The sequence below is a fragment of the Lynx canadensis genome, chromosome B3, assembly GCF_007474595.2.
Source record: "Lynx canadensis isolate LIC74 chromosome B3, mLynCan4.pri.v2, whole genome shotgun sequence".
NCBI classification, from domain to species: domain Eukaryota; kingdom Metazoa; phylum Chordata; class Mammalia; order Carnivora; family Felidae; genus Lynx; species Lynx canadensis.
The window spans coordinates 58,345,430-58,453,761 of record NC_044308.2 but is presented as its reverse complement, the minus strand read 5'-3'; the positions used below and the strand labels follow the sequence as shown (position 1 = coordinate 58,453,761).

At 50.7% G+C, this 108,332-nt stretch overlaps 5 protein-coding genes and 4 non-coding genes across 11 annotated transcripts; 4 read left to right on the top strand and 5 right to left on the bottom strand.

Moving 5' to 3' along the window:
- Window positions 1-2,598: 2,598 nt before the first annotated feature.
- Window positions 2,599-22,471, bottom strand: DUOX2 (dual oxidase 2). Its single transcript, XM_030318267.1, has 34 exons — window positions 22,420-22,471; window positions 21,737-21,820; window positions 21,393-21,482; window positions 20,970-21,134; window positions 20,226-20,413; window positions 19,844-20,045; window positions 19,547-19,713; window positions 19,093-19,153; window positions 18,846-18,942; window positions 18,328-18,418; window positions 17,675-17,777; window positions 16,961-17,124; window positions 16,188-16,363; window positions 15,852-15,970; window positions 15,373-15,510; window positions 15,041-15,154; window positions 14,646-14,848; window positions 14,151-14,336; window positions 12,996-13,221; window positions 12,823-12,916; window positions 10,992-11,179; window positions 10,166-10,235; window positions 9,665-9,748; window positions 8,938-9,116; window positions 8,566-8,796; window positions 8,288-8,387; window positions 7,546-7,595; window positions 7,152-7,279; window positions 6,766-6,919; window positions 5,128-5,360; window positions 4,746-4,904; window positions 4,243-4,398; window positions 4,006-4,134; window positions 2,599-3,691 (listed from the first exon to the last, which is right to left on the bottom strand). The coding sequence occupies exons 2-34, from the start codon at window positions 21,804-21,806 to the stop codon at window positions 3,569-3,571; spliced, it is 4,638 nt and encodes a 1,545-aa protein (XP_030174127.1). The 5' UTR covers window positions 21,807-21,820; window positions 22,420-22,471; the 3' UTR covers window positions 2,599-3,568.
- A 135-nt stretch (window positions 22,472-22,606) lies between these two features.
- DUOXA2 (dual oxidase maturation factor 2) lies at window positions 22,607-26,531 on the top strand. Its single transcript, XM_030318290.2, has 6 exons — window positions 22,607-23,103; window positions 24,239-24,296; window positions 24,577-24,711; window positions 24,961-25,174; window positions 25,481-25,695; window positions 26,054-26,531. The coding sequence occupies exons 1-6, from the start codon at window positions 22,957-22,959 to the stop codon at window positions 26,245-26,247; spliced, it is 963 nt and encodes a 320-aa protein (XP_030174150.1). The 5' UTR covers window positions 22,607-22,956; the 3' UTR covers window positions 26,248-26,531.
- Window positions 26,532-27,249: 718 nt separating this feature from the next.
- Window positions 27,250-35,954, bottom strand: DUOXA1 (dual oxidase maturation factor 1). The gene is made up of 8 exons (XM_030318292.2): window positions 35,758-35,954; window positions 35,351-35,429; window positions 30,176-30,352; window positions 29,790-29,847; window positions 29,315-29,449; window positions 28,895-29,108; window positions 28,434-28,651; window positions 27,250-27,737 (listed from the first exon to the last, which is right to left on the bottom strand). Exons 3-8 carry the CDS (start codon window positions 30,320-30,322, stop codon window positions 27,481-27,483), a joined length of 1,029 nt encoding a protein of 342 aa, XP_030174152.1. The 5' UTR covers window positions 30,323-30,352; window positions 35,351-35,429; window positions 35,758-35,954; the 3' UTR covers window positions 27,250-27,480.
- A 347-nt stretch (window positions 35,955-36,301) lies between these two features.
- DUOX1 (dual oxidase 1) lies at window positions 36,302-70,656 on the top strand. Its single transcript, XM_032593644.1, has 35 exons — window positions 36,302-36,363; window positions 37,803-37,959; window positions 38,225-38,333; window positions 40,175-40,258; window positions 40,436-40,600; window positions 41,889-42,076; window positions 42,254-42,455; window positions 42,586-42,752; window positions 43,145-43,205; window positions 43,325-43,421; window positions 44,282-44,372; window positions 45,339-45,441; window positions 45,695-45,867; window positions 48,807-48,982; window positions 49,173-49,291; window positions 49,893-50,030; window positions 50,680-50,793; window positions 51,522-51,721; window positions 52,351-52,536; window positions 54,619-54,844; window positions 55,106-55,199; window positions 55,486-55,661; window positions 57,871-57,940; window positions 58,353-58,478; window positions 59,067-59,245; window positions 59,391-59,621; window positions 60,175-60,274; window positions 60,566-60,615; window positions 62,009-62,136; window positions 66,243-66,396; window positions 66,832-67,064; window positions 67,292-67,450; window positions 68,689-68,844; window positions 69,088-69,216; window positions 69,871-70,656. Exons 3-35 carry the CDS (start codon window positions 38,276-38,278, stop codon window positions 69,991-69,993), a joined length of 4,656 nt encoding a protein of 1,551 aa, XP_032449535.1. The 5' UTR covers window positions 36,302-36,363; window positions 37,803-37,959; window positions 38,225-38,275; the 3' UTR covers window positions 69,994-70,656.
- Window positions 70,657-72,196: 1,540 nt separating this feature from the next.
- Window positions 72,197-92,609, bottom strand: SHF (Src homology 2 domain containing F). 3 transcript variants are annotated; one of them, XM_030318274.1, is made up of 7 exons: window positions 92,100-92,609; window positions 82,612-82,753; window positions 80,178-80,384; window positions 78,196-78,336; window positions 76,769-76,940; window positions 76,504-76,623; window positions 72,197-72,999 (listed from the first exon to the last, which is right to left on the bottom strand). In XM_030318274.1, exons 1-7 carry the CDS (start codon window positions 92,598-92,600, stop codon window positions 72,813-72,815), a joined length of 1,470 nt encoding a protein of 489 aa, XP_030174134.1. In that variant the 5' UTR covers window positions 92,601-92,609; the 3' UTR covers window positions 72,197-72,812. The 3 variants fall into 3 exon arrangements, with proteins under 3 accessions (XP_030174134.1, XP_030174135.1, XP_030174136.1); XM_030318275.1 differs by lacking the exon at window positions 78,196-78,336; XM_030318276.1 differs by lacking the exons at window positions 76,769-76,940; window positions 78,196-78,336 and having other exon boundaries at window positions 72,887-72,999.
- Window positions 92,610-98,796: 6,187 nt separating this feature from the next.
- Window positions 98,797-98,868, bottom strand: TRNAH-GUG. The gene has a single exon. It is a non-coding gene; the product is annotated as a tRNA-His (tRNA).
- Window positions 98,869-100,328: 1,460 nt separating this feature from the next.
- Window positions 100,329-100,400, bottom strand: TRNAH-GUG. The gene has a single exon. It is a non-coding gene; the product is annotated as a tRNA-His (tRNA).
- A 645-nt stretch (window positions 100,401-101,045) lies between these two features.
- On the top strand, window positions 101,046-101,117 carry TRNAH-GUG. The gene has a single exon. It is a non-coding gene; the product is annotated as a tRNA-His (tRNA).
- Window positions 101,118-106,284: 5,167 nt separating this feature from the next.
- Window positions 106,285-106,388, top strand: LOC115517351. The gene has a single exon (XR_003969814.1). It is a non-coding gene; the product is annotated as a U6 spliceosomal RNA (small nuclear RNA).
- The last annotated feature ends 1,944 nt before the right edge of the window (window positions 106,389-108,332 follow it).

Below are 108,332 nucleotides of genomic sequence, written 5' to 3'. Positions count from 1 at the left end.
ACTAACATGAAAAGGTATCTGTTGGGTGCCTGGGTGGCTCAGTGGGTTAAGCATCCGACTTCGGCTCAGGTCATGATCTCACAGTTTGTGGGTTCGAGCCCCATGTTAGACTCTGTGCTGGCAGCTCCAAGCCTGGAGCCTGCTTGGGATTCTGTGTCTCTCTCTGCCCCTCCCTGGCTTGTGCTCTATCTCAAAAAAAAAAAATGTTAAAAAAAATTAAATATATATATATATAGCATCTGCACTTTCATGTTCATAGAAGCATTATTTACATTAGCCAAGACATAAAAACAACACAAGTGTCTATCAATGGATAAGTGCATAAAGAAGTTGTGCTATGTGTGTATATATATATATAATGTATGTATATATATAATATTATGCAGTCATAAAAAATGAGGAAATCCTACCATTTGTGATAATAACATGAATGGATCTTGAAGGCATTATGCCAAGTGAAATAAGTCGCACAGAGAAAGAAAAGTACTGTATGATTTCACCTACATATGGAATACCAAAAAAAGCAAACTCATAGAAAAAGAGATCAGACATGTGATTAAAAGAGGTGGGGGTGGGGAGGGAGAATTGGAGGAAGGTGGTCAAAAGGTACAAACTTCCAGTTATAAGATGAGTCAGTACTAGGGATATAAGGTACAACATGACTGTAGCTAACACTGATGAATGATCTATAGGAAAGATGTGAAGAGAGTAAATCCTAAGAGTTCGCATCACCAGGAGAAAAAAAAATTATTTTTTCTTTTCTTCTTTTCTTTTTATCATAGTTATACGAGGTGCTGAATGTTAGGCTGAAGCTATTGTGGTAATTGCTTCACAATATATGTAAATCAAACCATTATGCTATACTCCTTAAACTTATACAGTAATATGTGCTAATTATTTCTCAATAAATAAGGGGGAAAAAAGAGGCACTTACTTAAAAATGGCTATCTGGAATAAACACATTGCCAGCCACATGACTAGATAAAGAGCCAGGCTGCACTGCACCCCATCCCCTCACCACTCTAGGCTCCATGGTTTTAGAAATCTTGGTTGATTTTGTTTGGTAACTAACCATTTGAGCTGCTTGTTTCCTGTCTTCCTGCATTCTCAATTCCCACTCTTATGTTTTTTTTAAATATTTTATTTGTAAGTAATCTCTATACCTAACATGGGTCTCAAACTCACAACCCTGAGATCAAGGGTCACATGCTCCACCCACCAACCCAGCCAGGCAGGCACCCTCTCCACTCTTATATTTTAAACTCACCAATAAAGAGTGAGCCTGCAAAACCCTAAGCACCCATCCTCTACCTCAATAGAAGCAGAAACCTAAGCCTGAGCCATGACCTCATTGTGTGGCCCCAGGTACACCATATAATTTCCACCACTTATAAGTAATAAACCTCATATCTTTCAAAGTCTCCTGATGGATTGCTGAGGGTGTCTTACAATCATAAGAAAAACCCACAAGGGCTGGTCCAGCTACAGCACTGATTATCAGTAGGCTGAGACTGGCACACAACACATACATTTTCTCATCTGTATCACTTTCTGGGCTATTATTGCTATCTGACTTCCTAATACCCATATAGAGGTATACATGAGGAAGTAGGCTCAGAGAAGTTAAGGGATTTTCCTCTGTAACTACTTAGGAGTATAGTTGGGACCAGAATCTGGGTCTCTGATCCAGCATTCTTCCAGTTCTGTCAGAGATTCCTTCAATATAGAGGGTTGGGAGCCAAAGGCATTTGGCTTGTCAGAAGAGGTTGGGTAGGACCAATGAGAAGATGAGCCTGGGGTAGGGTTGTGGAGATGGGCAGAAACTCTCCCTGCCACAGGTCTTATTGGCTAGAGAACTCTGTGATTCAGCAATTCCACCCTAAGTATATACCCAAGAGGAATGAGTACATTATGTCCAGATATATACCCAAAAGGAATGAGGGCATTACAAAGTGCATGAACAAAGACAAGTGCAAGAATGGTCATTGAAGATTTATTCAGAATTATCAAAAACTAGAAACAACCCAATGTGCATCAATAGGAGAATGGATAAACATTTGGGACATCTCTACAGTGAAATACAACTCAGTAATAAAAATGAATAAACTACTGATACATACAACAACATGGATGAATCACAATGACATTGTGCTGAAAGAAGCCAGTTTCCAAAGGGTACCTTCAGTATGACCAAAACTAATCTGGAGTAACAGAAATCACACCAGTGATTGCTTCTACTGGTTGGGGGAGACTGACTGGAAGGGGTACAAAGGAAGTTTCTAAGGTGGTTGAAATGTTCTCTATCTTGACTTGGTTAGTGTTAACACATGTACATATAACTTGAAGATTTATACACCTTGCCATATGAAAATTATACTTAAATTTTATTTTATTTTAAGTTTTTAAAATGTTTTTATTTATTTTTGAGACAGAGAGAGACAGAGCATGAGCAGGGGAGGGGCAGGGAGAGAGGGAGACACAGAATCCAAAACAGGCTCCAGGCTCTGAGCTGTCAGCACAGAGCCCCATGCAGGGCTCGAACTCACGGACTGTGAGATCATAACCTGAGCTGAAGTCAGATGCTTAACCGACTGAGCCACCCAGGCACCCCTGAAAATTATACTTAAATTTAAAAAAATAATTAAAGCTCAGCTTTTTAGGAAACAGTTGCAGAAGGAAAAGGAAGTGTCTTATAGAGCCTAGTATGGAGGTGACATCCCAGGTTGCCTCCTATGTAAGGTGACCAGCTTTGTCTGATTTACCTGGGATTGAGGGCTTTCCTGTGACAAGAGGCTATCACTGGAAAAACTGGGAGAGTCCTGGGCAAACCATGACGGCTGGTCACCCCACTCTTGTGGAAGTGGGGAACTGGGTGGGAGCTTTGGATGTCTGGCAGACAGGTTGGATTCCCTTGGTCTCAGAGCCCAGGTGCTGCTCCACAGGCTCAGAGAAGGGCCATGGAAAAGTCATAGCAGCAGGCATTGCTGGTTGACAGCAGGAACATCAGGACTAGGGAGGCATCTTTGTTCCCTGGTTATTATTCAGTGTTCCTGACCCTTTAGGAGCAAGAAGGGGTCGGGGGTGGAACTGGAGGAGCAAGACCCCAGAGACTGAATAGAGACAGTTCGATCATCCAGATTCTAAGCATCATGGCTTCTATGAACTGAGCTCTGAGGAGATTTTCACTTAGCCCTCTCTTCACCTTAGTTATCCCCACTCCATCATCCCTCAAATGCCTAAGCCAAGAAAATACCAAAACAGTACATTGATTTTGTGCAAGGAAAATAGGGACATGGGACCTATCAGAGGCAAATGCTATTGTATCTCTTCACCTCTACAGATGTCACAGGGCAGAGGCTGTCCCTACTCTCCTTTGTGTGCCATAACCTGCTGTTGCTTGAGCTTGAGGGGTCTTCTCTACCTTGTCAGAGAATAGGACAGATGGGGATATGGGGGAGGAACTCTTCCAGCTTTCTAGCTGAGGCCCGAAGTGGATTCTAACAGAGAAACTGCTGGCAGGGCTGGTCCACAGAGGGGGAAACAGGAACCAGGAAGTTCTAAGAGGTTCTCAGAAGTTCTCATAGTGATGCATGAAGTGGGCCTGGTCCTGCCTGTTGATGAGCTGACAGGCCTTCTCTACATTCTTGGTCATTCCTGGAGGGCCACAGCTGAACACTCCAATCTTCCGTACCTGTCAAGTGTGTTGCAGGGAGTGATTGCATAGAGGAGAGGCCTGCAGGCTTAAGATTATCACCCCTTGGGAGGAAGCTGCTTCTCAAGCCTGCTGGAACGACTAAAGCATTGACCTCTGGCTCTGAGGAGGAGGCTTGAGCTAGGGACAGTCGGGGGTAGGGAGGGTTTGAGGCCTTCCTCCAACACCTGACCCCATCCTGGAGCTAGCATGGGATGGTTCTCCACTCAGATTATAGCTGTCGGGTGCTTAAAGTCCAGGATATCCTGGCAGGGGAAGGCCAGGGTTTCAGGACAGGTGGGGGTGGGGCTGACCTGTGGGTGGACCTCCTGCAGGGATTTGAAGAAGAGCTCGAAGGGGGGGCGGCCAAAGTGCGTGATGGAACGCAGGCCTGTGAACAGACTCCGGTTCAGCACCTTCTGGAAGTGTCGCTCACAGATGTACTGGGAGAGGGAGTAGAGGAGGAATGTCACAGTCAGACAGAGCCAGGGTCAGCTCTTAGTCTAGATGGTGGCCCACATACCTACCCTGCCTGACCGGCCCTGACATACCAGCATGGTGGTCCTGAGGTCAAACTTCTCAGCCAGCTGGGTGATGTAGATGTGCACGGACACCAGGTCCTGGCAGTCATTCTCTTCCACCTCCCGGATGATGTCAGCCAGCCACTCAAACTGCCGCTGGGTCCGTGTCACCCAGATGAAGTAGATCTGGGGACACATTGCTGGAGCTCAAGACAGCTCAGCTCAAGTTTCATCCACCCCAGATGCCTTCACCTGAGAGGCTGGAAAGCCTCAGACCACCCACAGACTCCAAATCTCTGGCAGCCCCACAAGCCTGATCTAAGTCTTTTAACCAGCAGACCCCAGCAGAGGTCCTTCTGTCTATACGTCCTACCCTCCTTCAAATGTTGGGCATGTGGGCATGTGTATGAATAGCTCCTGCAGACTCAGTGCCTAGGGGCCAGGGGCTTTTACTCATATTACTCTGCTGTGATGTGGGGACACAATCAGGCAGTCTGTCCCATTCCTTCTAAGAATGGGAGAGAGACACTCACCTTTTTACAGAGCATTTGGCTGCCCAACGATGACTTGAAGACCAGGTCTTTGAGGATTGAGGCAAAGGGGGTGACCCCAATGCCCCCTCCCACCAGCACGGACACCTCAAATTTATGCCACTCCTGGTGGCCCTCTCCAAATGGCCCATCGAGGTACAGCTGCCAACCAAAGAGGGAGAAGAGATGAGCTTGGTCTGGCCCCAGATCTGAGGTTAGAAATGGGTATAGGACAGGGAGAAGAGAGCTACAGGAACCACAGAGCCTCTTCTCAGGCACCCCAGCCTGGCCTTGTGCTGGCTGGAGCTTCTAGTCTCAGGGTAGGGGAGAGTGGGGACCCTTTGCCAATGCTGGAGACCAAAAAGTGGTTCCTGGTGGCAGGCACCTTTGGGTATCTGGAACAGCCGTCGCCCATTGGAGGTGAGTAGATCTCCCTGAGGCGAGTGGTCCAGGGCCCTGCTGCCCGGATGTGAAGGCTGAGCGTGTCCTCATGGGGCGCAGAAGTCAGTGTAAATGGGTGGTACTCGTTGGTCCCCAGAGTCAGACAGGCAATCCGCACCCACTGTCCTGACTTGTACTCAAAGCCTTGGGGCCGTTGGAATTGCAGGTGAGTCACTCCTGGGAGTCATGGGCAGGCAAGGGCAGGGATCAGAAGGCTTGCTTCCAGTACCCGAGGACTGGCAGATACCCCAGATACCTTGTCTACTCTACACCTATGGTCTGAACAAGTGGAGCTCCTGGAGGTAGGAGTCAGAGGGTCCCCTTCTCTCTTTCCTGGGTAACCCAAGAATTAGATTTCTCTGCTCCTTGTTCCAGCTACTCTCCTCTCCACTCCTTATTCCTGTGAAACATCCAGGCCCCTATGCTACTATCCTGAATATCAGCCTACAGGTCAGAGGACCTATTTCCCCAGGGACCATCTCACAGTTTACCAAACCTCCACCATATGAGAATTACCTTTGGATAGGCCATTTCTGTGCATCTCTGCACTACTGTTTATCTAATGTTTTTCTTCATATTGACTTAATTTTTCAATATGATTTACCTTGACAAACTTCAGATCACTCAGACAGGTGGAAAACCAGTATCATGTATTGTAAATAGAAGGCACCGTATTTTATCAAATTTTAGCTGGATACTGTGTGGTGTGCCAGACCACAGCTGAGCCTCAGGCCTGTTCTTTCTTCATTTAAAAAAAAAAAAAAGTTGATTTGCAAATACTGGGAAGTGCAAAAAGCATACTAATAACATGCTGAGGTTTTTGTCCTTAAGTAATCTCAATGGACATAAAGTTGAAATGAGATTAATTTTCTTACTATGTTAATCCTGAAGATTAGATGTTCCCACAACACCTAAAACCATGTCCTGCCAGCCTCTACAGTGGTGTGAATCCTCACTTTAGCCAACATAAACTCTCAAAAATTGACTCTCAGGGGCAACTGGATAGCTCAGTTGGTTAGGTGTCTGACTCTTGGTTTCAGTTTATGTCATGATCTCGTGGTTCGTGGGTTCAAGCCCTGCACGGTCAGTGAGGAGCCTGCTTGGGATTCTCTCTCTCTCCCTTTCTCTCTGCCCCTCCCCTGCTCATGCTTTCTCTCTCTCTAAATAAATAAACTCTAAAAAGAAACCACAAAAGACAAAAAAACAAAAAACAACTAAAAAATAATAGACTCTTGAAATCTGGGCCAATTGTCCATCTCTGAAGGGGGGTTATTCTAGGAGGAGGGGGTGGGAGGGGTATAGATAGTTCCCTGGGGAGCACCCAGACCACACACAAGGGGGTCTGTGTTGTCCTTAAATGCCTTTCAGCTGCCTCTTCTCATGGTCACTTCTCATTGTTTGCAAGTCCTCCTGGGGGCAACACAGCCCTTTCTGGGCTCCATTTGTATCAGGAAAGCTGCAGGGGTCCCCGACAGATTATTAAAAGGCCTGATGGGGGTCTGGAGGCCTGTGGAGCTATCTCCACATGTCCCATGAGTCGACTTCCAATGCCCCCCACCTGGGGTCATGTTGGGCCTGGTACCTGAAGGCAGCAGCTCCGCCTTCACCACGCTGATCTCCACCTTCTTCCGGCTCAGGCTCACCAGCTTGTCCCCCGCATAGATTAGTGCTGGGACCAGGAAGTAGATGTGGAAACGGGGCAGCTGGATCAGGCCGAAGCTGCCGTGGATGATGAGCTGGAGACGTGGCCAGTTAGTACAGCTCAGGCCCAGCCGGGCCCCTCCCTGCACCCTCCCTTGCCCAGACACTTCTTGCCCGGACCCTGGGCCTGGGCTGGGTGGATAAAGCCACCATAGACTTCAGAGGCTGGGGTCTCTGCTCTCAGGTCCAATTAAGCCTGCTCCCTACCCCCATTATGAGTGCTCATCCCTGCCCCCGTGGACTGGCCCTGCCCAGAGAATCCCTTACCAACACATAGAGCAGGATGTAGAGGTGGTGGGTCAGCCAGAAGCCCCGGAAGCTACGGCGCCGGAAGTGGTGGGAGGCGAACACATACATGATGGCCAGGACCACGAGCAGGAGCACTCCTGTCATGCCTGGGGGCAGCGGGGACAGGGTCAGAGAATACTTTTGGGACCTCAGCATGGGCTGAGAATATGACAGCGATCCCCCAGTCTACCCTCCTTCTCTGATCTCCCTGGCCCACAGAACAGCTTGTCTGCTGGGGCTGCAGCTGAGGCTTGTCCTGGAGACTAGAAAGGGAACCACGACTACTAGACAAGTATGTATTCATGGGAAGATGAAGACAAACAGAGGTCCTCAGATAGAACCCCCAGGCCCCACATACACCCCTACTCCCTACCTGGGACTGTCTCGAAGAACCACCAGTAGAACTTTTGGGGAAGCTGGGACCTGTAGGGCAAAGGTATATGAGCTTCTAGCTGGGGCAGGATTGGCTTCCCCACTGTCACAATGTGATTCTGCTTCTGCTGGCCCTGACTGCTGAGGTTACTGGGCCTCCACTCAGATGGCCAGGGATCCATCCAAGGAACATGGCACCCAGCCACCCACAGTTCCACCCTCTGCTTTCTTGGCAATTCTTCCTTCTGCATTATCTTGAACTCTCTTACTGCTATTTGCTTCCTTGGGTGCTCGGTTCACATTCTGTAAGCTCCATGAGGGCAAGGGTGTGGTTCTGCTCATTGTTCTAATCCCTATGCTCAAACAATGCTAGGCTTGTAGTAAATACTCAACAAGTATTTGCTGAATGACTGCATGAATCTAGCATGTCTATTCTCTGGCACCTGGATGGTCATGTATGATATACTCCATGAATGTTTGCCCAGTGAATGAATGGTAGGCTAAGATTCCAAGTTCTGTGTTAGGTACATGTGGGAAACAGTCTCTAATTCATCTCCCAAACATCTTGCCTGGCTAATCATGGCCACTTCCTTCCAGGGCAAGGAGGTCACCTCTCAGCATCCCCAGCAGGCTCTTCACTCTCATTCAGTGAGAGTAGAGTATTGAGGGCCATCTATATCTTTTCTATTATACCCTTTGGCCTGCCCCAAATGTCCCATGGGGGAACCCTCCCCAGAACTGACCCATCATTCACAAAGACGTTGGGAAAGACACAGGCCAGCAGGCTGAGGGGGCTGACTGAGAAGATGAAGACATTGACTGCATGGCCAGCACTGTGCAAAACTGAAAGAGACTCTGTTAGAGATGCCACCCAGGGCCGACTCTACCTCCCACCCTGAGGAACAGAGGAGGCACAGGGAGGAGAGATGGGAGTCTATGTAGCTCCAATCTCCTCACTCTTCCCCCCACAGCTAGACCCAGGGGAATGCAACAATGGGGAGGATTCCCAGGAGCCACTGACTGGCCAGGACAACGGCAGCCATGGCGATCCAGCGATGGAAGTCCACGGCGGCGTCGAAGGGTATGTAGCGGTTGAGGAAGGTCTCGCGCAGGAAGGTGATGAGGTTGCGGCACATGGTGAGCAGGATGTAGGAGAACATGAAGGAGATGCTGGCGGCCGTGCCCCGGGACAGGATGATGCCCACAAAGGTGGTCTGTGCGATGCCCGAGGGTGGTGAGGCAAAGGCATAATCTGGAGAGGGGGTGTGGGTGGATCAGCATGGCACAGAGGCTGGGGTCCCTGGCCTGGGTCAGAACGCCTGGGCTCCAGTGGGAAGAGCAGCCAGAAGGCTCTACATGCCCCTTCCCACCGCCCACAAGCTGAAACTCTTACAGTAGGCACGCTCTGCAAACAGGCCAGCACAGATGGCAGAGAAGACCGCCACGCACATGATGTGCCGCAGGTAGTTCTCCACAAAGCGCTTGTACTGTCGCAGCTTCTGGGCCAGGGGGCCCCGCTGCATCTTCTCCTTCAGTGCCTCCGTGTACAGCCGGGGAGGGGGCACCACTGTCCTGCAGCAACGGGAGGCAGCTGGCCGTGAGACCAGGGCACCCTGACCTCCCCTAAATGCCACCCCATGAAGGAGACTTGATAACCTGGCAGGGGTCAGGATGGGCCAGAACAGATGAAGGAAACAGCATTTGGGGAGTAGACTCCTACCCTCCCCCAACTTTCAGCGCTCATCTTTATTTGCTCCATCCACCCGCTCTTCTGTCTTCCCCCTACTCCACCTCATCTTCCTCCTGTGTGTTCTGTCCTTCCCTCTTGGTGCTCCCTGAACGGGCCTCACTGATGTGCCCAAAGCAGGCAGGAGCCAGGAGAGCCCTTACTGCCATCTTGGTATTGCATCTGAGTGCCAGGGCCCTTTCCTGAAGGTTAGGGTGCAGAGGTTGGAAGATGTTGAAAAATTATTTGACTCTATGGCTCACCAATCAGTCAGAGACACATAGAACGAGACACAGGATGGTCCCTTGTGTGTCCAGGAAGGGTGGGCAGGGCCCAGAGACTCTGAGACTTCTCCCCATGTTTCCTTGGGCCTGGGGGTCTAGAAAATACTTACTTTTTGCCAAACCTCTTCTTCAGCACTGGACCTCCCAGCTCTGGGGCTTCTGAGGCAGGGAGCCCTAGTTCCTGAGAGCAGGATCTGAGAAAGGAAAAATGGGCTCATTCTCCCCTTGTCTTTGCAGCCAGGAGAAGAATCACCAGGTCAGAACTTCAGAGGATGGGGATGAATCCTGGAACCCACCCCTGCCCACAGAACCTGCCCATAAAACTGGTCAGAGAGAAGCCAGGTAGGAGAGGCAAGGCAGAATGAATATGATGCGGTCATCTGTCTTACAGAAGGATTCTGTCTTGAAGTGTCAGGGAGACAGCTAGGATCCTGAGCCACATGGCATGAGGGAAGCAGCTGGAATTTGGGCCAGGATCAATTATGTACTAAGAGCTACTTTCAGAGGAAAAATATCTGGTCCCAGGAACTGATTCAAACAGCCCTACTTCCTTCATTTCTCTTCAGGGGACCTGGACAAGGGGACCTGCCAATGCCCCCATTCCTGCTCACCGTTCCCCAGGAGTCCGAGTGATGAATGAGACTCGACAGCTGATGTTTGGTTTAAAGATGTCTCCAACACCTGGAGGGAAGAACAAGAGTCTGGACAGGCTTCCCCACAAGGGTAGAAGAATGGTAGACTGCCCCCCTCTCTTCTCCGGGAAGGCTGCCACAGCAGTTGCCAGTGACTTTGCCATGTTCTCATCTCTTGTTCCAGCCTTGTTCCCCTCACTGCCCACAATGGGCACCCATTGCAAACAAGGGGGTAACTTGGTATAATTAGAAAACTGCAGGCAGATGCAATCCTGCATCCTTTGTATAAAGAAAATAACACCTCTTCTTCTGACTAGCTACACCCCAGACCAATGTGCATGAGCTTAGTAAGTGGCATGTAGGCTGGATTTCAGACCACCCTTGACCTCTCAGTAGGCATGTTTGTGCAGTGCACATGTATGTGATACCCTTGACTACACGTGCCTGGCTCTATAGTAGGCACAAAAGACTTGAAGAGAAATAAAACCTGACTCCTATCCACCAGTAGCTCTCATTTTGAAGACACATCCCTCCCTGACTCCTACCATTTCTTTTTTTTTTTAATTTTTTAATGTTTATTTATTTTGAGAGAGAGAGAGAGAGAAAGAGAGAGAGAGAGAGAATGAATGGGGAGGAGTAGAGAGAGAGGGAGACGCAGAATCCAAAGCAGGCTCCAGGCTCTGAGCTGTCAGCACAAAGCCAGACGTGGGGCTTGAACTCACGAACTGTGAGATCATAACCTGAGTGAAAGTCAACTGACTGAGCCACCCAGGTGCCCCCTACCATTTCTTACATACTCACGTACTTCCACCTCCACCTCTGACGCAGAGCTGAGTGCGTTGGAGCTCGCTGTCATGGTCCCGCAGCATGAAGTGGAAATCCTCCCACGTCAGCTCCTCCTTATCCTGGAAGCCCGACTCCCGGTACATGGACTCCACCACCTCAGTCAGCTGGGCCTTGGACAGGCAGTTGTTGGAGATCTCGATGAAGGACCTGGGGGAGGAGGAGAGATACACCAGTCTGTCATCTGGCAAGGTCAGGTTCAGGCAGGTGCACGGTGGGGCGGGCCCCAGATTATCTAATGTGGTTACCAGTGACCCGGGAAATGGCATTGAGAAGGTGTTCATCCAGCCTGTAGTTGACGTTAAGCTGGGTGGGGTGGCCACAGGTTTGAAATTGAAAGTGACCTTGACCAATTAGAGAAAGCAGCCCTCAAACAAGGGGGCGTTGAAAGGTGGGATCAATGTCCATTTAGTGTAGGGACATGTCCAGATGACCATGGGCTTCTTGTGTGGCAGGGTCTCTGCCCACTCTCTTGTGTTAATGCATCCCACACTGCTACTGGCCTCCCCCTTTCACAGTCCAGTGGGGGCACAGAAGCCTGGATGCTGGGGGAGGAGATGTAGCTACAATGGCTGCTGCTTCCTTGTGCCAACACCCCAGGGCACAGGCAGGATTGTCTCCACACCCGATCTCATAGCACCCAGAGTGGCCATACTCTTCTTGGGTTGTCCTTTGGGACAAAAACAAGCCAACCATGCATGTTTGTGTGAATCCAACAGAAAAAAAGACCTGTGTGTGCCTGGCACAGCAAGCCCATTAAAAAACACATCATCCAAGTGAGACTGGGCAAGATCTACAACTGAACATAGGAAGAGAAAGTGGATGCTTGGCCCTGGTGGACAGGGACCCTCTCCGAGATCCCTAGAGCCTCACCCAGGTCTGGGCCTGCAATAGCACACCCAGTGAGGGATGGACTGCAATCAGCTTCACCACAGCCTTTTAGAAGCCTATGTCCAGTTGTGGTGTCTGGGATGGAAGAGGGATGTGGAAGTTAGAGGGAATGCAGAAAGAAATGGAAAGGCTTAAGGTAGAAAAGGTAAAAGACTCTGTACTCTTTTATGCATTTGGTTTATTCATTTGCTCATTTATTCCATCTGATTCATTAAGTATGTATTGAATACCTGCTATGTGCCAATCACAGTGCAGAAGAGGTGGATTCAGTGAGCAACAAAAGAGAAGTAAGAACCCTGTCCTTATGGAGCTGAAGGGGACTTTCACTGTTACCAGAACAGTGTCTTTAGGAATAAGAAGTCTATGCACTCAAAGCTGGTCTTTGTCAGCACACCACAACCAAAAATAACTTAAGAAGCAAGAAGAAAGAAGGGTTGGAATACAGAGGAACTTTCCATGTTTCTTCTCCTGCATTTCCTAGTGATTAATACAGGAAAAGTGACCAAGGTCATTAATCTTCCATCCATTAATTCACGGCGCAAAGCACCAGTGTTAGGTATGGTGTAGAAGAGTTTACAAAGATCCAAAGGCATCCAAAAGGGATACTAGACTTTTGCTATTGGTCATACTGGCTTGGTGGTTGTTTGTTTGTTTGTTTGTTTGTTTGTTTTTAACTAGAGAGGGAGAATTTTCTAGCTCGTGTAGACAGTGCAGATAATAGACCCTCCTGGAGGCAGGGGCCTGGCCAGATAAACTTATGAAGCTGGATGCTCTGAGAATCTAGAATGCAGTATCCAGGCTTTCAAAATAGATGGCCACATAACCTCCTCACCTACCCTCCTCTGATTTGACTTTGTTTCAAATATCAGGGAGTCTCAGAACTGGAAGGGCCCACTCCATACCGCATCATGGTGAAGAATTCATCCTTGGAGAGGAAGCCATTTGCATCAAGGTCATACATGGTGAACATCAGGTGGGACTTGTCCTCTGGGGAGCCTGAGAAGAAAAAGAGGGATTCAGGTCACCTCTGTGCTGAAAGACTGCTGGTTCCTGAAGTGGTCCACTCTCCCCCTACCTTTCATGAAGACCACCAGGATGTCCAGAAACTCCCGGAAGGACAGGTAGCCATTGCCATCTTTGTCAGCAAGAGAGAACATGGACTCTACAAACATGTCCTGGGGCTTGAGGCCCAGGGACTCGGCAAACTCAGCTCTGCTCAGCTCACAAGTCAGGGCCTCCCGCACCTTCTGTGATGAGTCCAGAGGCAGGGTGCCTGCATCCGCCTGGTCGATGTCCAGCACCTGCACTCAGGCAGTAGCAGAGGGAAGGAGAGAAGAAGGTGAGGCCTGGGCTGAATGCAGTCCAGTGACCCTTCACATCTCCCAAAAGTCCAATTCAGAAATAGTGAGCCCTTGTAGCTCTCCTGATCCTTAGATATACTTCTGACCTGGGCCTCTGAGGCAGTGACTCAGATCTCTAGCAGCCAGCCCATTTTTTCCCTGGACTCAAGATCCAGGAGCTTTATATGTTAGGAATGGTGCTAGGTCTATAGGTGGGGGGTGGAAATGGGAGGGAACAAAGTTTGGGATTCAAAATGCGAAATGAGAGGCCCTATACTGGGGACAGAAATGAAGTAGACAGTGGTGGACAGGCAGGAAAAGGCTAGGGATATATTTATTCTCTTGTCAATTTAGACAGGGCTACCATGTGCCTGATTTGGTCTCCTGGAGGCAGGGGCCTGGCCAGATAAACAATCTTCTGATTAGCTGGATTTGGTGGAGACTGCTGGGGATTTATATTTTTAACAAATTCCCAGGTTAGGTGGCGGCTGCTGGTCCAGAGGCCACACTTTGAGAACCACTGATGTAGACTATCTCACTGAATCCTCACAACAACCCAAGGTGATGGATCCTATTACTTTTATTTTATTTTATTTTATTTTATTTTATTTTATTTTATTTATTCTATATTCCATATGGGGGATACCTGGGAATGCCAGTGGATCCTATTTTAATCACTGTTTTATAGATGAGGAAGTGGAGATACAGAGCAGAGATGATGTGACTGGCCTAAAGTCACACAGCTAGTGAGTGGCAATGCTAGGATTCAATCAACGCTGTCTCCAGCACACAGACCAGAAACTTAGTTTACCCCATTCAGGATCCTGTCCAGCCCAGCTTCCCTCCAACCCTGGGCCAGGTCCTGTCTCCAAAAGACACACTCATGGCACCTGGGCAAAGAGGTTCCTGAAGAAGATCTCCAGGATACGGGCCCTCTGCTGCTTGGTCACAGCCCTCCTGAACAGCTCATTCTCTTCCAACTCAGTCACGTCAAGGCCCAGAGTCCACTGCACACAGAAGCCCTGCAGATGCTGAACAAAGGTGCCCCGGTCCTCCTCAGAGTTAAACAGCAGCACCTGGGTGGGAGGAAGCCCATGTCAGTGCTTGGAGCTCCAGGTCTGGTTCAGCCCCCACTCAGAGGACCTTGAGTTGAGGGAAGATGAGAAAAACTGCCTCCCAATGCATCCAGGCTGGAACCAGGTGAATGGCTCGAGCAGGTCAAAGGGAGGGTCACATGGAGTGTGGAGACAGCTGAAAGGAGAGCCTCTCCCCAGCATCATCTTCACAGGGGAGCTCTGTAGCTGAGGAGAGTGTGAACTAACAGGCCTCGCTCTGAGAGGGGAGATATAGGAGCATTCCAGGTAGGGGAGGCAGGCTGGCCATACCAGATCATACTCCTTGGGGATCTTGAGCAGAAGGGTGTGGCGCCCGCGGTTGCTGGACAGAATGAGGTTGACCTTCTGTGTGGGCTGCAGCTGGACGGTGCGGAGCACAGACAGCCGCCTGTCTAGGACCTGTAGACGTCGGTCTGGGAGCAGCTTGATGGTGATGGGATAGCTCTTCTCCCTGGGGCCTGGCCACTCCATTGCTGGGGAAGGGACAATTGGGCAGAGACGTTCAGCAGAGGTACCCAGGCCCCTGACCTCAAACCAATTCCACTCTACCAGTCTGAGCAGACACCCCCAAAGCCTGGCTTCCTCCCCACATCTGCAACCTGCTTTTTCTCTCAGGGGCCCCTATCTGGGCCCCATTTCCCTCTCTCCCTTCAGCCCCATCTCACCTGACACCCCATCTTTGGCTGCTTCTCTCTTCACACTCTCTTTGCCTTTCTTCTGTAGTCTCTTGCGCTCTCGGCCCCGGAAATGGGCCACGACCCCAGAGATAAGCAGACTCACTGAAAAGGATCAGAAAGAGCCAGTGGGGAGGGGAGCTTCTTGCCTGCAGCTTCACTGAGGGTCCTGTTGCTCCTCCCTTCACAAGGTCCCCTGAGCCTGGCTTTGACTGTAGCAAAGAGCTAGTCCCACAGACCAGCAGGTCATGAGGGGCAAGGACATTCTGTGGGCAGGGGTGCAGCCAGGAGGAAAGCAGTGGGTGAGGGTGTGAAGAGTTCACCTAATGGAAGACAGCAGAGAGCCACAATGGTGATGCCAAAACCAGGACCACTGCCCTCGAAGTAGTCAATCACCATCAGGGGCACACAGCGGGGCAAGCCTTCAGTTGTGAGCTGCCGAGGCTGAGGGCAGGGTGCACCTGAGGGAGAGGACACAAAAGACCTTAAAGTCTGAGGATCTCATTAGTTGGCCAGGTACCCTTCCCCTCTCTCCTGTAAAGGACCAGGTACCCTTCTCCTTACTAGGCCCACCTCTCTGGAGTTGGTTCCCCTCAAAAAGTCCCTTTCCATATCCTGTTCTCAGTACCTACACCAGTTTGATCACAGAGTGCAGCCTGCAAACCAGTCCAGTACCTACTGGGGGAGGCAGCCTAAAGCAGGCTTCCCAGCAGCACACAGAAAATGCTGCCTGGCACCTGGTTCCCTGGACAGCACCAAGTGACTCGCCCCATCCTTGGTCCTTTCTCTGATAGCCACTCACCATCATGCCAGATAAAGACATTGGGCTGCAGGGCACTGGGGTCCACATTGGTAACAGCCACTAGGACGTCCCAAAGAGTGGTGTTTCTGATTTCTGCAATTTCCTCTCTGGAGAACAGCCTAAGTTGGAGAAAGCCACGAATGGTTGGGATGAGAAAGGGCTGCCAGCCTCCAGCAGTATTGGGCCCAGAAAGTCAGATGAGGAAAGAGACACAGAGGGGTTAAAGAGGAGGTGAGGCTAGTTGGGAATGCAGGACCCATGGGGCTGCTTACAGGCAGAGGGCCTGAGGCTCCAAGCCAAAGTGGCATCTGAGGCGGAAGTTCATGTAGGCCTTACCCATTCCTGGTATTCTCAAACCAGTAGCGGTCACCATCCCGCAGCCGCACAAACTGGTCGAGGACGATGGCACTGAAGAGGGTCCCTGGGTCCCCGTGGCTCTCCAAGAACCCCCCAGGGAGCAGCTCCAGCAGGGAAAGGTCATGGTTGTACAGGGCAGCTGTGGCCTCCAGCACCTGGGCACCACAGGAGGTGAGGAATATGTGTGTGCACGTGTGTGTGCACATGTGTGTTGGGGAGGGCAGCCACTGTGGCTCCATTCTTAAACACAGGACTCCATCAGCTGCCTGGCTTGCTGCTCAGGCCTGAAGGAGCCTACTTTTCCTAGGCCATCCCCCTCAGGTGGTGGCAAGACAGGTGGGAGGACCCACGTGTCCCTGTCGATGGTGAAACCACTGCTAGGTGCCTTTGGGCCATATCCTGTGACCACCACCACCCAGGCTATCTGGCCCTAATAATTAGCAGTTTCAAGGTCACCCATTTCATAAGGAAGGATCCTGCAGGAATAGGACAATGGCACCCAATACAGAGATCACCCTGAGGCCACCCTGTAGGAATGGTACAATGTAGTGGTGAGAAACATACTCTGGAATCAGATGACTGAGTTTAAATCCCATCTCTATGACTGACTTACCAACCATGTCATTGGTAAAATAAGGACAATGATAGTATCTACCCTATAATATTCTTGATGTAGATTAAATGAGTTACCTGTGCACAGATCTTAAAACAAAAAAGTTTTAGCTGCTATTGCCATCATTACTGTTTCTCACCTGGGGGTCCACATTGGGGTTGATGTCACTCCAGTTCTTTGGGGTTTCCAACCCCAAAGCCTTCAGGGCTTGGGTATAGCTGGGCAACCCCATATCTCGGCCACGTTGGATGCTGCTGGCCACGTAGTCTGTGCGGGAGAACTTGCCAGGGCCAGGCCAATAATCTGAGAAGGAGAGAGAACCAGGCTATAGGCTGAATCCTCCTGACCCTTCTTTGCTCAGCAGTCTTGAATTAGGTTCTTGGCACTACTCACCCCCAGAACTCCCAACATTGTGACCATGTGTCCATATCAACCTTGCTTCCACGTAGGGTCAATGTGACCATGTACGATCAGGGGAAATTTTTCTGGCAAGAATCTTCCCCTGAGACTCAAGACTGTTCTAGTCACCAAATAGTAAAGTCCCTGTCCTTTACCTCCTTGGCCTCAAGACAGGACTGGAGAAAACTTTTGGAAACCTAAGTACCAAGAGATTGTGGTGTCACCTCTCCCCCTACATACTCAGACATAGGTAATTTAGAGTAAATGCAACATTAAACCTAAATGAAGCAAAAAAAAAAAAGTTAAAAGCTTTTTTCTTCTAGTGGCAATTTACAGCATGTGTATCTGTGTTCCTGCATTGTAGGTACCCTAAGGTCTAATTGTTGATTAACCCAGAGGGGTCCCTAGGCTCCCAGGCTTCTGGACCCTTATCCCATCTAGCTCCCAAGCTTACCCCTCAGATCTTCAACCACTATCCTGTCTTCCATCTCTGAAATCTGGGAGGCCATTCCCAGCAGCAGGTGATTCACCGCCTGGGCACTGTTCAGATTGGCGTTCTGGAAATAGACAACAACACATTTAAAGTAGGCTCTTGGGCCTCTCCCCAAAGCCTGGTCCCTGTCACCCTGAACCACTGCAGCACCTCAGGACTAAGAGCCCTTGGCCAGTCCTAGACTCCTGAGCTATTGTCTCCAGATAATTTTCTTAAGTGTTTTTTTCAAAGCTATAAGTATTTTTTTCAAAGTTATTTATTTTGAGAGAGAGAGAGAGAGAGAGAGAGAGAGAGAGAGAGAGAAGGGCAGAGAGAGAAGGAGGGATGGAGGAGAAAGAGAATCCCAAGCAGGCTCCACACTGTCAGCACAGAGCCTAATGCCTCCAACTCACGAATTCCTGAGATCATGAACTGAGCTGAAATCAACAGTAGGACACTTAACCAACTGAGCCCCCCAGGCGCCCCACCAGATAAGTTTCTGATCATTCTCCCCTTCATCTCCTACTACCTGGAGAGGCAACACCTAAAAAAGCAACTGGAACGGTTGCTTTTCCCAGCCTGTGTGTCATGACTGACGCTGACCCACCTTCCCCTGACCCAGACCCCAGGCTGACCTCCCGAATCCAGTAGCTGTTGCAGACTCTGAGAGCTGGGGAGCTGCCAAGACCCTGGTTCAGGACCATCTGGAAATGACAGCTGGCATTTCTGAAATGGGGCATCAAGGATGGGATGAGAGCTCAGGGAAAAGCTGACATGGGGTTGAGTGGGGTGAGGGACTCAGAGGGGTCTGGCCAGGACGGAGCGCTGAACTTCTTTGAACACAGCAGAGATTTGGCAATGTGTGTGGATTGAAGGTATCGGTTGCTCTTTGTCCCCATAGAGTGGTAAGGAAAGGAGTGAAGAGAATAACCCAACTGCTGGACAAGTCCTGCTCTCAGCAGCTAAAGTTCAGCCATTAGGAGGAGTTGTTAAGTTTGAAACTCCTATCCCAGGGTCCTATTTCAGGGTTCCAAACTCTGCTTCTCTTCCCCCATTACTGTGGAGTTGTATAAAAGGCCCAAGCCCCCAAGGCTGTTGATTCTTCATCTCTACCAGTGTGCTATGCCTCCTCCACTGCCAGCCCCTCCCTCACCTCATGTAGACGCCAGGAGGCACCATGGTGGAGAAGAACTGCTCAGAGGCTGCCAGGAACTCTGGGGAGATGCTGGGGTCCAAGAAAGAACGGTACCCTGCCCAACAGGGGTAATAAGAGAAATAGGCTCCTTATCACATCCTTCCATCACATGCATCTACCTGTCTTCTTTCTCCCACGGATCCTGACCCTCCCTTCCCCACCCCCACCCCCGCAGTCCAAGTGTTCCCCCCCCCAACTCCTGTACCTGTATATTCTGGGGGTGTTGTCTGCAGAAAGCTGGGCAGCCACTCATACAGAGCGATGTTCTGAGGGACAAGAGAAGGCAAAAAGGGAGGCAAGCGCTGGAGCAGCCGCCCTGGGAGGGATCCGAGCCCAAGGAAGGCTTCGGTGGGAGATGAGGGTCAGGCAGGGGCAGTCACGAGGGAGGCAACTCAAACAGGACAGGTGCAGAGGCCCGGCCCCCACAAGGAACCTGGGATGGCAGAGGAGGGCGGCTACATAGGAACCACAGCAAAGGCTCGAGGATCACAGCGTTTTGCCTCCTCATCGTCTCCACGTCCACTCCGAGACGAGACGCTAGCCCCAGTTCTGGGGAGCAGCGTCCTCCTGGAAAAGGGCGTTTCCGGGGGCTGCCCGTCGGAGGATGGAGGGCTCTGCGCAGCAGGCAGGGGCGGGGCGGGGAGGGGGTGCGGACTGACCTGGTAGGTGGCGATGACCCTCTTGCGCGCGTGCTGAAACAGCTCCTCGTCCCCCCACCGCGGGTGCTCGCGGGCCAGCCGCTGCGCCCACACGTTGTGGTAGCGGAACCACAGCAGGCCCAGCGCCTGCAGGAAGGGGTCGCGGTTCCCTCGCTCCGCCCCGAAGGCTGCACGCGACGCCGTGGGGCCGCAGGGGAAGAGACGCGCGGCGGTGTGACCACGGGGAGCGCAACCTCGGCGCCCCCCAGCCCGCCCCGCCGCGCGCCCCGGCCGCCGCAGCCCACCCCGCGGCCTCACCATACAGCCCCCGGGGCCCGCGCTGTCCCGTGGCGGGGTCGGGCGGCGTCCACATGAGCAGGGGGCTTTGCGCGTTGCGGGGGAAGGCGGGGTCGGGCCCCGACGCCAGCTGCCCCCCGGAGAAGCTCCGCAGCGCGTCGCTCCAGGAGTGCGAGGAGCCATAGATGGCGCTGCCGTCCAGCCAGCCCGTCACCTCGTTGGTCTGCGGGGGTACCGGGAGGGTGAGCCCAGGGTGAGCCGCGGGTGGAGTAGCTGAGACGGGTAAGGGGGCGCCAGGGCCAGCCCAGCATCGGTGGGGGGGGGAGCGGGGGGACGGAGCCTCTCCCGGCCCGGCCCGGCCCTGCCAGGCCCCGCCCCCGCGACCCCGCCTGCCGCGTCTCACCAGGTCCCGGGGGTTACTGGGGCTCTGTCCGGTCTCGGGGTCCCAGCGGCTCCTCTGGAAGGGTAGGACCACGTCCCCGCTCTGGTCCGGGTCGAACACCGGGTCCCCGGGCGGGATGTGGATGTTGAGGAACTCGGCTGGGCAGCCAGGTGTCTCCACGCTCACGAGGTCGGACAGTACGTGGTAGCCTGTCCACAATGGGGGCCAAACTGTTGAGAATCGCCACTCCCCATGGGCAGGGAGTTTCTCTTGGTTTCTCAAGAGTCAAAAGACATGTTGTAGTTTAAGCTCTGCCACCAGCTCTGGGTCTTTCTTCTAATTTTTTTTTTCTTCTAATTTTCAAGTGGGGACATAATACACTCTCCACGCACCTCATAACATTGGCGTGAGAATCCAAATAATAATTAAGATAAGGGCTTCCCCAAACCAACTCCCATTTCCCACCAGATCCTGCTTTCCCCTTTTCTCTTTCGGAGGAAAGAGGATACAATCATATGAGTAGGAGAGTGGTGGCAGGGGACTCAGCTCCTAAGGGCTTTAATGGAGGTCCAGTGATCCTCCTGGATTTGGAGTAACGGGTAAGAGAATGATGAGGGAAGCAGATATCCCTAAACCGACACTCCCAAAGCCCCCAAGATAAAGAACGCCTGGAAGTGTTGCTTAGTGAGGAGGAGGAGATGGCTGGGAGTTGGGTCAGCCTCCAAGTGACTGGTCAACCCTGGTGTTCGCCCACTTTGCTCTCACCAAAGAAGACCCCCAGCACCGTGCGGTTGCGGCGGGAGGCCTGCCCGGCTGTGCCCCGCATGGCGGCGTCGCTGAGTCGGCGCGGGTTGGGCAGCAGCGGCTCCCCCAGAGCCTGATAAACACCATCCGCGTAATTGGCTGGTACCAGACGCTGCAGTCTGAAGCCTGTGGGAAGCAGGGAGCGGGGCTTTGTCAGGGCACTCCGTCCCCCCAACAAGGACATAAACCTCTCCCTATGCCTACCTCACTGACTAGACCCCTTTCCGCCAGGGTTTCCTGGGCCCAGGAGTGCATAGGAGTTCGCTGGGCAGACAGCCGGGTGGCTGGTGGCGCGCTCTCTCCTCTTGTCCGGGTCTCATCTCCCAGGGCCGGCCCTCCACTAGCCATCCTCCCCCTCATCCCTACCCGGACCACAGGACATACCAGCTGCGCCGAGCTCGTGATGCCTCAGGTTGTTGAACCAGCCGTCATAGCGCTGCACTTCCCAGGACAGTGCAGGTGAGTCCTGGCCGCCTGTGAGGCAGAGTGGTTCCTCAGCGCTAGCCTTCCTGCGACCACTCGAGGACCCAGCGGCCTCTGTCCCTGCTTCTCCCGCTCCCTGAGTGCCCCCAATCCTACCCAAGAGGCGACACTGCACGGCGTTGAAGCTGCGCCAGGAAGTTTGCCATCCTGCTGACCTGCGCTGCGATTTGACCGATCTTGCAGAGGTACTCCACCCACAAGAGGTACTGGGCGACTTCGCTAAGCTAGGGGCACTGGATACTTACCCGCTGGATCCAGGGATGCAGTCAGTAGAGCTCCCAGGAGCACCACCGCCTTTGGCCTTGCGCAGAGCATGCTGACCCTGCTGCCTGGGAAGTGGGAGGTGATATGTGAGGGACAAGGAGTTAGTGTCCCTCATGTCTACAGCCCACACAGGGTGAGGAGGTGCCAGCTGTTTTCACTTCTGGAGCAAAGCTTTAAGGAGCATCACCAAGGACCCACATCCCACCTCGCTCTTGTCAGGACATCTAGTAGGCACTGATGCCAGTCCCCGCTTTCCACCTGGTGGAAGAACTAACCCCAACCAAAGGAACACACCGGGCACTAGTCCTCTGGGGTTTATCAGTCCCAGGCAGAACTTCACCTCCAGCCTTCCAGGGCTCCCCCCCTACTCCCCAGCCCAGTGCCCAGCTTCAAATCCTCATCCCCAACCGCTCAGTAACTGCTGGGAATCCCTGACCTGCAGCCTTTGATACTCTGCAGTGAGTGCCTGTGCAAGGACAGGAGGGATAGGAAGATCATGCCCTAAACCCCGGTCCAACTTCTGGTTTAGGGCCCCCATTTGGGGCAGAAGTCTTTTCCCTTGGAATCTTTGCTTCTCTGCTCTCCTCCCTGTCTCCACCTTCCCAACACAGCACCCCTCCCCTCCCAGCTCTGAAGATCCCAGCCTCCCCGATGGCACTCTCACCCTCTTCTCTGGATCCTCGAAGGCCAGCTGCCCTGGTGTCCACTCAGGTCAGACTAGAGCCAAGAGTGTGCATCTGGGCGGGAGGCTGGCCCTCTTGCTGTGGAGTCAGGGCTCTTCTCATTTGCATAGCAACCTCCGCCCCTTATTTGCAAGTTCTCTTCCCAATCACACCAAGCTGCCAAGCCCTGACATCCGCCCAGCAAGCTGCTCAGGCTGCTATAAAAGGGGTCCAGATCCCACACCACTTCCAAACACAGAGCAAACCCGCAGAGCCTTGAACGTAACTGGTTACAACCAGTGAGAAATAATTCCTCTCTCCCACCTACCCGACCCTGCCCCAGCCAATCCAGAGCACTTGAAGGCAACCGGGCCGGCTGCTGCACTTCCTTAGGGAAAAGTCAGGAGCTCAGGCTTGACCATCTCATTGAGTCCTGTCCAAGAACGCAGGGGACCGGATAAAGATAAGTGGGACCCAGGCTCAGCTGCCAGGTACCTGTTATTCCCACTCCAGCAGACCCAGCTTGGCCGGGTTGCAGCATGACTCTGTGGAATGGTGAGCTGCCTTTCTACCCCCAGCCCCGGCATGCCCCTGGCATCAGCGTCCCACTGCTCATCGTCATTCTGGTGTTCTTGGCCTTGGCTGCCAGCTTCCTGCTCATCTTGCCTGGGATTCGTGGCCACTCGGTAAGGGGGTGCTAGATGCTAGGGCCTGGGGGCCTTGGGCAGCTGGTCTCTGGAAGACCTAGGACAGGTAATGTGGTTCCAAGTGCCTCCATGGATAGTCAGACTGAAACACTGAACCAGAGGAGCATAGGTGGAGCAGACAGAAGTCTGGGGCAGCAGGCATGCCTTTCCAAGAACCGGGGGAGGTTGAGGCCCTGTAGAAAACAACCTGGAAACCGACCCCACTTAGATCATTCAGGAAGCTGATGCAGACAGTGAGTGCCCAGGCCAGTAATCCTGGGGCTGATTCTAGTCTTCACATGCTGCTGGAGTCTCCTTCCCTCAGACTGTGGCTGCACTCCAGTCTCAGCCTTAAGGTGATGACTTAATGACTGGCAGACCAAGAGGACAGAAACCAGCAGCTGAGACTTCTGTGTTTCACTGGTGTGAAAGTCTCAGCAGCTGAGACTGCTGTGTTTCTGCTGCGTAGAGATGCATGTATATGAGTGCTCCCATCCTAAGGGCTCAGACACTCCCACCCAGGATTCGAAGTTATAACAGACTGGGTACTTTTCCTTGGACTCCTCCCCCCTCACTTTTCCTAGAACCTAAGTTGTTTTTCAAGTCTATGGGTTCCTAGCTTCCCTGAGTCTTGATCTGTGTTGGTTTCCTTGGGAAACTGGTGCACCTAGGAATATCTGAGAGGCTGCATTCCCACCTCGTCTACTTGGTGACAGGACCCTGGGACCACCCTCTCCTGGGGTAGATGACCCCTGCCTGCCTACCACTTCTGGACTCACTGAGCCTCACCATAGTAGTGATTCAAGTAGCCAGGAGCCAGATAGCTGGTGGGTGAAGGTGGTGGGCCTGCACCAGACAGAAAGCCGTGTTGCAGGGTGCACTGGGAAATGGGACTGGGGCCTCAGAAGTGCATGGCTAGAAAACTTCAGAAATGGCAATGGCTCAGAGAAACCTGTACAAAAAAACAAGTCTGACTTCAGCTTCAAAGCATCAGGAATGGAACTGGGAAAAGGGTGTGGTGCAAGAGGGGACAGTTTCAGAGGCACTAAACATCTAGGTGGCATGGGGTTAAGGGAGGTCTTGGGGACTCTAGCCGGGCAGTTACCAAGCCTGACCCAGGTACCTATTCCTGCAGCGCTGGTTCTGGCTGGTGAGAGTTCTTCTCAGTCTCTTCATAGGCGCAGAAATTGTGGGTGAGTGTGTGGTGCAGCAGGTGGTGAGAGGACCTGGGGTGAGGATGGAGGTGGGCAGAGGGCACCTGGGAAAATCGAGATTTGGGGTTCGTGTCCTGCTCCCTCTTCCCATTCTTCAGCTTTCTAGTGCCCACTCTTACACCTTTACCATGTATACCACATTGGACCCCTAGACCCCCCATCTCTCTGCACTGCACCCTACCTGCCATCATCACCCTCCCCATGCCATCTCCCCAATTCTCTCTGTACCCCTCCCCACATACTGTGCCTCTCCCCACAGCCGTGCACTTCAGCGCACAGTGGTCAGTGGGTGGGGTGAACACCAACACATCCTACAAGGCCTTCAGCGCAGCACGAGTCAGAGCCCATGTTGGTCTGCACGTCGGCCTGGAGGGAATTAATATTACACTCACAGGTGAGGGGGCTGGGGCAAAGTGAATTCCTGGGTTGTCGGACTCCATGGTTGGGGGAGTGTGGCAGGGACAGCTGGAGGAAATCTCGGACCCCACAGGCTCAAATAGTGTTTATTCCTTTTGGAGCCGTGCTTTCCCCAACCGCTGCCAAACCGCTCTCACACCTCCACTTTCCTATCCGTGTTTGCTTAGTTGCGGGGTCCCCCGCTGCGTGCGGCTCCGTGACTCCACCGCCCGACCGCCCTCTGCAGGGACCCCAGTGCAGCAGCTGAACGAGACCATAGACTACAACGAGCGCTTCAACTGGCGTCTGGGCGAGAACTATGCCGAGGAGTACTCGGAGGCGCTTGAGAAGGGGCTGCCGGATCCAGTTCTCTACTTGGCCGAGAAGTTCACCCCGAGCAGCCCCTGCGGGCTCTACCGCCAGTACCGCCTGGCGGGGCACTATGCCTCGGCCACGCTGTGGTGAGCGCTGGAGGGAAGCACGCGTGACTGAGGGAGGGACTGTCGCGGTGGGGGCGTGTGAGCCAGCCCCACATAGCTGCTGGAGGTGCGAATTTCCACCTCTCGGGTCAGAAAGAAAGTCACGGGGTCCTCCGCACAGACCTGGGAACCCAGAGAGACCAGGCAGAGGCTGCGAGCCGGCCCCTCCCCTGTAAGGCTCCCCTGTGCCTACGCCATCACAGTCCCGGCTTTCCTTCTGGGGTGGGGGACGGAGGGGGAGCGAGGCTAGAGTAACCCCGCTCACAGCGCAGTGGGTCCCCTCCGCAGGGTGGCTTTCTGCTTCTGGCTCCTCTCCAACGGGCTGCTCTCCATGCCGGTTCCGCTCTACGGGGGCCTGGCGCTCCTGACCACCGGTGCCTTCACGCTCTTCTCTATCTTCGCCTTCGCCTCCATCTCCAGCGTGCAGCTCTGCCCGCTCCGTCTCGGCTCCGCCACTCTCACCACTCACTATGGCGCCGCCTTTTGGGTCACTCTGGCCACCGGTGAGGACTGAGGAGGTGGATTCCGGGAGGCTGGGGTGGGGACTGGATTTATACTGCTGTGTACTTTACAGTGGACAAAACGAGTTCACACATATTATCTAATCTCCTCTTAAGAGTTCCTGGAGGCAGGTGTGGTTATGCCCGTTTTGCACATGAGGGGAGAGGGTTCTGAGGGGTTCAGTATCTTGCTCCATTTAGCACATGAAACTGTGTATCGTGTAATCCATATCAGAGGTGTTCCTGCCCTGTGTGTTGGGGGAGGAAATGCAAGAGGTAGCCCCCAGGAGATGGAGGGGGCAGGCCAGACTCTGGCCTGGAGCCCTGACTACCCTGTTTCCTTCCTTCTGCGCTGCCGCAGGCATCCTGTGCCTCCTGCTGGGAGTGGCGGTGGTGAGTCTCCACTACTCTTGGCCCAGCGCGCTTCGCACCTTCTTGGACCGAAGCGGCAAGGACTATGGTAGCCAGGCGAAAGGGAGCTCGCCTCTCATCCTGAACAACCCACTGCATAAGCAGTTTGGAGCCCTGGACTTAACGACCAATACTAACCTCTGAGGGGGACTCAACCTCAGACTGCTACCCCACCTCGGTCCCCTGCAAGCCAGGTAGCAATGCCAGCTGGGGCTGGGCCGGGATAGTCCAAAGAAAGTCACTGCGCGGGAAGGGGTGGGGGTGGGGGGGCCACTGGGGAAAAGCAGGCGGCCTCAGACGGGCTGCAACTCCTGCACCCAGGGAAAAGTCTCCCAGAGTGACCTGTAAATAAATATTTTTCCTTTTTTTTTTTTTTTTTAAATTGTTTCCATTACATTTCATGGCTTTCCCAGACTTAGGGAATATGAGTCCTCAGCAGACTTCCTGGGCTGGAAGCAGCCAAGTCCATTCTCTCTGCCTTGCCACAAGGCTCTGGGAGAGAGGCGCCCTCTAGTGAGCCCAAAGGGGAACTCACCAGAACCAGTATCTTCCTGAACTGCCCCAGGTGGATGGTCGGTAGCAGTGACCAGGCAGGTCACTATCCCATTGGCCCAATGGGTTTCCCCTTCACTGGCCCAGGTGAGTGGACCTGGAGGGAATGGCATTTTTGAGGTAATTTACTAACTCCAGTTTATTCACTAAGAGGTGGTATCTGAGGGCTAACTAAAGTAGATGTCGGCAAGGCATAAAAATAAATCCTGGGATTATTTTTTAGGTCCTTGGCAAGACCTACAATCTTATTTGGCAGATTTGAGAAGTGAAGCTTAAAGATAATGTAGCACATGTGGTTGATATCCTGGGACAAGAAGTTTGGTTTCTTCTCTGGCCCAGGACTTTCATTGTACCAAGAGATCACACAAGTTGGGGAAGTAAAAGAAGAACAAAAGGGACCCAGAAAAAGGGAAACAAGAGGGATAAGAGGGACCATACAGGTATCACACTATAACCTCCCCAACACACACACACACACACACACACACACACACACACACTATGTAGATGAAGCTGAGTTTCAATAAATGGCACCTCAAAGAGGCAAGGCATCAAGGGAAGGCAGGGTTGCTGTGCATAAACAGGCAGCACTTGCTTGGTCTTACCATGGACACAGGGTTTATGGGTGGCTCCAATTTCTGTTTAGCATATTAGGGCTTTTTGTTTTGCTTTTTAAAAGGAAAAGCCTCTTTTTCCTTCTCCACCTATAGATTGGAGCTGGGGGGCTGAAACAACCCAACCTGCAGTCATTTCTGGTGGTTTATGAGGCTCCAATGAGATCTGGAACCAGACTGGAAGTCCGGGTGGCCACCAGGGAGAAGAGCCTTATAGGGTACAGTCAGGCTCTCTGGGATGCTCCTTCTTACAGCATGCCTCAGAGGAAGCCTCTGACAGGGGAATGTCCTGGGCCTCAGGACTCTCGGCTGTGGACCGGTAGCGAGGGCTCAGGAGTCCCCCTTCTTCAGGATTCCATTCCAGTGTAGGATCCTCTCCTGAACTCTGGGTGAAGAAAGCCTTCAGCCTTTGGGGATGCATCCTGTGGGCCACTGCCATGGCCAGGCCCAGCAGCACACAAAGCAGTCCTGGGGATGAGACAATAGGTGTCCTGCCTTGGTGATAGTAATACCCTCCCAAGGAACTCTTGCAAGAGCATCAGAACAACTCTCAGAGAATGCTGGCATCCCTGTTTCAGAGCAACTGGGATTCAGAGAAGTGACTAGCTTAGGGTCATATGGCTGGTGTGGCTCTATTTTTCTGAGCTTTGACTCTAAGTCCAGTGCTCTTTGAATTACATGTCAGAAGAAAGAGAGAGAGAACTCTGAAAATAGAGAACCCTGGGGGAAGGGCAGGGCACAGAGGAGAAGGCATGAGAAGGGGCATGAGAGAACAGGAGAGGAGAAAGACCTGTAAGACAATTTAAAGCCATGTGAAGCAGGAAAGAGAAGGGTTCTAGGAATGGGGGACATAGAGAAGAGTGTTTGGGGGAAGCGGGCATGGACAGAAGATTGGAAGATTTGGGAAAGAGTTGGGTGAAGGGAGAGTTAGGAGATGAGGAACATGACAGAGACAGAAGACACAGGGAGTAGGCACCTATGGGGGTGGGTAGTGGAACTGGGGAGAAAAAGCCCCGATGAGTGATGTAAGAGGGATGGGGTTTTAAAGGGAGGAAAGGCATCTTGGCCCCCAGAGGCAGACCCTCAACCCCCACCAATATTGTGGTCCCTGGCCCTCCCTCCCTGGCCCTAAGCCCTGTGTCTGTCTTCAGGGCTGGACTTCACCTGTGGTCAATGTGATCCAGAAGGCAGGCCCGTGGTGAGTATGCAGCGTAGCAGTGCCCAGGCGCAGGGGACAGGGTGGTGTGAGTGATGTGGCCGTGGAGAAGAAGAGCAGTCCCAACAGCTGGAAGATGCCTGTGGCTAGCAGCATGTGGCCACCGTAGACCAGCACGGGCATGGACAGCATCACATTGGCCAGCAGCCAGCAGAGGAATGCCACCCTGGAGAGCCAAGGACCTAGTGAAGGTTGGCCTAGACACTTCTATTTGGAAGGGCCCACATGGAGGCTCAGGCACCCAAGAATATCCCAGAGATGTGAGACACAGTTTTCTGCCTATAGGTTTCCCAACCAAGCACTGTGGGGCTGGTGCCAGCCTGTCCCACTAGGGATTTCCACATAAGTGGAGGAAAGATGGATAGAAACACCATCCCTGGGTCTAGGCTGGCCTCTATCCCATACTCACCAGAGTGTGGCTGAGGTGTAGTGTCCTGCCAGGCGGTACTGGCCATGCAGTCCACATGGGCTGTTCGGGGTGAACTTCTCAGCCAGGTAGAGCACAGGGTCCGGCAGCCCCTTCTCCAGTGCCTTTGCATATTCCTCAGCATAGTTTTCACCCAGGCGCCATGTGAATTCCTCATTGTAATTGATGGTCTCATTCAACTGCTGCACTGGAATCCCTGGGGGAATGGGGCAGGTGTGCTCAGGAGGAACTCAAGCCTGGGTAGGGGCTCATCACATTGGGCAGGTATACAGAAGCTGCTATTAATCTCTGGAAATTTCCCTTCCTACCATCCCTCCATCCCGTAGAACTTTAGACCACACCAGATTAGATTCCAAAGACACAGCAGAATCTTCTCCCTCACAGGTAAGAACCATCACTTACCTGTAAGTGTAATGTTGACTCCTCCCAGCCCAACCTGCAGCCCAACGTCAGCACTGATCCATTTGGAACTGAAGGCCTTGTATGATGTGTTGGTGCTGACCTGGCCCACGAACCACTCAGAACTGAAATTCACAGCTGGAGTTGGGGAGTTGGACATACAGGAACTCAGGAAAATCTGGGCATTACTGGGATAGAGTCAGAAGGAGAGCTCCAAGGGGTCTAGGTCTCTTTTGCGCATAATTGTATATCTATTAACTAGCTCAGGGTCTAGCTCATGGTTAGATTGTCAATAATATGTTTGCCCAAGATGAATAAAGGGGTCAGAATCCAAGACTTCCTTGATCACACTCTGCTTATGCTCCTCCCACCCCCCACCCCCTGGAATCAGAAGTTGCTGTAAGGAAACCAGGAGAGAGGAGGTTGGCTGTGGGGCAAACTAGATGGCACAGAGGCAGTTGCCCAGAATTATACTCACCTAGGATCACAGCCCCGATGAATAAGCTGGTCACCACCCGCAGCAGCCAGAACACCCTCTGAGTCACAGGGTGGGTGGGTTTAGGAAGGAACACCCTCCTTCCAAATCCACCCTTCCTCTTTCCAGACTTGGGTGTGTGGGGGTGGGGGTTCTAAAACTGAGGTCATTTGGTCAATTGAGATCAGAGTGTCTGCCACGTAATAGGTTCTCAATAAATTATGTGTTGAATCAATGAGTAGGGAGCTCCCTCCTGGGGGGTGGGTGACACTTTTTCAGGACTGGAGTCTCTTTCCTGAGTCTGGTTGTAGTCAGAGAGTCTGGCCCCCTCACCTTGAGGCCAAGGTCTCTCTGGGGCTGGGGTCTCCAGGGCTGGGTTTGTTTCTCACCATCTTGCCCCGAATGCCAGGCAGGATGATGATGAAGGTGACCAGTGCAGTCAGAAAGATGGCAATGATGACGGCCAAGGTGGTGTCCATTGGGAAGATTGGCTTGAGGCCAGTATAGAAGGGGAATGTGTGTCCAAAAGCAGCCATTTTGATGGGGCTGTGACAGGGAGGCTTATGCTGTAGGACAATAGATGTTTATGTCTATGAGCCAGGTACTATTCTTGGTGCTGAAGATACAGCTAAGAATAAACCAGACCAGTTCCCTCATCTCTGGAGCTCACCAGATTCTACTGCTACTGTCTTTCCATTGCTCCTCTGCCATCCATCTCCCTGTGTTTTGGCTGTGAGAGAATGAGGGTCTTGGCAATCCATCTCTGTTGCCCCATGCTCCTTTCCTAACCCGTAGGTCCCCTAAATCAGTGCCACAACCACCCTCGAGGCTTCTCTGCTTCCTCTGGGACTGTCTTAAGAAATATAATTCTCTTTTATCTCTCTCAGGCCTCCAGCCTAATCAGACAGATCACAGGACATAAAAAGAACTATATTTACTACATAGCTATCAAGCGAAGGCATAAGGGTGAAAGTTGGTACAGATTACAAAAAGATTGGCTTTCCTTCTCAGTCTCCAAAGGAACAAAGGCCAGACAGCTTTGCTAAATATATAATCCAACTATATCATCAGAGGGCTAATTCCCGGTCCTGGCACTGCCCACACTGGTCTGTCTAGCTTTCTCAAGCACCCTGACTCCTCCTCTGGAAACTCTAAAATAATTGAAATCAACTTAGCTCACCTTATTTTACAATCAGTGATCCCACCTCTGCTCATTTCCCTGTGTGCGATCTGTACTGGGGCCTTGGTTTTCCCAGGAGGCTCCATTATTTATAGTCTGGCTAGGTAGTGTCTTATTAAGTGATATAGTGAAAGAATAAGTTTGAAGTTCAGCAGCTCTGTGTTTGAATTCTGTATCTTCCTCTTGCAAGTTACTTGACCCCTACAGATACCTGGTTTTATTAAAAGTAAGGATGACAGTGTTTACCTCACAGGGTCATTGAGAGTGTGAGACAAGATTGCATGTGTAAAGTGCTAAGAATAATACCTGAAACAGAGTGACATGAATAGATAGAAGCTACAAGATTGGGAAAGAGAGGACATCTGACTACTCCATTTATCTCCTTATCCAATCCTTGTTGGAGAGAACTCTGGGCTGGAACCAGTTCTTCACTTATTTTAAAACATTAGGCAGGCAAATGACAACCTCGTTGGTCCTTGGTTTCCTCATCTGCAATTAGATATGATGATCTCCATGTCCCCTCTAGTTCTAAATTCTGTGATTCTTCTATAATACCCTGTGGCTCCCAGCCTTTCACTCTCTTTCTAGGCTGGCCACCTCCTATGCTATCTCTGTGGGGGGTAGCATAGTGTCAGGCAAAAAGACAGAGAGACAGTTTTAATCCTGTCTTTTGGACAAGACACATAAGCTCTGAGCCTCGGTTTTCCCATGAAGTTTTGCTTTTTTTTTAACTCTTCAATTCTTCCATTGCAGGGGAATGGGTATCTCCTTTTCTCCTGGGCTCTCACTCCAATCCTTGCCTGCCTTCACAACCACCTTTCCCTAGTCATTCCCCATTCTCTACACAACTTGTCAGCTTCTCTTTCTCTGCTGGCTCCTTCTCTCAAAGATATGCTTAAATTTCTCCCATCTTAAGAACACAAAGAGAAGGGACCCTCTCCCTTGAACTTCTCAGTCCCCTCCAGCTACTGTCTTATCTCACTCTCCCCCTTTCATAGCCAGGCTTTTGGGAAGAATAGTCTATGCTGGTGTCTCCACTGCTTTATTTCCTCAACCCATTGCAATCTGGCTTCTCTCCATTCCCATCTTCTCCATTAGGTTATCACATGCTAAATCCAAAGGGAAGTTTTCACCTCTCATCTTTCTTAACCTCTCTGTGGTATTTGGCATTGTGGACTGTTTCCCCTTTCTTCAAACGTGTCCTCCTTGAATCTCCATGACAGCATGTTCTCCTGGGTCTCCTGCCTTTGGCCATGACTTTTGTGGCTCCTTTGCTAGTCCTTCCTCTCTCGGAAATGTTTCTGCTTCCCAGGATTCTGCCTTGGCTCTTTTCTTCTAGTACTCTTCATGATTCCGTAGGCAAACTCATCTATTCCCATGGCCGATGCTTCTCAAATCTATGTCTCCAGACAGACCTCTTACCTGGGCCAATTGTCCCATTGACATTTTCACTTGGCTTCCCCATGGATGCCTCAGATTTAACAGGTCCCAAACTGAATTCACTGTCTCTGCTCTGCTTTTTATTCTGTTTTCTTTGTCTCTTTGGTGACATCACCACTGTTATCAATAAAATAAGCCGGAAAGATGGACCATCTTATCTCCTAAACATTTCTTGAAACCATCCATGAATTTCCTTCCCTACTGCCCTAGTTCAGTCTCATTCTATCTTGCCTGGTGCCAGAACATTATTTTCTAACAAGGAAATATAAACATTTTATTTCTTTGCTCTAGGTAAAACCTAATCTCACAATCACATACAAAGTCCTTTATGATTGGATCTCATCTACCATTGCACCTCCATCTTTGGCCCAGCCTAACCTCTAGCAATACTGAATTATTGGCCTCTCCCTGAATCTGACATACTCTTTTAACTCTTCATGCCTTTGTATATGCTATTTCCTCTGCCTGGAATGCTCTTACTCCTTAGCAAACTCCTTTTCACCCTTCAAGTCTCAGCTCATGTTACCTTCTCTGTGAAATTTTCTTTGACACCATTGGGCCAGTGTAGATGTTCCTACCTCTAATGTTCTGATTGCATTTTGAATATATCTCCACGATCACAATAATCACATTGGATTGTAATTGTTTGAACATCAGTCTCCCTATTAGCTTCTAATCTCCATCTTTGCATCCCCTGCATGTAGCATATACTAATCAGCTTGTGGGTTGAATGAATGAATATATATGAATGAGTGACTTCCTCTCTGTAGGTGGCATCCTCTATTTCACACACAAGAGGGAGCTATGCTCCCTCTGTGTCCTATAGAGTATTCTATTCTCATTCAATGTTAATTGAGTGTCACCAATATAGGCCTAAGGATTGGGCAGGAAGGGATTTGACCAACCCTGTCAATCTGTAGTGCTTTCACAAAATTTTCAGGAAGCCTCTTCTAGTAGTTGGAGTCCAAAGCATGAATGTTCACGTTTAATTGAATCTGAAACATATGTTTCAACTCTAGCTAAAGCTAAGTAACTATGAATTGTGAATATGTGATAGTGATATTTATTTTACTTATTGGTCTAAGAATTTATTCTTTATGACACCTAGACTAAAGCCATTACAATTGTGATGGAAGGCTTTATGTTTTTAAAGAGGCTGTAAAATGTAGAATATCTTGGTTAGTAAGGTGGGAAGATAAAGCAAGTTTGCTAATACTATGAACACATGTTATATGCTGAAATTTCAAAAACAAATAGCTGCAATATAAGCAAATAATAATAGTGTAATGTACTTTGGTTAGCGTTACATATCAGCATTATTCCTGCATATATTTTAGTGGGAGGTTATAAAATACTTTACAAGAATGGCTCACCTCCATTAATGTGGTGCTTCAAAGAAACACTAAGAAAAGTCTCTCTGTATCTTAAGTACAGAAGGACAATGTTAACTTATTTCCAATTCACCAAAATATTTATTAAAGATGACTAAAGCAAAAAGACAGTGAATAAAATTATTTTTGTTTAATTTAAGGAATTAGGTTTTCCTTAATCTCCATTGCCTAATCTAAAGCTAATTTTGGATGACCCTGATCCCAAATTGGTTTTAATAATTAAGCTAACAAGCCTCCTGCATGAAGTGGTGGGACTAAATGAAAAGTCCCTATACCCAGCAATCCTGCTTTTCCTACAAAGCTTATAATTTTCCTCTGGAACATCTTCCTCCTTGGCAAGCCAAGGAGGGTCTGACAGTAGAATTTCTTCCAATCTGAGAAAAATCTCTTTTCAGTCTTCACTCCCTTTCCCCTAGCTCACCACCGTGACTCGTATATATACACAATGTACCTTAATACAAATAAGTGCAAGATACAGTCAGACATACACCTACAATTTCATGTAAACAGAAATACAGACACAAGAAGAAAGTACTGCTTAGTAACATAGAGAACTAGGTACACAAACCCTCAATCAGAGGCCCCTGTGACAAAGCAGGTGCTTTCTCAATGGGGTGGGCCAATCCCCACACTCTGGGGTCCTCCTTTCTCACCCAGCCTAGAGAAGTAAGGGACACTTTTTCCCCCTTTCTGAACTCCCTTAAATTACTGAAGCATTTCTAATGCTCAGTTGTATTTCAGACGTTACCCAATCTTTACCAATCCCAGGTTGAAGTGGGGTTCCTGTGTGTGTTAAAAGGGATGGATAAGAAACAAAGTTACAAATCTTTAAGAAAATCCAGCCTGATACAGCTGGTCTTCAGCATTCCAAGTTCTTACGTACTTCCTTAGTACTCTGTGGCCTCTCTTACAGTCTCCCTCTCCCCACATCCCACATCTTCTGGAACTCAGAGATACTATAATTCTCCAGGAAGGAATGGGTGACATGGCTGGAGTTGCCAAGAGCGCTGACTGGTGATACACAGCTACTAGAATGTGATTATTTTGTTTCTTTGGTTGGGGTTGATCCCATTAAAGTTGACAGCTCTGGCTGGTGAGAACTGTCAGAAACTCCTGTCCCAGCCTCTTCTCTTCAGGAAGGTGTGTGGGCATGTGTATGTTGTTGCACTAAGGAAAGAATTAAGTGGAGAAACAGAAGATCTGAGAAGTGGGTTGAGGGCTGAAGTAAGTAAGGAGCCCAGGGACGCTGAATCATGCAAATAAACTATCTAGGCTCCAGGCAGGCCGAGATAAGGATTCCATGTCTGTAAACCTTGTGGCATATATGGTCTTCCGAGGTTTTTCTTTTCTCCTCTTAACTTCTTACCAAACTTTCTCTTTGAGTAACTCCCACTTGATCTGAACTTGCGGGGGGAGGGGGGCACTGGAAGTGCGCCCCTAGGGGCCTGGATGGGGGCAGCACTCCAAGGCCCCCTTCAAAACCCATCCCGACCACAGCGACCCCAGCAGCCTCATCATCCCCGCCATTCACACCCGGACCACTGTCTTCCTACCTTCGCCCCTTCCACACAGTGCGTGCGTGGCAGCCCGCGCCGCTCGCTTCCTCCCTGTGGAACCTCACAAGCAGCGCTCCTGGGGGCGGGAACGAGGTCCAGACGTTCTATCACCGAATGTGCTCCCTTTCTCTTGGCGGGGCTCGCTTCCAACCTTCCTCTTCTCCTAATTCACTTAAGGACCAGGCTATGACCGGACAAACCGGGTTTGGGGTGCTTCCCCGCCCGCCACTCCAAGTCGCTCTCAACCTTCTCAGACCGCACCCGAGGATCAGAGGCGCTGCCCCCCGCCCTCGGTCTGGGACAGAGGAGGGACCGTGCACAAGAGCCGTCCCTTGCGCAGCCACCCCTCCGGCCTTCCTCCTCCTGCCCCTTGCCCAGAACTCCCGGGCAGCTCCGGCACAAACCTAGAGATGCAGTCTGGAGACCGGTGGGGCGCGGGCGAGGCTGGAGGGCTTGAGACCCCGAGAGCTCACGAGGAACCCCAGGGGATGGTTGCCACAGACACTCTCAGGGTCTTAGGACGAATGCCTTGCTCGGACGCCTGGCCTGCTCTGCGGGCGTTCACCGATCTTCTTGGTCTTGGAGCCCAGATCCGACGATATGGAGAGTTTCGGGGAGCGCCTTCCCTGCCCCCCCCCCCAAGGTCTTCTCCCCACCCCCCAGCCCCAGCAGACTTGCCCCTTTCTCTGTCCCCGTAGCCTCACTAGCCGAGCCCTCGCCACGGAAGGGACAGCTCCCCCACCTGAGCCCCGCGAGCCCGCGCCGTCTCACCTGGCGCGCTTCGGGCCTCTTGGAGCACCTCTTCGGGTCGCGGGCGCTCCGGCTGGCCTCCCGCCCCACTTCGCCCCGCCCCGCCTTAGAACTGGGCCGCGCCTGCCCCTCTTCACCCCCGGCCCCGCCCGCCCTCCCCGCGCAGAGCTGCGGAGGGAGCCGGCCGGGAGCGGGCGTCGCGGGCCTCGCGGCGAGCCAGGAGCTACCCACTTTGGGGTCGAGGGACGCCGCGGCCACAGGTCAGACCGAGGAGGGTTTCTCAGGCCCGCGGGCCCAGGCGCTCGGGAGGGAGGGAGAGCCACCGGCGTGGCTGCAGCGGAGTGTGCCCCAGCTCCGCTACGCTTTTGGAGGGAAGGGGAATTCTAGCCCTGGCCCCCCTGCGCCTCCGTTATTAGCCTGAGGCTGAAAGGGAACCCGTTCAGGCCTATCCTCACACACACCCCAAGTTTTTGATTCTTAGAGAACCTTGAATGTTGGGTGGCCTAATTTGCTTGGGCCTAGGGGATCTCTCTGGAACTCTCCCCGGCACCAGCACATTACGCCAGGGAGGGAGCTTTGGGCTTTTAGAGTCCAGGCTTCCCCTTCAGCCCTCCCTTGGGACCAGATTGGAATCCCTATGGCCTTGGCTCTTATTTCCCCCACCCCAGGGTCCCCATTCTAGGACTTCAGACTGGAAAAGTAGCCATGTGGGTTAAGAACAGGTAGGCCTGTGTTCTCTCCCTGGTTCTGCCACTGCCTGGGGCTTCACTGCTCTGTCATAAGGGTATGCCTTCCACTCAAGGTTGTTAGGAAGTTACTGAACCAATATTGCTATATAAATCACAGGCTACCCACCCACAAGGAGTGATTGTTAAACATGCCCACATTCCTCTTCAGGTTATCCCCACAGCCTGGCCTGAAAGCTCACTGCATGCTTTTATGGGTTGAGTGGTACATTGGTGTCTGGGGCCCGGATCCTAAACACAAGACAAAGTGGTAGGGGGGAAGGGGCAGGGCATCCTAGATCGGGGAAGGACCACTGTGGCCACTCCAACATCCTTATGGCTTCAACCATTCAGGGCCCTGCTCTTCACAAACTCTCAAAGACCACCATCTGGGCAGTCTCAGATGGAGTGGGTGGAATGCTGAGCTTTTGAGTTATGACAGGGCCTAGGGTTTTTCATTTGTTTCATGGGAGTTGGCAAGTTGGGATGAGATCACCCTCCAGGGCTCCTCCTATTTGACTAGACAACATGTTCAGGAGTCCTGAGAGTTTAGTCTGAGATAAGGCTTTCTCTGAACTCCCACTTTCTTCCATTAGATAGTTCCCCAGCCCCACCCCACCCCCAGTGTCTATATGCTGCCTTAGAAGGTCTTCATTCGCCTTAGGCACTCCCTGTGCCACTCAGGAGTCCCAGTCTGAATCCCCTGCTGCCCCATTTCCCTGTTGTCCCTGGGTGATTGAGTTGTTAGCCTGGAGAGAGGGAGAGAGAGAGGAAAGCTGGCACCAAACACAGGAGCACCTGGTGCTGCATTCTTTGAGTCTGCCTAGAAGAGCCAAGCTCCAGCCCACCCTCTCTCTATATCACATTTACATAACACCTGTCACTTTTCTTGCTTTGAATTCAACCTCAATCTCATGTCTGATTCTGGCAACCATGCTAGGAGGTAGACAGTTCAGGCATGTTTATTCCCATAGCTGGAAGAGGAAATCAAGGTCCAGACCAGAGAAGTGACCTGCCTAAAACCACACTGTAGCAGCAGCTCAGTGTCCTGGCCCTCAAGCCAGGCTCTGTCCAAGGAACACACACACTGGGAAGCTGGGCCAAAACAAGGTTTTCAGTTAATCTTAGAAGGTAAGTCCAAGGAGGCAGAGATTTCTGTCTGCTTTGTTCATCACTTAATTTCCAGTTCCTAGATCTAAACGCCTAAAAAATAGTGGATGCGTGCCAAGTGTTTGTTGAATGAATGAAAGACTCTTGGGGGTGAGTGAGTCTCTTGCTCTTTGTTCCCCACTGTGGTGTTGGCCCAGCTCACACTTAGATTCACAGAGGCCTGCAGAGGCCCTGGCCTGACTCTCCTGAGTTTCTGGGACCCATTCTCCCTGTTCTCTTTTCCTAGGGTCTCCATTTTAGGGTGTCCTAACACCTAAGCGCTATTATCACTTTCATCATGGGCTTCTGCCTGGCTCTGGCATGGACACTCCTGATTGGGTCATGGACATCCATGGGTGAGTATAGATTGGAGGAGAAGTGTAGCTAGGAACAGAGGAACCCTGCTGTGTCAGCATTTCCTATTTCATTCCTTACAGTCTGGAGGCCCTTTCTCTCTCCTCTCTCTTCTCTCTTTCTTCATAAAGTAAGGACCCCTGATCCCAAATGGGAAAAGACTGATTAGGCACATAAGACAATAAAGGATTTTGTGGTCAGATTGGACCCAAAGCTGAAGGAAAGTCACCAGTGTTTTAAAACAATATGAAAACAACAACAAACAACTATTGCCTCTGTATGGTCCATTAGATTTCATCTTGTTACCATCAGTTTGCTAGACTCTGAGGCCATTTTGTGAAGTCTGGGTCTCTGAGAAGGGAAGCGGGCTTAAGGTGCTACAAGTTAAGTTAAAAAGAGCAAGCCCCTTATCAGCCCTATCAGGTGTGGCAGGATAAGAAAAGGGACAAGAAAAGGAAGCACAGAAAATCTGTGGAATGATCTACTCTGACTGGAGGTGGTAGACCCCTGCAGCTTCTCCCATGAAGGAGCTGCCCACATTCCCATTCCTTCCTGGCCTCTCTTTGCCTTGACCTTGGATTTTCCTTTTCTACCCAGCTATTGCCACTTATTCCCGGGAGGCATTCTCCTTTACACCCTTCCCCCAAGACCCTCTTCTTGTTCTGCTACCAGTTCATCTTATTTTAGAGATTATGTGTATGTGGCTCCCCTAGTTCCTGCCCCAAGTCCTGGATCCTTACTTGGATTCTTTGCTCAAACATCAGGGTCTGAGTCATTTTGCCTCTCTGACCTCCTGGTGACTGAGTGTGCATGCGTGGGCATGCACATGCACACAGGAGTGTGAGGCATAGCTCTGAGATATTATCCTTGGTGTGAGTGGAAGGACAGTCAGAGGAATGGGTCCCTTGATGGCTGATGAGGGTCCTTTTCTTCTGTTTCTCTTTCTCTGTTCTGTTCTCTGAAGTGAGCAGAGAGGGAACCTTAGCCCTGTAGCCTCCTAGTTTGGGGAAAGGAATCTGGTTATCTGATCCACTGACCAGAAGGACCTCTAGGTCCACCTGTAATTCTAGACCCTTCCCTCTGTCCCCACTGTTTGAACTCTTCCCTCAACAACTGAGTGCTCCGTCCCAGATTCTAGTTTTTGGAAAGTACAATAGGGTCAATAAGAGGAATTATATGAGGAACATGTTGCCTCAGAAGAGGCAAGGTTATCCCATGACCAGGCAGTTCCTGATCCCACCCCAGAAACTGGGAAAGAGACCAGAGTAGCAACAGGTCCCAGAGCCACAGCCCCAGGGCCCGCACCCTTGCCCTGAGCTCTGCTCAGCAGGAGAGGGCCAAGCCCCTCTCTACATTGCCCCTACCCAGGGCTTGGTCATAGAATGACTTCTCCTTCCCTGGATGGAAGAGTGGTTGGCTTTTAGGGTGTGGCTGGCTCTTGCTCCATATGATATCTTAGGGCTGGGAATGGCTTCTGTCCTGCAGTGTCCCTCTGGGAGCTGAGGTGTGAGAGCAGTAGAAGGCTCCTGCATCCCCTTCCACATTGCCACTGTTCTCCAGCTTCATCTTGCTCTCTGGGGTTGTCAAAACACGCTGCCCCCCACTATACTGCCTTAGGTGCTCCCTGCCATGTTTCCCCCACGGGGCAGCTTAAAGACTGAACTTGAGTTTGGATAGCACTCTGTCCTGGGTTCTTTCCTCTGCACCCTACTTTCTACACTGTGCTGGGGGTCCAACTTCTGCTGCTCCCCTTGCCAGCCTCCCAAGACCCATGTCCTGCATGCCTGCCTGTCCTCCCATGCACAGACTTACCCAGCTGCCCCTTCCCTCTGTTCTCACACAGGAGCACAGAACCCCATTTCCTGGGAGGTACAGCGATTTGATGGGTGGTACAACAACCTCATGGAGCACAGATGGGGCAGCAAAGGTAGGTGAGGGCCAAGTGGAGACAGCCCTACGGTCAGGGTGGTACTAAGGGGCAAGGGATGACAGGTACCAGCAAAGGCTCATGGGTTCCCTGTGGTATGGAGGGAATCCTGGGAGAGAGGAGGTAAGTAAGCCCCACTGAGGATTTACCCTTGTCTCTCTACCTCTCCTACTGCAGGCTCTCGGCTGCAGCGCCTAGTCCCAGCCAGCTATGCAGATGGTGTGTACCAGCCCTTGAGAGAACCCCACCTGCCCAACCCCAGAGACCTTAGCAACACTGCCATGAGGGGCCCTGCAGGGCAGGCCTCCCTGCGAAACCGAACAGTGCTGGGAGTATTCTTTGGTGAGGGCCTCAACCTCTGGGGGAGGGAGGCCAGTAGGGTCAGCTGGACATGTCTATGTCTGAGCGGGGAGTCAGGGAGTGAGAGAGAGAAGTGATGGAGGGTCTCAGAGATGGGGGTGAGAGATGGAGGGGGGAGGTGACGTTATGTGAAACTGAATTCGGCTTTTGGTGGGTTTTGAGCCAAAAGACACAACCAAGCCAAGAATAGGAAAGGGAAGAGTTTTACTTGGAAAAAGTAAAGGAGAACGTAGGGGTTATTTCCCAAAGCAATGTCTTCCCAAACAACAAAACTGGGAAGTTTTAAGCTAAGGGTACATGCAGATTCACAAAGGCACTTGTACAGTGGGGAATTCAGCCTAGAATTTAGGCAAAAGTCATCTCAGGGAGACAGAATTCAGGTCTTAATTGATGAAAAACAAAAGGGCCGCAAAGGTTGACATCACTTCTCTGCCTTTAATTGTTCTGGTATCTGAGTGCTCCAAGGGGTTTAAATCCTGCAAAGATAAGTCAAGAATATGCTTTGGGCAAGTAGTCGTAAATCACAAGATGTCTAGGGCCTAAAATGATTTTTCTTAAGTGGAGAAAGCTATGTCTTGTATTTCTTTTTCTGGGGAAGAAAAACTAGAGGGAGAAAGTCTGGTTGGTGGAGGTATAAATTTGCCCCACGTTGAGCTGTTGTTGGGAGTACAGATGGAGGCAGGAGCACAAAAATAATCTGGTAGGGACTCTTGGTGGGACCCTGTTCTCACTCTTTGCCCCTGTGGCTCCTAGGACAGTGTCAGGGCAGTCTCAGTCTTTTGCCTTTGGCAAAAGGTCTGGGGAGGGGGGGTGGATGTCAAAATGGGGCGCTAGAATGGGTGGTCTGACCCGTGTCTGTGGGTTGTTGGTCCCCAGCAGGAATGCCTGGCTCCTGCTAGCCCTCCAGGGGGTGGGAAGGGGGGGCTACATTTGATTCCCGGTATCTAGCCTCACAGTGAGACTGGCAGGCCCTCTGGGCAGGCTGCTCCCAGCTGCATGTTGCAGCAGGTGTTCCCAGCCCAATTGCCTAGGCACACTCACCGGGCACCTCCCAGTTACCAAGGAGAAGACCAAACTGGCAATGAAAACAGTCTGGACCAAGGTGTAACAAAGGATTGGGAAGGGTGGAGGAGGTCAAGACTTGGACTTGCCCCCAAAATCTAAGGAGTCTTTTGATGCTTCAAGGGGAGTAGGGGAGGGCTGGATACCTGATACAGAAAGGAGAGTGCCAGGCCCTCAGCTGGCCCTAGCACGCCCCCATTGCGGACAGGCTACCACGTGCTGTCCGACCTCGTGAGCGTGGAGACACCTGGCTGCCCAGCCGAGTTCCTCAACATCCACATCCCGCCCGGGGACGCGGTGTTCGACCCGGACCAGCGCGGGGACGTGGTCCTACCCTTCCAGAGGAGCCGCTGGGACCCCGAGACCGGACAGAGCCCCAGTAACCCCCGGGACCTGGTGAGACGCGGCAGGCGGGGTCGCGGGGGCGGGGCCTGGCAGGGCCGGGCCGGGAGAGGCTCCGTCCCCCCGCTCCCCCTCCGCCACCGATTCTGGGCTGGCCCTGGCGCCCCCTTACCCGTCTCAGCTACTCCACCCGCGGCTCACCCTGGGCTCACCCTCCCGGTACCCCCGCAGACCAACGAGGTGACGGGCTGGCTGGACGGCAGCGCCATCTATGGCTCCTCGCACTCCTGGAGCGACGCGCTGCGGAGCTTCTCCGGGGGGCAGCTGGCGTCGGGGCCCGACCCCGCCTTCCCCCGCAACGCGCAAAGCCCCCTGCTCATGTGGACGCCGCCCGACCCCGCCACGGGACAGCGCGGGCCCCGGGGGCTGTATGGTGAGGCCGCGGGGTGGGCTGCGGCGGCCGGGGCGCGCGGCGGGGCGGGCTGGGGGGCGCCGAGGTTGCGCTCCCCGTGGTCACACCGCCGCGCGTCTCTTCCCCTGCGGCCCCACGGCGTCGCGTGCAGCCTTCGGGGCGGAGCGAGGGAACCGCGACCCCTTCCTGCAGGCGCTGGGCCTGCTGTGGTTCCGCTACCACAACGTGTGGGCGCAGCGGCTGGCCCGCGAGCACCCGCGGTGGGGGGACGAGGAGCTGTTTCAGCACGCGCGCAAGAGGGTCATCGCCACCTACCAGGTCAGTCCGCACCCCCTCCCCGCCCCGCCCCTGCCTGCTGCGCAGAGCCCTCCATCCTCCGACGGGCAGCCCCCGGAAACGCCCTTTTCCAGGAGGACGCTGCTCCCCAGAACTGGGGCTAGCGTCTCGTCTCGGAGTGGACGTGGAGACGATGAGGAGGCAAAGCGCTGTGGTCCTCGAGCCTTTGCTGTGGTTCCTATGTAGCCGCCCTCCTCTGCCATCCCAGGTTCCTTGTGGGGGCCGGGCCTCTGCACCTGTCCTGTTTGAGTTGCCTCCCTCGTGACTGCCCCTGCCTGACCCTCATCTCCCACCGAAGCCTTCCTTGGGCTCGGATCCCTCCCAGGGCGGCTGCTCCAGCGCTTGCCTCCCTTTTGCCTTCTCTTGTCCCTCAGAACATCGCTCTGTATGAGTGGCTGCCCAGCTTCCTGCAGAAAACACCCCCGAAGTATGCAGGTGAACGGATGGGGAGGAAGAATGGGAGAGCCGGCAGGAGTTTTTTCGAGGGGGACAGGAGCCATGGGGAGGGAGGCTGGGTGGTTTAAGGGTTAAATTTTAGTATCCTCTTTCCCCAGGATACAGCCCTTTCCTGGACCCCAACATCTCCCCAGAGTTCCTGGCGGCCTCTGAGCAGTTCTTCTCCACCATGGTGCCTCCTGGCGTCTACATGAGGTGAGGGCCCAGCATAAATGTCTGTGTGTTGGAAGGGGTGGTGGTGTCATTTCAGAAAAATCTGCCCTCAGGAGCCCTCAGGACAGGATTATCAGTCTGAAGTGTGCTCATTTCCCCAAGGGAACAGTGAATTTGGAGAGGGAAGATGAACAATCGTTTAAAAACACGTCATTGTGGTTTTTAAGCACTTTATCCGTTTTCCTACAGCTGGTGTGTATATTAACCTCCCCAATTAAACACGGGCTAATTGAGGTTCTGAGGGTGAGTCACAAAGTCTGCTGGTCTAAACCTTAGGTCTGACACCACACTGGGGGCATTTTTAGCTATAAGCACAGGACCTGGGTCTTGCAAGCCTTTTGAGGGAATTATAAAAAAATTTGTGAGAGCTGAAGAAAAACTTTGATTCCAAAATAATAAAAAGGAAACTTTAAACTAAATATATATATATATTTAGTTTAATGTATATGGAACAAAGCATGGCAGTTTATTTTTTACAGTTGAATTATAATTTAAATAATTCATAGGTTACATTTTCCTACTCTGGAACAATTTTTGGACATGTGTGACAATAGCCATGTTTACATATTACATGATAATATGTAAACTCTTTCTTTGGGAATTGGGAGAGAAAGGTACTCTAAATAGAGCCCCATGCTGTTTAGTAATATATATATAGACAGAGAGGGTTGGAGAAAGGAAGAGATGGGGGAAAGGGGAGGCATGAACATGCTTTGGGTACATTTCTGGGGGTTTACAATGACCTGGGCCCCTGGCTGTATATAGCCTTGGAGACCAGAGCTGATGCCTGACTTTAGGACCCCATAGCCTCAGTCATCACTCCCCTGCTCCTTGCATTTCAGAAATGCCAGTTGTCATTTCCAAGAGGTCATCAATAGGAACTCAAGCATCTCCAGAGCTCTCCGGGTCTGCAACAGCTACTGGAGCCGAGAGGTCAGGACTGGGGGCACATATGTGGGTGGGTGTATGTGTGTAGTGTGTATAGTGTGTGTGTGTGGGGGGGGTGTATTTGTGTCTGAGGGTGTGTGGTGAAAGTGGGCAGTAGAGCCACAGCAGTCAGCTGTACATGGTCAAAAGTCAGTCCTCCACCCCCACCTCAGGGCTGTGTGAGGGACAGTGAGGCCTGTGCAGGTGTGGCTCTACATTCATTGCTTCCCCATAGGTTTTTCTTCTGTCTTGACAGCTCTGGGTCCCTTGTAGGCCATGGAGTACCCCAGCCATCCCACCCTCCAAGGAAATGTCCCAATTAGACACATCCAGGGCATGTTGAGAGGGGAGCAAAGAGGAGGAAGGGTTCTGAGAGATATCAGGGATAATCTGTCCATCCAAACCAGGCCTGAGTGGGTGAAGATCATTGATGAATAATTTAAAGCAAAATCTGATATTCTGTGTAGAGTGTTCATAAGAGGAGAAAAGAAGTAAGAGGAAAAGAGAGAAGAGAAAAGCACAGAATTCAGAATCATGGAGCTGAGTTGAAAGAGACCTGTGTCCTCCTAATTGCTTTTATTATACTGTATTGTATTGTATCCCTAATGCTCTTTTTATTAAGGGAAGGACACTGAGTTCAGAGAGGTCCTGTGACTTGCCCACAGCTACTCACTAACAGAGCAAGGACCAAGACGTAGATGTTCTAGTGCCTTTGTCAACCATACTGTCAAGTCTTCTAAAATAGAAGTAAAGTTTTAGATCCTTTGCATTTGTGGAGGCCTGTCTTCCAGCAGCATGAGCTTTGGATGGGGATGTCACTCACCTTGAGTGGGGAATCAACCTATGGAGGGGGAATGGCCTGCTGGTTTTAGAGCAAATGTCAGCACTCGCTGGGCCCAGGACTTGGACTATGGGGTGGAGGGAGCCTTGGTGCTCAACCTTCAGCCCCATATTCTCTCCCCATTCCCAAAGCATCCAAACCTACAAAGAGCTGAAGATGTGGATGCACTGCTGCTGGGCATGGCCTCCCAGATCGCTGAGCAAGAGGACCATGTGGTGGTTGAGGATGTGCTAGGTGAGCCTGAAGCTGTCCCTGAAGGTGGTACACCCCTGGCCCCTGGGTGGGGATTCTGCTGGAGCTCCAGAGCCAGGCTGGGAGGAGTGCCTGGGGCTGGGATCCTGCACTCTTTCACTGCTGAGAGACCTGTTGACCATCATTCCCTCTGTGTGATTCTGGTCCCCTTGGGGCTGGTTGGAGCCTGACTCCTGGGCTAGTGGAGCTGTGGTGGCCCTGAGCTCTCTCAGACTCTCTGGTATTTCATCCCCAGATTTCTGGCCCGGGTCTCTGAAGTTTTCCCGCACAGACTACCTGGCCAGCTGTCTGCAGAGGGGCCGTGATCTGGGCCTGCCCTCTTATACAAAGGCCAGGACAGCACTGGGTCTGCCTCCCATTACCAGATGGCAGGACATCAACCCTGCACTCTCCCAGACCAACCACACTGTAAGGAGGGGTGGGGACCCAGGGGACAGGGTGGGAGGGCCAGGGCACATTGGCCTAAGACACAGAAAGCAGGCAATGAGACACCAACACTAGAGACAAGTCTCTGATGAGAGGGACAGGACTCACTGAGGTGGCTTTTCCCAGTGTCATAACCAGAATAGAGGTTACCAAACCAGCAGGATTTGGCATGCGATTTTGTGACTGTTCAGATCTAGCAAATGATTGTTGAGTATCTACTGCATGCCAGGCACTTAATAGGCATTATCTCATTCACTCTTCCCAACAACCATCTGAGCAGGTGTAGATGGTCCTCAATCCAGGAACAAGCTGTATTTTTATATGCACTGATACTCAAGCTGCCTCGGGGAGTCAATTGTCACACCCTCAGCTATCACCTGGACAAGTGGCATTGCCTGCCAGCCAACAGACCAGTTTGGGTTCCCTTACCATCTTGGCACAGTGATGTTTCCATAATTTCATACTTATTTTATTGTTTTTGTCCTTACTTTTTTACAAGATTGTTGGAAAGTGGACAATTAAAAAGCTGATGAAGAAGCAATATGCACATGGGGCTTGTAGACTTTATAAAATCAATGTAAGGATAGGAATCACCAGGCATACCAAAAGTAACAAACCTTAAACTTTAACAGGGCCTCATTAGAATTAAGCTGATCATGTGTTTATGTGGGGCAAAAAGAATTAAAGGTCAGGTAGAAAATGCTCAAAAAAAGAAAAAAAAAAGGGAAAATGAAAATGCTTCTCAAATAATGTTGAAGTCTGTCTCCAAAAGGCAATATACAGGCAGGAATTTGCTTTTTAAAAACTTTCTTAGCTCTAAACAACAGAAACCTTTTCAAAAACAATTCTACCATTCCAACTTTTGCACTGATTTTGACCCTCAACTTTCATACCTTTTTTTTTTTATATAATTTATTTTTTTAATTTATATCCAAGGTAGCACATGGTGCAACAATGATTTTAGGAGTAGATTCCTTAATGCCCCTTACCCATTTAGCCCATCCCCCCTCCCACAACCCCTCCAGTAACCTTCTGTTTGTTCTCCGTATTTAAAAGTCTCCTATGTTTTGTCCCCCTCCCTGTTTTTGTATTATTTTTGCTTCCCTTCCGTTATGTTCATCTGTTTTGTATCTAAATTCCTCATATGAGTGAAGTCATAGGATAATTTGTCTTTCTCTGACTAATTTTGCTTAGCATAAGATCCTATAGTTTCATCCAAGTAGTTGCAAATGGCAAGATTTCATTCTTTTTGATTGCCAAACAATACTCCACTGTATATATATACCACATTTCCTTTATCCATTCATCCATCGATGGACATTTGGGCTCTTTCCATACTTTGTTGTCAATAGCGCTGCTATAAACATCGGAGGGAGTGTGCCCCTTCAAAACAGCACACCTGTATCCCTTGGATAGGTACCTAGTAGTGCAATTGCTGGGTGGTAGGGTAGTTTATTTTTAATTTTTTGAGGAACCTCCATACTGTTTTCCAGAGTGGCTGCACCAGCTTGCATTCCCATCAGCAGTGCAAAAGAGATCCTCTTTCTCTGCATCCTTACCAACATCTGTTGTTGCCTGAGTTGTTAATGTTAGCCATTCTGACAGGTGTAAGGTGGTATTTCGTTGTGGTTTTGATTTGTATTTCTCTGATGATGAGTGATGTTGAGCATTTTTTCATGTGTCAGTTGGCCATCTGGATGTCTTCTTTGGAAAAGTGTCTATTCGTGTCTTCTGCCCATTTCTTCACTGGATGATTTGTTTTTTTGGGTATTGAGTTTGATAAGATCTTTATAGATTTTGGATACTAACCCTTTATCTGATATGCCATTTGCAAATATCTTCTCCCATTCCATCATTTGCCTTTTAATTTTGCTGATTGTTTCCTTCACTGTGGAGAAAGCTTTTATTTTGATGAGGCCCAAATAGTTCATTTTTGCTTTTGTTTCCCTTCTGGAGACGTGTTGAGTAAATTGCCATGGCCAATGTCAAAGAGGGTTTAGCCTACTTTCTCCTTGAGGATTTTGATGACTTCCTGTCTTACATTTAGGTCTTTCATCCATGTTGAGTTTATTTTTGTGTATGGTGTGAGAAAGTGATCCAGGTCCAGTCTTCTGCATGTTGCTGTCCAGTTTTCCCAACACCATCTGCTGAAGAGACTGTCTTTATTCCATGGGATATTCTTCCTGCTTTGTCAAAGATTAGTTGGCCATATGTTTGTGGGTCCATTTCTGGGTTCTCTATTCTTTTTTTTTCCCCCCTGGGATCTCTATTCTTTTTTAAAAATTTTTAATGTTTTTATTTATTTTTTTAAGATAGAAACAGAGTGCAAGTGGAGGAGGGGCAGAGAGAAAACTGTGACATCATGACCTGAGCTGAGGTCAGACATCTAACCGACTGAACCACCCAGGTGCCCCCTGGGTTCTGTATTCTATTCCACTGATCTGAGTGTTTGTTTTTGTGTCAGTACCATACTGTCTTGATGATTACAGCTTTGTAATACATCTTGAAGCCTGAAATTGTGATGCCTCCAGCTTTGGTTTTCTTTTTCAAGATTGCTTAGGCTATTTGGGGTCTTTTCTGGTTCCATACAAATTTGAGGATTGTTTGTTATAGCTCTGTGAAGAATGCTGGTGTTATTTTGATAGGGATTGCAACTTTTATACCTTTTTAAGAGCAAGCTACATAGGGAACTGGCTGCCTGTTTTATTCCAACTTTATAAAATAGGCAGCTGAATCTGTGAGTTCCCATAAATGAGTTAACTTATGTAAAGCACTCAGAGCAGTGCTTGGGGCATAATAAGTGAGTGAATGTCACTGTCATTTATTATTATCATCCTTGAGGCTGATACCTGGGAACTAGCTCTTTGCCCCAGGGTGGGTGCCAGGTCTTTGCACTCACTCCTGTCCTTTCTTGGCCTCAGGTGCTGGAGGCCACAGCTGCCCTGTATAACCAGGACCTGTCCCGACTGGAGCTGCTCCCTGGGGGGCTTCTGGAGAGCCATGGGGACCCTGGGCCTCTCTTCAGTGCCATCGTCCTCAACCAGTTTGTGCGGTTGCGGGATGGTGACCGCTACTGGTTTGAGAACACTAGGAATGGGTAAGGCCTTTCTGGACCCTTCCTCCAACCCCCCATTGGCCTGGGCCCCAGGCCCTCAGTGTGTAAAGTAAGCAACCCCATGGGCGCTGGATTCTCAACTGACCCCACTGAGTCCTCAGCCCCTCTAGGCCTCTTTCCTCAGGCCTCTCCCTCTACCACTGCAGTAGCTCCTCACCTCTCCCACCCCCAGGCTGTTCTCTGAGGAAGAGATTGCGGAGATCAGAAACACATCCCTGCGGGATGTTCTAGTGGCTGTCACCAACACGAGCCCCAGCGCCCTGCAGCCCAATGTCTTCTTCTGGCATGCAGGTGAGAGACCAGGAGGTGATTGGAGGGATTTGGGGTCTGGTGCCTCATCCCTCCACAGCTGTGGGCCTGGTTCAGATGTGGCTGAGCAGTAGACCCCAAGGAGGCAGTGAGCAATGTTTCTGCCCTTGGGAACTTTGGCTCTAGGCAAAAACATGGCCACATGTGGCTGTGTAGGCACAACCCCTGGAGGTACCCAAGTGAGGGCAAGACTGAGACTCAGAGAGACCTAGAGAGGAGACTTCCATCTGGCTGGGCTGAGCCTGGGGTGGGTGTGACATCAGAAGGGCCCAGTGCCATGAGGATATCCTAATCCCACAGCAGTGACAAGTGAACTCTGTGTGTGTGTGTGTATGTGTGTGTATACATATGTGTACGTGTGAGAGACAGAGGCTGAGGTGCATTTTTGACCCCATTTGTTACCCAAGTAGGCAAACACCACATTCCTGGTATAATGACAGGGGTAAGCAGCTCCCAGCCCTCTGAGACTCAAAAGTCCCCCACCCTACCCTTTCTGTCACCCTAACTCCTCAGTGATTCTGTGCCAGAGCCTCTGGCCCAGCACCAACCCCCCCCAATACTCTAGCTTCCTCTGTCTCCCCAGGAGACCCCTGCCCACAGCCAAGACAGCTCAGCACTGAGGGCCTGCCAGCCTGTGTTCCCTCCATCATGCGGGACTATTTTGAAGGCAGTGGATTTGGCTTTGGTGTCACCATTGGAGCTCTCTGCTGCTTCCCTCTGGGTAAAAGTGATGGGCAGGGTGGGGTTGGGTGAAATTTGTAAGTTGAGAGGTGGGAGTGGGGTGGTTTCATCTACAACAGATCATGCAGAGTACTATTCCTCTGGGCACATGAGGACAACATCACAACAGGAGGGAACATGAGAAGTATCTGACCTACAGATAAGTCAGCTCCAGGGAAAATTGCCTTCCTGTTCTCCTGGGGTCCCTTCAGGGCCCAGATTGATTAGGAGCCACAATTTACAGTTATTTCCAGGAGCTTGGGCCTGGGAAATTGTCAGAGGCAACCCCTGCATGAGAACCAGTTGAGAACTAGCTGGGGCAAAGGCTTGACAGGTAGTCTTTGGCATGTCTGTGTGTAGGTCCACTGGCAGAGTGGCAGAGTGGGTCCAGGTTTTGGCACAAGGACTCTGGACCTAGTCTCTGCCCGGGAAGGGACCTGCGCAGTGGAAGCAGGGGAGGCTGTTCAGGCATCTTAAGTGATACCCAAAGCTCCCTCCCCACCCACCCCCCATCAATTCAATTTGAGACAATTGAATGGGCTGACCTAGGTAGGAGGTGGGGAAAGCAGGGGGTCTTGCCAAGGAAAGGGCAGTTGCTCTCCCCAGACCCCCACCTTCCTTTGAGCGTCCTACTGCTTCTGCCCCCTCAGTGAGTCTGCTCAGTGCCTGGATTGTTGCCCGGCTCCGGAGGAGAAATTTCAAGAGGCTCCAGGGCCAGGACCGCCAGAGCGTCATGTCTGAGAAGCTCGTGGGGGGCATGGAAGGTAGGCCTGGAGCTGGCCAGGGTCGTGGTGGAGAAGATATGATTCAGGGCTACAGTCCCCTCCCCCACCTCAGCAGCCTAAGGAAAGGCCTCCCTTTTCTAGGCCTCTAAGCAAGCCAGGCCAGCTGGGAAGAGCCATGGAGGCGTTAGGTGGACATTGGACCCGGAGTCCTCCACCCTCCATAGATTCTCCTAATGGTCCCAAATAAAGGAGATGTAATAGACTCATGGGAAGAAGTCACATTCATACATTTCATAGGCATACTATGATTCTCTAGAGTCCTGGGGAAGTGATGCTTTGTGGCATCTTACAGTGGAATTTCAGGCAATAGAGAAGTAATTAATGAAGGTCTAGAATCACGTTGAGGATTGGAATCTTGGTCCACAACTTTGAACTTTTGGGTCTTAGGCAGATTTTTTAATGTCTCTAAACTTATTTTTTGTTATGTGTAAAACAGAACCAATAATAGCACTCACCTCACAGATATACGAAGATTAAATTAACTAGTTCACACAAAGCACTTGGTACAGCATTGCACACATAGTAAACACACAGGAAATGGTACTTATTATTCTTTACATATGCTAGAGGTACAAGGGGTTGTTAGGAGGGGCCGACTCTCAGTACCTAAGAAGGAGCAAGGAGCTGTGGAGGCCTGGACCTAACTCCAGCCCTAAGCTGGCCTCCTTCCTCCTGGCCCCAGCTGACCCAGCCCTGTCTCTCCTCAGCTTTGGAATGGCAGGGCCACAAGGAACCCTGCCGGCCTGTGCTGGTGCACCTGCAGCCTGGGCAGATCTGTGTGGTGGACGGCAGGCTCTCTGTGCTCCGCACCATCCAGCTGCGCCCCTCCCAGCAAGTCAACCTCATCGTGTCCAACAACCGAGGATGCCGCACCCTGCTGCTTAAGATCCCCAAGGAATATGACCTGGTATGGCCCAGCTGGTCCCTGGTTCCTTGTCCACATCCAGGGAGGCAGCCAGGGGAGGGGAAGGAGCACAGAATCAGGCTGGGTTTCTAGTCTCTGGCTGTAGTACCTGATAGAGAGATAAACTTGAACACATTCATCCTGCTCTGGGCCTGCTGGGTGACATGATCTCCACAGTCCCTTCTTCTTGCACAGTCTTGCCCCCTCCTTTTCTAAGGGTGCCCCAATAGGTCTTAGTTGGGAGTCCTTAGAAGAAGCCAGGCCCTCTTCCCTGTTGCCTGGTTTTTAGGATCTAGTGACTTGTTAGAAATTTTGGAGGGGAACTCAGTCACAGGCTGATTTTCAGCTCTGACTGTCTGTCCTCTGTCCCCTCCATTATCTGTCCCCCTGCCTTCCCCTCTCTTCAGGGCTGAATAGAGAGGGAAGAGTGGCTTCAGACATGCATCTTTGAATGCTAGTTTTGTGCCTATAAGCAAGCCATGGAGCCCACGGAGCACATGGAGTCTAGGAGATAACAGTATATCTCTTTTCCGAGGGCACTCTTTCCAGTGGCCCCTGACAAAGCTCATGTACAGCTCCTGGCCTCAAGAGGCCCTGACAAATGCTTGCTCTGCCTGTTGCTGCTTCCGTAGGTGCTGCTGTTTAATGTGGAGGAAGAGCGGCAGGTGCTGGTGGAAAACCTTCGGGGGGCCCTGAAGGAGAGTGGGCTGAGGTTCCAGGAGTGGGAACTGCGGGAGCAGGAGCTCATGAGGGCAGCTGTGACACGAGAACAAAGGAGCCACCTACTGGAGACCTTTTTCAGGCACCTTTTCTCCCAGGTGTGTATGTAGGGTCAGATCTCTCCTTGCATGTATGCCTGTAGTTCCCTTACCTGCACAGGCCATGGGGTGATTCCAGGGAAAGTCAGGAGCCCTGACACTAACAATCAGTTCTACTGCGTTTTTGGCCCAATCACCTAGCCTTTCTGTAAGGAGAGGCTCCCGTGTCCACCCGTGCCATTCTAGGGAGGCCATGTCAGGAGCTTTTCTGCATGTGTCACTCAGCTCTCTCCTCAGGGCTGTCCAAGCTTTCTGCCCTTACTTGACTCATCCTGACCAAAAGGCTGCAGAAATCTAGGGCTAGACAGGCAGTGTGGGGACACTGAAAGCCCTTGGTCCCCCCTCTTTGGAAGAGTGCAGCTGCCAGAGGCCACCATAGGGCGCTAGTGCTTCCCTTGCAGACTTCCAAGAATTACTGAGAGGCTGTGGGGAAACAAGTCAGGAAGAGAAACGCAAAGACTTGGCATCCGTATCGGGCACAGAAATAAAGCAGCCTGGGTGGAGAATGGTGGAGAGGGAAGCTTGGTAGAGATAAGATAAATAGAGCTTATAGAGCATGCCCATCCCCCTCCCACTAAAGGAGTTTGTCATCCCTCTGGGAAGATGGGGCATGCCCAGAAAGGAAGGTTAAGTGGTAAAGAATCCTGGATACAAAACTGATCCAGGAGATAAGCAGTCTAGGAGGTCAGAAAAGGTATAAAGTCTTCAGGCCAGTGGAGGGTCATGGTTCAGGTCAAATTTGGTGAGGACTTAAAAAGAGGTGGAAAATTTTGGGCTCAGAGGAAAGGAGCAAGAAGGACTGTGCAGAGGTGCCCAGAAAAATGGCAAAAAAATTAATATTTGAGGAGAAGGAGCAGGGTTGGCTGGCTGGGGAGAGGATTCATGAGGGAAATGAGCATTTAATGGTCGTTTACTATGTGCCAGGCACATGACGTTTGTCATTTACCCCTCAAACTAGTTGAACTTGAGTATGCACTAGAATGGAAGAACCTCCAGGTGGAGTGATACATTGCCAGGGCCCAGGCAGGACCTGGGCACCTCCACTCAGGTCAGGACCCATCAGGGCCACAGGACCTCCTATGTCGGGGGTGACAGAGAGTGCTACTGTGTCCTGGGGGCAGCTGCCACCCCTTTCTACCTGCACAGTGTTCTCAGGTTTCAAAACACTTTCCATACAATGGCTGGTGTTGATTCTCACAATAGCCCTGTGAGATAAGTAGGAAAATGAATGCCAGACAAGTGAAGAGACTTGCCTGAGGTCACACAGTAAGTGGGTGGTAGAGCTGGGACAGGAACCCAGGTCTTTTGTCACCAGCCCCAGGCTCTTTTCACTAAAGCTCGTTGTTTGAAGCAACAAGGTTTGCCTCATGAAACCATAGCCAGGCTTGGGCCAGGGGACCCCAGTTGATGTCAGGAAAAATAGGTGCTGTGGCCCGTGGCCTGCTTACTACCCTCACCGTCTCTTCTGATGCTGGGGCAGCCCCTGGGTGGGCTGCAGGTAGCCCGTGGTGGGAATTCTCCTTTCCCAAGCCCAGCTTTTTCTCAACTTAGCTGAGGCTTTTTCTCAGTGAAAACTCAGTGTAAGCTAGGACTGACAATGGGTCAGTTGACTCTGAGGATATGATGATGTCTCAGGAATTCTAAAGGGAGGACTATGACCTGGCCTGGAAGGGGCTAGGAAAGGGAAAGCTGCCAGCAAACAAGGTCACTCCTCTCTCTTAGCCTGCTCCATTTTCTGTGTGTTTACTTCCCTCTGTCTGTGTCTCTGAGCACTTGGAAGAACAGGGTGGTCTACAACTTGCAAGTTTTCCTGTGCTCAGGTCAAGACAGACCTGAGACATCTCAGTCCCAATCCTAGATTGTCTGCTTGGATCAAGTTGCATCCCTGGTCTAGTCAGCTAACAGAGAGAGTCAGGGTTCCATAGGACAAATGGCCCCAGGAACCACCTGTAGGGCATAGGGTAGTGCTGAGGGGACAGGGTGCTGGGCAGATGCCTGGAAAAGGTGGCTCCTATAAGCCTCAACTACAAATCAAGGAAGTCTTGTCTCCTTCTCTCTCCCTCTGCTACTGCCCGAGTGCAGGTGCTGGACATCGACCAGGCAGATGCAGGGACCCTGCCCCTGGATTCCTCACAGAAGGTACAGGAGGCCCTGACTTGTGAGCTGAGCAGAGCTGAGTTTGCCGAGTCCCTGGGCCTCAAGCCCCAGGACATGTTTGTAGAGTCCATGTTCTCTCTTGCTGACAAAGATGGCAATGGCTACCTGTCCTTCCGGGAGTTTCTGGACATCCTGGTGGTCTTCATGAAAGGTAAAGGAAAAGGGAGTGATTGTCCAGGTAGGAGAAGATGGAAGGGGCTGGAAACTGAGGCTGGAAGGTAGCTTACCTGTTAGAGATGGGGAAGTGCTGGGACCAGGTCTCCAGCCATGGCAGACATCTGGGTAGATGTCAGGAAGCAGAATAACACCTCGTTGTGCCCAGCAGTGGGTCACACTCATGTGAGTCCCCTTCTGGGATGCCTGGGACTTAGGCAGGTAGGTTGGGGCTCTCACAGGGTCCTCCTTCTCCCAGGCTCTCCTGAGGAGAAGTCTCGTCTTATGTTCCGCATGTATGACTTTGATGGGAATGGTCTCATTTCCAAGGACGAGTTCATCAGGATGCTGAGGTTGGTCATGTGGGATAGCCAGAAGAGTGGGCTAGGGCAGGGACTGCTGGGGGGAAAAGCGGGATATAAAGGTGGGAGCCAAAGGGTCAAGAACAGGGGCTTCCTCCCCCTCTTCCTCCTCCTCCGTAGAGCCAAAGACTGTTATAACTAGGAGGGGTCTTGGAACGTGGTCAGTTGGGGCCCTTCCATGTGGGCTCTGAAGGCCTGGTGGGTTGACCATTGGGCCCTCATGTCTAGGCCTTAGGCCTCTTTTCAGGCCCTGATGGCTTCCCTCCCCCAACCCCAGGTCCTTCATCGAGATCTCCAACAACTGCCTGTCCAAGGCCCAGCTGACTGAGGTGGTGGAGTCCATGTTCCGGGAGTCAGGCTTCCAGGATAAGGAGGAGCTGACGTGGGAGGATTTCCACTTCATGCTGCGGGACCATGACAGCGAGCTCCGTTTCACACAGCTCTGTGTCAAAGGTGGGGCGGCCTGGCCTTACGGCTGACCTATCCATTAGACACAGCAGGCACAGTGCCCAGGGCCCACATACTTTTAGGAGCCCACAGAAATGTTTTAATTTCTTTTAAAATCAGAAGAATGAATATAATAATAATAATAAGTATGTGATAATACGTCTAGCCTGGATTATATTCTTCTTTATATCAACATGAATGTAAAAAATGTTTATGTTTTGTAAATATATGTGTATATATATATATATATATATATACACATATATATATATATATACATATATACACATATGTACATATACATATATATATTTTTTTTTCTTTGTTTAATGGAGGAAGGGGCCTAGGAACGCAATAGTGCCTACAGCCCACAAGAGTCATAATGCAGCTTTGCTTCTGGGGTGGGCAGGGTCAGGATGGGGTGAGGGACAGCAGCTAGAATTCTGCTTCTCCCAGCTGTCTGTCAAAGGCCCCTGTTCTTGGTGCCCAGGACAGGGGACTGTAGAATCTCCTTGTAACAGCCCTATCCAGGCCATATTCATCTGAGCTGGGGTATCTGGTGGCAGGGGGGTGCTCTGGTTTTGTTTGCCTTTATATGCCTTGTCTGCGTGCTCAGGAAATGTGTGCTTGAGTGCATGGAGACCCACCTCTGTTGTCCTTTCCCCTACTTCCTGTCCCACCTGTGTCTGACTCAGGTGGGTGGGGGCTACAGCCAGAGAGAGCAAGGGACAGGTAGCAGGACTCTGTGGTCTACTCTGACCTTATGGTACCTTTACAGTTTCTCACTGGGTCATATTGAGACCAAACCCAGTCCCTCCCAGGATTATGAGAACTTGGGGGAGCTGAGCAGCCCAATTCTAGATCCATGTGGGAGGGGGGCGAATTAGGCAGGGCACAGCTGGGACTCTGGTCAAGGCTTCACCTGCCTAAGGTGGGAGGAGAGTTGGTGGAGTGCACACCCAGCTCCCCTGATTCATCAGCTTTTCACCTTTCCCAGGCAGCCAGGGAAGTAGGCATGTAGGCCTGAGGGCAGAGCAGGGGCAGGTGTCTGGAAGTGAGCCCAGGCCAGAGTCCCAGGAACATCCAGCCCCTGGGGTGGAGGAGACGAACTGGCTGGGAGAGTGAGGGTTATGTAGAAGAGTAATGCTGTGTACTGTTTTGTTTTGCTTTTAATTGTTGTTGTGCCTTGTTGTTTCCTTCAAATTTTACTTTGAAACATTTTAAATGTACCTACAGAAAAGGTACAAGAGTAGCACAAGGAGCATCCCTTTACCATTCCCCTAGATTTGCCTTTAGTTATCACTTTGCCACATTTGCCATTTGCTGAAATTTGAGGGATAAACATCTATACTTTGTTTTAAACATTCTGATTACATTAAATTCAGATTAATCACATTTGCCCTCTGGGCTGTAGGACCAGGGTAATCTTCAAGATTGGTTTAGCTCTTAGAAGTGACTTGGATATTCCCAGGATTTGGATTTGCAGCTCACTCCTTCACTGCCCCTCCTGTGCAGCTCAGACAGGAATGCGTGGCTCGTGGGAGAGTGTTTTTCTCCCAACATTTTATTATGAACATTTTTAATATTTATTTATTTATTTTGAGAGAGAGAGAGAATTTGAGGAGGGGACGCACAGAGAGAGGGAGAGAGAGAATCCCAAGCAGGCTCTGTGCTGTCAGTGCACAGTCCGACATGGGGCTCGAACTCATCACCTGTGAGATCATGACCTGAGTCAAAATCAAGAGTTGGATGCTTAACTGACTGAGCCACCCAGGTGCCCCTATGAGCGTTTTTAAACACAGAAAAGTGGAAAGAATTTTATGGTGATCTCCATATGTGCACCACCTAGATCTACACTTAACTCTCAGGAGATTTTAGGCTGGAGGGTTGAGCAGGGTTTTAGTGGCAGAATGGTCTAGCAGGCAAGTTGCATATAGTTCCTGAACTCTACCCCATCAGCCTGATAACAGTCCTAGGAGTGGGGCCAAAGGTGGACACATGTCCAGGGGACACTGCCTGGCCAACTTTGTTTCAGGCCTTCTGTCTGCCCACTCATGGCTGGGTCTAGTTTCCACAGAGAACACAGGCTGAGACTAGGGCACCCAAAGGCAAGGATACTGGCCAGAGGCCCTCTACAGTATGGATGTGGGGTAGCTACCAGGTCTTCCTGGGCTCTGGGCCCTGAGCCGTCCCCTAGTCCATCTTTGTGTTGCAGGGGTAGAGGTGCCTGAGGTCATCAAGGACCTGTGCCGGCGAGCCTCCTACGTCAGCCAGGAAAAGATCTGGTGAGCCCTCATCTGGGAATGTTGGAGGGAGGCTGGGGTTGGGGAGTTGCCTTTTCTCTCCCCAGAATGCCTGGTATCAGGGGCCCCACTAGCCTATGTAGTGTCTTCATGCATATTAGAAAAAAACACTCCTTACTCTAGGCGGACGCAGCCCTGCACCAGGAAGAGCAGAGAGCCTGGTGGATTTCAGCACTCACCTGCTGCCAGGGTCAGATGCCCTTGTATGTGTACCCTTGGCTGGGACCCCCAGGATCTGACTCATTCTCTCTCTAGGTCTCTGTGGGAATCTTGCTGTCCCCTGTCTGACAGTTCTGACCCTTCCCCAACAGAGTTGGTCTGAAGGCAGACAGGGGTAGCAGAGGACCAAGTGGCTCAGGCAGCCAAGGTCCTATCTCTCTCATTTCTGTCCTAGTCCCTCCCCCAGAGTGAGTGCTCGCTGTCCCCACAGCAACGCTGAGGTGGAGTGGACACCACAGAGACTGCAGTGCCCCATGGACACAGACCCTCCCCAGGAGATTCGACGGAGGTTTGGCAAGAAGTACGCCTGCTCCTCCTGTTAATTAAGCCCAGGCAGTTCATCCATCCCTTCAGCATGCATACAGTGATTACTGGGTGCCAGGCATGGTCCTGAGCCCAGGGGTGCTGGCAGGATGAGCAGTCCATGCCCAAGAAGATCCCAGTCTGACAAGATGGTCTGGTACACTGACAGTTACAAGGTCCCACTGAAGAATGTTGTAAGAGTGGTAAGAGCAAGGGGCTTGAGAGCTCAAGGAAGTGCTCACCTCTACCTGGGAAGTCAAGGAAGGCTTCCTGGAGGGTGTGTCTTCTGAGCTTCCAGTAAAAAATGAGAACAGAGCAGGTAAGGGTGAGGAGCTACAGACTGGGAGGGGAGAGGACTGAGTGAGTGGGAACTGGGGTAGAGGGAGTGTATCTCCTGGGGTGAACTGACCAAGTGACCTCTTGCAAGGCTGCCCCTACTCTGACAGTTGGCTTGAAGAGTGTGGTATATAGCCTGTGGGGTCTGAACCCTGCTTGGTTTGAGCAACTCCATGCCCTTTCTCTGCTGGGGAGGCGGGCTGCACTAATGGCAGGTCCACAGCCAGAGCCAAGTCTTCGTGTCTCCCAGGGTAACGTCTTTCCAGCCCCTGCTGTTCACAGAGGCTCATCGGGAGAAGTTTCAGCGCAGCCGTCGCCACCAGACCTTGCAGCAGTTCAAGCGCTTTGTGGAGAACTATCGGCGCCACATCGGCTGTGTGGCCGTGTTCTATGCCATCACCGGGGGCCTTTTCCTGGAGCGGGCCTACTGTGAGTGCGGGCAGCCCCAGGGGTGTGGCTCCTGCCAGTGTGCCCGGCCTGCTTGAAGGAAGGCTGCTGTGGGGGAGGCTCCACCTGCAGGCGGCACTCTTTCCTCTGCACTGCGACCCCCTTATCCACCTGGGCCCCTCCACAGACTACGCCTTCGGGGCTCACCACATGGGCATCACAGACACCACCCGCGTGGGCATCATCCTGTCCCGGGGCACGGCCGCCAGCATCTCCTTCATGTTCTCCTACATCCTGCTCACCATGTGCCGCAACCTCATCACCTTCCTGCGCGAGACCTTCCTCAACCGCTACATACCCTTCGACGCCGCCGTGGACTTCCATCGTCTCATTGCCTCCACTGCCATCGTCCTCACAGGCAGGACCTGGGGGTCCCAGGGATTCTTGTCTCTGTCCTCCCGCCCCCCCTGCTGGCTTCCTCTCCTCTGAGAGCACCTCCTCTCTCTCTGGGCTTGACTTGAGTATAAATCTTGGAAGTCCTCAGAAGGGTGGAGCTGGCCCCACAGTGGTGTGAAATAAGCCCAGGGGCCACTCACTGCCCCTTCCCATGCTTCCAGAGCCACCTCATCAGCCTCCAGCTGACAAGTTACCAACACCCCAGAACAAGTGCACATGTGTGTGATCTCTTCCAGTTTTTATGTTGTAAAACACACTATGAGAGAAACCAAAAGATAGAATTTCTAATGGTATCATTTCAGACTCTTGTGGCTGTGTTCATGGATGGTATATATGGAGCAGGGGTTGGGGGGAGGAACAGGAGGTTGATTAGAGATCAGAGGTACAGATCCCTAGGGTCCTTCTTCAGGCTCCCAATTCTGGGTGGCTGGAGTCCTTCATCTTGGGCTGAATGGGTTGAACACCCCCACCAGGCTGCTCCCAGGCTCACTCCCACCCTTCCTGGTCTTCCTTAGTCTTACACAGTGCGGGCCATGTGGTGAATGTGTACCTGTTCTCCATCAGCCCACTCAGTGTCCTCTCCTGCCTCTTCCCTGGCCTCTTCCATGATGACAGGTGAGTGAGTATGTGCGTGTGTGTGTGTGTGTGTGTGTGTGTGTGTGTGTGTGTGTGTGTGTCTCAAGGTAGGGGTATTCTTTATGGATGGAAAGAAGCAAATTCTCTTGGCTGAGAGGAGAGTGTCACCTTCCAGATTATAGAGACAGACAATGACCAACCTGAGCCTTGGTCCCAAATGGGCAGAAAGGGACACTAGTGGCTGGGTTGGGGTGTTTCCTCTGGAGGATTCTTTCTGGAAGTCCCAGACATCTCCTCTCAGCATCCTTCCTTGCTTTCCGTTCTTGACAGGTCTGAGTTTCCCCAGAAGTATTACTGGTGGTTCTTCCAGACTGTGCCAGGTGAGAGCCCTCCCTGTTCTGAATTTCTGGTCTGGCTCTGAGGTGCGGGCTCTGGGTTCTGTCTGCCATGAGGCAGCCTAGTAGCACTCACTTGGCTCTCACGGTGAGCCAGGCTCTGCCCTCTGGTCCTAAGGACTCTCCTGGGCAGTAGGAGCCTCTGCTATCCAGTCCTTCTCTTGGGAGCTTGGCTGGGCTACTGCCCCACTCTGAAGTTCCTCCCTCTGTAGAATGGGAGTGGACTCCCTCACCTCCCACCTCAGCATACACAACCTACCATGACAGTAGCTTTGAGTGCTGTGCCCAGCTTATGGCAGAGAGACCGGGCTTGTTGTCAAACTAGGCAGAACCCCCCGTCCCTTGTAGTCTTCTTGACAAGGGCTGTTTAGGGGAATATTCCTAACTCTTCATAATCACCCATTTTAGAACTATTATCTGTGAATCTATTCAAAAGCTTCTTGAACCTGTTTATATCTTCAGTCTATTTCCTCTTTGGGGTAACACATTTTCTATATTCACTCCCCTCTGTGAAACACAGCATTTTTTTTTTTTAATCCTAAAACGATCTGCTTTGAACTTCAGAGTGCTTGCTAATTCCTGCACAGTGGGATTTAGTGGATAAGGCTGTGTTTATGCTCTCCTCTCCGTTCAGGTCTTTACAGGCTTTGGTTAGATCTCTTCTTAACCTCTGCTTTTCCATACTGCAGGGCTCTAATCTTCCTAATTTCTACCTCTCTCCTCCTTAATCACTTGAGGGGCCATTCTCTGGCCCCACACTTCCATCCTGAATCTTGTATTGCCCTCTCGTGTACCCCAGGCCTGGGATCCCCTGTAAAGGGGGTGCCTCCCACCAACTCTGGGATGAACCCAGGGGACTCTGGTGGTCACACTTACTCACTAATGGTGCCATTGCTCATGCTGTGTCAGGCAAGTGTGATGCTACAGGGACGTAGGCCAAGCCTTGACTCCACGGGGGCAGGGCCTGCAATGTCCAAAGTCTGACCTAGAGGCCAAAGTAGATGCCCCATGGATTCATTCATTCATTCAGCACACATTTATAAAAGCCCCACAGGGTGCCAAGCCCTACAGTAGGCACTAGGATTCAGTGGTGAACTAGCAGCCTGGTCCCTGTTCTTGTAGGCCTGAAAGTCAGGGAGGTGACAGACATAAATGGCACAGTTACTTGAAAAATAACAGTCGTGACAAGGTCTATGAGGGAAGGGTAGAGTCTGTTGAAATAAAAGGCACCTGTGATCACCAGTGTGGGGAGAGAAGAACAGAGAAGCCTGGGCTTCTGTGCCCTTACCCAGAGCAGTGGAGTGGAAAGGGGACCTGATCCATGGCAGCCTCAGAATGGCCCTGCTCCTCTGCCCTTCACCCCGTGTTCATTTTGCAGGCCTCACGGGGGTCGTGCTGCTCCTGGTCCTGGCCATCATGTACGTCTTTGCCTCCCACCACTTCCGCCGCCACAGCTTCCGGGGCTTCTGGCTGACCCACCACCTCTACATCCTGCTCTATGTGCTGGTGAGGGCTAGCAGGGTTTTGACAGGATGATCCCAGGGAGGCAGTGAGGACCGAGACATCCGTTTTCTATCCCCTTATTTCAAGACTCCTCTTGGCTTCTCACTTCAAAGCTGGAGGTTATAGTATGGGGCTGTCAAGCAGACTGACCCCAATATACAGCACTTGGAAGATGGGTGCCCTGACATGGGTTTTGCAGTAGCAGCCCTACTAGGCTGGTCGACATTTCTTGCAGATGTCATTTCTACCCAGCCACTCATTCCCCAGTTCCAGTGGCTGGTTTGGGCTCCTGGGAGGGCTTCCTACTCTCGAGGGAGCATCACCCTTTTTTTTTTTTTTTTTTCCAACGTTTATTTATTTTTGGGACAGAGAGAGACAGAGCATGAATGGGGGAGGGGCAGAGAGAGAGGGAGACAAAGAATCTGAAACAGGCTCCAGGCTCTGAGCCATCAGCCCAGAGCCTGACGCGGGGCTCGAACCCACGGACCGTGAGATCGTGACCTGGCTGAAGTCGGACGCTTAACCGACTGCGCCACCCAGGCGCCCCCGCATCACCCTTTTTAAGAGAAACTTATCTGAATTTAGTTTTGCCACTTTTGTTCTGATCTTGTTTTCTAGAGTATTAGCACCCCACCCAGCTAAGTGCCACCTGTAAAGTTAATGAGCTTGCTCCAAATGTCTTCACTTGGGCTGTTGATACAATGGGTTTTAAAGAGTCTGTCTGTTCCCTTTCCTTCTCCTTAACCTGGGCTCTTGCCTCCCTTCCTTCACATTCCCTCTCTTCTCTTGTCCTGTTCTCTTTACCTTCCCTGGTTTTGTCATCAGTTGCGTCAGCTGGTTAGTTCCAGAGCTGACTGTGATCTGTGACTGTGTCATAGCTCTGCTTGGCCTGACTTTCTCATGGACACGGGCAGTTCCCTAAAGGGCACCCTGAGGGTCTCTCTGAGAAGCTAAACTAAGGTCCAAGGCCCCAGTGTCCCCACTAATGATAGCTTGGCTGCCAGCATTCAAGAAGCACAGAGCCCACCTGGCTGCCATCTGTCACCTGGCTCAAGGCAGAACTTCACACAGGGGTCTCCCTTGTCCTGAGACACAGGGAGAGTCCATTATTGCCTGAGTCAGGCTGGCGTCTGTGGGCTGCCCTCCCTCCTCCTGTCCTCACTGATTGGAAAGGTCTGTTTCCATGCTGCCTGAGGCTCAACACTTCATGGTTGTGAAGATGACTACCCAGTCTTGGCTTAGGTTGTTTCCTAGAACTGATGATGTTTATTTCCAAAGAAATCTCTGCCCTCTTTGGAAGCTGAGGCTAATTTATCCCTTCTTCCCCACCTTTGCTAGGGTGGAGCCCTAGCATCTGGGGTTATTGTTTCTATGAGGGATGGAGATGATGTTCTTGTTTCTGGTGAAGCAGGAGCTTCTTTGAACTAGATGGGAGACCCAGAGGAGTGGCCAGGCCAGACGGGGCTCCCTGAGACCAAGACCCCTTTCTGATTTACTCCTGGGTTTGGGGGCTCACTGGGGTTTAGAGCCACCCTTCCTGCCAGCAGGGAAGTCAGCAGCTCAGAAACGTGCAGGACCCTCTGCTGGGCAATCCTAGCCCTGGCCTCTAAGGAGAGTCTCACCTGGGGGGATATCTGGGCCAAAACTTCTTCCTTCCCATTTATCCCTTATGTTAGTTACCATTTTGACTTCAGGCAGAAAGAGAAGTCACAAGTAAAGGGCCCCAGTGTGGAGTAGACCCTGCAGAAGGATGCCCAGGCTCCTGCTCCAGGCTAAAGAGGGCACGGCTAGCACAGCAGAAGCTGAGCTGGCGGCAGCTCTCCTGGTTCATCAGCCAACCATGAGTCCGCAGCAGCTTTGTGGTTTAAAAGTAGAGCCAACACCAAATGGGGTGTATAAACAGAGGAGTATGAGGTCACCCTCACATTGTTCTCAGCCTGGCTGGATGCTTAGAAAGCCTTGGGGGTGGGCATGGTCTCCATAATGAAAGAAGAACTCGGGGAAACCAGAGCCAGTTCAGAGAAGAGCCCACAGAGGTTTAAGTTAGTCCTGTGGGAGAAGGCCCAGGAATTCAGGAATGCTGAGCTGGGGAAAGAGAGAGCTGAATGAGGAACTAGAGTTCAGTTTAACAGTTATCTGTCTGTCGGAGGACTAGTATGCGCTAGTTTGGTGCTAGGCCCAGTGGACCCCTTGGGAACTTAGGATTTGCTGCAGAGATAAGTGCCATGCGCTTGAAATGATCAAAATGAGCAGACAATATAGGATTAATTGCTGAGCTGAGTGTTTCAGTGAGTTACAGTAGCTTACTGAAGGGAGTTTCATTTGGACCAAATTGGTTAGTGAAGACTTTGGGGAGAAGATGGGTCTTGGGCCAAGCCTTGAGGAGAGGTAAGCTGAGATTTGACAGGGCAGAGCGGAATCCAAAAAGCATTCCAAGTAGAAGAAAGGGCACAAGCGCTGGTGCAGAGGTGCAAATGATGATGGAATATTCAGGGCATAGAGAGGACAGCCCTGGCTGTGGATGGCCCCAGGGAATTAGGCGGTAGCAGGATATGGTGGACCTGTGCGGGCTGCACTGAACCGCTGAGGGGCTGTGGCTCAGCTGACTGGCCATGCCTCATGGGAGAGCACAGAGGAGAGCAGAGTGAGAAAGCCAGGTTTGGGCAGCATGCAGGATCAGGGGTGGGAGAAGGAACAGAGGGCCGGTGGAGGAGATGGAAAGTGAGTGGCCTGAGAGAGCTAGCACAGCGTTGTTGCAGAAGTGGAACGGAAGGGGTAGTTGCTAGTGCCACAGACTGCCAGTGGTGGGAGCAGATGAAAGGAGACCTTGGGGTCTGGCCATTCATGGGGCCGGTGAGCCCTCAGTGAGCAGGGCCTGAGAAGAGGTGGAGGCAGGAGCCAAACTGACCAGACTTAGGAGCAAGCAGATGGGAAGAATGGGGGCAAGTAGTGTCTGACCTTGTCAGACTAGCTTGTTGGGGAAAGGACCAGAGCTGGACAATACCTGTCAGTTATTTCATGGAAACGGGAGGACTGGTTAGATGTTCTTAGTCTCTAAAGGGAGAGGACAGGGGTGCCTGGGTAGCTCAGTTGGTTAAGCGTCTGACTTCAGCTTAGGTCATGATCTCACAGTTCGTGAGTTCGAGCCCTGTGTCAGGCTCTGTGCTGACAGTGTGAAGCCTGGAGCCTGCTTTGAGTTCTGTGTCTCCCTCTCTTTCTGCCCCTCCCCTGTCATGCTTTCTCTCTCTCTTTCAAAAACAAACATTAAAAAAAAAATATTTTTAAAGGGAGAGGATAATTTAGAGGAACTCCTTTTACTGAATCAGCAGTTATTAAGTGTCTACTGTGTGCCAGAAACTGCCAACAGCTGAGAGTATGATGGGGAAAAAAAAAAAAAAAAAGGACACCTCCTTCCTCTACAGTCCAGGGAGTGAACGGGCAGGAGGTGTGGGGCAAGGGGAAGAAAAGTAGTGTGGATGATGATGAGTGCCCTGAAGGGAGTTGACTGGGAGATAAGATAGAGAGGACTGAGGGAAGGCCCAAGGAGGTAGCATTTCTGCTGAGGCCTGAATGAAATGGAGGCTCCCATGGGAGCCATGGGAGAGGGAACAGCAGGTGCAAAGGTCATGAAGCAAAAAGGATTTGCCATGTTTAAAGAACAGGGAGGAGGAAATGTTGGCAGGCAGAGGCCCAGAGCGTCTCAAGGTTCTGTGGTGTAATGGGAAGTCCACTAAGGCTTTTTAAGCTGGGATGGAATGATAAAATGAACTTTAAAATGTCACACTGGCTGCCTTGAAGGGACTGCGTCATGGTAGGGCACCCTAGTAGAAGACCAGTTAGGAGGCTACTGCAGGAGAGTGGGTGAGAGTCAAAGTTCCAGGAAGGTGCAAGTAGTCTCATTCATCATGGACGCTCTGCAGGATGGGGCTGGGGTTGGGAGTGGTTAGATTTGGGAACCTGAAGGGAGCCTAGTACTTGGAGAGGTGGGGATGGAATGAGCCCTGGGGAGTGTGGGGTGGGTGGAGAATGCAAGGGGCTAAGGGCCAAGCTAGCCAGAGACACTGTTGTGGGTATGGCTTGGTCTGAGCTGTATTCTTCACTCTCTCCAGCTCATCATCCATGGCAGCTTCGGCCTGATCCAGCTGCCCCGTTTCCACATCTTCTTCCTGGTCCCGGCACTAATCTATATGGGGGACAAACTGGTGAGCCTGAGCCGGAAGAAGGTGGAGATCAGCGTGGTGAAGGCAGAGCTGCTGCCTTCAGGTACCAGCCTTTAGGCTGTCAAGGGGCCAGCTGGGTGGTACTGAGGAAGCCAGTGGAGGGTGGGGGTGGGGGTGGCAGAGCCCGGACCTTGCAATCTCCTGACCTGGCCAGTGGAGTTGGCAGGGCCCTTGAGCCAGAAGTGATGAGGGAGCTGGCAAGAGAAGCTCTTTGCCAGAGGACCTGAGCCTCTCTCGCAGCAGAGAGTAGAGGAGCCCAGGCCAGGTGGCTCCTTTCCCTGCTGACCACCAGCACCAGTGCTGCATAGCTCCTCCTCAGGGTGGACGTGGCTCAAGGGGAGTAACGCCTTCCGGTGTGGGGGAGGCCTTCCTTGTCATATTCCAGAAGCAGAGGTAGGGCTTCAGGTGGGGAACTCTCTGGAGGCCACAGTGTTGCTGGGCCCTGGACAGCAGCCTCCTAACCACTTCTTTTCCTCAGGAGTGACCCACCTGCAGTTCCAGCGGCCCCAAGGCTTTGAATACAAGTCAGGACAGTGGGTGCGGATTGCCTGCTTGGCTCTGGGGACCACAGAATACCACCCCTTCACACTGACTTCTGCGCCCCACGAGGACACGCTCAGCCTGCACATCCGGGCAGCAGGGCCCTGGACCACTCGCCTCAGGGAGATCTATTCACCTCCAACGGGAGATGGCTGTGCCAAATACCCGAAGGTGACCAGGCCCAGGCCAGATGTGCTACATGCCCCCACATCCCCTTAGCAGACCGTGGCCCTGCAACCCCAGGCTCCCCACTGTGTTCCTCCCCTCCCCCAATCCAGAGACTGGTTCTTCCAGGTAATGCCACAGTAGCCGCTTTCCCTTCACTCCTGCCTCCCATTTCCAGCTTCAGAGCTATGGTGGTGGTGGAGCTTAACTCAAACCCACTCCTCCTCTTGCAGCTGTACCTCGATGGACCATTTGGAGAGGGCCACCAGGAGTGGCATAAGTTTGAGGTGTCCGTGCTGGTGGGAGGGGGCATTGGGGTCACCCCCTTTGCCTCCATCCTCAAAGACCTTGTCTTCAAGTCATCAGTCAGCTGCCAAGTGTTCTGTAAGAAGGTGAGTGCCCCCTCCTCCTGCCAACCCATGGCCCCTGATCCCAATCACTGGATCCATCTCTGCCTGTCTCTCATGCCTCTGTTTTTGGCCTGATCTGGGCAAGGCCAAGTTGACTTGCTCCACAGGGATCAGAATATCCCCAGACCCTAAAGAACAGAGTTGGAGAGGGGTAAAGAAACCCATTCCCTCTTACAGAGGAAGCCAGCACTTGAAGGAAGCATTGTTGGGTGAGGAGAAGGAAGGGCACACTTAGGGTGGGGCAAAAGTGAAACTGGCTCTGCTTTCAAGAGGAAAAGGAGGGGAGGTGGCAAGGCTGGGCTGATGGGCTGGGTTGGCTCCAGGAACACAGCCCAGGCCCTTAGGCCCCCTCCATACCGGGTCCCTTCACCCCAGCCTGGACCTGGTAGCAGGCTCCTGCTTGTCTCTCTGGGCCTGGCAGGTGAGTCAGGGGCACAGGAACGCAGCGGGCAGGGGCCTAGCCCATATGCTGTCAGCATTTAGAGGGTGATACGTAGCTTCTCTGCTCCTCTATTGTGCCAGCTCTGGCTCTTTTTTTGTTTGTTTGTTTAATGTTTATTCATTTTTGAGAGAGGGGTGGGGGGCGGGCAGGGAGATCCAGACAGCAAAGAGCCCGGTGCAGGGCTTGAACCCACAAACCATGAGATCATGACCCAAGCTGAAGTCAAGACGCTTAACTGACTGAGCCACCCAGGCATCCCTCTGCCTCTGCTTCTTAACCCAACGCAGTCTCACTTCATCCTCTTCAGAAGTTGGAGATGGGTCCCTCCATGACAGCTTGCATCCCCCTAGTCTCTCTTTGAGCCCACTCCTATCTGCTCCAGGCAGCAGCGTCTTCTGTAAGGCTGTTCTGTGACATACCCCTCTGGGCTAGGTTTGGTTGGGAGCCCAGCAGCCTGAAGAGGGCCCATTGGAGGGAGTGGCAGGTCCAGCTCAGTGTGAAAAAGCGGCTTCCCACCCCATTAGACCTTCAGCTCACTTGACAAGTGTCCTTTTCCATCACCCCAGATTATTATTCCCTTCTACCTCTCCATGACCTGGGGTAACTCCATCTCCCACTCCAGAGCCTGATCCTTTGGCCCCACAACACTCCATCTCCCCAGGCTATCTGGGGAAAGGCACAAGCTGACTGAGACCAGAGGATTCTATTGCTATGGGGATCCCGGGAAATAGGGAGCCTGAGATGAGCCAAGTCCTAAGCTCTAGCCATGTATCCCCAGATCTACTTCATCTGGGTGACACGGACCCAGCGGCAGTTTGAGTGGCTGGCTGACATCATCCGGGAGGTGGAGGAGAATGACTGCCAGGATCTGGTGTCCGTGCACATCTACATCACCCAGCTGGCTGAGAAGTTTGACCTCAGGACCACCATGCTGGTATGTCAGGGCCGGCCAGGCAGGGCAGCTAGGTGGGTATGTGGGTTGGCAGGGTGAGGCACATGGCCAAAGCAGGTGGGTGGACAGCTCAGGTTCAGATGGCAGGAAGCACAGAGATGCTGGTCCTGATCCTCAGCCTCCAGATCCCTCCCCACCCCACTCCCTGTCTCCTGGGCTGCAGGCTGACTTGAGCTAGGCAGTGACCCTGATTTTCCTTGGCCTGATCTGCCCCTGTGCCCCCAGTACATCTGTGAGCGGCACTTCCAGAAGGTGCTGAACCGGAGTCTGTTCACGGGCCTGCGCTCCATCACCCACTTTGGCCGCCCCCCCTTCGAGCCCTTCTTCAAGTCCCTGCAGGAGGTCCACCCACAGGTCAGTCCCACCCCATATCAAGGTTCTCCTGGCCTTTATCATCTGAGGTCTGAGCAAACCTTCCAAACCAGCTCCATGAGGGAAGGAATTGACTTCTGGTGAGAACTGATCACCTGGGAGATAAGTGGGGGTAATTGAACAGAAGAAAAGTAGGGGTTACTTGGGGGGCTAAGGGAGGAGGCAGGTGACAGGGACTTACCACTTCTGAAGCCATGATGCCTATCCACAAGGAACAGCTCAGTGACTGAGCTGGTCCTTATCATAAACTCAGAGCTACTCTTACCACTAATACTGAGCCAACCCTCACCCTGGACACTGAGCTAACCTTTACCATGAACATTGGGCTAGCGCTCAGTGAGACACTAAGCTATCCTTTAATTTGAACATTGATTAACCCAGCCCCTTATCTTGCACCTGAAGCTGACAAATGCCTTGGAGGGGGTAGAGGTTGGTCCCACAGGAAGCAAGTCTACCAAAACTGAGCTAGACTTAAAAACACTGAGCCAGCCCTCACCACGCATGGTACAAAGCAAACCTTTATGAGAAACATGGAAGGAGCCATCACCAAGGACTCTTGATGGTCTTCAACATGAACACTGAGCCAGCCCTCCCTCTGGACACTGAGTTAGCCTTCATGTTTTCCTCCCCCAACAGGTCCGGAAGATTGGGGTGTTTAGCTGTGGCCCCCCTGGCATGACCAAGAATGTGGAAAAGGCCTGTCAGCTCATCAACAGGCAGGACCGGACTCATTTCTCCCATCATTATGAGAACTTTTAGGTCTCCTGCCCAGGAGCTCTGCCCACTGCACAGCTGAGCAGAGATTTGGGCCCGCACCTCACTCTATACTTCCTGTTTCTGGCTTGCCCAGCCTTCTCCCCCCATTCCTGCCTCCCACCTCAGTCCAGGTGGTCATGGTCAATCACACCATATGGATTCAGACCATATGAGTCCAGAATGTCTCAGCCTGGAGAAGTAGGAGGCACTGTCTGGGAAACGGAGGTTGGGAGGTAGGAGAGCTATTATTGCTTTGGGGCAAAGTGACCCCTCTTCTTCCAAACTAAGAAAAAACATCAAAAGACTGGAGCTGTCAAGCAGTGTATATGCGTATAAGGGGGCTGTGAGCCTAAGGATGAAGTAAGAGACAGATGCTGGCATCTTGGAACTCCTTCCCCAAAACCTCCTCCTCCTCTGGGGCTTCCCACTGTCATAAGGGCTGGCAAATGCCTTGGAGGGCATAGAGGCTGGAGCTGCAAAGAGAAATTTACAGGAACCCCTTTAGCATCCTAGTCTAACAGCACAATTGAGCTGCTCTCCCCAGTTTTTAAACATGTATCGTAGTCAGAACCCAGTCCACTATCTTTGTAGTGCTTCTCGGTCCTTCTCTCTTCTTCCTACTGAAGTAGTCTCCTTTACAAATAAACCACATTTCTGCCCTCTGGGTTTCAGTATTCTGCTCCAGATTGGGGTAGGCACTGGCAGAAGCAGCTACTCAACCAGCCAGGTAACCTAGGCTGGTGCAGACAGTCCTCTGAATTTGCCAGTATCTGCTGAATAAAGGAACCGGCCCAAGGCCAAGTGCTCTAGCTGGAGATTCCTTTCCCAGCTCAGGGGCACCCTTCCTGACAAAGGGCCTCTCAGGGTGGCTAGTGTGAGATTTCTGAAGCCTGATCAGGAAGGGCAGAGAGAGAAGGGGTAGGAGTTCTGGAGAAGGTGTGTGGGGCACGAAGTAGGGATATGTGTGGCAGGACAGAGCAGGAACCTACAGGGAGCCAGAGTTTGCCTGGCTTGCTCCAGGACCTCTGCTACTCCCAGCCCTTCTCTGAACAACAGGAGTTGAGCACCTGTGCCTACATGGGTCTTCCAGGTAAAGAGATGAAAGCAAGATGGATGCTGAGTACATCACCCGAAGTCTCTGAGCCTGTTTTCTCATCTGCAAAGTGACTGAATACCCTCCAAGTGTAAAGATAGGGCAGCCCTCTATGATGGAATTTCTAAAGCAGTGCCCAACTTCAAGTAAGCCTTTCAATTGTCTCCCCAGAATTCTTAACATTTGTCAGGTCACATACCCTCGATATCGATACAATGGCCATGGGATTAGGGAAGCCGAAATCCCATGACTCTTACTTCATTTGGAAGGTTTAGGTTCTGAAAGGAGAAGCTCTCATAGTGCGCTCCCACAGCAGCGGATGTTTGTTAAGCCCCATAGGGCAGCTTCTGTTCATCTCGACCTTGGAAGCAGGAGGGCGAGCCTGGGGTAGGCTGACCTCAGCTTCGACCCGCGGCCCAGTGGGTATTCTCGGGGGTCTGGGCCCACGGGCCTTGGCCATTCTAGCTGCGGGCAGGGGCTGGGGCGTCGCCAGGGCGTGGGCGGGTGTGGCCTGGCGCCCACGGCACGCGGCACAGCCAGCAGGGGGCGCGCGCGGACGGCCCTGCCGGGTTCCTCCGCGAGCCCGAAACCCCAGTCCGAAGACAGATCCGGGTCCAGGCCTGCAGGCTGCAAGTCTCCCAGGGGCCGGACTTACAGAGAATGGGGGAGGCGCGGCAGGCCCCGCTTCCTCTGGAAAGAAAACGCAGCCGGCCGCGCCAGCTTTCCCGCCTTCGCGGGTGCGCGGCTTCCGCGTGGCAGAGCCGCCCGCTCCGCCCGCTCCCCCCGCCTGGCGCGCTGCCTCTTTGTCTCTCCGCGGCTCCCCTCCTCCCAGACGAATGGCTGTTGGCAGGAAATTGGAAGCGATCTTGGGGAGCCGCGATCGTCGGCGCGGCGGGGAGGGGCGCCGCGCAGCCTGCCGGCTCCGGGTGCCCCCAGCCCGGGCGGGGGATGTTTTGACATCTAGTCAAAGGAAGGAACTTGATGCTTCTAAAGTGCTTTTCACAGCCGGCCTGTGTCTGCTCCGGAGCTGATTTATAAACAGAATTGCGCTCGCTTCGCCTCTTCCCTCCCCCTGCAGTCCGGGGAGCGGCGCTGGAGGCGCGGACGCGGCTGTGCCTGGCAGGACTGGGTTTATTTATTGCATCTGGCCGAGAGCCGGGGCGGCTCGGGGACTGCGCAAGTTCCCTCCATCCCGAGCCCTTCCCCTCGTTTCCCTACCTTCAATGCTATCGCCACCCTAGGGGTCTTCCTTCCCCAAGCCCCTCACCAGACTCTGGACGGAGCCCGCCGGTGGTGTGGGGGTGGAGGCGGAGAGATGGCCAGGGCGCCCCGCAGGACCGCGTCCTGCCCCACCCCGCATTGACCCAGGGGGAAGGAGGTGGTGGGGAAGGGGGGGGGGGGTCTCCATCTGTGCCCTAAGGGCGAAAATGGCGGGGAGCTGCAGATCTTAAACTCCTCAGGACACCAGCGGCTCTGAAGTCCCCTTCCTCCAGGGGCTATCCTTTCTCCCCAGGGATTCCTCTGTCCTCAGCTCCGACAACCTTTTTACTCCAAGGCCCCAGTAGGCCTTCCCCTTTAGAATAAATTAAGGAATCTCCAGCTTCCACTCGATCTCAGGGAGAAGGGAAGAAAGGTTTGACAGAACTTGTCCCTGGGAAGGACCACAGCCCTCAGCCAGGGGATGGGCACAGGGCTGGGTCCAGATTTGTCACAGTGCCCGCCCTCACATCTACAGAGTCCGAATGGCCACAGGGTAGAGCAGGGACATGTGCTCGGCCCCCTTAATGGGCAGCTTGCGGCTGGCGTAGTGGTGCACGATTTCAGGGACGCTGCTGAAGGGCGGGCTGTTCTGGCCCAGCACGTACTTGTGTTCCTTGGTCCGGGACAGCTTCATGTGCATGAAGCCCTGACTGCTCCTGGGAAGAGGAGAGGAGACCCTGGTGAGTAGGGGTCCTCTCCAGTCCCCATCCCCTCTTCTCCCCTCGTCCTGCAGCAAATGTGGCTGTTCCAAACCAGCTGTGTGCGGAGGTGACGAGGGAAGGTGGAGGTCAGTCCAGAAAAACAGGGAGGAGGCAGAGGGGATTTTGTGAGTAGGTAACATGAGGCACTGGCTTTGTGTTGAGAGCATCGGGTGTGCCAAAAATGTGTGTGTAAGTGAGTGTACAGGGCATGTGCAAGTGGAAACTGGAGCGACTGCTCTCCCCACCACAAACCCTGGGACCCAGGCACGGGTGTCCTGCTGCCTGTTTAGCCAGGACTGGTTTACCTTCCCCATCCCTGAGCTGTGGAGGAGGATACCTGTGGGGGGCTCCTAGTGACTCACGTGGAGACACAAACATCCTTGGCAGGACAGCGTGTGGACAGATGTGACAACCAAAAGTGAATCTTGGTTGAGGCTCTCTCTCTCTGTCTCTCTTGCAGAAACCAGGGGATGGCGTGAGCTGCTCTGGAAGTCCCTCCCAAATCCAGGAATGCTCAACTGCCTTGTCCTGGGGATATCCCTTTACCCTCCTGATAACTGGCTTTGAGCCAAGCCCCCAAGCTCCTCTATCCCTTCAGCCTGGGATGACATCATCAGTAAGGCTGCAGCTCCATTCCCTCCCTCAGAGAGGAACCGCTCCACTGCCTCTCTCATCTCCCTGACATAATCCAGGAAATCAACATTAGTGCCTGGCCCTGCCCACAAGACAAGGGCCCTGCCGCTCAGAGCTCTGGCCAGCTCCCAGCGGTCCGGACACACTCAGCCTTAGAGAGAGAGCATGGGGGTGGGGCCCCAGTAAGAACATTTGCCTAAGCCACCACAGGCTTGGTCCACAGGCAAGGGGTAAGCAATGCTTAGGGGAGCCCTGAAGCCTGAATACTTGTCTCTCCTGGCCAGAGCCTACTTGGGGACAAGTACAAGGCTCAGAAGCTAGTATGGGAGGTAGGGTTGGTGGGGCTGGTGAGGGAGGACCCTCATATTGAAGTAAGGCTGGCAAACCTCCTTTCCTTCCCCTGCCTGGGTACAAAGAGGGCTCTGACTGGACCCATTTCACTGGGCCCACAAGTGAATGAGTGGGGGAGAGGAAAGTGGGTGACTGAAGGGAGGAAAGGATGGGAGGGCGGATAAAACAGGCCTTTATCACCCATCCTCCCAATCTACCCCCTCACACCCCAGGATACAGTGCTCTAAAGCCTGCGGGGGGCAGGGCATATATGGGGGCAGGAGCATCCTTCTTCTGTAAGCCTGAGATAGTGACTGAAGCTGACAGTGATCACAAGGGCCCTGTGTAAAGGAGCTAAGGGCCTGAGGAAAACGTACAGCCCCTGGGGGCGGTAGAGAAGGGAGGCAGTGAGTAGTCTTCCCATCTGCCCTATGCATGGCCCAGGCCCAAGGCTGTGGGCAGCAGCTTGGGCCCTGCCTTCCCTCACCCTCTCACAGTTTGAGGCCAGGCCCCTACCCACAGTCCACTTGGGATAATCACCTCTCCCCAAAACTGCATTATATCTTCTCCTTGAGGGACAGATCTGGCCCAAAAGGGCTGCTAAGTGGCAACAAGCATTCATCTGAATAACAGACCTCCTGGGGCAAAGTCCCAAGGGTCTGTTACGACATAGTGGAGCCCTTGCCCAACCCTCTGGAGCCTGGGTGGGACTAGCTGGGCTGCAGGGCCAGGGCTGACATGGCTTTTGGAGGAAGCTGTTTAATTACCAGTGAAAGCCCTTCCATTACAGAGAGTAGAGAAACCATAATTGTATTTCAGAGAAGCCATTTATATGTAAACGAGGCTCTGGCAGCCGGCAGTCGGTGGGGCCAGATCAGCCTGAGCTGAAGTGGCATCCAGGCCTGCCCTCCCCCTTTTGCTCCCCAGGCTGAGGCAGAGCCCAGCTCTGCTCTAGGAGCCAGACCTTTGAGGTCTCTCCCCCAGACCTGGACTATACCACACTGAATGAGGGGGTGGAGCTATGCAATGAAATAGTGTGGTTCTTGTAGCGGACTCAGCTGGGTTCAAATCCTGTTTTTGGCACTTGATTACCTAGCAGCCTTGAGCAAGTCACACGCCTCTTTGTATTTATTTCTGTCTACAAAAAAGAGATTGATCTTGCAGGTTGGTAGTTGGTTTGGAGAGGGTGTATATGCTGCTAGGCACAGAGTAGATGCTCTATGAAACTTAACTATTAAAGCAATACACATTCCTAGTATTATATAAATCAAATTTTTGACAGATGAACATTATCTAAATGCTCCTTTGACTTTATGATAATTTGCAGATTCCCAGAGTATGAGAGCTTCAAGAAACCTAAATCCATCAATGCATTTTGCAAAGAGAGAAACCAAGGCCCAGAGAGGCTCCATGATTTGCCTAGGGTCACATAGCTAGTTTTATTAAGCCCAAGAATAAAATTCAGGTTATTTGACTATATTCTGGCATTTTCCCCATCATCTTTTAGTTGAAGTTGAATAATTATCCTCAAATGTAACTGTGTAGTGGTCCCAAATCTCTGTATATATTTGCTTGAAGAGGGAGTATACATGTACTCTAATGCCCCCAGGAAATGTGGTAGGATGTGGTACAGATGTCCCAGTAGCGATGGCAGGATGTGAATGGACACAGGATTCTGAAAGGCTGCCATGCGGAGTGCAGGCTCTACCAGGCACTACTCCTGGGTGCCAAAGGGAGGACTGGTCGCTCTGCCAGGAAGGCTTGGGAGGCCAATGCTGGCCTGTGTATATCCTCTCCCTAGAAGGAAGGCTGATGGGAGGGGAGGGCCCTGCCTCCTCCTCCTCTTCCAGGATGCTTTAAAACTCAGTTATCAGCCACTGGCACCCAGACCTCCTGCCCACTTCTTCAGAGTGAAAAATAGCTTTGTGTCCACTGCTCTACCCTCCTCCCAGGACCCAGCCTCCACCTCACCCTATAGACTCCCTCGGGCACACTTCCCCTCTCCTTGCTTGTGCTTCAAGAACATCTTGGGCTTCCATTAAAAAAGACGATGGTGATAATTTATTTAGCACTTGGCTCCATGTTAAGTGTCTCCCATATATTATTTCATTTGATCCTTCTCCATAAGGTAGATGTTATTATTTCCCCATTTTATAATTAAGGAAACTGAGGCTGAGAGAGGTTAAGAGGATTCCAGGCTACACGGCTAGTAAGTGGCTGAACCTTTGTGAGCTGGACGCTAGCTTGGCTGTTTCCTCTAATGGACTCTGAGCTACCTGAGATTTGGGGCTGAGCCTCAGACTGCTCCAGATCCCCAGGGCTTGGCCCAGAGTCAGCAAATGTTCATGAGGATGGAATTCTCCCCAGGTTAGTTGGGCATGGGGAAATGTTGGGAGTCTTCTCCTATCCTGCTGGTTGTCTTCCCATGGAGTCCCCTGGTACCATCCTGACAGGCTAAACCTGCCTAAAGCTGCTAGTTGGCCCACCTCTACTCACTTGAGGGACAGGGAGAAATCATTCTTGCTGGTCTCACTGTTGCGCACCAGGTAGCTGGCCTCTTTGCACAGGCGGAGCAGGTTCTCGGCATCTGTTCGACTGATGGCCCCGTGGTACCAGCTGAGGACGAGAGAGAGGAAGGGGGGCATCTCTGCTGGGTCCCTCGCCGTCCAGGCCCACCCATTCTGGGTGTCCCCTGCAGGCAAGCTGGTGGCAGGAGGGGAAGGGAGGGGGAGAGAGTCCCCAGCTGGACACAGACACTCACACCTGGTTTTCCAGAGGCAGTGCTGGGTCTGTCCACTCCCCCAGGGGGCTGCTGGGTTCCACGTTTAGGGGCTTGGCTGACTTGGGGTTCCCTGCAGAGAGTCGGGGAGGTAGCCGCCCCTTCTCCTCCCGGCCGGGTGACAGGCAGCTCTTCTCAGATCCTTCAAATTGGGCTGTGGGGAATATACCAGTCATAGTCTCTGAGAACCCTAGACATAGGGCCTTATAGAGTAACCAGTGCACAACCCCCATTTTCTGCCCAAAGGGGTCAAAGGAATGTTCTGAAAGGGCAAGATCTGCTCCTGGGCCTGACTGGCTCTAGGGATAGAATCCTGGATCCACTCCCCAGTTGGGATGGGGCTCAGCCCTCCTATGCCACATGAGGCCTGCCAGTCCCCATGCTGTGGCAGGAGAGGGGAGAGGAGCAACACGAGAAACCACTTAAACTTCTCCCTCTGGAGCAGCTGCCTGCCTTCCCCTATTCTATTCCCCCTCCAGTGGCTTCAGCGCTGATAATATTGTTTCGTTCTCCTCCTCAGAGTTCATTACCGTTCTCCAAATCACCCTGCCAAGCCATTCTGTAGAAATGACTTATCGATTTGAGAACAATTATCTGATTCCCCTTGGTGCCATCCTGACAGGCTAATCCTGCCCAAAGCCGCCAGCCAGCCCACCCCTCCCCCGCCCTGAAGGCTGCTGCCCACAGGCTCCCTGCCCCCACCCAGAGAAACCCAGCTGAGGCGGCTCTGTCCTCCCAGACCAGGGCAGGCCTGACCACTGAGCCAGCACAAGGGAGGACTGAAGTCAGTGGGCCACAAAAGGCACAGGCACACACGCACAGGCGACAGAGACCCTCCTTCATCCTGTATTTACAAAATACTCCTCACACTCAGGCACAAATACAAACGGGTGCTCACACACACCCTTGGCTGCCCATTCTGTACAAAACTAAACACAGATGAAGTGTTCAGTGCTTCCTTTCTACCTATTTGGGCTTTTTCTCTCCTTGTAGCATTTTTAAGCCCTTACAGTCTGTCACCAGATGCAAGGATCAGACCATTCCCTTACTCTAAGGAGTCAGACACTTCCTGTGCTAGCATCACCCCCACCTCAAGAGTTACTTGCATTGCTCATGGATCAGGGAAGGAGTCAGGCAAAATCCTATACAGAAAAGTGAATTTAAAATGGTGGGTTTTTGTGGCATGGTGAGGAAGATATTTGGAAATATCTCCTTTAGGAGACACCTTCCCCACACCTTTGGGAGGAATGAGGAATGTGTACTTTGTCCCTTCTTTCTTCCTCCAGGACATGGGGGATTCTTCCTGGGTTCTTCAGACCCTGCCCCACTTCAGCTCCTCCAACCCACGCCACAGGGCCTGAAGGGTGAGAGGACATGTCACCCTGGCCAGAAGCCCCCACAGGACCCACCGCTGCCGTCCTCCAGGCTGGGCTCAGGGAGGGGTGAGGCTGGACCGGAGATGTCCCTGTCCCCATCAGGCAGGGAGGGGCTGCTGTCCAGCTGTCCCACCGGTGGAGGCCAAGGTAGGTCTTTGATGACCTTAATGTCAACTGGAGCCAGTAGCAGCAGGGAGAAAAGACACAGACAGGGACAGAGACAGAGAGAGAGACAGAAAGAGGCAGAGGTTGAGACACCAAAACCCAGAGCCAGGACACAGGATAGCCTAGAAAGGAGGAGGGTTGGAGCAGAGGCAGGGGTGCTTCTGAGGGGGGAACAGGACTCTCAGAGGGTTGAGTGGAGCCACAGCACCCACACTAGGCTAGCTTAGTCAAAGGGTGGGAGGCACAGGTAGCAAACAGCAGGAAGCAGAGTCTTGCCCTGCCAGCCGTGTGGGTCCCCTTCATTTGAACTCTCACAGGCCTCCAGGGCCCAAAGGGACCAGGAAAGGAGGAAGAGAGGAACAAGGAGCTGCCCACACCTCCCAGCACCACACCCAGGTTCCCACAGCCTCCTGACACCCTCAGACCTGCGTCCCTTCCTCCTTTTCCCCACAGCCTGGGAACTCATGGGCAGCAGGACCAAGACAGCCCAGCTTCAGGCTGTCAGGAATACTCAGATGTGGGGGCAGATATTTATTGAAAGTTACCCCCCACACCCTCAATCCTGAGCCTTGACAATTAGAAGGGTGATGCCACTGGCGGCTGCAGGACTGCTAACGAGGTTTCCTAATGAGGAGCATAGATTTTCCCATTAAGCAATCCAAACAGTATTGATTCTCCAAGGAGACTTCTGGAGATAAACGGGCCATCCTCAATGGTGCACGCTTTACAGGAAACAAATCAGAAACCTGTGGTTTCCCAGTCTGGCTGCCAGGGTGGGGAGGACCCAGAGGATAGCTGAGTCCAGCTCCAGGACGAGCCCCTTGCCCAAGGAGGGGTAAGGGGGACATGAAAGTGGGAATGAAGTCTCATGGCATTTAAATCCTTTACGTTCTCACTGAATCAAGGATCCAGGGGCTAAAGCTCTCTCCAGGCTCCCCAGGCTGTGGCACCACCCACTCAGACCACCAACACACACACCCCCGTGTTGGACTCCAGGCCTGGGATAGGCACTAGGGTGCTTGGTACAGGAGACACCTAATCTTCATTCAGCAAAGGGGATCTCTCATAGCCTCCCTCACCCTATGGGTTCCTGCTTCTCAGACATCCCCCTGGGGCGTATGCACCCCTGGTCTGGCACAGCTTGCTACTGGCAGCTCTCTAATTCAGGGCTGGTATCTCTAAAGATTACACACACAGCTGTTCTCATTGTCTAGAGTGTTAAATGCCTTCTTTTGTTAAGTGTAAGTATTTAATATATGCCACAAGTTTTATCATTTTGTTTGGAATTTCTTTATTTTAAAACATACCCATGGGGCCCCTGGGTGGCTCTGTTGGTTGAGCGTCCAACTCTTGATTTTGGCTCAGGTCATGATTGCACGGTTTGTGAAATCGAGCCCTGCATTGGGCTCTGTGCTAACAGCGTGGAGCCTGCTTGGTATTCTCTCTCTCTCTCTCTCTCTCTCTCTCTCTCTCTCTCTCTTTCTCTGCACTCCCCTGCTTGTGCATTTTTGTCTCTCAAAATAAATCAACTTAGAAAAATAACAAAAAAATAAATAAAATGTACCCAGTCTCTCAAAAAACAGAAGTGGCCTAAGCCTCTTGGCCTCCAAGAGATGGTGATGTAGGGAGACACCTTCATCTTTCCCCCATGCCCATTCCCTGACCCTGCACACGGTGCTGCAACCACACTGCCCAATTCACCAATCTCTGTGGTGCAGACTCAACTACACTTCCCCTGAGCCTAGCTCCTGGGCCTCCTCCAGCCCCTGGGGTCCACTCCTCCCACTCCCCTGAACCTGGAGAGTTGTTTAGAGGCCCCAGCAGACCCACTCTTTCCACCCAGGGCTTACCTGCAAAGGCTTTGGAAATCCGCTCCTTCTTCCATTCCCAGGGCTGGTCATACTCCTCAGGGGGCCTCTCATCATCCTCTGGCAGACGGGACTCCCGGGGCCAGGGGGTCCCCTCACCCTCTGGGGTGGTCCCCTCCTCCTCTGGCTCATAGGGCGTGTCATACAGAGGCAGGGGCTGAGCTGCTGTCTCCTTGGAGCTCCGGATCTCTGCCAGGGCAAGGCAGGAGGGGAGGTGTGAGAACAGCCCCCACTGCCTGGCTCAGCTCCTCTGGCAGTGCCCCTCAGCATCACACCATGCCTCCCGCAGAGGAGATGCCATTGGCTCTAGGGGCCCAATGGCCGCACATCCAGGGTCCCTTGCCCTCAAAACACCTCTGGGGTTCCAAAAGCATGGGATCCAATGGAGGCAGGGGCAGAGAAGCACCAGTGTGAAGGACAGAAAAAAAAGATCTTTTGATGGCCAGCAAGGGCTTGGGAAATGAGGCTGACACAGTTAGGAAACTGAAGCAGGGTCCTCTCCTAATCCACCTCCTTTTGGCTACCCAGCTCCAATTCTTTCTTTGTGTCCCAAGTACTGTCACTGGACAATCAGAAAATCCTTCTTTGTTGCTCAGACACTGCTGATCACTCCCTCCTTGAAACTGTCTCTTTTGATAAGTCATTTTCATGGTTCTCCTCTCTGATCACCCGTTAGGTCTCTTTCCCTGGACCCTCTCTTGGTCTCTGTTCCCCAGAACCAGGTCTTCATCTCTTCCCGCCCTCACTCCTTGCCCTGTTTCATGGCAACCTACACACTTCCAGTTGCCATCAAGATTTTTCATTTCAGCATTTCAAACTCTCCTCTTTCCCCAGAAGTTCTTCTAGTCTGGTTTGTTCTGTGATTTTCTTTTTGGGATCACTGACCCCAGTGAAAACTGAATAAAAGCCATGGAGTTACTCCCCCAGAAAAATGTGCTCATTTTCACATCCAGTACCAGGGCATTTGTGGGCCTCCTAGGGGTACTCACCTCTCTGACCTAAATAGGGTAGCCACCCTCCCACTCCCACTTTCCTCATTTCTGTCCACTACACTGCTCTCCATGGTCCTGGTCTTCCTTCATCTCTCTAAATCCCATGTGTTCACCACCAGTACCTGATGACTCTCACCCCTGACTAGGGCGAACCTCTACGCTACAGGCTCACGTTTCCATGAGCTCCATGGAATAATACTGCTGACAGCTCCACCCCTCCCCCCTCTCCCAAGGAGGGGAGCAGCTTATCTGATCACCAGTGGATGCTCGCTTTCTTTCTCAGCTCTGCCTTCTGGTTCTTTCTCCTCCTGCCCCCGTGAAGGGGCCTACAGCTGTCCTGCATGGCACAAGCCTGAGCAAGCCCAAGCCCCATTTTAATTCTGTGAGGTATTAAGAAGCTCATTGTGGAGACAGAATTGAGTTGTGTTCTCCAGTCTACTTTATCAGGAATAAAGCTGACATTCTCATCTTCATCTGTTTCCTTAATCTTATTTCTCAATTATTTCCAAGCTCAGGAGAGGAGGAAAGTGGTGTTGTTGGTCCCTTAAAGCCTCAACAATTTCTACAACTACTAACTCATCTTTCTGATGCCCAGTTCTTCTAGTCTGTTCTGTACACCGAAGCCTCAGTAATCCCCTTACACGCCATATTTGTCCTATTTCTTTCTTGCTTAAGAATCCACAGTGGTTCCCCTCCTCTTCTGGAGCAAGTCCAAATGCCTCATTCCAGCCTTTGAAGCCCTTCACTGCCCCTCTTGGCCACTCTCATCTTGGCTCTCTGGTATGCCCAACACTAAAACTATCTGCTCTTGAACAAACCTTCCTTTCATCCTGCCTTGGGACCTTGGCTTGGCCTGACTCACCCCTGTTCTCCTCTCTGATCACCCCCATTCATTTCTTTCCCTGGATCGTCTCCTGACTTCTGCTCTGTTCCCCAGGGCCAGGTCTTATTCATTGCTCCCTGTGCCCATTTCTCGACATGCTTTGCCAGTCTCACGTGCATTGCATTTGCTTCTCTAGCCATGTGTTTCCAACTGCCATAAAGATGTTTCACATCAACATCACATCATCTCAAACTCACTACCTTCCCTAAACCTAATGATTTTCTTTTTGGGTTCCATGACCCCCAGCCCACACCATTATCTTTCCCTTCCTAACTATCCTAGTTCTATCTGTCTGACCTTTGGTGTGTGGCCTTCCCTACCGCTTCATGTATCAGGCATCACAAGTCACTGCTCCTTCTCCAAAGTGACTCTCTTGAAGGCAGTGGCCAAGGACCCAAGGGGGTCCATAGGGGACCCATGGTCCCCAAGGACCCAGTAAAGGGACCATAGGATCGGTCCTTAAACTTGTAGGTCCCAGGGCCTGTTGTACAAATACCCAGGCTTCAGGGAGCAATCCCCCACTCCTGACTCCATCACGCACCAGCCATCATCTTTTGGGCCTCATAGGGCTCCATGTAGCCATCATTTTCAGGGACCTTCTCTGGAGCTCCTGAAGCTCCTGCTGGGCCTTCAGCAGTCTCCTGAACGTCAAATGGGTCCGCATAGTCTTCTAGGATTGCCAACTGTGGGAAGACAGTGAGAAAAGCAGACTTCAGACATCTGAGAGACATCTCTGCTTCTCCCCAGATGCTATGTCCGTGGGAATGACTCCTGGGCAGAATGTCTTAGACATAGAGCCTGAGGCATCCAGGGGAAGGCTCTGAGCTTAGATGGGGACAAGCTTTGGATCTTCCTTTGCAGGGCTCCCCTACTAGGCTGCCAACAGAGTGGGAGATCTTTCTTTTCTGTTAATTTTGTGCTCCTGGGCCATTCCTTAGGTTAAATTGCCAGGATGAATCTCTGGGCCTTAAGGCCTGCCTCAGTCAGGGTCCAGGAAGGGCAACAGAGGTGTTCAACACCAGGTGGTTCAACAGAAGGAGTTAAATCAGAGAGCTGGTTACAAAGGTGGTGGGGGAATTCAAAGAACAAGCAGGGAGCAGCAGGTGACTCAGAGGACCACGGACTCATGGTCCATGCCTAGAAGTTCATTCCCAGATGCTGAACAAAGAAAAATTTGCTGACCATCGAGAAAAGAAAGGCTAAATACTCACTTTATGGCACATATCTGTTGGTTTATCCTCATAACATCCATCACAATGCGATGTGGGTATTATTATCCTCATTTTAAGGAAATGGAGGCTCAGGGCAGGTAGGGAACAACATGCCCAAGACCATTTCTCTTAAGTGGAGGAACCAGGATTGTGCAAAATTATGCTGCAAACCTGCCACCAGTGGGCAAGTTGGCCATCCTGGGAGAGAGGCCACTTTATAGGACAGCCCTGAGGAAAGCCAGGATTTGGGCTTTTCTGAAATCTCCTGGCTCCTGGAGGACAGGAACAGGAAAGGTGTTGCCTTGGCCCACACATCCCACACTGCTCCTGTCTCCCCTACAAGTGGCTCATGACTACCCCTCTGTACCTGCTCCTAGTCAAGGCAGAGTGAACTGTAAGCCACACACCCTTAGTAAGAGCTCAAGGTGCTCAGGGCGGGGTGCAGCTGAGGACAATAGAGCCTTTCTCCAAGCTGGGCACAGGCTTCTGGGAGGGGGGAGGCTGAGGCGGGGACAGAGCCCAGCCCACCCAGGGCTGCCAGCACCTCAGGGGAAGCACTGCACACTGAGTTGACAGGCATTGACAAGAGGTGGCTCTGGGGCCTGCGGCACAAGGAGGGGCCAATCCTGCCTCTCCCCCATTCTCAGTGTAGGCTTTGGGTCTGGGCCAGACCAGGACTCTGGGAGCCAGTTGAGCAGGGACGCTGTGGGGTGACCCCCTGCCCTGGGTCAGTGGATCTAGGATCCTAGCAAGGCAGAGATGGAGAAAGGAAACTGCCTACTACAGAGACCACTCCTGCATGCTTCTTGAGCCCTGTACGAGCCCTGTAGGGGTCTCTGAAGCACATCCCGAACAACTCCTACCATCTCTTCCTTCGGTTCCTCAGCTCCCACCTTGTTCTATCTTGTTCCACCCAAGCCCCCTAGCAACTTCACCTCCCTCAAATCTCTACCTGTGTCTGAGAAGACCACCATCTCAGGTCATCCCATCCCCACCACCATATCATCCACTAGCTTAGAGTTCTTTCCTGTTTCTGTCTCTCCAGCTGTAGCATCTGGCACACAGTAGGTACTAGAAAAATGTTTCTACTAGATCACTGCCTATCTCCCCATGGAGCCCTCTACCCCTAGTCCTCTTTCCTCCGTGAAGTAGAGACAAGAAATCCACTCCCACCCCAAGCTGCTTCCTCCTAGGCCAACTAGCACTCACAGCCCCACCCGCCTGACCAAAGGGGACTCTGGAGTTGGCAGTTGGCATCCAGCCTCATGCTTCTATGTGGCAGCTACTTAGTAACTGAATCAATGAACGTGTTATCCTTAAACCGTGTAATGCCCACAAGAAAAAGCCCAAAGTAGGGGCACCTGGGTGGCTCAGTCAGTTGAGCAGCCATCTTCGGCTCAGGTCATGATCTTGTAGTTTGTGGGTTCAAGCCCTGCATTGGGCTCTGTGCTGACAGCTCAGAGCCTAGAGCCTGCTTTGGATTCTGGGTCTCCCTCTTTCTCTGCCCCTCCCCTGCCCTATGCTCTCTCTTTCTCTCTCTCAAAATTATATAATTATTAAAGAGAAAAAAAAAAGCCCAAAGTTACAGGGATTTAAAGATTCTATTTTCCTCTTACCTTTCTCCCTACCCACCATAGATTACTTTGTTACCTGAAAGCTCTATGCTTTGTTTCTTACTTTCCCTCTGCCTGGATTAGATTATTTTCTTTCTTCAGAAAGCCTTTCCATTCTCCTCGCAGGTATGCTTAGGTGCCTCTGTGCTGGGCTATTATTGTGTCGTAAGCACTTATTTTATCTTCTTCCTACAGACTGTGAGCTTCCTGAGGGTAGGAAACACATTTACTGCTAAATTCCCTGCGCCTGAAAGTATTTAGTAGATACTTGTTAAATTAGTTCTCATAAAACAGGAAGAATGGACAAAGGAACAACTTTTCCTTGTTTATTAGGAAAAGAAAGGAATCACGAATCTGGTTGGGGAGGGGGGCATTGAATCCTGGGAAACTGCTCAGTGAGAAGTACCTGGCCAAGCCCAGCAACCCCAACTTTACAGAGCACCCTAGCCCTTCCCTCCCAAGCCAGTGCCCTTCCCACTGGAATCCTGGCTGGTGCTTGAGCTGTGACCCCTCCCAGCCAGCGTGGGCCTCCCCAGTGCCAGCCCACGGTGCCTGTGGGCACCCAGGTGGCAGCTCTGTAGGCAGCTCAATGGCTCCTCTGTTCCATCCCTGACTCCACACCCTGCTCCAGGAAAACCTAGCCCCCCACCCTGGGCGGGTCACCCAGAGAAGCCACCCACAGGGCTGGGAGTCAGGAGCAGAGGCAGAAACTCCTGCTGGAAAGGTTGGCAAGATGGACACCCATCCTGGGCACAGAGGACCCCTGTCAGAGGCCAGGCCTGCCTTCCCAGTGGCTTCTAGATCATGTGCAGAGGCAAAACTGCTCAGCGGGGAAAAGCTGCCTCTGCGGGCTTCTGACACCTTTGCTCTACCATGATTTATTTTGTTTATAGGACCTTTACCTGACTCTGCTGTACTTACTATTGTATACCACATCCATCACAGGGCCTGGCACACGGTAGGTGCTCAATGCACATTTACTGGATGCTCGAAAGGCCTCCCTCTCCTCAGACTCTATCTTCTGGGGTGACACAGACTCTCAGATCCCCAATTGCCCCAACTCTGACCATTCTGACCAACCAGTAGCAGCTGTAGGAGCAGGCTGTCAGGAGAATCGACATTTGAAAGGGAATCTAAGCCTCTGATTCAAGGGCAGAGGTGAAAGAACTGGCAGGGAAGGTATCTAAAAACAGGGCTAATATTTCGGCAAACACTGTGGTAGACAGAATGCTACTGAAATGCTGAAATACTTCCAAACTAGTAGGCAAGTAGCTGCTGCCCAAAGGGCCCCCTTTGCCTCCTGCTAACCAGATCCCCTCCCTCCTGCCATCCAGCAGGGTGCCTCCAGACCCAGCTCTTGTGCCTGTTCCAATTGGGCAGTGCCCCTCCCACAGCAGCTGTCATGCTTTCACTCTCCTTCCTGCCTAAGCCTCTCCTGAGGTGGCTGTTAGGCCCACCATCTGGCTTGACCTTCCGCTCTGCAGCTGGAGCTGGCTATGAGTTCCTGACCATGTCCATGGAGCTTGTGCGTCCAAGTGGAGCGGGGGGGGGGGGGGCATGTGTCACAGGAGTTGGGCTCTGCAAGGTCCCTAAGGTCTACCACTGCCCCTTTCCTCCATTTCTTGTTGACACTTAATGTCTGGGAACCCCTGGTTTTTTACCTGTAGAATGGGGATGGTATTAGTTCCTATGTCAGAGGATTGGGAAGAGGAAAATGAATATAGAAATCCTTAGTTCAGAAGCTGGAATGGAGTCAGTGTTCAGCAAATGTTAGCCCTGATGATGATCTCTTATATTCAGACACTACAGCCCACAGTTTAGGTGCTTGGTGGGGTGCATGGCCTGCAGCAGTAGAGACACCCAGGTGTCCTGACTCTCAGTACCTTGCTGCAGATTTTCCAGACAATTTAGGAAATGTAGCATCTTCTCTCTGCTGCTTGTAGATTTAAAATACACTTTAGCATGGGAGTGCCTGTGTGGCCCAAGCAGTTAAGCACCAGACTCTTGGTTTTGGCTCAGGTCACGGTCTCACGCTTTTGTGGGTCCAAGCCCCGCATCAGGCTCTGCTCTGGCAGCACAGAACCTGCTTTGGATTCTCTCTCCCTCTCTGTCTACCCTTTCCCCGCTCACTCTGTCTCTCCCAAATAAATAAATAAGACCTTAAAACTCATGACAGCTAATTTTGTTTAATTCAGCATTTCTTCAAAGTATTTAACTGTGAAGTCCTTTTTCCACTGAAAGTCTGTCAGTTTAGGAAAAGGTATACCATTTACCTTTCTCAAGATCAAACTTTTTGCACCCTCTGTTCCCACTTCTTGGAATAGCCTTCCCGGTTTTATCCGCCATGGAAACTCATTCACATGCAATGAATTTGTTATATCATCTTTTTCTAATTACAGAGAAATGCCATGCTTGTAAAACATTCAAATGTCACAGACATACAATCGATGTTGACAACATCTGTGGCCCTGGATTCGGTGGCAAGTGCTGGCCTTCAGCATTCAGGTAATGGCGAACTCAGCACAGAATGCACTCTTCATTCCTTCTCTGAGTCTCCTTCCCCTTGTTCATTAACAAATACTTAGTGAATGCTTCCTGTCTGCAGGGCCCCTCTCAGGTGCAAGGTCCCAGGGCCTGGCATTGGTAGCCAGTCAGTAGTCAGGCTGCCTGGTTGTGAACCTGGGCTCTCCTTACTAGCTGTGAAACCATGCAAGTGTGACTCAACATTGCTGTGCTTCAGTTTCCCTAGATAGAACCTGGGGATAATAACAGAATTTTCTCGTAAGGTCGTTGTAAGAATCAACTGGTCTCAAATGTATCAGCCGCTTCAAAATGGTACCAGGCACAAGGTAAGGACTCAGTAAATATCTGCCATTATATCATTAAAGACGAAAAGACCAAATTTCTGGGTCCTCCAGGAGCTCACGGTGACAGCCACAAAGCAAGCTCCAAAACGAGTGTGGCACCTTGAGGTGCTGTGAAGCCCCACGGCTGGGCATCAGGCAGCGTGCTGGGACTGGGCTCCACCTCTGCTTTCACATAACATCACAGTGGTTCTGTGGGGAGGGCAAATTGGAGAGGGCAGCAGCTACCCCTCCAAGCCCCAGGCCCCAGTCAGCTGCTCCCACCCATGGTCCACAGGGCCCCAGCTGTTCCCAGCTCCCAACAGGTGGAGTGCCATGGCTGACTGAGGTGTCACCGAGTCACTGGCCAAGCCAACAAGCTGCAGGTGTCTTCCCAAAGGAGTGTCACCATGTGAGGAGGCGACACTGGGAAGAGTGGATAGGCCTACCATAAAATCCCAGGGTAGCTACAGGCCTCAGCAAACCAATGGCAGCACAGATGGGCAGCCCAGGCCCCAAAGGGTTAAGAGGTCTAACCAGTCTACAAAGGTCCCTTCACCTGGGCCCTTCTTCTCTCCCTCTGCCTCCATCAGAGGACATTTGCAACATAAGCAGATCAAACTCCAGCCTCTGTGGAACTCATAGAAGGAAAATTAAAGCAAATGAACTCCAAAAAGGCAAGGACCAGGTAGATCTTCTAGGTGGTGAGTCCCTTTCAGCGCCCAGGCCAGTGTCACTTAATGATATACAGGCCCTCAGTGAACACGGGCTAAAGCAGGGTCCTGCAGTAGCAGCCCCACCTGCCTTCCTAACCCCAGGGCAGGGATGTCTTGCTTGACTTCAGACCCCCTGGATGTCTCCTTCCCTTTCCTCATTCTACCTGTCTTTTCACTTGTTTCCAAGTTTGGGCCTGGAGGATCAAAGTCCCTGTGGACACTATGTATAAGGTATACCTATTTTAAAAGTTCTTAATATTTTGGGTCCTAGGAACCTCTATGAGAATCTGGGAGAAAAATGCTCATGCACCCAAATATTTGCCCACAATCTCTGGAAGGTTCATGAACCGCAGAAGCCCCTCCATGAGCTAAGAACAAGAGCCCTAGTTTCAACTCCTACAGGGTGCCTGTCTTATTGTTCACATCATCTCTTTCTCTGTCTCTCTGTCACACACACACACAATCTTGGCAGGATCAAGGCAAAGGACACACTGTGCAGATGGTCACAGGCAGCTCAAAGCTTTCCTATACCCATCCCCCTTTCCTAATTAGACCAGGATTCTCCTGTTGCAGGTCTGAGAAAACGGAACAAAGTAAGGAAGGCCCAGCTCTCTAACCCCTCTAACAGAGCATGGCCTGGAGGCCGGACAGGGCCCAGCACCATGAGGGAGTTCTTCCTATGGCCAGATGGCAAGGCCCTGCCTGCCTGCTTCAGGGTGCGGCTCCTGCTGCTCCCACACCTGCCCTGCCAGGCCTACCCAGATGGCCACCCTTGCCCCCTTGCCAAATGCAGCGGTGGGTCTCAGGGAGAGCCAGTAGCCAGAACCCTGCATGGGGAGACATTACTGGTCCTAAGCCCCCTTGGCCTCTCAGGGTTCTGTCCAAATCCCCATTATTTCCTGCCCCCACAGTCACTTCCCACAGGGCTCATTTCCCCCTCAATCTTCTCATCACAGAAGCATTTCCACCCATTTCATCAAAGCTCACAACCCAGGCCCTCTCAGAGGGTTCTAACCCACCCAGCACCAACCACTGGGCTCCAGGAGGAGGAAAATGGACCAGCCCAAGGCACACCCTGGTCCATAGTCCCCATCTCACCTCAGGAAGGAACCCAAAAGCAACAAGCCAAGAAGACCTGCATGGCTGAGAGGAGAGGAACAGAGAATAGGGCGAAAACAGCCTCACAGAACAGAAATTCCAGCTCGACAGGCAGGCTCACCATTTAGGGACAGCAACTCTGTGTGAGCTCTGCAGGTCTATGTGAACACTTAGGTTTAGGATAAGGAGTTCAGGTACCTAGCCTGGACTCTTCCTAAGGTAAGACTCTAGGATCCCCCAAAGTCTGCTCCTAGATGAGTGGAGCTGCTCTCTGTCAATGGTGGGAAGCTCCAGGTCAAGGCTCACAGAGCAATGTCCCTGCCCCTGAGCCAGCTTGGATGGCACCCTGAATCCCTCTCATCACACCCACTAAAGAAACCACAGATTGTGTGGCTCCTGGGAGATCCTGCTGGATTTCATTCCTGTCCCTGTAGTTGACAAAGGAGTCAGACACTCTTGGCCCCTAAGGTCTGAATAGCCCACAGATCATAGAGCTGACCCAGGTTGAGGCATGGATGCCCTCAGTGAGAGGCTATGGGTCTCCACATTGTTGTGTGGATGCAGCCCCTTCCTTGGGGGGTCTCTGTGGGGGGAATGTACAAAAGGGAGCTATAGTCAAGGGAGTCTCTGACCTTCAGGTCACCCTAGCAATGGACAGTTACTGTTCAATGGACATATTTCATTCACTCTGCCCCCCCCCTTTTTTTTTTTAACATTTATTTACTTTTGAGAGACGGAGAGAGACAGAGTGCGACTCAGGGAGGGGCAGAGAGGGAGACACAGAATCTGAAGCAGTCTCCATGTTCTGAGCTGTCAGAACAGAGCCTGACAAGGGACTCAAACCCACAAACCACGAGATCATGACCTGAGCCGAAGTCGGCTGCTTACCTGACTGAGCCAACCAGGCTCCCCTCATTCACCCTTTTTTATGCCAAGCGTATGTCAGGCACTTGGGAGATATAGATATGAGGAGGACACCATCCTTGTCCTAGAGGAGCCCCTGGCTTGGGACGCAGCCTGTTAGGACATTCCAAGACATTGCAGAGAGGAAGGCCAGGGACAACTAAGGCCCACGTGCCAATGGTCAGGGAGGAAACTAACTGGTCAATAGTAATAACAAGGCCTAATGCTCCCTCTGCCTCACTGCCACCACTACCATCACATCACCCAGTAGAAGGGGACAAGGAAGGAGCGGAGCCAAAGGACATGTGATGAAAGCACTGCCTTTTTCTGCAGGCTAAGGATCCTGGCCCAGGATGGGCAGTCATGCCCCATGGCAGGAACTAGGGGAAAAATAATTCACATTCCTGAGGCTTCTGCTGTGACCCTGACACATCTATCTTATCCAGGGAATCAGGCAGAATGTCGCTCTCTCCACTGAAAGCCTCAACATTGGAGCCAATAGATTGAGACAGCAACTTTGCTCTCCAATCAAATAAAACTGTGTTCTCTGCTAAGGGATTAAATCCTAGAGCTGAGCTCCCATGGATGTGTGAGGAGGGGACAACAAAGCCAGGGCAGCCCAGAGTCACTGTCATGGAATTTAGAGCTACAGAGCCCTGGGGATGGCTTTCAAGCTATCAAGGAGGGATAAGGCCAAAATGGGGTAAGATAGGGGATGGCTTCTCCACCGAGGGCCTCTGACGCAGAGTGGATGTTCTCTAGAACAGTGAATGCCCAGCTCTCCTTTCATCCCATGCCTGCAGGTCCACTAAAGGCTCTAGCCTCCCTCAGAATGGACCTAGGAAAGGGGAGGCCAGGAGGGGAGAAGTGGGATCCGCTGTTCATCCCCTTCTGGGCAACAAGTTCTAAGCACTGATTGCCCCCATACCTGGGGGGACAAGGGAAGGAGTGCAGGAGTGGGCCTGCCTGGCTGGACCTCAGTGGTCAGTATCCTCGGTGAAGAGCTACATACTGCCTGTTCGGCTTCCTGAGAACAACAGTCCACCTGGCTCCAGTACCATTGGGTAAGGCAAAGGCCAGCTCTTGCTCTATCCACAGGGAGAACCCCCAGCCCTCACCTTCCTGGGGCTTTCAGCACCTGCAAGGATGCTTGGGCTCCCCGAGGAGGAGGAATGGAGCTTTGTGTTGCTTCTGCCCTGGGGGGTGGGGGGGAGGGTCAGAGATCAAAGGGCAGGGAGCTGCTGCTCCTGGAGGGCAGAAAGGCCATAAAGTGGTGAAGGGGCTGGGGAGTGGTGTGCGCAGATCCAGTTAGAAAAAACCTAGCTGATTAGGTCCCCGGGCGAGGGGGGTAGGCGGGGGGACTGAGATGAGGAGAGCAGAGCCCGAGATGAAGAGGGTCACTAGTCCTGCGCGGTAACAGGGACAGAAGCAGAGTTTGGGGCGCCCGTCCCAGATTAGTCGGTCGAGAATTTGAACAAAGGTGGGTGAAGGCTCCAAGCCCCCGGGTCAAGGATTCAGATCGTGTCCACCAGGAACTGTGACACTGAGGGGCCCAGCCCCGGCCAGGCCACCTTTGTCCCTCTTGAAAGCCCCAGACCTCCTACCACCTCTCTTCTCGGCCACCCCCGCCCGGCGCAGCACTCACCCTGTCGCTGCTGGCGGGGGGTCCAGAGATCCGCTCCTCGGGAGGGGGCGCTGGGGGGCCAGGGGTCTCAACCCGAATAAGGCGGTGGGGAGGCGAGCCGTGGCGCGGGGGCGGCGTGGGGCCGGGGACGGCGGGGGTGGCTGGGGCAGCAGCGGAGCTGGACGGCCCCCCAGAGTACGGGTCTTCGAAGTCGCGCTCCCTCTGCAGCCGGTAGGCGGCCAGGATGTCCGGGGGTGGCGCAGGGGGCGCGGCCGGGGAGGGTGCGGGGGGACGGTAGTCCGGCTCCGGGGGCGCCGGCTTGCCCCCACCTCCGCCGCCGCCCCCTCCGCGGAAGCCCAGATGCTCCCGGAGCCACTTGGCCACTCCGCCACTGCCGCCCCCTCCTGGGCCGGCTCCCGCTCCCCCGGCGCCTCGGCGCGACCCCCCCGGGCCGCTCCCCGAGCTCCCCTGCGCCCGCTGCCCCGGGCCGGAGCCCGCGGGAGGAGCTCCGCTCAGTAACATGGGGCCAACCAGACTAAGAGAGGGGAGCTTGGTGGCCGGGCGGGGGGCGGGGGCCGGAGCGGGGCGGGGGCGGAGCTCCGCCGGGCGGCGGGAGGGGGCGGGGCTCCTCAGTAACAAGGGAGGGGCGGGGTTCCGTTCGCTCTCGGGGTCGACCCCCCCCCCCCGCCCCTCGCCAGGGAGGAGAAGAGGGGGTGCGGGTTTCCAGCCGGTGTGGACGCACGAGAAGTAAGTGGGCGACCCCAGGGCAGGGGATGCGAATCCTGGACTGAAGGTGAAACCTCCACGTGTCCCCACACGTGCCCCTGTGGGGGCGCACCTGTCTCCATCTGTTCCCCCTCCCCAGCTCCCAGCTCACGAGCGGCGTCTCACACTCCTGGGGTCCTGGCCCTTGGACGCCTCCCGTCCCTCCCCTCCCTTCCCCCAAGGCCTCCTAACTGGAAAATATCCCAGGAGGTAAAGCTAGGGAGGGCGAGAGAAGGGGCTGTTCCATAAGATGTGTCTTTAACAACCGCCTCTCTTCTGTGTACCATGGGAGCCCCACCTACCTCCTCCCATCCGAATGCTCCCACTGCATTGCTTCCCAATCCAGGCAGACACATCTCACATCATAGATAATCAACTCCCTAGTGACACCCACTTCTCCCGTGTCGTTTCCACACACGCCTTCCTCACATGCAAACAGCTCTCACGCAAACGTCTCCCATCCACGGGCGCACCAGCTTGGAGCAGGCCCACTCGGCCCTGACGGCCTCACGCGTACACACGCAGAAATCCCTTCAATCAAATCCCGGGTTTCATTGTCAATCAGATTAGTGACAGAATAGAAACAGACAAGTCAATAAATCAAGTCTAGAAACAGTTCCAATGTTGTCTATCACAAACCCCTTATCCTCTGGAGGCTCGGATGCTCAAGTGATAGGCATTTTTGTCTTAGAAATAAAGCCAGTTTCTGCACAGAAATAATGTAGCCCTGAAGCCAACACCAATATTTGCTTTTGGTTCTGCTGGGAAGGTAGCAGCTTCACCTCATCATCATCCATCCCCCCTGGCACTGCCTCAGTCTCTCTCTCACCCTTGGGCTTACATCTGCCATGTGAGGGAGCAAAGAGCCACATGAGGCCCCAAAGGGAAGGGGGCTCAAAGGTGGGGTAGTAGAAAAGGATGTGATGGCAAACCTGCGAGTCCCCTCGGAATCCAAGGGCCCAGGTCTGGAAATATTTGCTGGCTTTCTGCTTTGTGCATATTCTGGTTGGCATTATAGGACAGTGCTTCTCAAACTTTAATGTGAACGTGAAACACCTAGGGAACTTGATAAACTGCAGTTTCTGATTCTGCAAGTCTAGCTGGGGTGGGGTCCTAGACTGTAGTTTTAACAGGCTCACCGGTTATCCAGATGCTGCTGGTCTCCACACCCCACCCCCAAACATACACACACTTGGCTGTGGGAGACACTGACTAAGGAGTCCAATAGTTGTGGGCTCTAGCCAGATTTCTGGGCAAGATACTCAGTGCAACTGATCCTCATTTTCCTTGTATCTGCAAAGGGCATAATTGTTGTGTGAGGATTGGGGAGATGATGGATAATGAACATGCTCTGAAACCTGTAAAAAAATGCTTACAATGGTAGGTGTCACATGAAGGCCCATATGTTTAAAAAGTATGGAGTTAACCTGCTGACAGCTCAGGGGAATGGAATCAATCAAGTTTACACAGAAGATGCAGCCTTCTTGGGGGAGGTAGACCTGAGCTGGGTAGGATTTGGACAGATGAAGCAAAAGAGTGAAAGGTCACTCTAAGCTACGAGGTCAGCATGAGCTGAGCAAAGGCGATGGAGTAGGAAGCAGCATAAGAGAGAGGATTCATGGTGGTGAAGAACGCGAATAAATGCTAGATGAGGAGGGGAGAGGATATGATAAAGGTAGCCTTTAAATGATAATTTTAAAACTACCTTTTGTGCACCCTGCAGTTCCTGTTGTTTTAATTGATCTGTTAATGCACTTTCTTCCGTCACCAGGGTACGGACTCCTGGAAGCAGGCTGTTGAGCACCTCGTGGAAGCCAAGGAACTTGCTATGAACCAAGGAAATGGAGGTGAGGTCATCACAGCAAGGCTCTCTGAGGCTTGGGTGAGGTTTGCCAGATTCAAAGTCTTGCATTTTAAGCATTACACCATAAAATCAGGAGTCTGTAGGGGAGCAGGGTACTCTCATCATTTAGTGCAGAGCCTGTCATGTGGCAGGAGCTTAACAAATGTTGAAATGAATAAAGATAATTTCTCTTGTTCTTATTTTTATATAGCTATAATTGTGGTATACACAATTTTATGTCCTTATTTTTTTCACTTAACATTGCATAATTTCCCCATTTTTATTATGTAAGCTTTATTTTCTTCCATTTTTAAAAAATAATGTCAAACCTACAGGCAAGTTCAAAGAAAGTACAGTGGAAATCTGTGTGCCCTTTCCCTAGATTCACTACTTTTTATCATTTTGTCATATTTACTCTATCCCTTTCTCTTCTTTCCTTAAATGTTTGATGCAATTTGCAAATATCATGACACTTTCGCTCTAAATAATTCAACACTCATTTCCTAAAAATAAAGAATTCTTCTAGAGTGCCATATGAACACATCCACAACAGTGTTGTCTATTATGCAGTCCATATTAAATTTTTCCCATTTTTCCCTCAAAATGTCTTTTACATATATATTTTTGTCCTGATTCAGGATTTAATCAGGACCCCTCCATTGCATTTGTTTGTTAAGTTTCTTTAATCTTTCGAAATCTTGAACAGGTCCCCATTTTATTGTTGCCACTTTGTTTTTCATGACATTGATCATTATGAAGTGTCAGGGCAGTTGTTACGTAGAATGTCCCACATTCTGGATCTTTCCATAGTTTATTAGATTCAGTCCAGACATTTTGGAAAAGACCACTACATAGAGGATGTTGTGTACTTCCCACTGTGTTACACTGGCAGGCCAGTAATGCACATTTGTCCCTTTATTGGTGAAACTAGGCTAGATCACTTGGTTAACATGGAGTCCATCAGATCTTTCCTTTGCAATTTAAAGTAAGCTGTGGTGTGATAGCCTAAGATCTTTGATTATTTGCTCCCAATAATGTTTTACCTAGCGGTTTTTACTTCCATTGATGATCTCTGCTTGTATTTGTTATTACACTGAGGATTGCAAAAAATGGTGACTCTAACCCTGTCATTTCTTCTGCATTTATTATCTGGCATTCTTTTGTAAAGAAGAGCTGCTGTTGCTCCTATCTCTGTCTCTTTGTCTCTGTTTCTCTCTCTCATCTCCATCATCTCAAAAATTACCTATCTATCTATCTATCTATCTATCTATCTATCATCTATCAAATGTGATATAATCCATTATCAATATTACTGTTATTACTTTTTTTAAACTTTTTAAGCTGTTTTATTTTTTATTTTTTTAAATTTATATCCAAATTAGTTAGCATATAGTGCAACAATGATTTCAGGAGTAGATTCCTTAATGCCTCTTACCTTTTTAGCCCATCCCCCCTCTCACAACCCCTCCAGTAACCCTCAGTTCGTTCTCCATATTTAAGTCTTTTATGTTTTGTCCCTCCCTGTTTTTATATTATTTTTGTTTCCCTTTCCTTATGTTCATGTGTTTTGTCTCTTAAAGTCCTCATATGAGTGAAGTCATATGATTTTTGTCTTTCTCTGACTAATTTCACTTAGCATAATACCCTCCAGTCCCATCCACGTAGTTGCAAATGGCAAGATTTCATTCTTTTTGATTGCCGAGTAATACTCCATTGTGTGTGTGTATATATATATATATATATATATATATATATATATATATCACATCTTCTTATCCATTCATCCATCGATGGACATTTGGGCTGTCTCCATACTTTGGCTATTGTTGATAGTGCTGCTATAAACATGGGGGTGCATGTGTCCCTTCGAAACAGCACACCTGTATCCCTTGGATAAATGCTTAGTAGTGCAATTGCTGGGTGGTAGGGTAGTTCTATTTTTAGTTTTTTGAGGAACCTCCATACTGTTTTCCAGAATGGCTGCACCAGATTGCATTCTCACCGTTATTATTCTTTGATGCTCCAATTGTCTCAAATTTGGCCAACAGAAACTCTTTAAAGAGGCTTCTGTGTCCTTTTGACTTGGTCCCCTCAATATTTAAGCAGTTAACTTGCTTTCTTACAGAAAATATTCTAGACTTACACTTCCCCTTCTGTAGACTTGTAATCAGTCATTTTTTAAAAAGGAACTTCATTCTTTTTGGTTGGAAATGGTATTTAAAAGCTGACTTAATACTTCATATATGTACTTTTGATACTTTAAAAATGACAATTCAATATATCATCAAATGAACATATTTTAGTTTAGTTCAATATTACCTTATTTGTTAAGCAGTCAGGCTATTTACACTCTCTTCCCTTCTAAATAGCCCTGTAATAAACATCTTTATGCACATAACTTTTCCAAGTTTAGGATTATTTCCTTTAGTAAGCTTCCCAGAAATGGAATTATTGGGGCAAAGGTGTACTTTTCTTTTTCTGATTCTTGATAAACATTGCCTAGTTGCTCTCATGGAAGGTTTTTAAAATCAACAATGACTTCTAAGTGTCAAGCCCAAAGATTTTATCTTATTCCTCTTTCTCCTTTGCAGCACCTGAATGTGCCGACCTCCATCCCTGAAACCTTCTCCCAAACTTTCCTTAAATGACACTGTTATCATTCTCCTCCTTTCTTTCAGGCTATACCCTCTTCCTCCTTTAACCTCCTAAATTTGTGCCTGTCTCAAGGCCTGGTCCTTAGCCCTCACTTTTCTTAGTGGGTACTGAGTGGGGGTGTCCTCCCTTCTGTTTGTCTGACCTTGGATGCCCAGTCCTCTTCGGAGCTCTGATCCCTTCTGGGTTTTGTCTTTTAAGACTGGTGCTTGCCTTTTGTCTCCAGCCTTGCCTTAGGCCCATCTCTGTACACAAACTTGAGAGAACAAACATCTTAGTATGCTTAGATATGCACTCTGTTCTTTGAGATTCTAGATGTAGATGGGAGTTTCATTTGGGCCAAGTTTTCTATTTGATATGAAAATAACATGATTTTGTTTTGAAAGAATACAACCTGAGATGCAATGAAGTAAACTGGGCCACTTGCCTCAATTTTGGACTCCATAAGAAACCTCTCTTCAAATATTTATGGAGATGCTGTATGGTTGGAATATACACATAGTAAGATTCAGTTTTACCTTTCATTAACCTGAATTTTTTAACTTTAGTGGTCTGTAATTTAAGTTTGATCCTGATAAGATAGCAGAGAGATGGAAGTGAAGGGTCTCCAAATGGACTACCAAGTCCCTCTTCCCAACTCCAAAACTAGGATACTGCCCTGCCCTTCCAACATGCAATCGAAATAGGGCTGCTTCTCAGCAGAGCCCAGGCTACCATCCAATGGTTTTTATAAACACAATGAGGGATCCCTTTCCCCTATATCTCACCAACCCAGTCAGCCTTCACTTGCCCCAGCCAGCATCCAGGACCTGGGGAGAAAAAGGACAGGATCCGTGGTGGATATTCCCTCCTGGTATGTGTACTCTTCTTTGTAAAGGGAGTTTGCCTATCTGCATATTTGTTACCTCAAGTCCTGTCTGACTTCTGGGGGTGAAAGCGAGGAAGGGAAGAGGTCATTTGTGTTATGTAAGAAGCAGAGATGGGGGTTATACTTTTATGCAAATATGCATATATAAATATTTGTTTATACAAGGACTGTCATGGAAAGATGAGGGAAACTAATAATTGGTGGGTGAGGTGAAGATAGGGAGACTTACTGTTCATTGGACTTGTGCGCATGTATTCTCTATTTAAACATACAACTCAAGTTTTAAAAATTCATGAAAAGGAAAAAAAAATTGGAAGGTCACAAGGGCGCGGTTTTGCTGCTGTAGAGTGATTTAGACACCGATTCCCAATTTTTTCGGGCAGGGAGGGATTCTAACTCATGTGAAACCGTATTCAGAGCATTAAATGAGAATTACTTGAGGTGGTGATCTTAGGGCCGGCTCAGTTTTCAAGGTGGAAAGACTCGGTGATTCACTTCAAGAAAGCGAGTTGTGATCAATATAAAACGTTGTCCACAAAAAGAAAAAAAACTAAAAGGACAAGCCCCTTGCCGTGCCATTGTTCCCACAATGCCGTGACTCGGATTCGAACCGAGGTTGCTGCGGCCACAACGCAGAGTACTAACCACTATACGATCACGGCGAGCTACCGGGGACCTGTAAGGATCGCCTTCTGATTGTCCTCTTCAACAGTCATAGGCCTTCCCGCTCTGCACGTCACCAAAAGATCCACCTATAGGGCGGAGTTCCAGCGTAACACAGATTCTGGGAATGCGCAGGCGCAGTGCGCTCTCGCCAGTCGCTCTCGCTCTCTCGGGTTTTGGTCCATTAGCTACAGAAAGTGTTGATGTTGGAGTGGGGAATGGTGGGTTCCGTGTGAATGAGGTGGGCGTTTAGGGGGACCACGTGGGCATCCAGGGACGGGACCGTCCGGAACTCAGTGTCCACAAGTTGTGTAACCACCATTCCTAGGATGCCCATCTCCTGTGCCTGGGAGATCTTTGCAGCGACCCCGGATCTGAAGGGGGCGCTCCTAAGGGGTTATAGTCCCTGCTGATTCCCCCAGGAGTGACCCAATGTCGCCGCCGCGGAGGATGTGGACTCCCCCACGCCTGACTGTACACATGTAAGGGACTCAATGAATGCATCTCACCCTGCCTACCCGCTCCCCACCAACTTCCTTGCAGCTTCTGCTACTGCCGCAACGATCCTGACTTCTTCCGCGGTACTCCCGCCGGTACCGGTCGCCACCTCGGTTGTGCCCTAGGCAGCAGCAGGGGCCGGTGCGATTTTTCTTCTTGTCTATCAGTGTTCCCGCCCCACCGCGCCTAGAACCAGGCCGAGTCCACAGTAGGCAGAGGATTTTTGCTAAACTGAGAACGTGCCACTAGTTCTAACAAGAGAATCCAGGGTGGCCACCTGTCTGCTCTAATCATCACCCTCACCGCCTGCAGAGTCACCAGAGGGATATTACTAAATACAAGCTGAATCCTTTCACTCCTCCACCCCTCACCCCCACCCACAGACTGTAGGAAATTCGTCCACCTTTTGCAGCCCATCCTTGGCCCTCCCTCAGTGTCGCTTCCCATTCCCTAATTACTCGCATTCATTCACTCAACAGGTCCTTTAGAAGTGAGGGTGGGGAAGAGGTAGGATTTATAGAGTAATTGCCATAGTTCCTTTTTGAGACCTCCATCATACCTGTGCACACGAGATTATCCTGGCTGCTCGGAAAATTCCTTTTCTGACTTTAAGAGCTACTTCAAAAATCACCTCCTCTGTGAAGACTTCTCTTCCTATTATTATCGGGAGTCCTCTTCCAGCGCTGCTATGGAAATTCATATATATGCCTATGACAACACTTATTAGCCTTGTGAGTGCTCTGTGCTTTGTCTCCAGTGAACGGTATAGCGCGTAGCCGCGGTAACAGGAAGCCTATATTCTTCCGAGGTCCAATTTAGCCAGAGCTGGCATGACGTAAACGTCGTTTCCAACTAGCACAGGGGACTGGGATCCATTTTCGAGAATGTTGTTACAAACTCGAAATAAAAATGGAGGACAGCAATAAAAACCAAATCCCCTGCCGTGCCACTGCTCTCGCAATGCCGTGACTCGGATTCGAACCGAGGTTGCTGCGGCCACAACGCAGAGTACTAACCACTATACGATCACGGCGAGCTACTGGGGACTTGGCCTTCGGTTTCCTCGCCTGAGTTCTTCTCTATTGAAAGCCCCGCCCCCTTGTTACGTCACGGTCTGTACCTGCGGATCTCCAACTTAGCCTCTAGCTGTGAGAACACCGACGCCCTCGTTTCCCTGCTTTTTTGATTTCTGTCCACACTCGCCCGGGGGTCAGACCCCACTGCTTCACCAGTTTGAAGGCTGCGCTCCAGGTTTCCCTCCCCCCACCCCGCCCCGCACCTCGAAGGAAGTTGTGCGGGTGCGTCGGAACTGTATTTCCTTCTTGTGCAATTCTAGAGACAACCCCGTTCCCAGCCGGAGTCCACTCAGATAGCGTGACCGCCAGGGCATGGGGGTGTGAAACGGACCTACCGTTCGGGCGACCCCGGGGCATCACGTCCGTACAGGCTAGACGTGAGCATAACGGCCTCATAGGAGTTCTTTCTTTTACGATCCGTACGCACGACCGGCTGAGACCTGCTGGAGAGTCCTCGGCGCCCCTACTCCGCTTAGGGGTCAGCGCGAGTGCCAGAAGGGCCTGGCACACCGTGGGCGACTTCGGAAGGCCAGGGCGGCCGGCCAACTAGACTAGAAGATCCATACCTGGAAGCATGGTTTCTTGTGGCGTTCCGGTAGCGCGCCGTGATCGTATAGTGGTTAGTACTCTGCGTTGTGGCCGCAGCAACCTCGGTTCGAATCCGAGTCACGGCATTGTGGGAACAATGGCACGGCTAGGGCGCCTTTTTAGGTTGGGGAAGCCACATTGTACTCCGTGACTGTGCCCCGCTGCTCCTTAATATTAGGTTAGTGCCGAAATTGAAGTTCTGGGACTTTACTTCCTCTTTCTAATTCTAGAAGTGCTAGCGAATCGGCCCACTCTCCATCTTGCCCGCTGTGTGTTTTAGGACGTTCTGTGGGGGTACTTTCTCTTTCCTCATTTGGCCTCTGTTAATGGTCAGATCGTGAGTGAAGAATGGGCCTCTCCAGCTCCTCTCAGGGGACCTGAGGGTGGCAAGGCAAGTCAGGAATCATTTCTGGAAGAGTTGGGACATTTCGGTGGGGTGCTCCCTTTACTCACAATCCATCAGCAAAAACTCACTGAACAGCATGTAAAAAGCAAGACAATGCTGCATGCTGCAATTTCCCTGGGTCTTCCTGCTCCCAGTTCCCTAAATTTGATGAGTTTAAAGCTACAAAACAGGACAACTAAGACCATGAGAGAATAGAATGGTGGAAGGTGAACCTGAGAACTTGCTTTCTCTTCCATCTTGAGGTCTTTTCTAGGCATCAGAACCAGGAAAGGGATAGAGGCTGTAAGAACTCTCTAGTCACACATTCCAGCTCCAGCTGTTTCTGTTTTGGGGATGGATTTATTTTCTGTAGGCTTCCAGTCTCCACTCTAAGTCACTTAATTTCTTTCTTTTCCTTCTGATAGACTCCAAAGTAGCTGACACTCTTTCTTTAGGCTATTCCTAACACTGTTTAAAGTTAGCATAGCTTAATAATTAATCCCGTGACACCTGGAAGCAGGCTGCCTAGGGTTTGAACCTGACTCTTGCATTAATTAGCTGGGTGACTTTAGGTAAGCCACATATTGTCTCTGTGCCTCAGTTTTCTCATTTGTAAAATGGGAATAAAAGCAGGCTTATGAGAATTAAATGAGATAATACTTGTAAAGCAACAGTGCCTGCCACTCATCAAGCCCTATTTAAGTTTTACTTAAATAAACTAGTAATAAAATTAACTCCTTAAAAATGGACACAGTGACACTTAAGCATCTGAATGTTTCAAAGTAAACATTCCCCTTTCTCCAACCAGCTGCCCCAAATATTTTTGGAACTGTTGTTTGGGGATAACTTTCAGGGCTGATTTATAAGCCATGTAAGTAAATCCATCTCAATATTTATAATCACATTTTATTTTGAAATGTTTTTTGACTGCTTTTCAAATTCACCTTCAAAGAAAAAGATGTCACCACTGAGTTTTAAAGGTGCAATAAGCTTCAACAGCAATTCCAAAAATGTTTTAGGCAAGATCCCTGCAAAATATTTTCTGCAAAAGATCCCTGCAAAAAATTTTTGAATATTTTCTGATTAAAAATTCAGAATCTTGGTTCACAACCCAAAACCACTAGATTGGAATCTTCATTTTAATAAGATCCTCCCCAGGTGATTCATCTGCACATTCAAGTTTGAGAAGTGCTGCTGTTGCCTAGAACCACTTGGCTGGAATGGAGGCCTTCATTGTTCACCTTGTCAGTATTTGGGGTGACTAGAGGGGACCTGCCAGAGTCTACTGGGCCTCATCCAGGGGAGTAACATTAAGGTTTTGAGGATGAAAAGATGGTGGTCTGGGAGGGAGTCACCAAGAGGCCCATATTGAGGGATGGCTTGGGAAGAGGCAGCACCCCTGGACTTCCACTAGGAGGTGCTACACCCCAGAAGTGGATGTGGAATGCTGAGGCTGGATAAGACTCAGTCTAGAAGACACCACTTTGGACTTAACCCCCAATAGGGAGCCCATTCCTCAGGGATTCTCTGGATATTCGGGACTCAAGTTTCATTTATTCATTCATTCTTCATTCATTCAGTAAACTAGCATCTTTTATCTCTAAAAGAGAGATATATACCTTTGGGGAGCTCCAAAAGTATATACTGATACTCTTGACCCAAAATACTTTAGTTTTCCAGCCAAGAGAAAGTCCAGAAACAAAAACCAGAAAACAGCACAAGAAATGGTAGAATGAAGAGGCATTTCTTGCTGCAGTGGAACAAAACTTTTTCAAGGGAAAGCTGACATAAACTTTCACCATAATTGTAAAATAATTGAAGTTTATTTTTAGCACTTCCAGCCCCCTCACTCTGACACCCTTCCACCTCTTTGTGTTATTCTTATCTCATTTATTCTCAGTCATTAGAGCAACAATATTTATTGAGGGCCTATGTACCAGACACTGTTCTAGGTTCTGGGGTTATAGTAATGAATAAGACAGATGTGTTGTTCTCATAGAACTGTAGTCTAGTGCAGACATCAGAAAAGAAAGCTGAACAAAAAATAAATAGGAGAATTTGAGCCAATGGAAGTAATGTGATACAGATAATGTGATACTGTTCCCTGCCTATTGTCCACCCTTCTATTCCCTCAGTTCCTTTGTCTGTACAGAGTATGATGACCGATAATAGTAAGTGTTGCATTTTAAAAGGGATCAATCAAAATTTATACTGAAGAGATAAAGTCTAACCCTGAGTGGCCCAGATGTGGCATAAAGAGCCTTCAGATTGGAGGCAGTCTTATGTGGACAGGGTGAGGAGGAGTCCATGGTGATCTGCATGGACCCACAATAAAATCCAATCCATCCAAGTGGATGCTAAGGGCCAATGAACAAAACCAGATGAACCCTCTGGTAGGCCAAGAACTTATCAAGGGCCCCAGGAAAACAAAGCATCTACCCAAGAATGTAAGACAGTTCTTTTGAAAGAATAAAAAGCACTGACGTGATAATTTCAGGAGAGAGGGGGGGAAAAAAAACCCTGACTGAACTTTGTTAGGAAATAATTAACTGTAAGTATTTAAATTTTTTTCAATTACATATGACTCATCATAATCTTTTCACTGCTTAAGACCTTGGGAGGTTTAATCTAGCCCTGCTTGTGCACTAAGTCAGTCCCGTGGATCAAAGATGCAACCCTCAGGGAAAGAAAGGGAGAGAGACCCTGAATTAAGATTATAGTTGTCACCTAGTGGAACATATTCAAATAAAAAATAAATTCAGTAAGAAAAAGAGATAAAGTTGCATTGCTTGTATTCTTGAGTTTTTAACTGAGTGGTGCACCTAATACACAATGCCAAGTGACCAGCACAGAAGTTGCACACAGTAAGTGCTCAGTATGCTTAGTTGGTCTCTTGTTTCTAGGTTCTTCTGTTTCCTCAAAAAGAAACCCATGGGTAGATCCAGCAGGACTAGTCCTGTCATGAGGCCTAAATCTCATTCCTGAGGAAGAATGCAGGAGCTGCCTCTCAGAAGCAAAGGTTTAAATCAGTGGTTTCCAAACATTATTCTAGAACTCATAAACAGGGATGAAGTTTTCATCATGGAATAAGAGAAAATAAGGTCAATGTGGTAAGCTTTTCGAAAGGCTGAATGTATTTAATTTAAAAGGCTGTCTTCTAGGCTGAGATTATGTCCTTCATACTTTTGAGGTGTTAAAGTGGCTTTGCTTTTATTACCTGATGGAGAACTGATCATTTTTTAAGTCTTTGCTTGGAAAATTAAAAATTGGCAAGCCTATGTTGATCTCCAAAATTATTTTTGCAATTTTACAAATGAGTAAAATCTAAAAGTACAAAGCTCATTACAGAGCAAAGCATTAGGCCGGGAAGAAATGGTCTTCAGTTTATAGGGAGTCTGCAGAGAAATGCTCAGAGGGAGGTGTCCCTGTTCTGTCAGTCAGTAGTCCAAGCCAACACCCATCCACTTACACAACAAACAGTGGGTCCTAGTATGATCTATGCTAGGCATTGAGATTTAAATGTAAATAAGAGTCATTATTACTCTGAGATTATAATTTCAGTCCAGGGTTAATCAAAAGGGGGAAGAAACAATTACAATTATGTTAGAAGTATATACGAACTGCGTTACAGCTTAGATCACTCATTCCCCCAGGATATGATATTTGAGCTGGGTTCCAAGGCATGTATAGTAATTTTCCTGGCAGAAAGGAGGGAAGGTATTCTAGGCAGAGACAAAGGCAGAAACAAAGGCAAGGAAGCATGAACATACAGGTAGCATTGGGAAAGACAAGTCAGAGCTGTGACATAAGATCAGAAGGGAGGGTAAGGGTGAAGCCAAATTGTGATGATTCTGTTGCTCCTTGTTGAGTCAGTCCTTTTCCCTGGAGGTCAGTGGTTCCTGGCATTTTGTGGTAACTTCCTATTTGGGGGATTCTTTAATCCCCATCACCTATTTCATCAATCACTCCCACCTACTTCCTTTCTGGTAACCATCAGTTTGTTCTTTATAGTTGAGTCAATTTTTGGTTTGCCTCTCTCTCTTTTTTCTTTGGTTGTTTTGTTTCTTAAATTCCACGAGTGAAATCATATTGTATTTGTCTTTCTCTGACTGACTTATTTTGTGCCACATTATACTCTCTAGCTCCATCCATGTTGTTGCAAGTGGCAAGATTTCATTCTGTTTTATGGCTGAATAATATTCAATCACACACACACACACACACACACACACACACCACATCTTCTTTATCCATTTATCTATCGATGCACACTTGGCTGTTTTTGTAGTTTGGCTATTGTAAGTAATGCTGCAATAAACAGGGGTGCATGTATCACTTTGAGTCAGTGTTTTTGTATTTTGGGGATAAATACCGAGTAGTGTGATTACTAGATTGTAGGGTAGTTCTATTTTTCATATTTTCAAGAACCTCCATCATGTCTTCCACAGTGGCTGCACCAGTTTGTATTCCCACAAATCATGAACAGGGTTCCTTTTTCTATATATCTTTACCAACCTTTCTTGTTTCTTGTGAGTTTTTTTTTCTTTTTTTTCCTCCATTCTGACAGGTGTTAGGTGATATCTCATTGTAGTTTTGATTTGCATTTCCCTGTTGATGAATGATGTTGAGCATTGTTTTATGTGTCTGTTGGCCATATGTATGTCTTCTTTGGAGAAATATCTGTTCATGTCTTCTGCCCATTTAATAAGATTGGACATTGAGTTGTATCAGTTCTTTATATATTTTGGATACCAATCTTTTATTGGATATGTCATTTGCAAATATCTTCTCCCACTCATTAGGGTGCTTTTTAGTTTTGTTGTTTCCTTCACTCTTCAGAAACTTTATTTTGATGTAGTCCCAAGAACGTGCTCATTTTGGCAGCACATATACTAAAATTGGAACAATACAGAGATTAGTATGACCCCTGTGCAAGGATGACAAATTGATATAGTCCCAATAGTTTATTTTTGCTTTTATTTCCCTTGCCTCAGGAGACTTATCTAGAAAAATGTTGCTATAGCCAATGTCAGAGAAATTACTACCTGTGCTCTTTTCAAGGGTTTTTATGGTTTCAGGTCTCACATTTAGGTCCTTAATCCATTTGGACTTTATTTTTGTGTATGATGTAAGAAAGTGGTCCAGTTTCTTTTTTGCATGTAGCTGCTCAGCTTTCTCTAGCACCATTTGTTGAGGAGACTTTCTTTTTCCCATTGTATATTCATTCCTCCTTTGTCAAAGATTAATTGACTGTGTAATTGTGATTTATTTCTGGTTTTCTATTTTATTCTATTGATCTATGTATCTGTTTTTGTGCTGGTACCATACTGTTTTAATTACTACCATTTTGTAATATAATTTGAAGTCTGGAATTGTGATAACCTCCAAGTTTTGTTTTTCTTTTTCAAGATTGCTTTGGCTATTTGAAGCCTTTTGTAGTTCCATACAAATTTTAGGATTGTTTGTTCTAGTTCTGTGAAGAATGCTGTTGGTATTTTGATAGGCATTGCATTAAATTTGTAGATTGCTTTCGGTAGTATAGACATTTTAACAATATTTGTGCTTCCATCCCGTGAGCATGGAATGTCTTTCCATTTCTTTGCATCATCTTGAGTTTCTTTCATCAGTGTTTTATAGTTTTTAGATTATAGGTCTTTCACCTCTGGTTAAGTTTATTCCTAGATATTTTATTGTTTTGGCACAATTATAAATGGGATTGTTTTCTGAGTTTCACTTTCTGCTGCTTCATTATTAATGTATAGGAATGCAACAGATTTCTGTACATTGATTTTGTATCCTACAATGTTACTGAATTCATTTATCACTTCTAGTAGCTTTTGTGGAGTCTTTAGGGTTTTCCATATGTAGTATTATTTCACCTGAAAATAGGGAGTGTTTTACTTCTTCCTTACCAATTTGGATGCCTTTTATTTCTTTATGTTTGATTGCTGTGGCTAGGGCTTCCAGTACTGTATTGAATAAAAGTGGTTAGAGTGGACATCCTTGTCTTTTTCTTGGACTTAGGAGAAAAGCTCTCTGTTTTTCACCATTGAGTATAATGTTAGCTATGGATTTTTCATAGAAGGCTTTTATTTTGTTGAGGTATGTTTGCTCTAGACCTAATTTGCAGAGGGTTTTTTTAAAAATCATGAATAGATGTTGTACTAAAGTCTGAATAGTCTAGAAGAAGCTGCCTCTTTTCTGTTCTTCAAATTTCATAAAAGTGCCTCTCATTCGTGGAATCTGATATGGAAAATGGCTGTAAAGGGATTCTAAGAAATATTTTCTAGTCTTCTTAACTCTTGGGGAAGCAAAGAAGTACAGAAGCACAGCTGAGTTGCCAGTAGACAGGCTGGTGCAGTTCATTATTTCAGGTACCCAGTATCCATATGTACCATTTTACTAAAATTTAGTTTCCATCCTATATGGAAGAGTACAGGAAGGGAAAAAAGAAGGAGAAGAAAGAAACTAACAAATGTAAATATATACAGGATAAACCAAGGAAAAAATATGCCTAGCTACTAAGACCTTTTTTTCTTAATTGGTAATCAAGACAGTAATTGATGTTTGTTTATTTAATTTTTTTAGTAGTTGGTATTTATAATCTCCTTCTTCCCCTGCCCAAATCACATGCCCTATGCCCTCAGCCAGTACTTCAACTACTGATTCTTTATCTGATAACTCAAACCTTTACTCTTAGGTGTGTGAACTATTTGTGGTCCTGAACTATATTGCTAAAGTCTTCCCTTAACTTTTACTGTGGGACATAAAAATATTAAGGGACACCATATCCAGAATAAATGTTAAATTCACTGAGGAATTGCTGCCCCATCCATGATGGGACAACATAATCAATCTGTCCCAGGTGACTGGCTAGTGTCCCTGAAGAATGATGCCATACTATAGATTTAGCATT

Coding starts and splice junctions, on each gene's coding strand:
- DUOX2 (XM_030318267.1), bottom strand. CDS start 21,806: ATGCTCTGCGCAAGGCCAAAGGCGGTGGTGCTCCTGGGAGCTCTACTG. Junction 16,364..16,960: donor ACCCCAATGTGGACCCCCAG/GTGAGAAACAGT, acceptor TGTGGTGCCCAG/GTGCTGGAGGCCACAGCTGC. Junction 14,849..15,040: donor AGCCAAAGATGGGGTGTCAG/GTGAGATGGGGC, acceptor TCCCTTCCCCAG/CAATGGAGTGGCCAGGCCCC.
- DUOXA2 (XM_030318290.2), top strand. CDS start 22,957: ATGACTCTGTGGAATGGTGAGCTGCCTTTCTACCCCCAGCCCCGGCAT. Junction 23,104..24,238: donor CTGGGATTCGTGGCCACTCG/GTAAGGGGGTGC, acceptor CTATTCCTGCAG/CGCTGGTTCTGGCTGGTGAG. Junction 25,175..25,480: donor TATGCCTCGGCCACGCTGTG/GTGAGCGCTGGA, acceptor TCCCCTCCGCAG/GGTGGCTTTCTGCTTCTGGC.
- DUOXA1 (XM_030318292.2), bottom strand. CDS start 30,322: ATGGCTGCTTTTGGACACACATTCCCCTTCTATACTGGCCTCAAGCCA. Junction 29,848..30,175: donor CTGGCATTCGGGGCAAGATG/GTGAGAAACAAA, acceptor CCTGTGACTCAG/AGGGTGTTCTGGCTGCTGCG. Junction 27,738..28,433: donor CTGGATCACATTGACCACAG/GTGAAGTCCAGC, acceptor TCTCATCCCCAG/GACTGCTTTGTGTGCTGCTG.
- DUOX1 (XM_032593644.1), top strand. CDS start 38,276: ATGGGCTTCTGCCTGGCTCTGGCATGGACACTCCTGATTGGGTCATGG. Junction 67,451..68,688: donor GCCAAGTGTTCTGTAAGAAG/GTGAGTGCCCCC, acceptor ATGTATCCCCAG/ATCTACTTCATCTGGGTGAC. Junction 68,845..69,087: donor ACCTCAGGACCACCATGCTG/GTATGTCAGGGC, acceptor CTGTGCCCCCAG/TACATCTGTGAGCGGCACTT.
- SHF (XM_030318274.1), bottom strand. CDS start 92,600: ATGTTACTGAGCGGAGCTCCTCCCGCGGGCTCCGGCCCGGGGCAGCGG. Junction 76,624..76,768: donor CTGCCTCTGGAAAACCAGGT/GTGAGTGTCTGT, acceptor TCTCGTCCTCAG/CTGGTACCACGGGGCCATCA. Junction 73,000..76,503: donor GATTTCTCCCTGTCCCTCAA/GTGAGTAGAGGT, acceptor TCCTCTTCCCAG/GAGCAGTCAGGGCTTCATGC.